This window comes from Macrotis lagotis, chromosome 6 (genome assembly GCF_037893015.1).
Source record: "Macrotis lagotis isolate mMagLag1 chromosome 6, bilby.v1.9.chrom.fasta, whole genome shotgun sequence".
NCBI classification, from domain to species: Eukaryota; Metazoa; Chordata; class Mammalia; order Peramelemorphia; family Peramelidae; genus Macrotis; species Macrotis lagotis.
This window is the reverse complement of record NC_133663.1, coordinates 193,412,979-193,557,157: the sequence shown is the minus strand read 5'-3', so window position 1 is coordinate 193,557,157 and position 144,179 is coordinate 193,412,979. Positions and strand designations below refer to the sequence as shown.

Below are 144,179 nucleotides of genomic sequence, written 5' to 3'. Positions count from 1 at the left end.
TTCTTCAGAGAACTATGTCCCTATGTGACAGGCAATGTAGTATATCAGATATATTTGGCTTTGGAGTCAGGAAGACCTGGGTGACAGTTTTGACTCTGATAGATATTGGCTATATGACAATGAATAAATTACTTAACCACTTGGTTACTCAGGAAATTGTTTGCAGACAGATTGCTGACTTCTATTGGTAGAAAGATTATCAGCAAGGAGTTCCTTACTGTAGAGACTTAAAGACTCTCCTTCATTCCCTACACTGATATATCACAAGGATGGATTAAAAATGTTCCTAGATGAACAATACTAAAGAATATAGTCTTGGAAAGGCAGTATGGCTTCCAGAACAGAGCCTGTTGAGGTTCCATTTTCATTTTAATCTTAGAGGGACCTTTTAAAATCTTTGAGCCAATATGTTTATTGAATTTATAATGACAATGATTTTGATTTAAAAAAATTAAACCACATTTAAAGGAAGCATTTGTAAGCAATCCAGAGAGGAAGAAGTAAAAACTGAGGACTATATATTTATTAAAAGCAATTTTGTCAAGTTCAAATTTTCATGCTTATCTCTGGTCATTCTGTATTGTATTTTATTATATATTTCAATTGCTAAATCTTTGAAACTATTATTCTTCTTTGTACTTACCAAATGGTACTAATTGGAAAATTCAATAGAAACGTTTTAAAATTACTAAAAGATTAAAATCTTCCTTAATAACTGCTATAACTTCTTTAAAGATTAATAATTAATCTGAAGATGGTTTGCTTCACCCCACCTGTCCCTCACTCTGCTCTCCGAGCTTCTCCTCTAGACATAAATATCCACTATACTGTTTACAGAAACTACTTTCGACTCAGATTTGAAAACTGAAATAATTTAACTGAAAAATCAGATAGAAAAATAATAAAAAGTCAACCCAATATAAATTCAGATTCAATAAATATTTTCTGAGTGCTTACTATATTAAAGATATATGAACATAAACATTAATTATGATATATTAAGTGATATTTAGAGCAAGGTGCATATAGTCAAATAAAGTCCAAATTAAAAAAAGGATACCCTGTGAGAGAAAAATTTTCCAGATATTCCTCCTCATAAATAACATCATATCAATTATAGGGAGGTAATTAGACATAACGGATAGAGTTAGCCTTAGAGGCAGAAAGACCTGGGTTCAATTCCTGACTCTTGGAATGCTATCCTTGTCAAGCTACCTAACCTCTCAGAGTCCTAGAGATCTCTCTGAGATAGGAGTTCTTAACCTTTTATATGTCATAAACTTTTGTGGCAGTATGGTGAAGCAAAGCGATGGCTTTTCAGAAGAAAAAAAAATGTTTTTGATGAATAAAATACATAGAATCATGAATAAATTTTATTATTATAATGAAATAAAGAAGTATTTTTTCCTATTTAAATTTATGGATACAGGAACTTCTAGGTGTCTATAGACCCAAAGTTAGGAATGTCTACTTTAATATTATAATTTGAAGAGATGGCAAAAAACAGCATTGGTAGAGGAATTCATCTCAGTAAATAAGATTATTTGCACTAGAAAAACCAAGTAGATAAAGAGCACATATTCCCCAAATTATGACCTAGGCTTACAGTATTAAAGGTTACACAGAACTCCTTGGAGAAGAGTCAAGATGTTGGAAGCTCCTGGAGCTTTTGCCAAAACAACTTTGAATGAAGCCTCTAAACAGATCCCAAAGCAACAGAACCCAACAAAAAAGCAGTAAAATAATTTTTCTGCATTTTTTTAAAGATTTTTGAAGGCAATGGGGTTAAAAGCTTGCCCAAGGCCACACATCTAGGTAATTATTAAGTGTTTGAGGTCAAATTTGAACCCAGGTATTCCTGACTCCAAGGCCAGTGCTCTATCCACTATGCCACCTAGCTGCCCCTCAGCAAGTTATCTTTTTCTTAATTTATTTTTATTAAAGATATTATTTGAGTTTTACAATTTTCCCCCAGTCTTGCTTCCCTCCCCCACCCCACCCCCACAGACAGCACTCTGTCAGTCTTTACTTTGTTTCCATATTGTACCTTGATCCAAATTGGGTGTGATGAGAGAGAAATCATATCCTTAAAGAGAAGTCTAAGAGGTAACAAGATCAGACAATAAGATATGTTTTTTTTCTAAATTACAGGGAATAGTCCTTGCACTTTGTTCAAACTCAACAGCTCCTTATCTGGATACATATGGTACTCTCCTTTGCAGACAGCCCCAAATTGTTCCCAATTGTTGCACTGATGGAATGAGCAAGTCCTTCAAGGTTGAACATCACTCCCATGTTGCTGTTAGGGTATACATTGTTTTTCTGGTTCTGCTCATCTCACTCAGCATCAGTTCATGCAAATCCCTCCAGGTTTCCCTGAAATCCCATCCCTCCTGGTTTCTAATAGAACAATAGTGTTCCATGACATACATATACCACAGTTTGCTAAGCCATTCCCCAATTGAAGGACATTTACTGGATTTCCAATTCTTTGCCACCACAAACAGGACTGCTATAAATATTTTTGTACAAGTAATGTTTTTACCCTTTTTCCTCATCTCTTCAGGGTATAGACCCAGTAGTGGTATTGCTGGGTCAAAGGGTATGCACATTTTTGTTGCCCTTTGGGCATAGTTCCAAATAGCTCTCCAGAAGGGTTGGATGAGTTCACAGCTCCACCAACAGTGTAATAGTGTCCCAGATTTCCCACATCCCTTCCAACAATGATCATTATCCTTCCTGGTCATACTGGCCAATCTGAGAGGTGTGAGGTGGTACCTCAGCGAAGCTTTAATTTGCATTTCTCTAATAATTAATGATTTAGAGCATTTTTTCATATGGCTATGGATTAGCAAGTTATCTTGAAGGAACTTCAAGAAACGGTCTGTCATGTGGATAAAGGGGAGTATAACCCAGTGTAGGTAAGAGAACCAGGCAGCCAGCATGAGGCTTTAAGCCACCACACAGTTAATGACCCAGAGCAGCTCAGTCAGCAGTAAGGAGCCCAACTCAGCTCTGAGAGAAAGGTTTCAAGCCCTGAGAAGCTGATGAGGTGTTGGTCTACTCTAATGCAGGAAGCAAACTGGAAACATGTGAAAGGAAAGCCAGGGAAGCAGAGCCCTAAGCCCCAGCAAAAAAAGCTTGGGGCTATACATTCTATATCATAGAACAGTGTTCAACTGAAAAAATGTCCAGAAAAATACCCCCCCCCCCGAAAAAAACCCACTAACCATTGACAGCTACCATTCTGATAGGGATAATAAAAACACCATCTCAGAAGAAGAAAGCAGTGACAAAATGCCTACATGTGAAGCCTCTAAGGTGTTAATGAACTGCTTCCAGTCATCAGTAATCATGCAGGAGAATTATGAAAAAAATAACTGAAAAAAATCAATAATTTTAAAACTAAAACTGACCAGTTAGGAAATAAAATTAATCAATTAGGAAAGGAAACAAAAATGCTAATTGAAGAAAATAAAACTTTAAAAACTAGAAATGGATAAATGGAAATAATGACTTTATGAGACACCAAAATTCTCTCAAACAAAACCAAAAGACTGAAAAATAGAATAAAATATAAAACACTTTGTAAGAAAAAATGACTGACCTGGAAAATAGATCCAGAAGAGATAATTTATGAATTATTGGTCTACCCTGAAAGTCACAATCAGAAAAAGAGCCTGGACAATATCAGGCAGGAAATCATCAAGGAAAACTGCTCTAATATTCCAGAATAAGAAGACAAAATAGACCTTTAAAGAATCCATCTATCATCCCCAGAGAGAGAGCTAAAAACTGCAAGGAATAATGTATCCAAATTTCAGAATTCTCAGCTGCAAACAGACAAAAGGAAGCAATTTAAATACCATGGAACCACATTTAGGATTATGCAGGACTTATCAGCTACAACATTAAAGGATTATAGGACTTGGAATATGATATTCCAGAGGGAAAAGGGCTTGGATTACAACCAAGAATCAAGTATTCTGCAAAATTCAGTATATTCTTTCAGGGGAAAATAAGACTTTTTGATGAAATAGAGGGCTTTCAAACTTACCTGATAAAAAGACCAGAACTGATCAGAAAATTTGATCTTCATATACAAGACTCAAGAGATGTATAAAAAGTTAATTAGAGGGGCAGCTAGGTAGTGCAGTGGATAGAGCACTGGCCCTTCAGGAGTCCCTGAGTTCAAATCAGCCTCAGACATTTAATAATTACTGAGCTGTGTAGCCTTGGGCAAGCTACTTAACCCCATTGCCTTGCAAAAACCTAAAAATAAAAATAAAATAAAAGTTAAACAGAAGGGGAGAAACATTAATTAACTTTTGAGAACTATATTTCTCATAGGGCATTAATTGTGATGTGATCAAACATTTAGCTCTTGAGTGATTTTACTTTACATAATACTTTAGCTCATGAGTATTATATTTTTATAGAGGGTACTTGGAAAAGGAGTGTGGTTTAAATTGATTATATATTTTTCTTAGTTTTTGCAAGGCAATGGGGTTAAGTGGCTTGCCAAAGGCCACACAGCTAGGTAATTATTAAGTGTCTGAGACATGATTTGAACTCAGGTACTCTTGACTCCAGGGCTGGTGCTCTATCCACTGTGCCACCTAGCCACCCCTAAATTGACTATAATTTGATGATTTTTATGGTTCTTCAGAATTGTATTTCTAATGGGATAGTAGAAAGGAGTGTACTTGGACCGAGGCTTATGGGTATGAAGTGACTATGAGGTAATGTTGCTTATCAATCAATCAGTCAATCAATCAATCAATCATTGAGAACTGTACTTCTATCAGGACAGATAAAAGGAATATATGTGAGTAGATAGAGTTAAGGTAGGTTTAAAACAATCAAGACATGAACAAATGATTATACTAGGAGAAGGGAAAGCATTAGAGGATAAATAACACCACATGAAGAGGCACAAAGACCTATTAAAGTAAAGGGAAAGAAGGGAAGGTGTGAGCACTGAATAAATCTTACTCTCAAAGATTTGGCCCAAGGAGGGAAAGACATACATTCCCTATTGGTTTTAAAAATTTATCCCATCCTCAGGGAAATAAGGGGGAAGGGGGAAAGAAAGTAGGGAAAGGAACTGATAAAGGGAGAGCAAAAATAAACATAAAGGTAAAGGTAAAGTTAAAAGAAAATAAAAGGGGAATAAGAGGAGATGGGAAAGCACTGATAGGAAGGCTGATCTAGAGGCAGCAATCAGAAGCAAAACCTTGGCAGGGAGCAATAAGGGGAAAGGAATGAGAAAAGAATAAATAGTGGAAGATAGCAAGGAAGGAAATATAGATTTAATCATAATAATCACAAATGTGAATGGGATCTTTTTCTTTCTTTTTCATGAATCATTTTTCCACTTAGTTCTTATTCCCCTTTCACAATAAGACTACTAATATGAAAATATTTTAAACATGAGTATACATGTACAACTTTTACCATATTTTTTGCTGCCATGGGAAGAAGGGAGGGAAGGGAAGGTATTAGAAAAATGAGGAACTCATAAACTTGCAAATGTATGAATGTTGATAACTACCTGTGCATGTAATTGGAAAAGTCAAATTTAAAAAACAAAAGAAAGAAAGAAAGAAATCGTGAGGGATGGGACTTCAGAAAAGCCTGGAAAGACTTATATAACTGATACTGAGTAAAGTAAGCAGAACCAGAAGAACTTTGTACACACTAACAGCAACAAAGTGTGATAATCAACTATGATGAACTTGCTTTCAGAAGTACAATAATCAAAGACAATTCTAAAGGGAATGTGATGGAAAATAGCATCCACATTCAGGGAAGGAACTGTGAAGTCTGTATACCAAAGCTTACTATTTTCAGTTTTTAAGTTTAAATTAAATTAATTTTTAAATTTAAATTTAAAACTTATGGTTCTTTGTTCCCTTTTTGGTTTGATTCTTTTTTCATGTGATTAATATGGATCTATGATTAATAGTTTATTTGTATAATCTATATTAAATTGCTTTCTATAACGTGGAGAGAGGAGGGAAGAGAGGGAGGAAGAAAAATGTGAAACTCAAAATCTTAAAAAAGATTGTTGATAATTATCTTTGCATATAGTTGGAGAAATAAATAAATAAAATATTAAAAATTATAAAGCACATACAGTTGGTCAGATAGCCCCCTAAAACACACATTTTGGACATATGGGCATTGGTTTGGATCCAGAATTTAATAGAAAATAGAGATCGGTCTGAATCACATCTGGAAAAATGTAAAATGCTTTTAATTATCCCATATGGCTCATTTCCTTCAAAGTCTATCTTTTTTTCAACACAATGTGAAACTATGTACAACATCATGTAACTTATCAGAAGAATCTTCAATGCTTCATACTTTGTGCAAATGATTATTTTAGCTCTCTTCTGACTTTAAAAGATATTAAAATCTTTTCTCATATTAGTTTACCTTTGCTCAAGTTGGTTTTCACAGCTCATTTATCTAACATTTACTCCTCTGAAATGTTTTTGTTGGGGTCTTCTCTTTTTTCTTCTGATGCTATTAGTCATTATTAATATCAGCTTTTTAACATTTGCTGAAAACCAAAAAATCCAAAACAGTATATACAAAATGGCAAACTTGAAACAACTTCTAATCAGCAGACTCATAATTTAATTGAGTTTTTATGAGAATCAACCCAGGTTAAAGATAGATAAATTGAAGTTCTTTGCTATTATAAATCTGCTTATGAATTTACTTTTTTTTTAAGCAATTAGGTGACTTGTCCAGGGTCATAAAGCTAGTAAGTGTCTGAGGTCTGATTTGAACTCAGGTTCACATGACTCCAATCTTGGTGTTTTCTATCCAGTGCATCACCTAGCTGCCCATGAATTTACTTTTAAGCAGAAGTCTTTAAGAAATGGAAGTATGCAATAAATTAATTTTAAATATTACATGAACCATGGTATTTATTTAACAGTCAACAGTGACCTATTGAATCCAAGCACATATTCACACAATTTACCTGACTGAGAGTAGTATCAGCATTAGCCCATCAGAATGCCACTGATGGACCTCCACACAAGGGCCTCTATCCATAGTTAAAAAGTGTGTAATTAGTTCCTTCCATATTAGAAAATATTATCAAAGTACAGAGAAACCCTTCACTGTTGGTTACCCAAAACTTGGTCTTGTCTTTATGGCAGAGAACATTTTAAAGCTGTATCTGAGAGAAAAATGTCTTTTGGAGTTTCCATAACACATGACATCAGGTGTCTGACCATTCTTCCTTATATTGTATTTTTCCTAGGTTGGAGTTAAAAGGAGAGGATCTAATCCCTAGGAAAAGTAGAAACCCTCTTGTTTGCCTCACTATCTTTAGATGTGGGTCCTGAATTAATCAGCAATTAGTGACCAGTGATGGCAGTTAATCTTAGTTTAGTTTGTAGGCTCATGCCAGAGAGCATTCTATGACTTCTTCTGTGCCCAGCAACAGATGACTTTCACTTGGGAAGATAAAGTACTATTACAATGATATAGCTTTAACAAAAATGATAAAATTTTAAATATATTTATTTTAATAAAGACTGACATGTGATCAATTTGGGGAACACTAATTTAAAGTTTGTAGGAATGTTAGAGATGATTCACCCTAATTTTAAAGATAAGAAAATTGAACCCAAAGAGGCTGTTACTTGCCTAAGTACATAGAAGTCACCAATAACAGGACTATCTGAACTCAGATCTTCTGACTTTAAATTTAGCATTCTTCATTGCAATATTTTACCCTGTTAACTATATTATAAATCTTTACAAATAAGTCCTTTTATATAAAAACACAAATTTCTAAACCACACATTCAAAATGCAAAGTTTATCAATTCTGTGGTTAATCACTAGTCTTGCTTTAATGTGATTATGAAGATATAGTCAAGCATGACCTGAATAAATTATAAATTCTGAGAAAAATCTGGTTTTCTTGCCCAGAAACAAAAATACTTTGGAAGACTTGGGCCATGAAAATAATGACAACACAATATGTTTTCAAATAAACTCACAGTTTTCATTGCTATCTTTCACCCAAAATCACATTGATGTAATCACACCAATGACATGATGTTTGGAAAACTGTTATGATTGTCTGATTAATCATGTCCCATTAGCTAAATCTATAAAACTAACATGACATTTTTAAAATTAAATTGTATTTATTTTCACAAAGATGTATCTTCTCTACCTCTTACTCTCCCCTCCCAGTACCCCAAACTCAGGAGGCAATAATAACAAAAAGGTCTTGTTATAAACACGTTGAGTCAAGAAAAAAATAAATTCCCATATTGGTCATATCCAAAAAAAAGTCTCAATTTGCCCTCTGAATCCATTACCTCTCTATCAAGAGGTGTATAACATTACATGAATGTTTTAAAGCTTAAATGAGGCAACTTTTCAGAAGAAATTAAAGGTAGCATTTTTTTCTTTTCAATTCAATAAACATTTATTATTTTCCATTAGGCACAAAGTGACCAAAAGGTGAGATAGATATAACATATTGTGGTACTCCAGAGAAGGATGAACAGTCTTGATGGTGATTTGGGGAATTTGGACTTAAAATCCTATTTCTGATATTTGTCAATTTTTCACCTTTAGGCAACTCCCACTATTTCTCTGGACCTCAGTTTTGTTCTCTGTAAAAATGGGGGTGATAGGGAGGAGAATTTCCTTTCAAGAGTGGAATTTCTTTTCAAGTTCTACATCCCATGATTCCAATGATCAGTTCCCTCAAAATACTAGAATCCAAAGAATAAATAATTGTAGCACAGTATACTAGTCTGAGATTTGACAAAAATGTATTTTATCTAGTTTACATACCTATAAATTTTTCACTCCTTCTCTCTTTCCATATGTATTGAGACCTGGCTCCATCCTGATCACATAGCTTCCTCTGGTTTCCCTTTCCAGAACTGGTTGCACTTTTACTCATATCTCCTAATACACCAGTCAAAGTAGAGGAGTTGGATTACTCCTTTCTCCACATGGCCATTCCAAGTTCTCCCTCTACCACAATTTCTGTGTAATGTCTTCTCCTTTGAGGGTCATTCAATTCATATTTATCAACCAAGAATATGATAGCTGTTGTATTCAGATACCCAGGACAGACTCTCCATTTCTCAGTGAATTCAGGGTCTGTTCACAATCTTTCTCTTTGATCCAACTCCTACTATTACGGGACTTCAACACATAAGTTTTTGTCCTTTGTTTTCAAAGAGGATCAATAACATAATGGGTAATATCATGACTTGCTCATGAACTAGATTTAAGTGAGACAGAGTAGCACAAAGTCATCAGCTCTTCAGAGTCATGGAAGTCCAATAGCAAGACAAAAGTCAAGATGACTGGCAGGAGCCTGGGATACAATAAATGATCTTCAATGTCTGCCAAAGTCTAAGTACTCAACAATCCCTGCTTCAGCTGTCTTCATGGCCATTGGAACAAATGGTTCACAACCATCCATTCTGCCAGGGGAAGTCTTTATGTGCTTGGGATAGACATCTCCTAAATCACTTCCTAAATGAGGTCAATTGGTTACCCACAATTCCTCAACCTACTCATTCCCTATGACCTATCCCCTACCCCACAAAAACTACACTGAAATCATCATACTCTTGATTTTGTTATCACTCACAAGTGACCTATCTTTATATTCATGAATGCTGGAATTGTTTTACCTTATTATAATCTGTGATTCTTACATCTTTTCCTCTGTCTTGCAATTTCAAATCCTGTTCTTTATCATCACCACAATCTTGACTCCAATGATAGACCTCTAGGAAAAAAAATTGAATAGGGGGAGAGATAGAGCACCAGCCCTGGAATTAGGAGTACTTGAGTTCAAATCCAGGCTCAGACACTTAATAATTACCTAGTTGTATGACCTTGGGCAAGTCACTTAACCCCACTGCTTTGCAAAAAAAAATTGAACAAGAATAAAAAACTGCAGAAAAGTAGAAGCATTAAATGCACACTTTTCAGGTGTCAATGCAATAAAAAATTATGTTCAATTGAGGGCTATGGAATATAGATTAAAAATAAATTGGAAATTAATCCTAATTCTAAATAATGAAGGATACAAAAAGCAAATCATAGAAACAAACTAATTTTATTAAAGGCAGTGACAGAAATGAGACCACATACCAAAATATATGGGATGTAGACAAAGCAGTAGCTAGGGAAAAATTTATATCTCTAAAAGCATATGTTAATAAAAAAAGAGCAAATCAATAAATTGGGCATGCAACTGAAAGAAACAGAAAAAGAACAAATTAAAAATCCCCAAACAAACATCAAATTGGTTTCCCAAATGCTAAAAATCAAAGAAAAGATTAATAAAATTGAAGTAAAGAAACCATTGAACTAATAAATAAAAATGGTAAGTGACTTTTATGAGGAGAAAAAAGTGAGAGCAGAACCAGCACAACATTGTACACAGTGGCAGTTATATTGTAACAATGATCAACTGTGAAAAACTTGGTTACTCTGATCAAGACAATGATCAAGACAATTGCAAAAGACCCAGGATAAAAAAATGTCAACCACCTCCAGAGAGAGAGCTGATAAACTGAGAGCAGACTGAAGCATATACTTTTTTTCACTTTCTTTGATTCTTGTTTTTACTTTTTTGTGTGTGTATGACATGGAAAACAAGGAAATGTGTTTTGCAGGACTACATAGGTAATTAATTTGACCAATTAATTAATGGTCAAAAATATGAACAGGCAGTTTTCAAAAGAAGAAATCAAAACTATTGACAGTCACATGAAAAAATGCTGCCACTCAATCTAATCAGTATTTCTGGAAGTGCTTATTCTTCCTAACATGTAGAATGCAACATGTCATAGACTAATTGCAATATTGACACAATGGATTATATATTGATGTATATAAGTAGGAAACTTCTGACAATAGTCAGAAATAATCTCTATTATATCTAAGTAATGGAACAATAAACAACATCAGCAGAAATGAATGATATAATATTGTCTTATACTATTATCCCAATCATGTGAGTGTTTTGTATAAAGAAGCATTGTCATATGGTATGATGGTACTATTTATTTTCAAAGATATTAAACATAAATGTATGTTTATGCATATACATATGCATATCTAAAAGGAAACATTAATTTGTAAGTATTTAATTTGTGAAATAACAGTAATAATGATAATAAAGATACATTTACTTGGTAAAAATAAAGGATTAGTCCTATAAAGTTAAAACCAAAAATGTTTAATTTTAGGAAAAGATTAATAATGTTATCAAAGAAAGTGATAGTGGCATTCAGAAACTTTTACACTCTACTTCATAGTCCATTTCTATTTTTACACATATAATGGGATCCAAGAGTCACAGAACTACATTTTCAAAAAGTTTGAATATGGTCCATTAAGTGATGACAACTCAGCTTGAACTCAGAATATATAAGCATGCTTTCAGTGTGTCTAGTTTAAGAAATTGTGACAAAGGTCCAATCTTGAGTTTGGGCAGGAGAGGAAGAAAAGAGAAGAGGGAAAAAATGGCAAGCCAGGATCTAGTCATGATGTCCTGTTTATGAGATTGCTTTACTGAAGAGCAGATTTTCAGAACTGCTCAAAGATTCAATGTTTCCTCAGTTTGTATGCCAAGTGAAACAATACTTTACAATGCACATCAGTTCTCATGCTGATGCCATTCTGTGAGTCTCTTTACCTATAGGGACTAAGAAATCTGGTGCATCTAATATTATTGTTGCTGTAGATGTTAAATATGGAAGAAGAAGAATGATTTTCTGAATAGGAAGACTGGGCAGGGAGGGGTAAGAGAGGCTGTAATGTTGGGAAATAAATGGTTACGTTGTCTACTTTGTTATCTGCCTTGCATTTCACTTTAAGTAAATAGTTTTTTGCCATACTATCATGCTGCATGATTCATTTTGTCTTGGCTAGAGGAGATGCAATAGAAATGGGGAGTTTTGACCTTTGAATCAATATAAATAATTACTTCTTGAGTATAATGGTTATGAGATTAGTCAAAGGAAGATCACTTTAGGGATCTTTGTTGTTCTTTACATCTTAGCTCACAGACACACACACACACACACACACACATTCACACACAGGATTGTAAACCTCTTTAGGGCAAAAACCATTTCAAATATCTTTGTTATATCCACTCAACATCTAGTAGAACAGGGTCTTGATATATGTTTAGTTGAATCAAATTACATATTGAGATAGGCTGAATGAATAAATGAAAAAAGTTTTAATGAAGTTCTTACTGTGTGCAAAGTATTATGGCAAGCACTGCAAGATAGAAATAGAAAAGTTTCTTGGTTATCAAGGAGTTCACATTCTAATGGGAGAGGATGAAATGGAGGTAAAGATAATTGTGTTTCTCAAATTCCTTGCTTGTAAAAATAGCATTACAGTATCAGAGATTCTTAGAATTAAGACATCTAAAAAACCATGCAATCTAATTTCTATTTTAAATATATTAAAACAACTTTTTTAACATTTGGGATTTTGGTAAAGTTTTGATTTCCAAATTCTTTCCCTCTGACTTTTCCTACCCTCCCTGAGACAGTAGGGCAATCAGTTACACATGTGTAATCACAGAAAATATTTCCATATTAGACATTTTTACAAGAAGACTCAAATAAAATAAAAAGAATGAAAGACAGTGAAAAATAGCATCAAAGGGTATGTACAGTTTTATAGCTCTTTGAACACAGTTCCAAGTCGCTCTTCACAATTTTTGGATCAGTTCACAGCTCCATCAGTTGTATGTTAGTGCCCTGTTTTTCCCCTCCAACATGTCTCATTTTCCTTTTTTTGTCATTTTAGGTTTGATAGGTTTGAGGTGGTACATCAGAGTTTTTTTAATTTGCATTTCTCTAATCAATAGTGATGTAGAGCATTTTTTCCATGATTATAGATAGTTTTAGTTTGTTTGAAAACTGGTTGTTCATATCCTTTTACCATTTATCAATTATAGAATTGAAGATGGGAGGAAATGGATTTCAGGAAAAGGGACTTAAAGTTCAACCCATGGAAGTTTGTTTTTGCAAAGAACTCACTAATCTCTGACTCAGAGAGGTAAGAAAAACTTAATTCACATATTACTGCAAAAGTTCACTGGTTAAGAAGTAGCAAGAGAGTGTTTCTTAAATGATAGGCTGATTAGCAGAAGTTAAGGTTTTAAAAAAAAAGCTAAAGTGCTTAAAAAGGAAAAAAGGAAAGAAAAGAAGCTTAGGTCAACATAGATCCAGTTACATGGAGCTAAGGTCATATTTTTCCAGCAACATGGGTAGGACCACAAGGGTCCAGCTTAGAAAGAAATAAAAGAGCAGCAGTCAGGCCAGAGAGAAGAGCTCCACCCTGGTAGATTTTTGCTTAAATGCATTTCTGTGCTGGGTGGGATAAGAGAGGTGCTTAAGGAGTGGCACTTAGCTTCAGGTATTCTCTAATGTGCATATTCATAAGGGCAGTCTCCAAGAAGTGGTCAAGACAGCATTCATTGCACATGAGTGGCCTTCTACATACTACATGTTCTCCTGTCCCAAAGAGCATGACCAAATAGTTATAGAGTTTGAACTCCTTCTACAGTATAGCTCTGCATCCAAAGTTTCCCTGCTACAGTATTTTTATAAATTTGACTCAGTTTTCTACATATTTGAGAAAAAAAGGTCTTTAATCTCTTTTCAAATGCAGAAAAATCCTCTATTACATCCCTATGAGTAATAGATACAGGTATAGATACTCAAGCAGGTTAAGTAGGTGTCATGTGCTGAGGACTTATAAAAAACAACATCTATTGGAGTACTAACTTACCTGACCAAAAGTCACAAAGGCTATAAAGTTTTTGGGGAAAAAAAAACTTAGAGGTAGATGTTGATACTTTCTATGAGCTCTAAAAAGAGTTATTATTTGTATGCTTTGAGCTGAAACTAGATGTTTTATTGAGTTTTATGAGTAGTGTGCTTGCAAGGAGTGCTTCTGATATCATGAGAAGTTATCTTATGATGAAATCCCTAGGTTATTTAGGTAGAGACAATGAGAGGTCAGAAATCCTGCAAAATATAACCAGATCCTTCATGTCTCTGACATAAAGGTTTCAAAACTCAACTAAAGTTACAGAAAAATAGCACTGAGTAGAATAATATATCTTTAGGATGGTGTAGAAGTAGTTTTTCATGAAAGCTGAGAAATAAGTTGGCTAGCAGCTTCCAGACTTTGAATTTTTTTGGTTTATATTATTATCTTTATTATTTAAATTACCATTGAATTGTATAGGACATTCATGTTTTGTTAAGTTTCCAATATTGGTGTAACAGAACAGATCTGAGTTTGAATTCTACCTCTGATACTGAAGACAGTTGAATTGTTTGGGAGAGGAGGCTGCAAGAATCAGTAGGGTTCATATTATAAGGTTCAGGAATGCAAGAAAAGGCATAAATTTTAATTCACAGGTTATAATTCAGAGTATACTTAGAGGGGCAGCTAGGTGGCCCAGAGGATAGAGCACTGGTCCTGGAGTCAAGAGTACCTGAGTTCAAATCCAGCCTCAGACACTTAATAATTACCTAGCTGTGTGGCCTTGGGCAAACCACTTAACCCCATTATCTTGCAAAAAAAAACAGAACATACTTAGAGGTATACTTTTGTGTAGGGTTTTTACCCCTTCAGTGGAATGTCTCCCTCCCCCTACTCCACCATCTCCCCTGCTTTTCCTGGACACCCTCCAAGTCTTCTGCACCTAGCTCCATTATATGTTGAGAGTTCTACCTTCTGTGGTTGGATGTGCTGAGGTGATGAAGTCTAGAGTAACTACATTTAAGTCCAGAGTAACTAACTACTCATCTGAAGAGAAGCCCTGTCTCTCCACAGAGGCTAGTTAGAGGTAATGACTTAGTAAACTATCAAAAATAGTTTTCAATATTTATCCTTCTCAAATAGTATTCAAAATGACTGTAATAATCTACTGTTTCATAAATCCAAAGACTCCAGCTTTGAAGGGACACTATGTGAAAAAAACTGCTGGGGAAACTGAGAAATAGTATGGCAGAAAGTAGGTAAAGACTCACATCTCACACACTAAACCAAAATATGTCTAAAATGGAATTTAGACATAAAAGGTGAACACAAGCCAATTAGGAGAACAAAGAATAGTTTATATGTCAGATCTATGGAGAAGGGAGAGGTTTATGACCAAAACAAAACCAAAAAGAGGACATTTTAAAGTGCAAAATGGATAATTTTAACTACACTAAATTAAAAAGGTTTTCACAAATAAAACCAATTAACAAAATTAGAAAAAATGCAAAAAGCTGAGAAACAGTTTTTACAACTAGTGTTTCTAAAAAAGATCTAATTTCTAAAATATATAGAGAATTGAGTCAAATTTAAAAGTATACAAGTCATTCCCCAATTGATAAATAAATGCTCAAAGGATATGAACAGGCAGTTTTCAGATGAAGAAATTAAAGTTATCTGTAGTCATATGAAAAAATGCTATAAATCATTATTTGAGAAATACAAATTAAAACAATTCTGAGGACCACCTCACACCTATCAGATTGGCTAAAATGACAAAAAAAGGAAAATAATACATGTTGGAGGAGATGAAGGAAAACTGGGACACTGGTGTGCTGTTAGTGGAGTTATGAACCAATCCAATCATTCTGGAGAGCAATATGTAACTCTCTCCAAAGGGCAATAAAATTGCATACCTTTTGATCCAGCAACATCACTACTAGATCACAAAAAAAAGGAGAAAAGACCCACATGTATGAAAATTTTACAGCAGCTCTCTTGGTGGTGGCAAAGAACTTGAAAACAAGAGAATAACCATCAATTGGGGAATGGTTGAACAAATTATGGGGTAAGAATGTGATGGAGTACTATTGTTCTATAAGAAATCATGAGTGGCCAGGCTTCGGAAAAGCCTGGAAAGACTAGCATGAACTGATGCTGATTGAAGTGAGCAGAACCAGGAAAGCACTGTAATCATTATAATAATAATGGTTGTCTTTCATTTCCAAAGAAGATCACAAAGAAGATCAGGGAAGTAATGTCATGACAAGGAAGTAAATTGGATTTGAGTGGGGAGATGCTGTGCTAAGTCACCAACCTCACTTTCTCCTCCAGAGTCATCTGGTTCCACTGGACAGATAAGAATCAGGACTGACTGGAGATAGTCCTGGATGTGAGGCAATCAGGATTAAGTGACTTTCCGAAAGTCACACAGCTAGTAAGAATCAAGTGTCTGAGGGTAAATTCGAACTCCTGTCCTCCTCACTCCAAGACCAGTGCTCTATTCATTGCCTAACTGCCCTGAATACATTAATAGAAACATTGTACAGTGATCAACTGTGGTAGTCTACAGTTCTCCTCTCAACAATTCAGTGAGCAAGAACAATCCTGAAGACCTGTTAAGGAAATGCCAATCAGAGAAAAAACTATGGAGTCTAAATGCAGAGCACAATATACTATATTCACTTTTAAAATTTTCTTTTATGTTTTTTCTTTCTCATGATTTTTCTCCCTTAGTTCTAAATAAATAAGTAATTTTTTTTTAGGCTTTTGCAAGGCAAATGGGGTTAAGTGGCTTGCCCAAGGCCACACAGCTAGGTAATTATTAAGTGTCTGAGACCGGATTTGAACCCAGGTACTCCTGACTCCAGGGCCGGTGCTTTATCCACTACGCCACCTAGCCGCCCCTTTCCTTAGTTCTAATTCCTTTTTCACACCATGACTAACATGTAAATATGTTAAACATGACTGTACATTTATACAACCTATATCAGACTTTTTGATACCATGGGGAGGAAGGAAGGGAGGGAGGGTAGTAGAAAAGTATGGAACTCAAAAGTTTAAAAAAGGATAAATATTGAAAACTATTTTTTTATGTAATTGAAAAAATAAAATAGCATTTAAAAAAATAAATAAATGCTTGCTCCCTTCCTTTCTTTTCCTATGAGCAAGTCACACTCTGACTTCAAAAACAATTCCCACATCTGGAAAACAACAACAATAATAATAATATCTAAATTTATATGATGGTTATAGATGTGCAAAGGGCATTACATGAATTAATTCATTTGATCCTCACGATAACTCTATGAGGTAGGTACTGCCATTCTCATTTTATCTTATTTTTTAAAAGTTTTGGACTTCCGGCCAAGATGGTGGAGAGAAGACAGACACAGTTCTAAAGTCTCCTGATCTCTTCCCCATCTATCACATGAAACAAACCTCTTAAAAGAAATCTGATCCAGAAAACTCAGAAAGAAAAGCCAGGAGAAAAAACAGCTACCTCAGGATTTGTCTCCCACAGCAGCCTTGGCATGTGAGTCTGGGCTCCAAGGGAGGATGGGCCCCAGATCAGCCAGATTAACAGCTGAATTGGAACTGGGAGTCTGAGGGCCGGAGAGCCGGACCTGCTGGATCAGCAGTGGGGCTACACGAAAGGTGCTTGGGTCCCTGAGGAAGCAGAGGTGCTGGTGTTGGTGCTGTCCCCCTGGAGCTCGGGGACTAGGCTGGGGGAAGTATTCTGGTGCAGTAGAATGGGAGACACCATACCTAGGCTTCTAGGGTCTGAGAAACTCTGAGTCCACACCTCCATTGCACAGAGGCCTCTCCTCAAACAAAGACAAACTACTTCTGCCTCAGCCCAGGTGGGTGAGCAGAAGAACCAGCCCAGCTGAGGAATGACCTCAGGCCAGGGTAAAGCCCACCATTGATTGAAGGCAAAAGGATTCAATAGTTCCAACTCCTCCCTTCCAGCAAAGGGAGAAGGCCTCTCAACCCAGGTCACATACACTCCAGAGATGGCAACCAGCACCTCCTACTGGCCAGCCAGAGAAACTGCACTCAGTAAAGCCTTTAGCGATCCCAAGCCCAGATGAACCAGCCCCCCCCCCCAACTCAAGGTCTTAGCATAATGAAGAAGGGTCAGCGGAAAGGTGGATCCATAGAAAAATTCCTGGAAGGGAAAGACCCCAACTCAGAGAGACCTGGAACCTCTGAGGAGAATACAATCTGGTCTCCAGCACAGAAAGACTTCCTTGAAGAAATAAGGAAGGAGCTTAAAAATTTGGGAGACACAATTAATACCTTAGAAGGTACAATTGGACAAACACAAAAGGAGAATAAATCTCTCAGATCATCAATTGGACAATTACAAAATGAGAATAATTCTCTCAGATCCTCAAACAAGCAAATTCAAAAAAGAAATTAATTCTCTCAAAACCTCAATTGGTCAAATGGAAAGCTCTTTCAAAAGTAGAATTGACCAATTGGAAAAGGAGTTGCAAAAGGTTAATGAAGAAAACTCCTCCACAAAAACAAGAATGGAGTCTACAGAAACTAATGACTCCATGAGACAGCAAGAGTCAGTTAAACAAAATCAAAAAATAGAAAAAAATAGAAGCAAATGTGAAATACCTCATCAACAAAACCACTGCCCTTGAGAATAGATCGAGATGGGGCAACCTGAAAATTATAGGACTTCCTGAAAACATTGAAGAGAAAAAAAGCCTGGACTTAATATTACAAGATCTAGTGATGGAAAACTGCCCTGATATCATGGAATCAGAGGGCCAAGTAGTTATTGAAAGAGTACATTGATCACCACCAGAAAAAGATCCTAAAATGAAAACACCAAGGAATGTTGTGGCCAAACTGCAGAACTATCAGATAAAAGAGAAAATCCTGCAAGCAGCCAGAAAGAAACAATTTAAATATCAAGGAGCCACAGTAAGGATCACACAGGACCTGGCTGCATCAACTTTAAGGGATCGAAGGGCCTGGAACAAGATATTTCGAAGAACACGGGAGCTTGGAATGCAGCCAAGAATCTACTTAACTGCAAAGCTAAACCTTCTCTTCCAGGGAAAAAGATGGACATTTAACGAAATGGAAGAATTCCAAAAATTTCTGATGAAAAGACCAGAGCTAAACAGAAAATTTGGACATCAAACAGGAGGTTCAAGAGACACATGAAAAGGTTATAAAGGCGGGGGGGGGGGGGGAGGTAAAAGGAAAGAAAATGCAATCCAGTAAGTTGAAATTGGCTAAACCCCAGCATGGGGGTAAAAAAAAAAAGATTCTCATAAACCTTGAGAAATGTAACTCTAACAGAGAGAATTACACCCAGCCAGAAATGATGGACATTCATGACCTATCCATGAGACTACTATCTAATGGGATGTAACTGGCTTTAACCCCAGTTGGGAGAAAGACTCTAATAACTCTCAGGAATTTTGACTCTATTCAACAGAATATACTGAACTAGAAGGGACAGACACTCAGAATTTTCTATGACTTAGACAGAAGGATCTAAAAAAAAACACTACCGCCCTAAAAAGGGGGGACAGGAAAGAGACGGGAGGAGGGAAGGGATTGAATGGGGTAAATCTCATTATTACACTAAGAGGTACAAAAAAACCTATGGTAATAGAGGGGAAGAGGGGAACAGAGGAGAAACACCTGAATCTTCTTCTCATCAGATTTGGCTTAAAGTCAACCTACACATACTCAGTTAACTTATAAAACATCTAACCTTTCAAGTATTAAAAGGGGAAAAGGGAAGGGGGGGGTGGAGAAAGAGAAGGGGAGTGGGGGAAATAAGGGGAAATAACAAAAGGAAGGGAAGGGAAAAGGAAAAAAGGGAAAGGGGAAAGAAAGGGGAGGGTGTGATATAGGAGGGCAAAAACACTGAAGGGGGGGTGGTTTTGAGAAACAAAAGACTGGGAAATATGGATAAAAGGGGGGAAAGGGGGAAAAATACAAACAGAGGGAAGATAGCAGAGAGGGCAATAAAGATTTAGTAATCATAACCTTGAATGTGAATGGGATGAACTCTCCCTTAAAACGTAAGCAAATAGCAGAGTGGATTAAAAACCAGAATCCTACAATATGCTGCTTACAAGAAACTCATTTGAAGCAGAGAGATACATATAGAATAAAGGTAAAAGGTTGGAGCAAAATATATTTTGCTTCAGCTGAAGTAAAAAAAGCAGGGGTAGCAATCCTTATCTCAGACAAAGCAGCAGCAAAAATAGATAGCGTTAAAAGAGATAAGGAAGGAAACTTTATCCTCCTAAAAGGTACCATAGGCAATAAAGTCATTTCAATATTGAATATATATGCACCCAGTGGGACAGCACCCAAATTCTTAGAGGAGAAGCTGAAAGAATTACAGGAAGACATAGACAGCAAAACTCTATTAGTGGGAGACCTCAACCTCCTGCTATCAGATCTAGATAAATCAAATCATAAAACAAACAAGAAAGAAATTAGGGAGGTAAATAGATTGTTAGAAAAATTAGATATGGTAGACTTATGGAGGAAATTGAATGGGGATAGGAAGGAATATACCTTTTTTCTCTGCAGTACATGGAACTTATACAAAAATTGACCATGTGCTAGGACATAAAAACCTAATGATCAACTGCAGGAAGGCAGAAATAGTGAATACATCTTTCTCAGATCACAATGCAATAAAAGTTATATGCAATACTGGGCCAAGAAGATATAGACCCAGAACAAATTGGAAACTGAATAACCTCATTTTAAAAAACGAGTGGACCAAAAAACAATTTATAGAAAGAATTAACCATTTTATCCTAGATAATGATAATAATGAAACAACATACCAAAACCTATGGGATTCATTCAAAGCAACACTCAGGGGATATATTATAGCTCTAAATGCTTATATGAATAAATTGGAGAAAGAGGAAATCAATGAACTAAACATGCAACTAAAAAAATTAGAGAAAGAACAAATCAAAAATCCCCAATTACCAAATTAGAAATTCTAAAAATTAAAGGGGAAATTAATAAAATTGACAGCAAAAAAACTATTGAATTAATAAATAAAACCAAAAGTTGGTATTATGAAAAAAACAATAAAATTGATAAACCCCTGGTCAATTTGATTATAAAAAAGAAAGAAGAAAACCAAATTGCTAGTATCATAAATGAAAAAGGTGAACTCACCACCAATGAGGAGGAAATTAAACTAATAATTCGAAATTATTTTGCCCAACTCTATGCCAATAAATTTGATAATCTAAGTGAAATGGATGAATATTTACAAAAATATAAGTTGCCCAGGTTAAATGAAAAGGAGATTAAATACCTAAACAACCCTATCTCAGAAAAAGAAATTCAACAAGCCATTAGTGAACTCCCTAAAAAAAAATCTCCAGGGCCTGATGGATTCACAAGTGAATTCTACCAAACATTTAAGGAATAATTGGTTCCAATCCTATATAAACTCTTTGGAAAAAATAGGGAAAGATGGAACTCTGCCTAACTCTTTCTATGAAACCAATATGGTACTGTTACCTAAACCAGGAAGAGTTAAAACAGAGAAAGAAAATTATAGACCTATCTCCCTGATGAATATAGATGCAAAAATCCTAAATAAAATCTTAGCAAAATGATTACAACAAGTCATCACTAGGATAATACATTATGATCAAGTAGTATTTATTCCAGGAATGCAGGGTTGGTTCAATATTAGGAAAACTGTTAGTATACTCAATTATATCAATAACAAACCTATCAGAAATCATATGATCATATCAATAGATGCTGAAAAAGCTTTTGACAAAATACAGCATCCATTCCTATTAAAAACACTAGAGAGTGTAGGAATAAATGGACTGTTCCTTAAAATAATTAGCAGTATCTATCTGAAACCATCAACAAGCATTATATTCAATGGGGAGAGGCTAGAGGCATTCCCAATAAGATCAGGGGTGAAACAAGGATGCTCATTATCACCACTACTATTTAATATTGTATTAGAAATGTTAGCAGCAGCAATTAGAGAAGAAAAAGAAATTAAAGGAATTAGAATTGGGAAGGAAGAGACAAACTCTCACTCTTTGCAGATGACATGATGGTCTACCTAGAGAATCCCAAGAAATCATCTAAAAAACTACTGGAAACAATTAGCAATTTTAGCAAAGTTGCAGGTTATAAAATAAACCCTCATAAATCCTCAACTTTTCTATATATGTCTAGCAAGAAACAGCAGGAAGAGCTAGAAAGAGAAATCCCATTCAAAGTAACCTCAGACAATATAAAATATTTGGGAGTCTATTTGCCAAGACAGACTCACAATCTTTTTGAAAACAATTATAAAACACTACTCACACAAATTAAATTAGATTTAAATAACTGGGCAAATATCAACTGCTCATGGATAGGTAGAGCTAATATAATAAAAATAACAATCCTACCAAAACTAAACTATCTGTTTAGTGCCCTACCAATCAAAATTCCAAAAAATTACTTTAACGAGCTAGAAAAAAGTGTAAGTAAATTCATATGGAGAAATAAAAAGTCAAGAATTGCCAGGAGCTTAATGAAAAAAAGTGCAAAAGAAGGTGGCTTAGCCCTACCTGATCTAAAATTATATTATAAAGCATCAGTCATCAAAATTGTTTGGTATTGGCTAAGAAATAGAGTGGTGGACCAGTGGAATAGACTAGGTGTAAAAGCAGGAGTTGATTATAGTAATCTGCTGTTTGATAAACCGAAAGAGTCTGGCCATTGGGATAAAAACTCCCTCTTTGATAAAAATTGCTGGGAAAATTGGAAGTTAGTATGGAAGAAACTTAGATTAGACCAATACCTCACACCCTTTACCAAGATAAGATCCAAATGGTTACAGGACATAGACATAAAAAACAATACTATAAGCAAATTAGAAGATCAAGGACTAGTCTACCTGTCAGATCTATGGAAAGGGGAACACTTTATGACTAAGGAAGAGTTGGAGAACATCACCAAAATCCAATTAGATGATTTTGATTTCATTAAATTAAAAAGTTTTTGCACAGATAAAACCAATGTAACCAAGATCAAAAGAAATGCAGTAAATCGGGAAACAATCTTTACAACTAATGATTCTGACAAAGGACTCATTTCTAAAATATACAGAGAACTGAGTCATATTTTTAAAACAAAAAGGCATTCCCCAATTGACAAATGGTCAAAGGATATGCAAAGGCAATTAACAGATGAGGAGATCAAAGCAATCCATAGCCATATGAAAAAATGCTCTAAATCATTAATTATTAGAGAAATGCAAATTAAAGCTTCGCTGAGGTACCACCTCACACCTCTCAGATTGGCCAGTATGACCAGGAAGGATAATGATCATTATTGGAAGGGATGTGGGAAATCTGGGACACTATTACACTGTTGGTGGAGCTGTGAACTCAGCCAACCCTTCTGGAGAGCTATTTTGTTGCCCAAACGGCAACAAAAATGTGCATACCCTTTGACCCAGCAATACCACTACTGGGTCTATACCCTGAAGAGATGAGGAAAAAGGGTAAAAACATTACTTGTACAAAAATATTTGCAGCAGTCCTGTTTGTGGTGGCAAAGAATTGGAAATCCAGTAAATGTCCTTCAACTGGGGAATGGCTTAGCAAACTGTGGTATATGTATGTCATGGAACACTATTGTTCTATTAGAAACCAGGAGGGATGGGATTTCAGGGAAACCTGGAGGGATTTGCATGAACTGATGCTGAGTGAGATGAACAGAACCAGAAAAACACTGTATACCCTAACAGCAACATGGGAGTGATGTTCAACCTTGAAGGACTTGCTCATTCCATCAGGGCAACAATCGGGAACAATTTTGGGCTGTCTGCAAAGGAGAGTACCATCTGTATCCAGATAAGGAGTTGTGGAGTTTGAACAAAGTGCAAGAACTATTCCCTTTAATTTAGAAAAAAAACAGATAGCTTATTGTCTGATCTTGTTACCTCTTAGACTTCTCTTTAAGGATATGATTTCTCTCTCATTACACCCAATTTGGATCAAGGTACAACATGGAAACAAAGTAAAGACTGACAGAGTGCTCTGGGGGGGGGGGGGAGGGGAGGGAAGCAAGATGGGGGGGAAATGTAAAACTCAAATAATATCTTTAATAAAAATAAATTTAAATTAAAAAATAAAAGTTTTATGCATTTTTTATTTTAGAGTGACAAAATTTTTGCTTTATTTAAAGGACAGAATTTCAGACTGATATCAACAAATTCCAGGAAACCCTGTCTTTCCAGAATCATTTAATTATTGTTATACATTTTCATTAGAGGATGAAGATTAAAAAAATGATTTAAATCACTATATGGATCTTTCTTTTATATCTGACACCAAAGGAAGAACTTTCCAAAAGTCAGCATCATCAGAGAAGCAGTTGCATAATACAACCCCCTTCCTGAAATTTTATGGACAAAGAAACAACTTAGAAAGGTTAAGTTTAACAGAATCTGAATTCAAATTTGAACTCAGGTCTTCCTGAATACAAATGTATTATAAAGTGCTTTGTTGTGGTGGTGGTGGTTGTTTGTCCTTCCCTAAGAAACCATAGTGGTCTAGTTTTCTCTGAATTTTATTAACATTTTCTATCTCTTTTATCATTGTCATCAGCATTAAAAAAAATAATCTTCCTAAGATAAGAGTTCGTGTCTCCCCTTGTCATTAACAGAATCAGAGGGAAGCTGGAGAAATTTACTTCCCACCCCTACCCCCCAAGTCACTGCACTGCTAGCTCACTAAGCCAGAGTGAGAAGATTTTAGATTAGACTTTGGATCACTCTTATTCTCCTTGTTAGAGTTCACATCCCTATTCCTTTGTTGAGTTGACAAATTTTATCCTATCAAGGAGCAAAGTCTTCCTAAGGAAGCAAGTGTTGCATGCCTATCTCCATGAAATACTGAATTGGTCAAGTGTAAAACAATCTGAACAATGTGACCCTATGTGCTAGATAGACTGGGAATGAGGGTGGGGGCTGGGGAGTGGTGCTGTTGAAGATACAAGTGATGATAAGATATGCCCCTCAGTAACCTCTATGCTTGGTCTGGCTAACTGTGACTATTTAGCTCAATCCTATTTCCATCATGGACAACCACCTACATTTTTGTAAGGAATGTAGGGCATTTGGCTTCCACATAATGTAAGAGGAGATTGTTAGTTTGAATATATATATATATCCATTACAAAGACTGGAGTCTGGCTATGGCTATGTGAGTGTATGTGAGTAAAAGGGGAGACAAAAGAATTAACCCCAACCTGATTGGACCTAAGATTAGATCAGGCCTGCTCCATCTGGTTTTGAGTTGACCTAGGGTCCCTATCCTCTGCTCAGTGAAGTTCATACATAGTACCCTACACTCCCTTGTGCTCATTAATATAAAGACCAGGGTGGGAAAAACATATTATTCAGATCAGTGGCTGACTAGAAGGGGAAGAGGAAGCCTTTCAGACTATATATAAGACTAGATGTTGTCTCAATTTGGGACTTTTTTTCCACTAGAGAAAATGGTCCTTTTCTGCATAAAAGTTAGTTAATTAATAAAAAGCTATTTCAATCACTCTGAACAAGTATTTATAATTATGACCCATTTATAACAATTTCTCAAATTCTCTTTCCCTCTAACCATCTTATTTAGCTTAATCTTATCACTAAGGGAAATTCTCGGTCCAGTTATTGAAAAAAACAAGTCATATCTTACAAGGAATTCAAACTTTCAAAAAGAATCCCTAATTTCAGGGTAGCTAGGTGGCACAGTAGATAGAACACCACCCCTGGAGTCAGGAGAACCTGAGTTCAAATTTGACCTCAAACACTTAAAATTGTCTGGCTATGTGACCTTGGACAAGTCACTTAACCCCATTACCTTACAAAAAAAGAAAAAAAATCCCTAATTTCTTTTTTTATTTTACTTTTCCAGTTTCATGTTATGAAAGTTTCTCAACATTAATTCACATACATATTAATAAATTCCACAATTTTTGTGTATCCATGCTTCTCATTCCCCACCCCTCAGTGGCAAAAAGTCTAGAGAACATTGTACATTTACATTTCTGTTTAACATGTTTATATTTTTTTTTTGTATGAAGAATTAGGAGAAAAGGAAAAGAGAAAAAAACATGAGATAGTGATGCAGGGAATTCACTATTAAAATCCTGTAAAACACTTCCTCTTGACTTTCACTCTGACCTTGGTCAAGCTTGATGAAGTAGGCAGGAAATGGGATTTTGAACCTAAAGATCACACACTTTGGGTCAGGAAGAACTGTTGCCTCCTTGCATCACTTATACATACTGAGTGTTATCTTGGCCACTCCTTGGAGGACCCCTCCCCTGTGGCATACATATTGGAAAATACCAGGAGTCAAGTGCTAAAGTACTCCCTTGTCCAACCCACTGTGGAAATACATTTAAGTGCAGGGACTGGGAAGAGAAGCTCTTTTCTCCCTTCTTCCAACAAGGATGGACATTTTCTTTCTCTCTCTAAGCAAAAGCCATATGCTCCTGGCCTAGGCCACTGAAGAACTGTGAGCCTCTGTTCCTTGAGGCCAGATTCACTTGAGTCTAAACCAATTCTAACAGCTATCTGTCTATCTCTTTCCATTAGTCATCTTGCCTAGTCCTTTATTATTAGCAGCTAGGTGGCACAGTAGATAGAGCACTTGCCTTGAAATCATGAGGACAGGAGTTTGAATCCAGTCTCTGACATTTGACAACTAGTTGTGTGACCTTGGGCAAGTCACTTAACCCTGATTGCCTCACATTCAGGGGCCATCTCCAGTCATCCTGATTCATATTTGGTCATTGGATCCAATTGGCTCTGGAAGAGAAAGTGAGGCTAGTGATTTTGCACATCACCCCCTCACTCAAATCCAGTTCATGTACTTGTGATGGCAGCACCTCCTGATGTCCTCTTTGAGAACGAAGGACAAACATTATTATTATTATTATTGCTATTATTATTGTTGTTGTTATTGTTATTGTTATTATTATAAGTAGCTGTCTCTTCAGCAAAAAGTTTTAATCTGTGAACTTTGCAGGCTCATAAAATAAATCCTGAGCTATTTCAACTCCAGAGTTAAATGTGAATTCTTTCACTTAAAACAACTCTCAATCTTAAATGGGTGGCACAAATTTCTTCAGCCACAAAAGTAAGGGAAAAACATGAGAAACTTTTAAAAAGTGAATGTAGTGTTCATTCAGAAGGAATTCATAGCTGATTACTTGGTTGTATATTTTAATCCTTTTTATCCCCTTCATTCTTTAAGGTGAATCTGTTGGGTCTGTATTTCATTATTTAATTATTTAGATACTATTTACCTAATACATACCATTCATTAATTTAGAGACTTCAATTATATTGACTTCTAGCACTCTAAAGATACCTTAAGAGTTCTGATAGTTTTAGTCCTATGAGTTCATTGTCTTTAAGTTGCCTTTTTGGGACTTTACACTATTATTATTTTGTTTTGTTTTTTGCAAGGCAATGGGTTTAAGGGACTTGCCTTAGGTCATACAGCTAAATAAGTATTAAGTATTAAGTGTCTGAGGCTGAATTTGGACTTGGGTCCTCCTGACTCTGAGACTGGTGCTCTGACCATTGCATCAACCATCTGCCCTGACTCTGCAGCACAAAGTATGTTCTATCTTATTCAATAGGTTCTACACTTAACCCAACAACACCTATTTATAATTCAATAAAAAATTTTCTACAAAATATTTAAAATACCTTCATGGAAACATTATTCTAACATTACTTCCTCTAAACTTATATATATTTTTGAAGTCAGTTTTACTACAAAACAAATGATGGATCTGAATTCATATATGCATGTAATTTTGTTTTTTTTATAACTATCACTGGAGTAATGATTCTTGAGATGTCTTTCATAACAGACTTGATCGACAGCTCTCTAAGTGCTATGTCTTATTGAAAACAAAATCTACAGCCCTTAGGTAAAGAGAGCATGTTGCCTGAATGGCATTATTTTGTCCATATAGAATAATAAAGTAAAATGCAAAGGAAAATTTGTTCAAATTATTCCTTTTAAAAATTCGACTAATATATTGGATAAACAAGTATGAATGTTGTATGATAGATCTACTTATGGGACATGATAAGTATATTTTTATATGAATGTATTAGATTAAGAGTGAATCACTTGGGGGTGGCTAGGTGGCGTAGTGGATAAAGCACCGGCCTTGGAGTCAGGAGTACCTGGGTTCAAATCTGGTCTCAGACACTTAATAATTACCTAGTTGTGTGGCCTTGGGCAAGCCACTTAACCCCATTTGCCTTGCAAAAACCTAAAAAAAAAAGAGTGAATCACTTGCCAGTAATATACCTCTACTGCTTTATTTGTCCTTCATTCTCCCATGACATAAACTGTAAATCTTAAAAATGAAACGGTTAAAATAGAATGTCAGAAAATATAGGTTAGATATGAAGTTTATTCTCTAGGGTTTACCAAGAAACCTAGAGGGAAGAAACAAAACATTAAACCTTCCTGGAGGTCATTCTATTGGGTGGCACAAAATCTTATCAAAGAGTATCATCCTTATTCAGTGCTATTTTGACAAAGAAAGGATAAAAATACAGTTTTTCTTTCTAAATTATTTGCCTTCCTGAACTTATAATTAATATATGGAAAGATAACATTGCAACATTCCATTCCTTTTAATAGCAAAGAAATCTACCCTTGACCAGGATTATAACATGAAGAACTTATCATTTTAAAGGCACAGGAATTAGATCTGAGTGAGGTGTACTGAGCAAAGTCAGCCTTACTTTCTCCTCCAGAGACATTTGGGACTAATGGTTAGATATGAATCAGATATCTGAAGATGATCCAGAGGAAATCAGGCTTAAATGACTGGCTCAAAGACAGACAGCTATTAAGGTCTCAAGCATCTGAGGCAGGATTTAAACTCAGGTCTTACAGACTCCAGGGCTGGTGCTCTTTCCACTGTACCACCTAGCTGCCCCAACTGCTACAAAATAGCCGAAATGTCTCAATGTCTATCTCTTTATATTATATGTATATTGTTCATCTAACTAGATTTGGTCTACACAATGGAGAATAAATTACCATTACCAGATTTCCAGGTAATTCTACTAACATCAACTTTGTTAATTTTCCTTATATGGGTTAGACTTTGGGAGGAAAAAATATTCCTGAACAAAATATAGACTAAGGGGGACCTTTTTTTCAAAAACTACTTAGCTTTATTTTGTAGTTTGTATATAAGTATATAGTTTATATTAATGTTGTTCTGCATATGGATCTTTCATTGTTACTTTTATAATGAAAACGTGGTAGCAGCTAGATGGTTCAGTGGGTAGAGCACCAGCCTTGGAGTCAGGAGGATAGGAGTTAGAATCTGTCCTCAGACACTTGTCACTTAGCAGCTGTGTGACCTTGGTCAAGTCACTTAACCCTCACTGCTTCACATCTAGGACCATTTCCAGTCATCCTGAGTCCTATCTAGTCAATGGACCCAGATGGCTCTGGAGGACAACGTGAGACTGATGACTTACTTAGCACAGCTCCCCCTCACTCAAATCTAATTCATGTACTTGTCATAGCATTACCTCCCTGATGTCATAGTCTTCTTTAAGGATAAACACTGTCATCAATAAAAGTGCAACAAAAATTTCACAGTGTCAGATAAACTGTTAACTAATCCTTCTCAGGGAATCTGGTGTCTAAATGATGCTGATTACAGTGTTTTTCACATAAGATACGCAATAAATACATCACCAACTATTGTAGCTGACTAAATTCAAACTATCTATCATGTGAGAGAAATGTTAGGCACTTTGCACAAAGTAGCTCTTGCCAGGTCTTTATGTACTGTTGTTAAGGAGCAGGAGAGAAAAGTACAAAAGCATAGAGCTGTCCAGCGCTCATGGCCTGGTAGCCCATCTACAAGAACAATGCGGTTTCTGAATCGGATTTATGTGTCTGGGAACAGACAAAAGTAGGGAAGTAGAGTTGTCACTGGTACTATTTATCCTTCATTCCTGAACAGTACCATGACTTCAGGGAGGTGATTCCATGACATGCAAGTGAATTAGATTTAAGAGAAGGAGGGCTATGCAAAGTCGCCAGTCTCACTTTCTTTTCCAGAGCCATCTGAGTCCAGTGGCAGATATGCATCAGGATGACTGGAGATGTCCCTGGATGGAACAGAAATAGTGAAAGAGGAAAGGATAATATGGACCACATTGTAGGCTTCAGAGACTGTAGAGGTTTGTGGGAGGTGGGGAAGACAGCATAGCTTTCTCAACCTTTTCCAAATGTTTCTCATATTTATTGATCCTATTTAATGTTTTAGATGTGTGGCCTCACCATTGACCCAATTTTTTCTGAGGTTAAGATTTGCCAAATTTCACTCCATCAGCAAATATTTGGCAGAGCTGGGACTAAAACTTTGGTCTTTTTTGACACAGGATAATCCTTTATCATAGTTGATCTGGACATTCTTGACTGAAAGATCTCTATGATCCTGATCACCTAAAACTGATCAGGATTTGAGGCAAGAACTTCTGTTGAAGGAGAGAGAGGGATGCTGTGCCCATTCAGGGAGGCCATAAAATGTTGCTGGAGCAACTGGGGTAGGGAGATACAGCTGTGGTTCCTTTGAGTTAAGAACTTACCCAATCTCTGATTCAGGGAGGTAAGAAAGGCTTAGACTTTAACTCAGAGGTAGTACAAACAGTTTACAAATTACCCCCAAAAGTTCAAAAGTTGGATCCTTTGAAGACACAGCTAGATAGTGAGAGTTTCTTAACAGAGATAGTAGTTTCTAAGGAGAGTAATTTTTAAGAAGGTGATAAAGTTAAACAAAAATATGATTGAGAGAGAACAGCAAAGAGTTAAAGGAGTTAAAGTAAAAGAGTCAAAAAGGAAAAAGGAAGAAAAGGAAACAGATCAATACTGGTCTAGCCCCATGGAGTTGGGATGATGTTGGTCTAGAAGCATGTAGTCAGAGTACAAGGCTACAACTTAAAGAAAGGAAATAGAGAAGAAACCAGACTGGGCAGGCTGGATGTCAAGTAGGAAAAGAGGGCAAACCTTGATCAAATACATTTCGGTGGTAGACAGAATAGGGCATGTTTAAGGGGTGACCAACACCTGGTGTAGGAGGGATACAGTCTATTGTGCATACTCCAAGGGCAGGACTTAGTTAACACCCAGTGTGACTGAGCATAAGAAGCATTCCTATTGAGCTTGATCCTTCCCTAAGGGCATGACCAAGATCAGACACATGGCCACCCACCAAGCCAACACTGAACAGAAAAGTAAATACTTTATCAGTACAGATAGTCATAAGATTTATTCCCAACACTAAAGATCACAAGAACTTTCCTCCTACACTGACTCTAAATCTAGTGCTCTTTCAAATACATAGTGAAACCTCTTTCACCTTTCTAGATGAAATAATTCTTAGCATTATTTTAACTAGAAAAGCTCTAGGACTTCAAAAAGTGGAGTACAATAGAAATGTTGAAGAAATACATCTAACTTTTTTAATATTAAGAAAATATTAATATTAAGAAAATATTTTTTGTTCTTGTCTGATATTTTCAGCGGGCTTCTGACCCATTCTCATTTGTTTAATGTAAACCCTTGACCTAAATTGTTCAGCATAAACCCCTTTCAGATGCAAATTATCTCCATCTTTCACTGTAAATTTGCCAAATAACAACAACCTCAGTCTATCCCTCTACCCCCTCCTCTAGCTTTCTGGCTTTCAATCTTCCAAAGTGAGTATCCAAAACCCAGTCACATGGGGAGGGGGGCACTCTTTGATCCCTTTTTCTAACACCTCCCTGCACAGGAAATGGGCATGACTCTATAAAGTTTGAGCCATATCCCTTCCATGCTGGACATACTCGGGTTTAAGCCCAGTCGTTTCTTATGGCTGTTTTCCTTTCCTATCTCTCTTTTCCTCAGTCTGTTTTTAAGTAGCTCACTATTCTCCTGATGAATTTAATCTGTGAACTGTTTATGGTCCACAGGTTCACAGGCCTGTGAATTAAGTCTGTGAACTGTTTGTGGTGGTCTGAAATATATGTGAACTTTGCCAACCTGTGAATTAAAAGTCTGAGTTTTTACACTTCTGGAGTCAGTTTGTGAGTCTCTGAAGGCACAATCTATTTCCCCATCATCAGAAAGAGTGCTAGATCAAATTCCAGTTCTCTAACTTACTGTCTATGTGACTGGCCATGTCATTTCTCTTTTGGATCTCAATCCAAATGAAGGAGATTGAGCCAGCTGACCTATAAGGTCTCTTCTGGCCTTAAATCTGTAATCCCACGATTCTAATCTTCAGTCTTATATAAGACTTCATTCAAAAGCTTTTTTTTTATTTAAGTAATATGTGGTTCCCAATTCTGAGGGCAAAAATGAGTCCCAGAAGGCGAGATAAAGTTCAAGGTAGTTTAGAAAGTCAAGAATGAATTCCATACATTGACTCGTGATTCAGAAGTATTAAGGATAGTTTATCACATATTATTGTGGCTCTTAAAGTAAGAAGAAATTAGTTAAGGAGGGCAGAGCAAGATGGCAGAGTAAAAGCAAGAATTTCTATAACCTCTCCCCTCACCACTACAAATACCTTTAAAATAATGACTCTAACCAAATTCTGAAGTGGCAGAACCCACAAAAAAGACTAAGTTAAACAATTTTCTAGCCCAAGACAACCTGGAAGATCCAAGGGAGAGATCTGTCACATCAGAGTTAGAAGGGGCCCACAGAACAAATGGGCTCCAACCATTCAGGAACAGCCCACAGGGCACTTGAGGCCCTGTGGCAGTGGTGGCTGGGGTGGGGGGGGGGGGGTCCAGACCTCTCAGCCCATGGATTGCCAAGGACAATTGGGAAGCTCAGCAGGAAAACTCTGCTGCACTAGAGTGAGAACAGAGCCCAATCCAGCACAGGCCTCAGAACTGACTCAATCTGGAAACCAGGAGCAGGCCTGGGAGCAACCCAGCAGCTGCTTCCTGACTGCACAGTCCACTGACAGCAAGGTGATGAGGGTCATTGCAGAGGTCTTTCTTCTATCTATCCCTGAGGCAGGACTCAATAGTTTTACCCAAGTTGAAGTCTGGGGTCCCAATCTCAAGAAAAGCAGTTTTAACACCATGGTGAAGCAATTATTCTCCTCAGGGTTCCAGCAGTGCTTGTGGTCATCCACAGTCCAGAGCACAGGCCAGGAGAGCAGTCAGAGACTCTCAAGAATTTAAAGGAATTGAGGTCCCTGGAGGTGTGCCTGAAAACCGCTGGAAAACAACTTCAAAAACTTGGGACAGTGCCCCCTTCACCCTGGGTCTTAACAAAGAGTTAAAATCAAGTCATGGACTGGGGAAATGAGAAAACAACAAAAGAAAAAAATGGAGGATCAAATTACACACTCAGAAAATAACAATGTCAAATCTTCTGTATCCAAAGCCTCCAAGAAAAATATGAAATGATTTCAGGCTATAGAGGAGCTCAAAAAAAGATTTTGAAAATCAAGTAAGGGAAGAAGAGGAAAAATTGGGAAGAGAAATGACAGTGATGTGGGAAAATCATGAAAACCAAGTCGGCAGCTTGGTGAAGGAATTACCAAAAAATACCAAAAAATAAAAACCAGTTTGGGTCAAATGGAAAAAGCAGTCCAAAAAGGCCAATGAGAAGAATGCCTTAAAAAGCAGAATTGGCTGGATGGAAAAGGAGATAAAAAAGCTCTCTGAAGAAAATGAGTCCTTCAAATGTAGAATGGAGCTAAGGGAAGCTGATGTCTTTGTGAAAAATCAAGAAACAACAAAACCAAAAGAATGAAAAACTAGAAGGAAAATGTGAAATATCTCATTGTAAAAACAACTGACCTGCGAAAAAAAAAGACCCTAGACTTCATCTTTCAAAAAAATTCTCCAGGAAAATTGTTCTATTATCCTAGAAGCAGAAGGTAAAATAGAAAATGGAAAAAACCAACAATCACCTCCTTAAAGAGATCCTAAAATGAAAACTGTCAGGAATATTATATCCAGACTTCAGAACTTCCAAGTCAAGGAGAAAATATTACAAGCAGCCAGAAAGAAATAATTCAAATATGGAGCTACAGTCAATATAACACAAGATTCAGCAGCTTCTATATTAATAGCCCTTAGGGCTTGGAAAATGATATTCCAGAAGTCAAAAGAGCTTGGATTACCACCAAGAATCAACTACCCAATCAACTACCCAATCCTCTTTCAGAGGAAAAGTTGGACATTCAATGATATAGCACACTTTCAAACTTTCCTGTTGAAACCACCAGAGCTAAATAGAAAGTCTGATCTTCAAAGACTCAGGTGAAGCAAGGACAAATTATGAGAGACTTAATGATGTTGAACTGTTTGTATTTCTGCAAGGGACAATGATACTGATAACTCATAACTTTCTCATTTATTAGGATAGTTAGAAGGAGTATATATATTATATAGACAAGGCACAGGAGGAAATTGAATTTAAAGGTATAATGTATTAAGGGTGAAAAAGCAATGTACTGGGAGATAAGGAGAAATAGAATAGGGTAAGTTATTTCACATAAAAGAGCCAAGGAAAAACTTTTGCAATGGAATGGAAGGGGGGAGGGGGAGTAAGAGAGCCTTCACTCTCATAGGAAATGGCTCAGAGAGGAGCTATCATACACTCTTAATTGGGTATAGAAATCAACCTTTCCCTAGAGGAAATAGGAGACGAAAGGGGGCGGAGAGGGGAATTTAGGTGACAGAAGGGAGGGAATATCATGGGAGAGGGTAGTTAGATACAACACACTTTTGAGGAGGGATAGGGTAAAGGAAAGAGAGAATAGAGTAAATGGGGGTAGGGGAATAGAATGAAGGGAAATAGCTAGCAATAGCATTGTGGGCAAAAAACTATTGAAGCAATTTCTCTGATGGACTTATGATAAAGATTGCTATCCATCCCAAAGGAGCTGATGGTGACTAAATATAGTGTGAAGCACACTTTTTTCTTCCTCACTTTATTTTTCTTGAGGTTTCTCTTTCTTAGTGGGGAGGGGATTATGTTTAATTTTACAACATGACCATTGCTTTAATGTGAAATAAAAAGAATGACTAACTTGAATCACTAACAATAATATTACCTTTAGAAAATTAAATATTACTGAGGAAGAAATTAGTTAATTAAGAAATCAGTAATAAACACTTGACCTCTTAAGGAAATCTAGCAAAACTATGAGAGAATGTCAGGTCTCTTAAGGAAAAAGAACAGGAATTTTGTTTATTTTGGAGGTAGAGTTCTAGGAAAGGATAGAGGTAATTCCTCCATACATCTCAATATGCCTTTTTTGGGGATAGCACTGGAAGTGAGTTTGGGAAAGGAGCTGAGTATTTATATCTGGCACCTCCTGTAGTGGAAGTAATTCCCACCATCTCAGTGGGTTTACATCTCAAAGAAGCTGAGATATTTACATCTCAGTACTTCTTCTGGTACCTCTTCTCAAAGGATAGCTTTCAGTTTGTAGTTTCTAGATGGTCCACAATAGGAACTATTTATTTAGATAACAATGGGATGGAAATCTGCCAATCACAGGCTCTGCAAACAGCACAGAATAAAATAACATCTGGCTTGATATTTTTCTCTAATATTCCCTTTACTTCATTAACAATACAAAAAATTATAATACCTTCTATCTTTAGAATCATACGATTCTCAGGAGAGAAGGCATATCAATTAAGTAATAATCCTAAAATGAATGACATAAATATTTAAGTACTATGAGTCTTTCAAGAAGGATCAATGGAGCTGCAATGGTTTCAAAAGTCTACCCTGGGAAGTAGAACTTTCTTTTTCAGTTACAACCTTTTTGATTTATTTTTCTCAATAATATGCTGAAAGGTTAATACCCATTCTAATCCTGGGCAAGGCCATATGCTGATTCCCCCACCCAAGGTCCCCCATCACCTTTGCATGAACTTGGTTGTCTTTGTGTGTGCCAGATACTCCCCCTCTAGGAACTAGCCATTCCTGGAGGTTGAATCTTGGGAGGGTTGGCTACCCGCCCAGAGGTTCAACGTTTAATTAATTTCAGAACCTTGGCCACAAGTCAGAACCTTGGCCACAGGTCATGCACGTACTCTTCACATGGTCATGCGCACACTCTTCACATGTCCTGGTTAAGTGCCAAAAAAGCTTATATAAACCTACTGGCAATGTGCCACCTTTGTCTGGGACCCCTTAAAAGTCCCTAACATTGGCCAGCGCCTTGGAGTTTCACCCATGGAAAGGACACTTTGCCTGGGATATTTTCCCAATCGCTACTCTGAATGCTGTACCCTGGAACTCTGTTGATTCTGATGTTGGTGCTCCCCTGATTGGTGATGCTTTCTTTTAATATCTATCTTTATGTAGACTTGGCTCTTCTTTTTATTACATTGGGATTTATTGGTTACTTTTGCTATAAAACTTATTTATTTCCACCTGTTTTATAATCACTTTATTAAATATAATGTTTTTGTTTGTTTTGTTTCGTTGGTGTGAACGTGTCATTTTGTAGGAGCGAACAGAAACCAAAACTCCTTAATCAAACATATGCATAGTTTTCACCATTCATCTTTTTGCAAGCTTCTGAATTCCATCTTTTCTACCACCCTTCCTTCCCTCCCCCCTTCCTACAGTAGTGAAAAATCTGATCTAGACTCTATACATGTGCAGTCATGTTTAACTTATTTTCATATTATGTTGTGAAAGGAATTAGAACTAAGGAAGAAAAAATCATGAAAAAAGAAAAAACATAAAAGAAAATTTTAAAAGTTAACATAGTATACTGGGCTCTGCATTCAGACTCCATAGTTTTTTCCCTCTGGATGTGGATGGCATTTTCCTTAACAGGTCTCTCGGGACTGTCCTTGATCTAAGAACTGCTGAGAGGAACTGTGCCCATCAAAGCTGATCATCTCACAATGTTGCTATTAGTGTGTTTTCCTGGCTCTGCTCACTTCACTCAGTTTCATCATTCAAATCTTTCCAGATTTTTTTGAAGTCTGGGAGCTCATGATTTATCATAGAAAAATAGTACTACATCACATTCATGTACCATAATTTGTTCAGCCAGGGAAGCAGAAAAAGGTGGGAAAGGTGTTTGAGACAATTCCCATCATAAGGGAGAGACATCTACATTCCAGTAGCACCCCTGTGTCCCATAATGGGACTATTTATCTAGGTAACAATGGAATAGAAATCAGAGGCCCACAAGATATGTCAGGCAAGCACAGATAATATTTGCTCATAATATTTCATCTTCAACATTTATATTGCAGATCAGTTTTTACCAAACTTCATCTGTTTTTGATGTTTTCATTCTCTCTCTCTCTCTCTCTCTCTCTCTCTCTCTCTCTCTCTCTCTCTCTCTCTTCCTCTCATCCTTCCTGAGGCTGGTGTCAGCAGACTACTCCTGACCCCTCAATGTCACTTTAATTTTCTCCTTCCTCCTTGAAGTATACCTAATCAAAATTTCTACTCAATCCAAATTGTGAAGGCTATAGTATATTGACTACCAGGTTATTATCCCTTCTCAATAAGTTTAGTACCTGTATCACCATCTTCCTTTATTCCCCAATTCTTGCCCTAATATTAGGTTTCTCATATTTCCCTCTTCCCTCCTCTCAACTCTTTCAGCCAAGGTCTTCATCTCTTACTTTACTAAGAAAATTAATAACATTCAGTGTGAGTACCTTTTTCTCCAATTCTCTTAATCTCAAAACCTCTTGCCATTATCTCCCACACCTTCTTCCTTTCCCTAGGTTTCTGACAAAGAGGTGGCCCTTTTCTTTGCTAAAGCCAACCCCTCTCTGTAAACATTTAAGCCCATAAAAGCTTCTCCAGCTTATTGTACATGTCCTCAATCATCTCCCTTTGCTTTCTAATCTTTAGCCTTTCTCTATCTTCTGGTTATTTCCCTGGTCCCTTCCCTTCCAAATCCAGTGATCTTTCTATAACATTTATGAAAACTTGGGAGTAGAAAGGATTTAGGGATATAGAATATCCCTAGGATAAGAAGACAGGGTGGAGAAATTTTGAAACAAAGTAAAGAATATTCAATGTAATTATAATAACAATAAGAATAAACAACAGTTACTAAATATAGACCAAAAAAATAAAATTCCATATCCCTAGATTTTCTCCACTCCTTTTCCCTCTTCCTACCCCTGCCTCATGTCCAAGTTTTCATAGTTCTTTCAGGCTTTCTTTTTTTTTTTTTGCAAGGCAATGGCGTTAAGTGGCTTGCCCAAGGCCACACTGCTAGGTAATCATTAAATGTCTGAGGCTGAATTTGAACTTAGGAACTCCTGACTCCAGGGCCCATGGTCTATCCACTGTGCCATCTAGCTGCCCCTCAGGCTTTCTGATATAATGAAAAGGGGGTTAAAAAAATCTGAGTTCAAATTATGATTCTGCTCTTTAAAACCTTTTTGACCCACCTCATTTATAAAGCTCCTTCCAATACTAAATTCTATAATAAATTAATACTTAAGGCCCAGGAGAGTTAGTGCTTCTCATTTGAATTATCATCAAGGGAGCTTTGGTAGTGATTTGGGGCCTTCAGCCATTTCCTGGGCCTCTTCCCACTCCCCTTCTTATTCCCTCAATATACTATCTTACAATCTACTTTTACTCTGTCACCACTCAATTAAATAAAAGTACTATATCTCTTCATTGCTACTGAGTTGAATGGGATAAAATTTTCACTCCTGTATTACAGCCTTAGATATTGCCAAAACTGAGCCTTAGCTTCCAAAACTACAATCTCAAATAGCAGATACCTCATCATTGAGATTCAACTTGAATTTGATACTCAGATATCAGTCTATCAAGACCTCATATATACATATATATACAATAAAAGCAATATTGTGATAACGATCAACTGTGAAATTCTTAGTTATCTAATCAAGACAATGATTCAGGAAGGACAAATAAGGAACCTAAACTCTTACAAATGCCCCTCCATACAACTTTAGAATGCCAGCTCAAGTTGAATTCTGGAGCAGTAGAACCAACAAAAGGTCAAGGTGAAACAAATTTCCAGTCAAGGACAATTTATGAGGTCAGCTGGAAAAGTCTGTCTCACAAGGGTGGTAGTCAGACCTGATGCCCCAGCAACAGACCTTGGAGGCAGTTCATCAGTGTTAGTGGAAGCTTCTGGAACTCTCAATCCACAGAGAGGGTTAGACAACTGATCGGAAGGAAATTATAAGAGACCCTTTGCTGGCACTGGGTACAAGACTCTATCACATTGCCCATACAAAGCTCTGGGTCATAGTCCCAGAACTAAGAAGAACACTAACTAGCTCACTAGCATTTGAAGTCAGTCACAGGGATACAGAAACTCTCTGTTCAAGAGTATTGTGGTCATTCACAAACCAGGGCACAAGTCAGGAGAACAGTGAAAACACAATCTCCTTAGATCATATCATCTTGGAAGAAACAAAAATCCATAGATCCCCAAAGCTAGCTCTTAAGATGGCAAGAAACGCTTGAAACTTGGGACAATGGCCTCTAAAACCTGGGAGCAGAGCCTACCTTTTAAATATAAAGTTATATGCCAAGAAATAGGCTGGAAAAGTGAGCAAAAAGATTCCAAAATACTTGATAATAAAGTTACTATGGTGACAGGGAAGATCAAGATACAAATTCAGAGGAAGACAACAAAGTCAAAAGAGCTACATGCAAAGCATCAAAAAAATTTAATATATTGGTCACAGTCCCCACCCCACCCCCAAGAAAAAGAAACTATGTTCTAAATCACAGGGATGTGGGAAAATTGAGACCTTAATGCACTATTGGTGGAGGTGTGAACTGACCCAACTATTCTGAAGAGTAATTTGGAACTTTGATTATATTTATATTTATGTACTGATATATAAAACTCATTGACACAGCAATAGCACAACTAGATCAGTTTCCCAAAGAGATATTTTTAAAAAAGGAAAGAAAGGAAGAAAGAAAGAAAGAAAGAAAGAAAGAAAGAAAGAAAGAAAGAAAGAAAGAAAGAAAGAAAGAAAGAGACAAACCCAGAAACTATGGGAAAAAAATTACAAAACATTTTACACACAAATAAAATCAGATCTAAACAATTGCAAAAATGTCATTTGGTCATGGCTAGGCTGCACTAATATAAAAATGACAATTCTACCCGAATTAGATTACTTATGTCAATCAAACCTCTAAAGAAATTTTCTTACTGAGCTAGAAAAAAACTAAGAAGTAAGAAAATTCATGAACAACAAAAGATCAAGAATATCAAGGGAATTAATGAAAAAATTGCAAAGGAAGGTACAATGTAATGCAAAGCCATATCAGATCTAAAATTATATTATAAAACAGCCAGTATCAAAACTGTTTGGTACTGGCTAAGAAACAGAGTGGTGGATCAATAGATTAGGTATAAAAGAAACAGTAGTAAATGACTATAATAATCTACAGTTTGATAAACTCTGACTCCAGATTCTAGGATAAGAATTCATTCTTTAACAAAAACCTGTTGGGAAAACTGGAAAATTGTACAGCAGAAACTGGGCTAGAACAACATCTCATACTCTAAATACCAAGATAAGATCAAAATAGTTTCAGGATTTAGACATAAAAAGCATACCACAAGCCAGTTAGGAGGCCAAGGTATAGTTTATCTGTCAGATTTTTTGGAAAGGGGAGGAGTTTATGGACAAACAGGAGATAGAGAACATTATAAAATGCAAAATGGATAATTTTGATTATATTAAAAGGTTTTACACAAATAAAACCAATGCAACCAAGAGTAAAAGGAATGAAATAAGTTGGGAAATAATTTTTTACAGCTTGCATTTTTTTTGTTTTCTAATTACATGCAAAGGTGGTTTTCAACATTCATCTATTTGCAAGTTTATGAGTTCCACATTTTTCTACCACCCTCCTCTCTCTCTCTCTCTCTTTCTCTCTTCCCCATGATGGTGAACTATGTGGTAAAAGTTGTACAAGTACAATTGAGTTTGACATTTTTCCATATTGGTCCTATTGAGAAAGAAGAATTATAACTAAGGGAAGGAGGGGAAATCATATGTAAGAAAGAAAGAAAAAACCATAAAAGAAGTTTTTAAAAATGAACATAATACACTTTGCTATGCATTTAGGCTTCTCAGTTCTTTTCTGGATGTGGATGATATTTTCTATAACAGGTCTCTCAGGATTGTCCTTGATCACTGATCTACAGCTAATATTTCTTAAAAAGACCCATTCCTAAAATAATTAGATCAAATTTATAAGATTTTATATATATATATATATATATATGATTGCACAAATGATAAATGTGCAAAGGATATGACCAGGATGTTTTCAGATGAATAAATTAAAGCTATCTATAGTCATGTAAAAAAATGCTCCAAATCCTTGTTGACTAGAGAAATGCAAATTAAAACAACTCTGGGGTACCCATCAGATTAGCTAAAATGACAAAAAAGTTAAATGATCAATGTTGAAGAAGATGTGGGAAAACTGGGACACTAAAGCATTGTTGGTGAATTTGTGGGTTTGGAACCATGCCAAAAGTATGTGTATACCCTTTGATCCAGCAACACTACTACTGGATATGTCTCTCAAAGATCATAAAAAAAGGGGGGAAAAGAACCACATGTACAAAAATATTTATAGTAGTTCTTTTTGTAGTGGCAAAGAATTGGAAATTGAGGGGATTTCCATCAATTGGGAAATGGCTGAACAAGTTTTAGTATATAAATTTCATAGAGCACTATTATTCTATAAGAAATCATGAGTGCCTGAACTTCAGAGAAGTCTGGAAAGATTTGCATGAACTGATGCTGAGTGAAGTGAACAGAACCAGAACACATTAATAGCAACATTGTATGATGATCAATTATGATGAACTCACTCTCTTAGCAATATAATGATCAAAAACAATTCTGAAGAATCTGTGATAGAAAATACCATCCTCATCCAGAAAAGGAACTAACTAGCCTGAATGCAGGCCAAAGCAAATTTTTCAATTTTTAAAATTTATTTTGTCCCCCCCCCACTTTTGCTTTTTCTTTCAAAACATGTTTAACATATTCATACATTTATAACTTAGATTATTTGCTGATAAAGGGACAAGGAGGTGAGGTTGGGAGAAAAATAGCACTCACAATCTTACCAAAAAATGAATTTTGAAAACTATCTTTACATGTAAATTTATTTTTTTTAAAAAAGCTATGTTTGGAAGTCAAAAAGAAGAAAAAGGAAAGGACCTATTTGTACAAAAAATATTTGGGCAGCTTTTTTTTTTCTGGAGGCAAAGAATTGGAAAAAGAAGAGAGCCCTCTAATTGGGGAGTGGCCAAACATATTGTGGTTACATGACTGTTGTGGAATACTATTGTGCTAAGAAATTTTGAGCAGGATAGTTTAAGAAAAACCTAGAAAGATTTTTTTAAACTGATACAAAGTGAAATGAGCATAATCAAGAGAACATAGGACATAGTAATAGTAATATTGTAATAATGATCAACTGTGAAAGACTTAGCTATTCTCAGGAATACAGTAATCCAAGACAATTCCAAAAGATTTATAATGCAAATTTATATCCACCTCTAGAGAAAGAACTGATGGAGTCTGAATGCAGATGAAAGCATATTTTTTAAAGTTTATTTTTGTAGGCTTTTTTTTGTCTATATTTTCTTTTGCATCATAGCTAAAACAGATATATTTTACATGATTGCAAATCTATATCAAGTTGCTTGCCTTTTCAGGGAGGGGAGAAAGGGAGATAATTTAGAATTCAAAATTTTGTTAAAAACTATTTTTGTGGGGGTAACTAGGTGGCACAGTGAGGGGGACAGCAAGATGGAGCAGTGGATAGAGTACTGACTTTGGAGTCAGGAGGACCTGAGTTCAAAATCTAACCTCAGACACTTAATAATTACCTAGCTGTGTGGCCTTGGGCAAGTCACTAAGCCCCATTGCCTTGCCAAAAAAAAAAATATTTGCATGTAATTAGAAAAAAAATGTGAAAATTTTAAAAAGACAACAATCTAAGACAAAGGACCCATGATGAAATAGAATTAATGAACTTTGAATGCAGATTACATTATATTTTTTCACTCCTCTCCCCCATGGATATGGAAATGTTTTGCATGACTTCACTTGTATAATTGATATCATATTGCTTATCTTGGATGTTGTCCAAAGGAAGAATTTTTTTTTTGTCTTCAAATCTTCTGAGTCCATAAAGCTATTGCCCAGAATGTTGAAGTGAACGTTAATTGTTAAGATCCCATGGGGTAAAAATTACACTGGGAAATGGAAACCTACAGGATTTTGAATAGCTAACATTCATCTAGTACTATGTCCAGGTACAATTATTATCTCATTTGATCCTAAGAGCCCTAAGAGATTAGAGCTGTTATCATCCCCATTTTACAGTGAGAGAAATTGAGATAAACATAGGTTAAATTACTAGCCCACAGTTACACAACTATTAAACTCAGGTGTTCCTTATTAGTATGTGCCATCTAGCTAGGACAGTAATTGAGTGAAACTCCATTATTAAGAAGATTTGATCTGGGTAGTTCTGGGTAGGACAGAAAGAATTTGCAACTGCCTGAAACAAGCAGCTAGAGACTAACTTGGAAGCTGTTGCGGCAGTCTATCAGATATATTTCTGGACTGCTTTCCTCCATGAACTTTTCTTTTTTTCTTGCAATGACTGGTACTTAGTAATGGCCTGATAAATTATTACTGACCACTGGTGGTAGCAATATTCTATAATAGTAGACTGAAGTCAGAGGGTCATTAAAGGTCCCATCTCCTCCATTAGATTTGTCTTTTGACTTTCTTTGCAAAGCCTAATATGCATAGTATAAACATAAGTAAATGTACATTAAATGACCAGTGGTGGTAGTACTATTATATATTAGCATAATAGAAGTCAAGAGAATGGGCCTTGATAAAGGGTGAGTCAGACGACCATTATAGGTCCTTCTGGATTTGTCTCCTCCATTATATTTCTTTTGCCTTTCTTTGCACTGTCTGACATACATAGTGCAAACATGAGTAAATGTTTACCAAATGACCAGTGGTGGTAATGGAAGATGCTGCCACATTTGTAAGGCTGAATGCTGGTGGAGCTATAGTCAGGAACGTGGACTCGTGGTAGTTAAGGATCTTTCAGCACTAAATCTTCTCTTCAATAACCACTGGGATCATACTTGAACAACCTTCCTAGTGGGTTCTCTAGAAGAAATGTCTTGAAAAACTGAAAAGGCTTATCAACAGGCGAGGGGCCTGCTAGGTGGATGGGGCACCGGCCCTGGGGTCAGGAGGACCTCAGACACTTAATAATGACCCGGGTGTGTGGCCTTGGGCAGGGCACTTTAACCCCATTGCCTTGCAAAAACCTAAAAAATAATAATAAAAATAAATAAATGAATGAATACATGAATAAACAAACACCTGAGATGTTCATAAAAAAGACGCTGGGGGGCAGACTTGTTTATTGAGCATAAAGAAGAGGAAGCGTCAAAGAGGAAGCCAAGAGTTGGGCTCTTCAGGGCCCAAGCCCCTTTGGAGGCTTGGGTGAAGGCGCTGCTGGGCTCAAAGGAGATTCAAGCCCGGCCTGGGCCAGCCCCGGAAGCAGGCTGCTCTTTCGCCCCGCCCCCCCCACTGGCCAACCAATCCCCGCCCTGCAGAAGAGAACGAGGGCTTACTAATGAGCGTGCGTGAAGCTTGGCCTCTTTGGCGGCGCAGCGAACGCTAGCGTTCGGCACCTGCGCCGTAGCCCGGCTCCGCCCCTTCCCCTCCCCCCCCGGCAGACATGGCGGCTCCCTGCGCCTCTTTCGCCGCTACGGTCACTAACTTCCTCTTTATCCGAAGTGGGAGCGGACTGGCCCGTTGTCGAGTTGCCTGCAGAGCAGCGGCAAGTGAGCGGCGAACAGCAGCTGGGCCCCAGGTAACACCCTGGAGCGGGGAGGAAAGGAGAGGAAAAGCCACGGGGACGCGGAGACAGGAAAGGGGCGTGGGAAGAGGCCTCGGCCTCCGGCTGGGAGGCGGGGACGGAGGCCGCGCGCGGAGGGCCCTGGGCCCTGGCCCCGCCCCTCCCGTAGCCACGCCCCTCCCGTAGCCACGCCCACCCCGCCTTCCTCATGTGCTCTCCTACTTCCCTGCTGCTCCGGGCGAGAGGGACGGATCATCCTTATTTTCACTGTGAAAGAAATAGCTTTCGTATACGAGATCTGCTCGTTTTTTTATAAAAATGAAGGTTGCGTCTAGTAAAGCCGTGGCTGGAAGTCCTCTAGAGTAGCAGAAAACACCGTAACAACATTTCCGGCCCTCCTGGATCTGTAAATCTAGCCCCAGCTCTCGGGAACCTCAGCTCCTTGAGGGTGTACATTTTTGCTGTTTTAAGAATCTGTCCCTGTCGTGCTAGCCCACAGCTGATCGGTTGATAATATCCCCTTCTCATTAGTTGTGCATCTCCGATTTCTTTTTTGGATATTTAAAATTGCATGTCCCATCAGTATTTCAGATTTAACTTGTCAAAACAGGTACCTGTCTACCTTGTCACACATCCATCTCCTTGAACTTCTCTGTTTCTGTCAAGGGTGAGCCCAGTCACTATCACAGTAACTTCCTAATTTTTCTCCCTACTTAAATTCTTTTCCTTGCTTCAATTAGTCTGTCATCAATACATCTACTAAAATATTTCCTAATGTGCAGATTCAAGCATATTATTTATTCCTCTAAGCAATAAAACCAGTGATTGTCTGCAGGATCCTTTCACAGGTCATCTTCATCCTATCTCTGTAACCCTGTTGTACTTTATTTCCCTTTCTCCTCTTTTTTTAAGGTTTTCACAAGGTTAAGTGACTTGCCCAAGGCCACACAGCTAGGTAATTATTAAGTGTCTGACTTTGGATTTAAACTCAGGTCCTCCTTTCCCTAGTTGTAACTCACATCTAAAATGCGCTCTCATCTAGCCCCTGCCTCTTAGAATCTCCTTTTTCTCTTTAGGTTTGTTTGTTTGTTTGTTTTTTTGCCAGGCAAATGGGCTTAAGTGGCTTGCCCAAGGCCACACAGCTAGGTAATTATTAAGTGTGTGAGGTCACATTTGAACTCAGGTACTTCTGACTCCAGGGCCGGTGCTCTATCCACTGCACCGCCTAGCCACCCCTCCTTTTTCTCTTAAAAATTCAACATAACTACAATATTTACAAGCCTTTTCCATATCCCAGCTACTAGTGCCCTTTCCCACAAAATTCTCTTCTATGTTATACATACACGTGTTCTTCTTTAGAGTTAGAATATAAGCTTATTGAAGACTTCTTGTCTTTATTTCCCAGGAACTAATCACAGCTTGACAAAGAGGTCTCAGTTAATTCTTATTGATTGATTAAATGTATATTTGTATGTATGTAGTGGACTATTATTGCATATGAAAAATTCAGAGAAACTAAGGAAAACTTATTCGATAATGACAATAGTAGCATATATGTAATGTTTTAAAGTCTGCAGGGCCTTTCATAAACACTCATTTATCTTCATAATGACCCTTGAAGGTAGGTGCTATTACTATACTCAATTTACAGATTAGAAAACTGAGACACACAGAGGTTAGGTGTCTTACTTGCATTATACAATTAGTAAATGTTTGAGACTAGATTTGAGATCAGGTCTTGATTCCTAAGCCCAATGAACTACTTTGCACAATGATCACAATAATGAAAAGAAAAATAATATTAAAAGATTTAAGAGCTTGGACGATAATGGAAAATACTTATGATTTTTTTAACATCAGTAAAAATTTTTATAAAAAATGAACAGATCTCATAACAGTGAAAATAAGGATTATCTGTTCATTTTGGAGGAAATAGACATAGCCTACGTGATAACACTGTGTTGGGCAAACTGGAATTGGGATTAAATTGCTTCTACATTTGTTTTTCATGAAAGTTCTTAATCCACTATCAATAATAAGAAATTTCCTGTGTAAAGTCATTTAGTGGGCTAAAAAAACTGACTCAAGGCATAGAACAACCTTATTGCCTCCATTTTTGTTCCTTTTTCCTGCTGGAAGAGCTGTTTGACAGGTAGGTATATAACTGAAACCATGATCCAAAATACATCTCATCTCTAAAAGACTGCTTTTAGAACTGACTTCTGAACTTTTAGAAGAGAAATGACAGATTTTTGTTGTGATAGTGTAATTTGTGTTAAAAAGAGACACTGGGCATTTAACAATTTACCAGGCTTTGGTATGCATATACATGTACATATACATATACATATACGGTGTAAATTCCCTTATTTGACTTGATCTCATCACTTATTTTCCTTTGTCTTCACACATAAGAAGAGTGTTAGTATAGTCTTCCCCACATCAATCACCAGCATTATTTGAGTGCCAGCTATGCTTTAGTTACTTGTAAATTAATGCAATTCCTCTAAAATATATGCTTGATGTAGTTATCTTTTATGTATGTCTTCTTTTACAGTTAGACTTGAAGTTCCTCAAAGTCATGGACTAAATCTTAGATCTCTTTCTGTTTTCAGTGTCTAGCAGAGTGTTCTACATATAGAGAAGAAATTTAGAGCTAGAAGTGACCCTCAGGGTCTTTTAAGGCCACTAGCATCAAATAGAAACAGGCCACTAAAATGCATCAGCATCCTTGCTGGCTGCATATTGACTTTAAAAACCACATATTAATATTATCTATTCAATATATTTTTATTTATGAAGTTAAATGTTTCCTAACCATATTTTTAATCTGGTTCTGGTTGCTACTTGGGAATCTAGATTCTTTGATCCAGAGTCAGTAGTCTTTCCTCCATGCCATGTTACCATTCAATCATTTTTCCCTTGTCTCCAATATTTCATGACCCCACTTATGGTGTTCTTGGCAAAGACACTGGAGTAATTTGCCATTTCCTTCTCCAACTCATTTTATAGATAAGTGCTTATTCCCTTAATTTCCTTTTCATGACTTCTTACTTTCCTCTCACCTTCCTGTTTTACCCCATCTGGTATGCCCTAGCTTGTTTATTTTTTTTTCTTAGAAATATGACCTGCCAGACTATACAGAAATCTAGAATCAGTGTTCTATAAACTTTTTTGATCACATACGCCTATCAGTTTTTTAAAAATTGTGCACACTCCTACTGTCTGTATATTTATTTATAAAACTATATACATGTTACAGTCCAAATATGAAATAGGGACTGACTGAACTTGTGATTTAATTGATATAGGGAACTCCCATATGAGGAAATTCCACCTACCAATTCAAGTATGCATCTTCTCTGGAATTTGTGGTTTTAGAGTTGCCTAGAGCTCTGAACAGTAAGTGACTTGCTCAGGGTCATACAGATAGTGTATTTCAGAAATTGGGCCTGCCCTTAGATTTTTCTTGGTTTTGCAAGTAGCTTGCTATTTACTCTGCCTCTCAGCTGTGCTAATATATACATTATAAAATAGTCACACAATAGAAATTAGAAGTATGAGATAAAGTTGAAATAAACAATATTTTTAAAAAATTATTTTATTAGTGGTTTGAAAAATTATTTTATTAGTGGTTCTCACTAAAATATTATAACTGCTCATCAATATTAATTATATTTTAGTGAGAGCAATTTGATTGAATGACTCATGAATTTTGAAAATCTTGGACTTAATTAACATGTGATAATACAGTAATGTGTTGAAAGCCAGAGAATGAATGACAATGTCCCTGCTAACCCCTCGGTATTATGGAATTTCCATTCTTTCCTCACATATCATATTGACTGTTTGACCAAGAGATTGGCTCAATTATTTATTAAATAATACTAAAGCTTAATTTTTTCTAAAATTATTTTAGCATTTATAATATATTTTTCCCAAATTTATTTTGCTTCAATCGCACCTTGCTCAAGGCCTGTTAATCTGCAGCACCTGATTTTGAGGAAGAGAAAGCACTGAGGTCTTGGATGTTATTGTTGGCAAGAAGGGAGCACATAGTATGGGATCATATTAAAATTATTTAAGAAGACATTAGAATTCTAGGCCAGACTAAAGAATCAATATGATAAGGTACTTTCACACCTTCTTTATAGAGATGGGGCCCTATGGGCATGTAACACTGCATATGTTGTCAGAGAGACACTTTTTTAATATATTGGATTTTTTTTTTGGTGATCTTCCTCTTTTTGTCTGTTAAAATTTTTTTCTTTTAATCTATGGCATCACACAAGCCTTTCTATTTATTACATAGTACAATAAAAAGATGATTGTATTTGAAACTGCAAATCTGTTGTGCACAACTTATTATTTCTTTCATATATATGTATACACACACACACACACACATACACACACACCAAAATTATCATGTAAACTCTTTGTTTTTCCCTCCCCCCACCCCTAGGGATGGCTACCATTAAGCACATTAAGTTTGTGTGTATATATAAAATGTGTGTGTGTATAACCTATATGTGTGTATGTTCATATATGTGTATATATATGTATAAATAAAATTATTCTAGTTGTTCTTGTATTTATCAGTTCTTTCTTTGGATGCAGAAAGGATCTTCATATGTCCTTTATAGTTTAGGTATTTATAATAGACAATATAACTTACTCTCTCAGTGTTCTTCTTAAAACAATATTGCTGTTACTCAGTAAATTATTCTCTTAGTTCTGCTCATATCGCTCTTCGTTATTTCATGCAAGTCTTTCTGTGTTTTCCTAAAATCATTGAACTATCATTTCTTACAACATAGCAGTATTCCATTGCAATCATATACCACAACTTGTTCAACCATTCCCCAGTTGGTGAATATCCCTATAATTTCCAGTTCTTTACCACCACAAAGAAAGCAGTTAGAAACATTTTAAAACATAATTTCTTTTCCTTTTCCCCCTAATCATCTTTGGAAATAGACCAAATAGTGGTCTGACTGGGTCAGAGTGTAGATATGAATTCACAATTAGTATTATTAGAATTAGTAATTTTTCCACATCCTCTCCAAATTTGTCACTTTCTTCTAATATCATTTTAGTCAATTTGATAAGTGTAAAATCTCGTTTGTTTAATCTATATTTCTCTAATTACTAATGAATTAGAGCATTTAAAAAATCATTTTGATTTCTTCATTGGAAAACTGCCTATTCATAACCTTTGACTGTTTTTATCACTTGGGGAATGACTCAAATTCTTAGAGATTTGACAGAGTTCTTTATATATTTTAGATAGGAGTTATCTGATAAACTTTCTGTAATAATTTTTCCCAATTTTCTACTTTCCTTCTAATCTTGGTTATATTACATTATACCTCCAATGTAATATAAATTATCCATTTTATACCTAACTTTATTTATCTCTGATTCACAAATTGTTCACCTATTCATAATTCTGATAAGTAATATGTTCCATGTTCTTTCAATTTTCACATAAAATCTCTCTTTATTTCTAGGTCATATATTCATTTATCTTATCCTAGTAAATGGTGTGAGTACCCATTTTCTGCCATACTGCTTTTCAGTTTTCCCAACAAGTTTTTAACCAAATAACACTTATTAAGTACAAGGTTATTATTTGCTATTATTTATTTGCTGCTGTTAAATTATATTTAAACTGTATTCCATTGATGTACCTTCTTATTTCTTTGGGTTTTTTTTTTTAGGTTTTTGCAAGGCAAATGGGATTAAGTGGCTTTCCCAAGGCCACATAGCTAGGTAATTATTAAGTGTCTGAGACCAGATTTGAACCCAGGTACTCCTGACTCCAAGGCCGGTGCTTTATCCACTACATCACCTAGCCGCCCCCCCCCCCCCCTTATTTCTTAGCCAGAACCAGGTAGTTTTGAAAATTGCTACATTGTAATAGTTTAATATCTGGTATTGTCCTTTTATGCTTTATACTTTTTTCATTATATCCTTTGATATTCTTGCCTTTTTATTTTCCAAATGAATGTTTTAGTTTTCCAATCCACTAAAAATAATTTTTTGGCAATTTAATTGGAATGCAATTGAATATATAAATTATTTTGGGTTAATTTGTCATTTTTACTATATTGGCCCTTTCTGCCCATTAACAATTCATATCTCTCAATTTAAATTGGATTTTATTTGTATAAAAATATGTTTTTATAGTTCCTATATAAAAGTTTAGATAGCTGCAAAAACCAAGAAAAATCTAAGGACATGCCCAAATATGTTTATATAGTTTATATATGTTTATATAGATTTGGCAGGTGCATTCCCTGTTATTTTATAATAACTATAGCTATACCTATAGATATGTCTATAGATATTTTATGGGGTATTTTTCACTATCTCTTAATGCAGAATTTTGTTTGTGATCAATAGGAATGCTCCTGATACGTGGTTTACTTTATATCCTGCTACTTTATTAAAATTATTGGGATTTTCCAAGAATATCATCATAGCATCTACAGAAAGATAGCTTTAGCCTTGTTCCCTATTCTGATTTCTATTTCTTCTCTTATTGCTGGGTTTCCAATAATATTATAATATTAGAATGTTAATTAAATTAAATAATATTACTGCCAGTGGGCATTCTTATTTCTTACCTGATATTACTGGGAAGGCCTCTAGTTTAGCCCCCTTAAAAAATAATGTTTGCTAGAACAGCTAGGTGACGCACTAGACAGAGCACCGGCTTGGGAATCAAGAGGTTCAGAGTTCAAATTCGACCTCAGACACTTAATAATTGCTGAGTGTGTGACCTTGGGCAAGTCATTTGACCCCATTGCCTTAAATAAAATTTAAAAAATGATGCTTAGATAAATGCTTTTTTTTTTTACCAATTTAAGGATATATTGGATTTGATGAAAGGTTTATTCCCCCCTATTTTTTTACATTTTTTAAATGTAATTTTTTTATGAGGGATTGCTCCATTGGAAGAGTAGAAGGAATAAATTGAGAAATATAGGTTATGTAAAAACAAAAACATATGTGTGTGTGTGTGTGTGTGTGTGTGTGTGTGTATCTAGATATAGATATATACACATACTCTTCAAGAATTGTAGGCTAGAATGAATGACTGGACTAATAAGCTTCTTGAATATGCCCTGCTAAGTTGTTATCTTGAAATATAGGTGTAGGTATATTGCAATGACCATTTTGCAGCACCAATTTCTGAAGCACTGAACTCTTGTTTGTGGTTCCCTGACCCAGAAGCTAACAAAGTAATTAGTTTTTCAGATATTTCATTTTCTTAGGAAATGCCTTTGTCACAAGTTTCGCATATACTTAGTGGTTACCCTGATTTTAAACACATTCTTTTAGTTAGTTTTACAGTAACATCTTCTGTTGGACTCCTTTCTTTTTGGGATTTCAAAGTCCTGAAAGGTTTGAATAATTAAAATGCTGCCTCCTTCTTTTACAGAAATATCTAAATTTAGCTAGTTCTTCAACATGATGATCCACAGCTATTTTCAGTGAAGGAGCCCTCCAAGGTACATGGCTAAAGTCTAGTTTTACCAAGGGCCTTGTGTTTTGTTTTTGTTTTTTTTAGGTTTTTGCAAGGCAAATGGGGTTAAGTAGCTTGCCCAAGGCCACACAGCTAGGTAATTATTAAGTGTTTGAGACCAGATTTGAGCCCAGGTACTCCTGACTCCAGGGCCGGTGCTTTTTCCACTGCGCCACCTAGCCACCCCTACCAAGGGCCTTGTTACCTGGATGTTCAGACCCTTTCCAGCTTCTCTTTTATTGGGCTTCATTTGTATGAGATTTTAACCTATGCCTTTCTCTACTGATTGGTGACATCTTCACCTGGAACAGTATTTTAGGATAGCTTCAGCCATTCTTCACTTTCCTTTCCTGAAATCTCCTCCACAGCCCTCTCTCTGCCTATAGGATGGAACATTTCCTCCTTCCCTTCTAGTCTGGAAGTATGAGCCACAATTATCTCAACTCTGCCATTGTTCCTGGATAGGGCACATCAGAAATAGCCCTGACCAGATTGCTCCTCAGCATTCCCCTGTAAGTTATCTCACCTTATAAGAATATAAGCTTCTTGAGGAACTGTCTTTGCTATTTATTCTTTCATATTTATCCTAAATGGTAAAAGTAGTTCTTTAAGAGTATGGACCACTAATTACAAGCCAGACAAGAAGCCTGAGGTGTGATTAGAAGAAGAAACTGCAGTTTTATTTAACTTTTTCCTCTGCAAAATGAAACTGAGAAGTCGCCTTTAGAGCTAAGCAGTACATTGACATCTACTGTCATCTGTAATTTTTCCACCTTCATTTTCTGCCTTTCTTAATTAGAAAGTTGGAGGCAGTCCTCTTTTTGGAATAGTGTTCTCAGTCACTGTTCTCATCTTCATATATTTCTGTAGCATGCATCTCCAGTCAATCATCAAGCATTTAACAAGTGCTTAGTATGTGCTTGCAACAGTACTAAAAAAAAAGAGGATACAAAGGAGAGTTAATAACAGTCTGAGCTCTCAGGTAGTTCACATTCTAATGGGGAAAACAACATGCAAGTAACTGTGTACAAACTAGATCTATATGCTACAAAACGAAGATGATCTTAGAGGTGAAATGGAGGAGGGTTGCTGAATGGGACAAGGAGACCAACTCAAGGTCTCTTGCAGAAGCTAGGAGTTGAACTGAAACTGAAACTTTCAGTTCAAGGTGGTGACAGGACCAGGCCTTTGCAAAACACTAGCAATTGAATGGAATGGAAGAAATAAGATAGACCAGTTTTGTGCTCAAGTGTACATTTATCCATATTAATTGGGAAGCTGAGGCTGGAGGATCACTTGAGTCCAGGAGAGTGCTTTGCTAATCAGATAGTCTTGCTAAGTTCAGCTTTAATATGTGGGCCACTGGTAATAAGAAATCACTAGGTTGCTGAAAGAGAGGTGAAGGCCAGAAATACAAGGACAGAAAACTTTTACTTTCTGTTGAGGACTTGTATAGAGGTTGGAGTTGTACGAAAATAAACAAAGAAGTTTATACAGGAGATGTTATGAAGGTAGAAATAAGATTTGACAGCACTGGATTGAATATGTTGAGTGAGTATCTGCAAAGGATTGACATCTGGTACCTTCTGTAGTATGGAAGTTGGCTAGAGAAGGGTTTGGTGAGAAAATGTGTGTGATACCAGTGGGACATCATTTTAAGATGACTAAAATGCAATTATTAATATTGAGACTAGAGTTCAGGAGAGAGACTAGACTAGTCATAATTTGATAATCATTTTTATAGAGATAATAGTTGAACACATGAACTCATTAAGTGAGATAGAGCAAGGGGTTCTATACTTTTTGTGTATCATGGACCTGGTTCAACAATCTGGTGAAGCCTGTGAACCCTTTCTTAGAATCTTGTTTTTAAATGCATAAAATACATAGGATTACAAAGAAAATTATATTGAAATATCATCAAAATTAAAAAAGCAAATATGTTTTCAGACCCCAGATTAAAAACTTTTGGTTTAGATAGAGAATAGAGAAGTATTAATGGGATAGAGCCTTGGGGAATCAAGTATTGCTAATGGAAGATTCAGCAAACCTAGAAGGAGGGAATAATACAAGAGTGCTGAAGCCTACTACCAAGGCAATAAGCGTAAGGACTGTGAACTGGCCATTAGATTAGATGGTTCAAGTAAGGGTTTTTTAAGGATGGGGACATATGAGAGTGTTTGTAGGCCATATAGGAAGAGATAAAAAATTAAAGAGAGAATGAAGGGGCAATCTGCTGGAGGTAAGGAGGGGATGGAATCAAGGGTTCATGGAAAGGGACTTCGCCTTGACAGGAGGGTCACTTCTTTATGTGAGAAAGATTGTAGTAAGAGAAGATACCTGACTGATGTGAGGAAAAGACAAAAGAATAGTGGACTCTCAGTAAACCACTTCAGGTTTTTGTTTTTTGTTTTCTTAAAATGAATCAAAGTCCTCAGCTTATGAGGGCAGGGAAGGGATATATCATAGGAGTCGGAAGGAGGAATGAAAAAGTTTGGAAAAGCTACTGTGATGAGTAGAATAGCAAAAAATCAGCAAACATTTATTAAGGACCAACTCTATGCCGAACACTGTGTGAAGGTACTAAGAACCTTAGATTCAAAGAAAGGGAAAAAATTGCAAAAACAATATAAAGAAAAATAGTCCCTGCTCTCACAGAGCTCGCATTTTAATGGAGACAATATGCACAAATAAAATATACATATGTGTGTGTGTGTATATATATATACACACACACGTACATATATACACACAAATATCCATATATATTTGATAGTTTCAAAGGGGAGACATTAAGGTCAAGGCATTTTGTAGGAGGTGGGATTTTTTACTTTAATTTAAAGGAATCCAGAGTAACTGATAGAGAAAATGTTTTGTTCAAAGGATAGCAAGTAGGCTATTGTAGCTGGATTTCAAAGTACTTGGGGGATTGGAAGGCATAAACAGACTGGAAAGTGGGGAAGGGTCATAGAAGGTTTTCAAAAACAAACAGAATTTTGATTTTTTATCCTGGAAGCAATAGGAGCCACTGGAGTTGATTGACCTGGGGGCTGACATGATCAGATCAATTTGACAGCTGAATAGAGATTGAATTGGAGTAGGGAGAGACAACATGAGGTAGACAGACCCACCAGCAGGCTGTTGCAATAGTACATGTTTGAGGTTCTGGGTGCTTATACCTTAGAGGTACAGAGGAGAGAAGGAGGAATATATGGCTGATGTTACAAAGATAGAAATATTAAGTCTTTGATGCTCTTTGGATATAGGGAATGAGGGAAAGTGAGGAATTGAAAGTGACACCTAGGTTTTAAACCTGGGTGACTGGGAGTATGATAGTGCCTTACATAATAAATTGAAAGCTTAGAAAGAAGGCAGGGTTTGTGAGGAAAATAAAGAATTCAGTTTTGGACTTGTTGAGTTTGAGATATCTACAAGACTTCTAGTTAGATAGATCCCAAAGGTATTTGGAAGAGTCTGGAGGTTAAGAGAGAAGTTAGATCTAAATGTCAACAGGGTAGTAATAATGAAGACAGGAGAAAATGGGCTTTGAGGAAAGGGGGCTTAAGGATCTATGTGGCTTGGTTTTGTGAATAACTCACCAATCTTTGACTCAGAGAGGTTAGAAAGACTTAGACTTTAATTCACAAGTTACTTGAACAGTTTACAACTTACCACAAAAAGTTCATAAATTAATACAGAAATTCACAGGTCCTGTGGAGAAGCAGCTAGAATAGACTTAAAGAATACACTGGTTAGCAGAAGTTGAGGTAAAGAAAGACTAAAGTGAAGACAGGAAACCACTGATGAGGGAGAGTAGTCAAGGGAGAATCAAGTTTAGATATTTTTAAGAGGTAAGAGATAACTGGGGAGAACAGCAAAGGGGAATAGTCATCTTTAACAGATAATTACAAGCTGGCAAAGGAGGTGAGTAATAGAGTTAAGCAAAAATACACAGTTGAGAGACTAGCAAAGGAAATAGTCATTTTTGTTGTTGTATTGTATTTTCATTTATTTTGCTAAACATTTCCTAATTTCATTTTAATCTGACTCAAAACATTTGGGAGTTTTGCCCTTCAAGTTTGACATGTCTGGTGAAATAAGCTTTTTTTTTTAAAGATTTTTATTTATTTTGAGTTTTATAATGTTCCCCCTAATCTTACTTCCCTCCCCCCACTCCCCACAGAAGGCAATTTGCCAGTCTTTACATTATTTCCATGGTATGCATTAATCCAAGTTGAATGTGATGAGAGAGAAATCACGAGATAGTCATTTTAAAAAGAGGAAAGAAAAGACGCTTAGTTCAAAAATCCAGGCACGGGTAGCTGGGGCCATATTGGTCCAGCAGCATGAGCCAGAACAAGTGAATACAGCTTAGATTAGAGAAAGGAAAAGGATAAGGGAGAAGCCAGAATGGCAGCAGCACAGCTGACTCAGTAGGAAAAAAGGGGAAGATTGCAAGAAACCTTGCTCAAATACATTTCCATGGTGAGTGGAACAAGGGTAATGCTTAGGGATTGATTTAGCTCTAGTATTATTCAAAGCACATTGCACAGGAGTGATCCCCAAGGAGTGGTCAGTGCCTGACACAAGACCGCCACTCACTGAACATGAGCGTCTCCCCTGCTGCAAAGGATGTAACCAAGGTTACAGTTACAAGTCCAAAGGGGCTTAGGAAATGGAGTTCCCAAAGAGCCGCACAGAATGTAGAACACCCCCATGGTACAGAAAAGTTTCCAATACAAATAAATGGCAACATTTCTCTGTGCCCAGTTTCTCTGCTTCTATAAGAGCTGAATTCATGAGAACCTGATGAGATCACTCGATGAAATAGTTTAGAGAGATAAGAAAAGAGGGCTCAGAGTAGAATCTCAAGGGATAGCCCTGCTACCACAGAGAGGCATATTATCAGAAGTTCAGTTCAAGATTGAGACTGGAAGTGAGGACAGTGATGAGATTTGTACATATTTGAGAATCTTTCGTGTAGAAAGAATAGTGTTGCTGGGTTCAAGGGTTTGAGCAAATATAAAAGAATTCACTTAAAAGATTGACTGTTACCCAGAAGAATTTAGGGACAAAAAAGTTTGTTTACATATTGCTGTGATTAGGAGATGCTAAGGGAAATAAATAGTACAGGCAGTTGGAAGCCTCCCAGTTAACTAAGGGAATTAGCAGCAGCAGGAGTAGAATAGGCAGTAAAGAGAGGCAGGAGAGTTTGGGGCAATGACACTCCCCAAGAGTGAGTTAACTTCCCAAAGGGAGGCAAATAGCTCAACTGAGTAGAAAATGAACTTTTAAAGGAGCATGAAGATGAAGCAATTAAGTATACCTAGATGGGAGCAGTAACACTAAGACAAGACTTTGAGGCTAAGGCAGGGATCCATTGTTTTGTTGATAGGGACTTGTCTTATGCCAGGAATTTACAAGAAGTCCTTGAGAGAGAAGGGTAATCATTTCAGTAACTTGGGCAATGGGATGGGGGCGGGGTGTCTGTGTCCTCATTTGCATCCCCTCAAGTTGGTTATTGTTATTGTTCACTGGGGGGTGGGGGGACAGAGATGGAGGTGAATATATCAATTAGATTGTGACTCTTACCAATGATTGAATGATTGGCAGGAAGGGAGAGGAACAAGCCTTTCAAACTGCATATAAGACCCAGCATTGTCTTGTTTCAGGTCCCCCTCTCCCTAAGAGAGGTGATCCTTCTTTGCAAAAATGTCTTAAAAGCCATTTTAAGTATTTATAATTAGATATTTATAATGAGAAGCCATTGATAATATTCTAAAACTTGATTTAGATGGAAATGTCAAAAAAGGCACTTATAAATGTTTTACTTGAGAATCAAGTTTGGAAGTCCTTTTCATAATAGTGAATTATTTAAACATTTTATTTATATTTTAAAAAATATTCTTATTTCCTGGTACCACTCTCTCAATAGAACCTTCTTTTGTAATTAATTACAATTAAGTAAAAAGCCCTGACACAGTGATCAAATCTGATAGCATATGTCTCATTCCATGTAGTTCAACACCACTCTTTCTACCTCATCAGTGTTCTGGAGCTTTATTAGTTAAGTATCCTCTGTACTGGCTTTTTGGGGCTTGTTTTCCTTTACAGCATTGTAATCATTGATTATATTGTCACTTCCACTTCTATTTCATTCTTCATCAAGTCATAAAGAATTCAAGTTTCTCTGAATTTTTCATATTCATTATTAAGAGTGCAATATTTTTCATTACATTCATTTACTATTATTTGTTTAGATAGTCCCCAATCAGTGGCTAACCACAAGAAATACTTCGATAGATATTTTTGAAGTAGGGGAAATATTGGACGAAGAAATGTTTTATAGTTATTAATTTGTACCCTCTTTAAGGACCATGTATCTCCTCTCCCCACCCCCCCACCCCCAGTCTCATTGTCCAGACTTTGAGAAGAGGTCACTGAACTTTTAGTAAAGTACTTTGCCCCTCCCAAACAAAAGACAAACCCCTATCCAAAAAAAAATGTATCCCAGCCTTAGCCTTGGACCTACCACCCCTCTTCTGCAATTCTGTCATTATCTCATCTCTGCTTTTTGAGCTATTGTCCCTCATCAACATATCTCCCCCACCTCCATCCTCCTTAAAAACCCAGCTTACTCAATTGAGCTGCTCTTCTGTCTTTGGAGGGAAACCCACTCTAAAGGGATCATCAGTTCTTCCACCCTTTTACCCTATCTACTACTTATCTTGTCTGCTATTACTTATGCTGCTGTTTTCCTTGAAACTTGCCCACTCTTGGGTAGTATGACTACTACCTCTTCTTTACTACTTATCCCTTGCTTGCTTGTTGTCTTCCTGTAGGAAGCCAACCTGTTCAAGGGAACATGATATTCCCTAAAATTCCCACTTTCTTCCTACTTCTGCTGAAACTCACTATCTTGTTGCTTCTCCAAAGAACCTAACCTGTGAATTTTTTATAGTAACTGGTAAATTGTTTGAGCAGTAAATTTTCTTTCCTGACTGGTGAGTTCTTCACCCCAAGATGAACTCAGATGTTTAAGACCCCATTTCTGAACCCCATTTCCTTCCCTCTTCATTTTGACATTTAGTGAATCTTTCCCTTTGTCTTTCACTTCCTTGGAATAAACACTATTTCTGGATCAAAAACTGTGAATAATGCTACCATAGTTCCAATTTTTTTTCTAAAATAGTTAGTCACAGCTCCACCAATACCATATTGCTGTCCCTGTCTTCCCACAGACCCCTCCTACATTGAATCCTTTCTCTTTTTTTCTATTTATTCATTCATTCATTCATTCATTCATTCATTTATTTATTTTAGGTTTTTGCAAGGCAGATGGGGTTAAGTGGCTTGCCCAGGGCCACACAGCTAGGTAATTATTAAGTGTCTGAAACCGGATTTGAACCCAAGTACTCCTGAGTCCAAGGCTGGTGCTTTATCCACTCCGCCACCTAGCCGCCCCTGAATCCTTTCTCTTTTAAAAAATAATCTTGCCAGTTTGAAAAGGGTGAGGAAAAAGTTCCAGATGTTTTTAATGTACATTATTTTTTGATTAGCTTATTTTTATTTCTTCTAAAAACATTTTATTGTCATTTGTTATGACTTATTCCTTACCCTCTCAAATTACTTTGTCTATTCAACTGCTAATTCCTTTCGCTCTCTGATTCAGGATCTGTTTTGTTCATAACTATTTGATATGTTGTCTCCTTTAGAATGTAAACTTCTTGAGGGCAGGTATTCTTTTTTTGCCTTTTTTGGGTTGCTTGGGAACTATCTCCTTTTTTTCCTTTTTGAAGAAGACTGACATCAGGGAGGTGAATTCTTGACATACAAGTGAATTAGATTTGAGTGAGGGTGTGCTGTGCTAAGTCAACACCCTCACTTTATCCTCCCAAGCCATCTGGGTCCATTGGCCAAAGAGGAATCAAGAGGGCTAGAGATGGCCCTGGATTCTATGATATTCAGGGTTGTGACTTGTCCAAGGTCCACAGCTAGTAAATATAAATATAGACTGGATTTGAGCCCAGGTTCCTGACTTCAGGGCTGGTGCTCTACCTACTGTGCCATCTGATTGCTCCACTGGAGCTTTTTGAAAAGAGGAGGGAGGTTGCCATGATGTGATCTGCACTGTTGTAGCTGAATGGGGGCTGGCCTGTGTGGGGAAGAGGTTTGTGACTATTGAAGTAGTTTAGACCTGAGGAAATGAGAGCCTGTACCCTAGAGTAGAAGTATGAGAAGAGAGAAGAGTTTGTGTATTCCAGAGATGTTGTGAAGAGGAATTTACAATGTGGGGGGGTTGAAAGGGGGTGGAAAGAGAGATAAAGTGAGTAGTCAAGAATATCTAAAGGGGCAGCTAGGTAGCATAGTGGATAAAGCACCGGCCCTGGAGTCAGGAGTACCTGGGTTCAAATCAGGTCTCAGACACTTAATAATTACCTGGCTGTGTGGCCTTGGGCAAGCCACTTAACCCAGTTTGCCTTGCAAAAAAAAAAAAACCCTAAAATAAACGAATGATATCTAGGTTGTAAGCCTGTGGGACTGAGAAAAATGGTGATTTTCAACAGTGATAGAAAGTTTGAAAGAGAAGAGAACTTGGGGAGAAATATAAGGAAATCAGTTTTGGACATGTTGCGTTTAAGATGCTTACCAGACAGTTTGAAATGTCTAATAATTCCAGATAGAAAAGTGAAGATCAGCAAAAAATTAGAACTGGATAAGTAGATAGGAGAACTTTAGAGATGACTCCATGGGAGCTGATGAGATCACTTAGAAAAAAGCCCTTTTCACATCCTATCTTCCCTGAGGGCTCCTACCCCCCCCCCCAAGTTTTTGTTATGGATTGAGGTGTTGTTTTTTTTTTTATATTCTCTTCTCTGACTTGGGAACAATTTTTCATATAGTTGTTAATAACTCATCATTCTTTTGAGAACTATTTAAGGCCACTAAATCCTGGGGAAAAGCTCTTGGTCTTTTTTTCCTAGGACTTTTTGTTAAATAGGACATCTTCTCTAATGAATGATTTTGGTTGGGTTTGTTAGACTATTTTGTTAAATTTCTTGATTGTTGCTTATTTTGATTGTTTCAGTGTTCTACTTTTAACCAATACCAAATAGTTTGAATGATTTACTGCTTTGTAGTTAAGTTTGAGATTTTATTCTTAAGGTCTCCCTATATTCTCACTTTTTTTCATTATTTCCTATGAGATTTTAGAACTGTAAATGTTTCTGGGTTTTTTAAGTTTTATAAAGTAGTAATCCCTTGGTAATTTAATGTAGTACAAATTTAATTCTACATATTGTTGGTCATCTGCCATAAGCTAATTCCAAATCCAAGGCTTTTTACACTGTACCATGCTGCATTTAATTAACCCCCATACATCTGTGAAAAATGAGACCCAAAGAGATTAAATTACTTGGCCAGGGCCACAGCTCAACTGTGACAGAGCCAGAACTAAAATCCAGGTATCTTGATTCCTAGTTAAGTATTCTTTCTTCCACCTTCCTCTTTTCCCTCAGTGTTATGATTTGCTGGGGAAAGATCTGCTTTATTTCTTACCAGTACTGACAGCATCCTACAATGGAAAAATTGACAGTTGTCCAGATTTAAAATGCCTGCCTCCAACTAACAACCCAAGTCCATTTATCTGGGCACAGCTAGGATTCTTCCATCAAAACTGAGGGAATTAAAACAGCAAGTGGTAGTGGGAATTGAATGAACCATATTGACTCTGTCTTGTGACTCAGTTCTGGAACTAGCTCGGTTCCCTTTCTGTTCTGTTTCGGGTCTAGTTCAATTTCTGGCTTCTGAGAAAACTTTAGTCAATAATGGAATACTGAGAAAGCTTTATTGCATTGTTTGAACCTAGCCTTGCATGACTGGGGAAGCTGGATCGCTACTCCCTGCTGCTTAAAACCTTTAACTAAGGACCTAGAAACTTAGATGCAAAGGAGTTTTCTCATAATTATATATTTCAAGCAACTCATATCTTATCTGAAAATTGGTCCTGCACTAGCCATTCCATTGTTTCCTCGTTCCCTTGATTAAATAAAGACTCTTGGGACATCTCTTTCTGATTTCATGGAATTGCACCTGTTCACTCTTCCCCTCCCAACTTGGAAAGTCCCTAATCTTTCTTCCAATTAGAAATCAGATTACCTAATTTTGTATCTTAGTTAATTGTATTCTTTTAATTAATTGGTTTTATTTGATTAATTGTTTTTAATGCATAAAAATCTGACTCCCCCTGTGTTTGTGGTCTGGTGCCAAAACTGAAGAAGCCTGGGGCCAATTCATTATGCATTTGGTGTGCATTGCTTAGCAAGTCGATATGCTCAGAAGCTCAAACTTCTGTTTCTTCAGTCATTTCTATGACTAATATATTACCTTACCCAATGCAGCATCCAATTCCTAAACTCTTGTCATAGTTAGAGATTGTTGAAGCAGCCTTATTCCCACCCCCACTACTAAGCATTTTGACTCTACCCTTCTGTAGTTATTTAACAAGTTCGCCATAGCCTTGCTACTATAGCTTGAGATACAACTATTGAAGATTTTGGAAGCTTATCAGGGAGTTTCTCAGCAAAAGAAAATTGAGTTGCTGCTTTGGTCCTTAAAAACAATTTTTAAAAATTTCCATTCCTGTATTGAATTTTTCCTTTCTTATTTAAAGGGAGCTAATACAGATTACATTATTTCCCTTGCAATGTGCTTCATAGTCATAGAAGATAAAATGGGTACATAAAACTATAGACTCATATGATGGGGAGTTTTGGTAGAAATCTTAAAAGATTTTGCAATCCAGACCTCTCACCTTTCATATGAGGAAATTTAGACTTTGAGAAATGAGGAAACTTATTGAAGATAATACAGTTAAGCCTGGGATAGATCCAGAGTGCAAACTGAGGGCTTAAGAATAAAAATATCAACTGACATTAAATTTGCTAAACATTTTGATATATTATCTCATTTGAACCTATAAAATCACATATATAAAGCATTTGACAAAACTTAAAGCCAGCTTTTATTTTTATCTTCCATTTTGCTGATGAGAAAACTGAAACAACAATCATTTACCTTGTAAGGTTGAAAAAACAGGATTTGAATTCAGAGTCTCCCTTATTGAAATATAGCGTTCTTAGCTATACCCCTTGCCATACCTCCAAATATGATAGTACCTATGGTGCTGATAGTTTTGCCATATTATTTACTATTGTTCTATTATAATAGTATATTGTCTTGTTTTTCCAATGAATCTGCACATACATAAGAGCTAGGCCATATCATTTGTATCTCCCAATAGTGGTAAGACACAAGTGCTAAGACTGTTTCATAACACTTCTGTAGCTTTTTTGTTTTACTTCTATAACTTGTTTTATCTTTAATATTTATTCTCATTTTGTACAAATGTTTTTTATACATTAATAAAATATTATTGTTTAAGAGTAAACAAAATATCCCCTCCCCCAAAAAAATATAGGCCCACTTGAGCGATAAAGGGGAGAGAAAAAGTTAAAATAAAAAATAATAGTAATAATTGTAGGTATGGCCAGGTGGCGCAGTGGACAGAGCACCAGCCCTGGAGTCATGAGCACCCAAGCCCACATCCGGCCCCATACACCCAACAATCACCCAGCCATGTGACATGCAAGCCACCCAAACCCCACTGCCCTGCAAAAACCAAAAGAAAAAGGAAAAAACCCAAATAAAATAAAATAGTAATAATAGTAGGGGAGGCTAGGTGGCGGACAGAGCATTGGCCCTTGAGCCAGGAGCACCTGGGTCCAGATCCGGCCCCAGACACCCAACGATCACCCTGCTATGAGGCCCCAGGTGGGCCACCCAGCCCCATTTGCCCTGCACCCCCCCAAAAAAATAATAATAATAAAAAATGTGCTTGAGTCTTTGTTCCAACACCAACAACTTGATCGCAAGTGGGTCACATTCTTTATGATAAGTCCGTCGCAAAAGGTACTTCCATATTTTTCGACTATGCCATTGCTGATCACAACTCCCTCCTTTCGTATTTCTCCACTACCATGTACTATGTTTTCTCTCTCCTTTCACTCTGACTCTGCTGTAGCGTAGCTGAGTGGCGCATCAGATAGATCCTTGGCCCTGGGGCCAAGAGGCCCTGAGCCCCCACCCCCCACCCCTTAGGCCCAGCATCCACCTGGCCCTATGGTCCCGGACAGGCCATCTAATCCTGGCCCCGTGCAAGAAGTAAAAAAGAAAATGTGTTATATCTGACCACTCGACCCCCGTGGTCCATCCTCTCCTCAATCACTCACATCCCCCCCCTTCCCCTGTCCCCCCCCCCTTCTTACCCCATTGAGTATATATGCTGTTTCCTCTCCTAGCCACCTCTGATGAGAGCAAAGATTCCCTCATTCCCCCTTGCCTCCCCCCTTCCATATCATTGCAATAGCTCATTGTAATAAAGAAAAATCTTATTATGTAAAATATCTTGGCCTATTCCCCTTCTCCTTTTTCTTTCTCCCATTTCATTTCCCATTTTTTCTGTTGACTCCGTTTTTACTCCATATTTTATCTTCGAATTCAGCTTTCTCCTGTGCTTCAACTATAAAAGCTCCCTCTACCTGCTCTATTAACTGAGAAGGTTCATATAAGTATTATCAGTGTTATTTTTCTATGCAGGAATACATGCAGTTCATCATCATTAAGTCCCTCATATTTTCCCCTTCTCCTCCAATCTCCATGCTTCACCTGAGTCCTGTATCTGAAGATCAAACCTTCTGTTCAGCTCTGGCCATTCCAACAGGAACATTTGAAATTTTCCTGGTTCATTGAAAGTCCATCTTTTTCCCTGGAAGAGGACATTTATTTTTGCTGGGTAGTTGATTCTTGGTTGCATTCTAAGCTCTTTTGCCTTCCAGTTTATTATATTCCAAGCCCTATGAGCTTCCAATGTAGCTGCTGCTAAGTCCTGTGTGATCCTGACTGCAGCTCCACGATATTTGAATTGTGTCCTTCTGACTGCTTGTAATATTTTCTCTTTGACTTGGGTACTTCTATAACTCCTGCTTGTCATATAGTACAATTAATTTTGTAAACAACACCTAAACATCATATCTTTTAATCTGCTATTTTTATATTCTTTTAGTATTTCCTCTTATTTATTTTCTTTAAAATTTCAAACAAGTGAGCTTTGCTAAATAGAATTTAAATGGAACTATTTAATTTCAAATAGGCTACAATGATCACTCTCCCTAGAATGATTGAGCTAAATTTACAATTTTTTTCTCTACCTATATTCTCTGCCCCTGATCTTTGCCTTAGTCTTAGGCTTTTAAAACAAATTTTGTTCAAAAAATCATTTTAATTATCAGTGTATTGCTTCATCTGAGTTCAGTCAGTAGTGTAATTAAACTGAAAAGAGGCTTACTTAATAATGCCTGAGGACAAATAAAGTAGTGTATAAAATTGGCATTTGGCCAAAATTGGGACATTACTGCTCTGTCACTGAAGCTTCTGTTTCTTTGGCAGACTGCTTGATTGAAATTATAGCTGTCTAACCCACTGATTATCTTTGGGAAAAAAAAACCAAATCTGTCTAGTCGTATCCATACTATTCAACCTTTAAGAATTGTCTCTCAAATCATGTATTTTCAGTTGTTACTAGAAATGAAAGCATGGTGGGGGGGCTTTCTAGTTAAAAAATAAAAGATAAATTCTTTTCAGTACAAAGTAAAAAATCCAGTTATTCTAAAATTCAGTGCAAATGCTTAATTTAGACTGAGTTAAAGCAACCATCTTTTGACCTTAAATATTATCTATGTGAATCTTTTTTCTGTGGTACTATTCCTAGCATTATACAAATATATTTAATGACTTTGACTTAGCAGTATGATGTTTTTAATAAATATTATGAGTGTTCAATATGTCATGTTGTTAAACAATTATGCACAGCTGTCTTTATTAAAAGAAATACAAAGTACATTTTCCCCCCAAATAGGTGATTTCATATAGCATGTGTAAAATTAAATATTAAAAATGTCAAAACTTTTCAATACTTTTCTTTTGTGAGACTTTGATAGTTACTTTGTTATACTTGAATACAACTTTAAGAGGAAAATAACTCCTCTTTTTTCTGTAATAACTATAGCATGTTCTTCCAACTTAAGACTGTACTTCCAGCAGAACTTTCCTTAGTACTATGAATAACCATGAACATCTTTAGGAAACTTAAGGATGATATGATAGCTATAGGCTCAACCACCTTCATTTTACTTTTTTGGTAAATGACAGAATAAAGTAACAAAATGAGGATATTCCCCTTAAATTCCAGAAATTTTCTTCTCTTATATTTATAAATAAAACTTGATAACTATGTAACAATAATAAGAAACATAGCCAGTGTGAAATATGGTCAAACATAAATTTTTTTTTCCATTAACCAGAATATTGGAACACTAATTCCTTCTTTGATGTTTTCAGATTATTAAGATAAAAATCACTATTTCAATGCCTATTTATATTAATACTACCTAACATGCAGAATTGTCATGAGTAAAGTGTTTGGTGAACCTTATATGCCACATAAATATGAACTGTTATAACAGAATATATATCTTTTACAGGAATTTGTATTAGAGTAAATATAAATAATAGTTGCAGTGTATTCCTTCAGATAAGACTGATTAATGAATTAAGATCATTAAATATAAACTGGAGCACTATTATGTGGATCAGAAAACATCAGATAGATATTTCAGTGTCTTGAAAAAGAACAAGGCAAGACAAAAAGCATTTATTAAATAAATTCTTACTATTTTCAAAGCTGGAAGTATAAATACTAGGAAAATGAAAACTAGTCCATGCCTTCAAGGAACTTAATGAAGGAAGAAAGCATATAAAAGGGAGCTGGTGGAGGTAGCTGGGAGAAGTGCTGTTGGAAACAGAAGATATAAGGAATTAGAAACATTTGAAGACATGTATGAATTGATATAAACAGAAGAAAACAGAACCAGGAACCACTGGTAAACCATTTGAGAGTTAACTGAAAGACTTTACTTAGACATAGGCAGCTAAGTGGAACACCAACCTTGGAGTCAGGAGGACATGAGTTCAAATGTTGCCCCAAGACATTTGACACTACTAGCTGTAGCTGTATGATCTTGGACCCTGATTGTCTCACATCCAGGACCATCTTTTGTTGTCCTGATTCATATTAACCCAGATGGCTCTGGAGGAAAAAGTGAGCCTGGTGACTTAGCACAGCACCCCCTTACTCAAATCCAATTCACTTGCTTGTCATGGCCTTCTTTGAGAATAAAGAACAAAAAAACATTGTTATCATCACCATCATCATCCTTATCACTTAGACATCAGCAAGAAAACACTGTGTTGTAAGAAAAAGCATGATAAAGTAGTTCTCTTAGTAGTTTGCTTTCTATTTTGGAAATAAATGAAAACATACGTATTAATTAGAAAAACAATATTTACTTAGCCATAGCAGGGAAAAGATAATTCAGCAAGGACACCTAGTTCATTCAACAGCTCTTCTGTGATGCTTCATAGGTCAAGCATCAGTGAAAAATTAGAACTTCTCTTAGTTTTTTGCTGTGACAACTTGGAAGTGACTTCAGAGACTTGAGCTTTTAATCTTTTGAATCAATTAAGCCTTTAGAAAGTTTCAGTATCTGTTAAGTAAAAAAACTAGCCCAATACACATAATGGAGGACTCTGCTAGATATTCTGTGTTTTGCACAGTTCTGGTTGTTCAGGTGTCATGGACCCCTTACCTCCATTGCCCAACTACTTCTCATCCCATGTCAGTGGAATATCTGTTTCATGGATATTTATGAATCTTGGAAACTTGAAGATGTCAAATGACTTGAATCTGCTCTCTCTCCATGTCCTATATCTCACCTTCCTTTCATAATCAAATGCCTAGAAAAAGCCATCTACACTCACTGCCTCTACTTCCTCACAACCTATTTTTTGATCTCTGGTTCAATCAGGTATTGGTAATATCTTTCATATCTTTAGGAAAAAATTAACTTAGCCTACAGGGCCTTAGTAAATTATTTCTTTTACCATAGCAAGTGAATTTAGATTAAATTCAATGTGCAGTGATCAATTCTGGACCCCTACAACAGATGATGAGACATTTTCCACTTGTTTGTATACTGGAAACTATGACTGGATACAAAATGTAAATGCTGTCACAATGTAAATGGTGTCACAGGGTTGTCGTTTAATTTTCCTAGAGGGATAATTCTTTGATGAAGGATGTGAGGAAATGGGTAGGAAAGATCTATATCTGGAAATAACTCATGTAACAAAAAAGGCATCAGTAATAATTTTTTATTAAATGTTTAATTTTTTCAAATAAAATCTGTACATGACCATATGCATAAGCAGTCATGCCTGTTTTATGAATTTAACAAAACTTTTAAAATGTTGTTTTCCCCAATGTCTCATACCACATTTCTAAGAGTTAACAGCAAGAAAAAAATTAATTGCCTACTAAGTGCCAGGTGATGGGGCTACAATAACAAAGAATGAAACAATCCCTACTCAAAATGAGTTTATTTAATGTTACAAATCACCACTTTATAATTTCATAATATTTTTACTTTTAGTTAATCAGCATAGTATAACCCCTTTGAAACTATTGTGGAAAGTGTAAAAGTATGTTGTTTATGAAAACCAAAATGTTTTAAAAGAGCTGTATGCTTGCATTTTGCTGAGCAGAAGAAATTTATATCCCAATAAGACACAGTACTTATCCCTTAATTTTTGTATTATAGAGGTCCATAGAATTACATTTGCTAGGTAGCTAGGTACCTCAGTGGAAAGAGCACTGGCCCTGGAGTTAGGAGGACCTGAGTTCATATCCAGCCTCAGACATGTAATAATTTCCTAGCTGTGTGACCTTGGGCAAATCACGTAACCCCATTGCCTTAAATTTAAAAAAAAAATAAAAGGAAGAATTACAATTGCCTTTTCTACCAATTGTTACACTTTTCTTTTTTTCTTTTCTTTGTTTTTATTTAAGGCAATGGGGCTACCTGACTTGCCCAGGGTCACATAGCTAGACAGCTAGTAAGTGTCTGAAGTCAAATTTGAACTCAGGTCCTCCTGACTCCAGGGCCAGTGCTCTATCCACTGTGTCACCTAGCTGCCCCCTTGTTACACTTTTCAAAAGTAGATTAATTGAGTCACTCTGTTGTATTTAATGATCCACTTTGTTAGGAAAAAAAATGTTATATTTAAAGATAGAATTAGGAAATAATGCCCAAATAGCTGCATGAAATTGAAAATCTTTTGTGTAAACAAAATTAATGCAACTAATAAAAAGCATTTGGGGAAAATTTCTATGTAAAATGTTTCTGGATACAGTTGCTATCTTAGATATGTAGACAATTAAATTTATTAGATGGTCAAAGCTATTTCTACAGCTTCCCAAAGCCCTAAATGGTTAAAAAATTCCAAAAAGGAGAATTACAAACTCTTAATACATAAAAGCATTCTCTAAAACACCAATGATTATGAGAATATTTAAATATTATCAACAAGTTCAGTTGTTAGTCCTCTAGCCTTTTTCCTCTCTACTTAACTATAATGACAGATGGATTTAAATCAATTTAAAATAATCAAAAAAAGCCAAAAAAAAGATTAGAAAAAGAATATGATCTCGTTGTACCAGACCACTGAATGACAACTGAATGTCATCTGAACATATTTTTTTCTGGTTCTGTAACCACTTTGTCAGAGGTGAAGTGCCTTGGGGAGAAATTTTCAATGTCTTAGCACAAAGGGATCAGCAGCAGCCAGTGTAATATAATTACTGATATTTAAAATGATGTGAAAGCTCTTATTTCAAAAACTAGCATGTTGAACCTAATTGCTAACGATAAGAAATCATCTTTATATTTAGTTGAGCAACTCCTTTACCCTATCAGTTAAATATGAAGCTTGTGTAATTTGTTCTCAAGGTAAACTGAACCTATTTTTATTATTATTTATTGAAATATGTTGCCTTTGTTTCTAGTAAATGGTGGAACTAGGATTAGAACTTAGTTATTTTATGTGAGAAAAAAGTGAGAAGAATGAGAGTAACGTTTTATTGCTAAGTTTTAAAAAACTTCCATTAACAAATACATTTGACCATGTATAGAAGAACCAAAGCTGATATTTAAAATTATAAACAAGAAAAATGAAGTTCCAAACAGAACCTGACATCGATCAAACAAAAATGAAAAAGGACAAAAATGAAAAATAAACTATTAGGAAAAACATATGAATCATGGCACATCACCACAGCCTTCTGTTTATTTATTATACTTAAAAAATATAACAGATACATGAATTATTTAAAGAGCTTCTAGTGAGGAATTTTCCCTAGCAAAGCAGATTGATCCCTCTGCAACCTACAGTCTTAATTATCAAGAGAATCCAAAGGATAGCTGACTTGCCCAGTATCATACCACAAGTGTGTCAGAAACTATACTTGTCGAATCCAGGTCTTTTTGATTCAGAAATCATCCCCATTATTCCATATTTACTCTTAGCCTTGGGCAAATGCTTAACAAAAGCAGAAGTGTTGGGGGGGGAGGGGGGCGAGGGGTAGGGGCATCATTTGTCCATGCCAGGAGTTAGAAATGAATCAAGGAGAACTCTTCACCAGTGGCTCTTTGGGGCCCTGTGTATGATTGTCAGGTGGCATAGCAGCCCCTACTTCTCCCTCTTTTCACTTTCTTATACTTTACTCCCCTCCACACATTCTACCATCCAGTGATACTATCCTTGCTATTGTATAGGAGGTGCTTAATAAATGCTTGTTTATAAATTGACTTTGCTTTATAATAGCTTCTACTTAATATTTTGCATCTTTATGCATATTTCCAATTATTTATTTAGTAAATAGTTTTGTATTTTATTGTGTTCATACTTGATAAAGATCATAATTAAAAATATTATCTATGTTTTGTGTTTTAAATGTAAATGCATAGAATAGTTAATAGGCTCCATATCTTAGTTTGAAATATTGGACTATTCAAGATGCTATATGTAAGTTTTTCTTTAACATTGCTAAGGAACCTTAGCAAGTTTGTTAATGTTCTTTACCTCAGTCCAATTATAAACACTCCTTCCTTACCCTTTGATAGCTTTTTTATTTAGAGATGATGAATGCTTACAGACTCTTGTTGAGAGATGACTATTGCAGGAACCTAATAAAATTTCCCTTTTTTTACATTTTTGGTTAGGTATTAAGGTTAATACACAACACCAGCACAGCACAGAAGAAAAATGTTGCAACCTCAGGACGTGAAGAATATACAGTAGCTTTTATTAAAAAACAGATTGAAGAATTCAACATAGGAAAGAGACATTTAGCCAACATGATGGGAGAGGATCCAGAAACTTTTACCCAAGAGGATATTGATGTAAGTAGAGTTGTTCTGTTGGAGAAATAATTTACTCCAGAGTTGATATTGAAAACACATTACTAACATGAGTCCCTTAGATCTCCCTAAATTTTAATCATTTTGCTAGATGAATGAAAAATGTCATTTATACTTCTCAAATAGGAAATTTGACTTTGAATAGAATACTACTGTGTAAGGTCAGACATCTCAATATAGGAAGTACATTTTTGTGTCTTTTATTGCATATTGTTTTTAGTTTTAAATAGTAATAATCTTGTTTCAAGTCATTAGACCTCTACAAGTGTTGAAATGATTTAATAATGAGTAAATGTTTCTGTGTTACACATAGGTTATGTTTTTCTTAAAGATGATATATCATATTATAATGAAAATGTCAGCTTTATGAAAAATCCTGTAAAAATACCTGAATTTGGCATGTTAATGTCTTTAATATGTTAAAAAGTTTCTAGTGATTTGAGAATTGCATCCACTTTTAGTTCTAGTTCTCTTACAGCCAGATATGCATTATGTTAAATTGGAAAACTTTGAATGATAATTAATGACATTTGATTGCCATGTAACCTAAAATAGCTAAATAAATTGTTTAATTTAACTAAAAACTATTTAGTTTGTTCTGTTAAAAATACCAGCTCCAACATCTGTGTAATCTTATTCTTAAATGTTAGGGTTAATTTATAGCCAGGTATAAGAATCTTACTACAAAGTCTGATCTTTATCAAAGTGTTAAAATATTTGATAAAATCATGATTCTTTTTTATCATAATTATATTTATCTTGTCCAGACATCTCATTAAAAGGAAAACCTTAATAGCAACTTCCCCTTCACCCATTGATTCTTAGCTGAACTTTTATTTTTGTTTCATTCTTTTTTGATTGGTGGGGAGTAGTAGTAATCTATGCTAATTCTGTGTTTTAGACAATCTACCCATTTTATGAATAATACTAAAATGATAGTATCATAACTGGTTACATTACATAATTTATTGCTAATTTTTTAGTTACGTAGTAATAAAAATAATAAAAGCCTTGTCTAGAAGGCTTAATCAAAACTAAGAGAGAGTCTGATGGTTTTAAAAAGAAAAGTTCCCATTAAGATGTAATTTGGAACAGGGTTTACAAGCCATGTAAATTACTTTTTAAAAAAAATTCTCAGTTTAGTTGTTTGTTTTTTTAAATTTTGACAAACTACCATTTCAGAATAATGAGTAAGATAGAATGGGAGGCTCTAGGTGTATCATTTCTTTGGTTTTTCTTTTTCTAGATATTATATGGAGTACACAGGGTGAGCTTAAGGGAGAGAGCATTATTACTTTAAGTATTATTTATCTCATTTTTAAGTAATTCAAAATTTTCTAAGACATGAAGGCCATATTTTAGGTAGCATTCAACCCAGAGTGAAATGAGAATATGAATTAAATAAGACTCGATTAGAATACATAGTTAAACTCCACGAGGAATTGGTTGAAGCTGAACTGATTATTTTATAAATGTATTTAGAAGCTAGTTTTCCCCACATAACTTAATTTCTATAATAATAGCAGTTACTGAAGGGCAGCTAGTTGGCACAGTAGATAGAATACTGGCCCTGGAGTTGGAAGGACCTGAGTTCAAATCTTGCCTCAGATACTTAATACTTAGCTGTGTGACCTTGGGCGACTCATTTAACTTCCATTGCCTTGCAAAAAAAACAAAACAAAAAAATAATTTTGATTTATTTGTCAGTTTAAGTTTTCAGAGTACTTTTGTTTAAAGTTACAGAGTACTAACTCATTTTGATCTTCACAGCAATTTGTGAGATAGGTGCTATTAACCCCCATTTTATAGATAAGAAACTGAGGCTGAGAGAAGTTAAGTGATTTGCTCAGGTCTCCACATTATAGGCAGGATTTGAAATTAGATTTTCCTGAATCCAAGTCTAACACTCTCTTCAACTGTCAAGCTAATGATAGCTAGAAGCATCAATAGAAGTCATATTTGTAAATATTTACATTAAATACTTTTGGGGGGGGGGGCAGCTAGGTGTTTCAGTGGATAGAGTACCAGTCCTGGAGTCAGGAGTTCAAATCTGGTCTCAGACACTTAATAACCACCTAGCTGTGTGACCTTGAACAAGTCACTTTAACCCCATTGCCTTGAAATTAAACTTTGAAATAAGTGAGGGATTTAGTCTATCAGTGTTTCAAGAAAATCTATACTTTGAAAAACAATCATTCTGTATTATAAGATCACTAAATAATGGAAGTTAGTAAACACTAACTTTAGTTAAAAAGATTAAACTTCAAAGGCATAATTTTAGTTCTCAAATTATCGCTTTATTTGCCAGATAAAATGTGCTTGTTTTGCCAGTGTATTGAGATAATAACTGACACTTTAAAAGTTGGCAGAGTACTTAAATATATTATCTCATTTTGATCCTCACACGACCTACGAAGTAAGTTCTATTATTTTAATTTTGTAATTTAAAAAATTGGAGCAAAGCAAACAATCTAATAAGACTTTTTCTGAGTCATAATTCAAACTCAGATCTTTATGACTCCACTCTACCCACTATGCCAGGAAGGTAACATGAGTGGGTGTGTGGGTGCGGGTTTGTATCTGTGCGTCTGAATGATATAATAGGCTCAGAAAAATAAAGCAGCTCTGGAAAATTTGGATACTTACTTATAGATATAATTATTAGCCTATTTAACTTAATGTGTTCCAGTATATTATATTCGTTCTTATTATTACTATTAGTAATAATGTGCTAAACAAAATCATCCAATGATTATTACTTTTGTCCTTGAATTGTCTGTAATGCCGCTTATAGGCAATTTATATAAGTAAGGGGAAAAGAAATGGTATGGTACAAAACCCTTTATGAAGTAACTTGTCTATACCAAGAAATAATTTTATGGTATTTGAGAGATCCATAATTTCAAAGTAGGAACTTTATTCAGAGGTAGAATTTTGGCGTATCCATATCTTCTCTTCCTTTATGATTCTTTTTCATTTCTGCCCATAAATCCAATATGAGCAACCCATTTCACATGTTTGCATTCTTCCTCCTCCCTTCCTCCCATCAAATATCTCTTGGTCTTGCTTTTATGACCAATCTGCTTCCTTTTCTGATTATACTTCTTCTAGATGCTATCCCTTACACAACTTCTTTCATACAAACTATAGTTAGTAAGATTCTTATTTTTAAATTGATTCCTTATTACTATTCCTCTGACTTTGTATAAATTATATCTTTCTGGGCCTTATCTGTATGATGAGGAAATGAAACTTAATGACTTCTTTTTTTTTTAATTCTTTCTATAATGCTGAGCCTTTGATTTTCCCTCTGCTAATTCTATTTTTGCCTTCTATTGGCCTTCTATATATTTGCCTTTTAGACCACCTAAAATTTTGCTCTTTTTATATATATATTATGCGTGTTCTATCCATAACCATATACATCACCAGTAGAATGTCACTGTTAAAAAGAAGTGCTTTTGTTCCAAAAAGCAGACTGGGGATAGTTAGAAACATAGCATGGAATTTCATCTACTTTTTTTTTCTTCTATTCTATTCTGGATCTAGTTTAATAACCAACATGCAGTGTCTCAAGATATATTGATCTGGTCTACTGAAGATTATCACTTGTAAAGCCTACTTGTTTTCATCATATTCTCATTTCTCTTTGATATGATGTAGCATATTCCTAATGATTTTTTTTCAGAAATAGTATTTTATTTCTTTCCAACTACATGCAAATTTTTTTGCAATTTTAGATTTTTTCTCTCCATCGCTTCTCTTCCCTCTCCCCCGACAGAAAGCAATGTAATATAGGCTATATGTGTATAAAACCTTACTAAACATAGATCCATATTGATAATATTGTGAAAGAAGAATCAAATCAAAATGGAAAGAAAAGCATTAGAGAAAAAAAAACAATAATGAAGATGACTTTTAAAAATTGGAGATAGCAAGCTTTGATCTGCATTTGAACTCCATAGTTCTTTCTCTGGGTATGAATGGTATTTTCCATCACAAGTCTTTTAGAATTGCCTTTGATTATTGTACTACTGAAATGAACAATCATAGACCATCACTCAATGTTGCTGTGAGTGTGTAAATTGTTCTTCAGGTAATGTTCAGTTCACTCAGCATTAGTCCCTGCAGGTCTTTCCAGGCTATTCTGAAGTCCCATCCCTCATGATTTCTTATAGAACAATACCCATTCATTTACCACAATTTGTTTAGCCTTTCCTTAATTGATGGACTTCCCCTCAATTTCCAGTTCTTTATCACTATGAAAGGAGCTGCTATGAATATTTTTGTACATGTATATTCCTCATGATTTCAAAAGATGAGAAATTAGGCATATGAATCACTAGTTATTGATGTCCTTTTTCTTTCTTGTTGATGCCATCTGTGATTTTTTTGTTCCCCCTTTTTATCAATGTCTTTTCCTCTTTCAGACATCTTGAGAATCAATCTCTCAAATCCCTTCACAATTCTATCACTTCCAGCCCAGATTTCCTCTCTGTAGTAGACCTGATCCAGCTGCTCTTGTCATCCTCAACCTTAGCATCATTTCTGCCTCTTCATATGCCATATCATGACCAAAAGATATTTAAAAAGTCCAAAGTTGATAGTTCTGTTGGCATCAGGTGGGGAAAAGATCTGATTAGAAAAAGTGAAAGAATGTTTCCTTTTTTGTTTGCATGTTGCCCTTGCAGTTTCATTTTTAAATTCTTAGCATGATCTTGTCTCATTGTGTCTCAGTCATTGCAAACTTGTTTTTCCCCCTTCAGTTTTCATTGTTTTGTCAGGTGATATATATATTACCATCTGTTTTGCAGATAAATTTATATTCTGAACCACTGTTGCTTTGGTTCTCTTCAGTCTCCACTCTCAGGGAGATTTAAGTAACTTGGTTCTCTAGTCTGATTCTGAACCCTTTTGTCCACCTGATTTTGACAACTGCTTTACATCTGTTAAACTTTTATAAGAAATGGAGGTAGACCTTAGGAATGACTTCTTTATTCTCTTCCTATTTCTCAGAAATAGTGGCTTTTTGAATAGATAGGTGAGAATGGTGATGATTTCATATCATTTTTTTTCCTTTTATCTTTCTCATTTGTTGTTGAATCCTGTGGTCTAACTACGAGACATATCAAATAGACTTGATATATGCTTTTGGAATTAGCTCCTGCAGAAATCCAGAAGGGCCAAACAGACCCTAATGAACACAATTTGACCTTTTGAAGCCTGTTGTCATTATGAATATATAATTATTCTGTGTCCTTACAGTGGTTGGTGATACCCTTAAAAGAGATTCCTGATGTATCTTGTTTTTCCCCCCACAAAAAGTGATCCAGGCCTCTGTGCTTTTATAAATGTTTGTTTTATTTAATTCTGTGAACTTTACAATTCAGCCATAGAGGCCTACTTTCTATTCTGTGTCCAGGATGCCTTCTCCTATTTCCAAGCCTTTGCACTGTATTCTGGAGCCTTGTCGCACTCTCCCTCCCAACCTCTGACTCTTAGAGTCTTTGACTTTAAGACACAGCTCAAGAACCATGTCTTGGGGGACTTTTCTGGTCCTCGATCCACTCCTCCCTATACATACCCCAGTCTCTAAGTTACATTCCATCCATTCTGTATTTTTCCTGTGTATTTCTAAACAAATTATAAAGAAGCAAATCTCCCTATACCAGTGGTTGTGGTTGTTTTTAAACCAAGCTACTAGATGTCATTAATGGTATTTTGTGTTAACTTACAAATACTTTAGTATTGTACTTTCCAGGAGCATGATAAGATGAGAATTAAACTGAGGGCAATTATTTTTCCTTGTATCCCTCCCACTTGACAGTGTCTAGCACATAAGAAGAACTTCATGCATGTGGATTGATTCTAGTACTCTAACAGATTATCTGCTATCAATTTTTTTTATTCTTGTGTGACTCTTCCCACCCTGTATAAAATGTATAGTATCTCAATTGCCATGCCCAAACTTGTTAGAATTGTTTGTAACAATTAGAATTACGAAACTCTAAGAGTAAAAAGTTCTCTCCTGTGAACTCAAGCATTCACAACAATCTTGATGATATTTATTTCTGTATTTAGATTATCCTTCACTCTCTCAGCCTCAGTTACTTTGAGGTTCAATTCCCTCCCAGCCCTGTTCCCAACTTTCTTCTCTTGGCTTCAGAACTCCTGGCTTATCCTAAAATATCCCTGAAGACCCAGGGCCTCTTCCCCTTGGTGCAACCTTTTACTCCCTTGGAATATCTCTATGAGTCTTCCCCTTCTTCCAGTCCTGAGGTCCTCCTATCATGGAAGTTAGGCCCTAGCAAGCCTGCCCTCCTTCCCCTTCCCAGGCTTGGTTTCCAGACTTGGCTTCTCTTCTTGTTCCCACCCAGAACACTTGCCATTTTTCAGCTCCCTTTTGTCTCTTCCCTCTTTCAGATGAAAGTTCTGTCTTTTAGATGCCTGAACTCGCTAAAAGTCAGCCAGCCTCTCAAATCCTATTATAGTAACTGAGTGGTAGCAGCATGATCCAAGTCTGCTTAGCTGAAGAGTATGGCATCTAGGAGAAAGTGTGACCAAATGGAAAGAAGGAAGGTGAACAATCTGGAGAGTCCATCATTTAACAAGAACCACCTTTTCATAGACATTTTTAGAAATTTGAACCACAGAGTTCTCATTTTGCTTCTGATTTAGAATGAACAAAAGGAAGCTCATTGGTTTCTGTGTATAGTATATTGAATGAACAAATTATAAAGAAGCAAATCTCCCTATAGCAGTGGTTGTTGTTTATAAACCAAGCTACTAGGTGCCATTAGTGGTACTCTGTATTAGCTTACAAATATTTTAGTATCATACTTCCCAGGAGCATAGATTTAAAACTGGAAGGGAACTCAGAGAACATAGGTAGTCTAACTTATTTTACAGATAGTCACTCAGGTGAAGCTTCTGCTATAGTCCAATTATAAAGTGATATTTGAACTGAGCTTTAAAAGAAATCAAGAATTCTAAGTGACAAGTGAAAAAGGGAATGTGTTCCAGGCATGGAGTACAGCCAGTGCAGAGGCATATAAATTGGAGGGGAGTTATATGTGATGAGTAGCAAGAAGGGCAATCTGATTGGACTTCAGAAGCTGGTAAGACTTGAACCTGGGTCCCAGAAGATTTAAAAGAGAATAGAATACTATAGGAACACACATCTATCTGTTCTATAAATTTAGTTTTTCAACTTACAGTTAGATGCTGAAAATAATTTTAAATACATGCCATTATTTGCTATGTATGTTTAAATTTCTGTTATAAAAAGAAAGTGATTAGTACAACTGGTAGCAGAACTACCAGGCTTTATAATTCCAATAGTCAGTATGCTTGTATATGTATCTTCATATCATTGTAGTAATCAGTTTATTCAAAGCATTTTAGAAATTGACTTTAATGTATCCTTCCTTGTCTTTGTATATTATACACGTAGATCTTGAATTTTTAAATTTGAGATAGTAATTAAAGATATTTCAGTCTTTTTTTTAACTGTTTTGAATATGGAATTTACTAATGCTTATATTTGGGAATTAAAGTTAAGCTATGCATTACTTTTGAATTTTAGGGGGAAAGCTAGCAAATTGATATATAACTGCAGAAGTCTACCAATTACTTTTTAATTGGTATTATAGACCTTGCTCTGAAACCAGAATGTTTTATTCTCCTAAGTGTGAATATGCTGTATGAAGTTTCTCTAATTGATTTGCTGTGCCCATTCCATTTGATGTATCATTTTTCACAATATTTCATAATTTGTGCTCATTTCTAATGAACAGAGTCGTTAGGACAGGCATGTCTAAGTACAACTGACAGCTAACATTAGGTGCCAGATGCAGTTTATAAAGCTATGTAGAACTGCAGAGAACAGTTTAAATAAATTAGCACCTGTACATTAGTCTCACTTGCTGGTAATTTATAAGCGAATCAGTAGAGATGACATTTAGGTAAGTCATTGATCAAGTTAACAGCTGCATACCCACTGCCCAGCTGGGATACCTAATTAATAGAGATTGCAGTCTTGACCCAGTGCTTCTCTCCATTTGAGTTTGTAATCTTTTTTTAGTTCTCAATTTAAGCTTAAGGATATAGTAAATACTTTGTCTTCCTTTCATCAAACAGACAAGATCATTGATATTCAAGTTTAATTCTGAAATTTTTTTTATTCATCAGAGATTAAGCATCATGATCTACTTAGATAAACTTTTATTATTATTCACTTTATGTGTATAACCATTTTTCAACTTAATCTACCTAGTATTTTCAAAAATCTATAAGTCATTTTCTGTTCTTGTATTTAATATAAATATTACACATTTAAGTTTTGAAAAAAGTTTTAAAAATGATTACTAACTATTGAAACCAAATTAATATGTAGAATACTTTTCAAAAAGTGGGTTCTCTTAGAAACTCAATTTTGTTAAGTTACTCTGTAGATGTGATGGTTATTGACTACCCATTGAATATATGTGGTGTTAAAATATCCAAGAAAAATTAATTTTAGTTTTCTGTGTTTTTGTATTATAGATGTATTTTTTAAATAAAGAATTAATGCTCATTAATATTTTACTTACATGGAAAATAAGTTTCTCCTCTCCTAGAATATTAAAGAAAATTAGGTGAGCTTATAGTTTCTAGTCTATTCCTTTATTTCATCTTATTGGAAATATATCTTAAGGATATTTAATTAACACTTAACCTATAATGTACTTTTATTTTACTTGGTTCAGAGATTTCTTTTTCAGCATTTTAAAAGCATAAAAGAAAGTAATTTTTAATTTAAAAGCTCTTTCATCAGAATATTTTGTATTTTGTCCCTTTTCTAGTATCTCCCATCCAAAGTGAAAAGACATTGAGCTTTATTCTACTTAATTTTTCACTTCAGATTGTGTTCTTGGTCTAGTTTTTGACTTTAAAAATTCTTCCTGGTTTCAGTTTACTTTTTAAATACTTTTAATTTAAGAAGTACTCCCCAAGTGTTCTATAACTTATGCAAAAGTTTTCCTAATTCAGTGGTCTCTTGTTTTGTTAATTAAGCTGTTCTGTTCTATTTATTCATTCTGTTTCTTCTTTGAATCTTCGTGTTCTAAGGTTGAGAGTCTTTTATTGCTGATATTCAGTTTGAAATTCATTTTCTTCTTAGTTGATTATCTAGTAGAGGGTGAGAGAAATAAGTTTTATAGTGGTTTGCAGGACCATTGCTAAAGTGGAGATGCTCAGCTAGGGTCAATAAGATCATAGATCTAGAGCTGGAAAAAACTTGAGGCACCGTATAATTCAACACATTGAATTTAAAGATGAGGAAACTGAAGACCAGAAAGGTTAATTGCTTCTTCAAGGTTATGTGTTAAATGACAAAGATTTGAACCAATTTTTTCCTGACTCCAAATCCAGAGCTCTTGAATTTGGGGACTTATGCCAAGAACAACATCTTAACCCTTTTAGTGTTTATATACCTTTTTGGCAGTTTAGATCCCTTCTCATAGATAATAGTTTTGGGTGCATAAGAGAGGATACATAGAAATACAAAAGAAGCCAGTTTTTGAAATAGTTATAATTTTAAGTCTATATAACTTTAAGAATCCCTGCTCTGTAGAAGTTAGTTGAGATTTGATAGAAGGGGTTTCTGAGATTTAGAGTGCTTTAATGTCTGTCTTCTACAAGGTTCTTGATTCCATTGAAATTTGAAGAATAGGATCACTTATCACTTGGAGCTTACTTTTGGTTTTTGATAAAACACAGATTAATAGATAGAAAGTGAGTTCCTTGAGGTGTTAGGGACTGTTTGATTTTTATCTTTGTTTTCCTTTTGCCTTTCACAGTAACTGGCACATAGTACTTTAAAAATTCTTGTCTTATTACTTACAAAATAAAAAAAATAACAATGCAAACCATGTTCTGGTCAAAGCTATATTTAAAAAACCAATGTTTTGTTTTTCAGTATTGAGCAGTACTTAACAAAACAGTGTTAGCATTTGTACTTGGAGGGAATTAAAATTACATAAAATAATATAAAACTAAGGAGACTAAAAAAAATAAGAAGACTACTGTTTTGGTTGCTTGTATATTTTTTAAAAAATTAAAATTTTTCATTTCTATTTTTTCTTTTTTTATCACTTTGATTTCTCCATTTCTTTACCCAGACTGCTTTGTTTGCCACACCAGTATTATTCCATTACTTTAAAAAGAGAAATTCCATTTTTTTTTTTTTTAGGTTTTTGCAAGGCAAACAGGGTTAAGTGGCTTGCCCAAGGCCTCACAGCTAGGTAATTATTAAGTATCTGAGACTGGATTTGAACCCAGGTACTCCTGACTTCAGGGCTGGTGCTTTATCCACTACGCTACCTAGCCGCCCCGAAATTCCATTTTCTCCATGAAGTTATCCTCTTCCCTCAGGAGTGATCTCTCTCCTTTACTTACATAGTTTGACTGAACCTCTTCCAGACTGTTAGCTCCTTCTGTCAATCTTTTGAAATCATATCCATGACTTAGTAGATAAATCCTAAGGAGTTATTTGGAGCACTTAAAAATTCAGTGACTTGCCCAGAATTGCACAGGGAGTAAAAATCAGAGTAAGAATTTGAACTCACCTGTAACTGAATTCAAGTTCAGTACTTATACACTAGCTTCCTCTTAATTTTGCTTTTATAATTCCATAATTAATGTCTTGATGAGTTTTTAATAAATAATTTTTCTTTTTTGTTATTTTGAATTTGGAAAGATCAGAAAGAATCTCATACATTTTCTATGCTTTCCCATCTTCCTCTACTTGTTTACCTTATGTTCTTCTCTTATGTTTTATCTCCCCATATTAGTAACTAAGCTCCTATTTTTTTTACATTCTTTGTGTTTAGCACTCTTCTTGCCACATTATAAAACACTTTTTTTTAAATCCTAATTTGTTCACCTTAGTTTGTGTCCTTATCATGGACCCTTTTTTTTTAAAAAAAATTTTGCAAGGCAAATGGGGTTAAGTCTTAAGTAGCTTGCCCAAGGCCACACAGTTAGGTAATTATTAAGTATCTGAGGCTGGATTTGAACTCAGGTACTCCTGACTCCAGGGCTGGTGCTCCATCCACTGCACCACCTAGCTGCCCCGTTTACGCATACTTTGTCAACCTTAACTGATTTTTTAGCTTTATTTCTCCTATTCCTATTTTATTGATATATTCTGTTTTATATACCTTCATTTTCTTTTTTTTGTTTGTTTTTATTTTTTTTGTTTTTTGCAAGGCAATGTGAGGTTAAGTAACTTGCCTAAGGTTACACAGCTAGGTAAATATTATGTGTCTGACTCTGGATATGAACTTGGGCTTCCTGATTCCAGGACCAGTACTCCATCCACTGTGCCACCTAGCTGCCCCCTATCACCTTCATTTTCAAACATATTCCTTCCCCAAAGATAAAATATAGACTCGAATGATTTATTACAGAATAGATATTTCTGTTTTGGCATTAAAAACCCTTCATAATCTGACTCCAATTTATCTATCCAGAAATAGTTTAATTATAAACCCTTTTAGTTTCTCTGCATTTTAGCCAAATTGACCTCCTTGCTGGTCTCCCTGTGACATTCCATCATCAGTCCTCATCCCATTCCCAGAATACTTTTCCTTTTCTCCTGCCTCTTGACATTCAATCAATCAATAAGCATTTATTAAGGTCCCATTATATGTTTGTACTTAATCTGGTAATCCCTAGTTCTTTTCAAGGCTCAACTCATGTTCCATAAACTTTTCCTTCAAGAGAACATAACTGATTCTTTTTGTTTGTTCCTGTACTGTTCATCTTCTTTTTCCCCTATTACTTTGTATTTATTTCATAATTACCTATCTTTGGGGCAGCTAGGTGGCGCAGTGGATAGAGCACCGGCCTTGGAGTCAGGAGTACCTGGGTTCAAATCCGGCCTCAAATCCGGCCTCAGACACTTAATAATTACCTAGTCGTGTGGCCTTGGGCAAGCCACTTAACCCCATTTGCCTTGTAAAAAAAAAACCTAAAAAAAATATTTACCTATCTTTACATATGCACTTTCCTCCTATACCATTTAAGTTCTTTGAAAGCAATGACTTTGGGTTTTGTTTTTGTATCACTAACACTAGCATTTTGCCCTTGATTTTACAATCTTTTGGAAATGTTTTCTTCCAATGTAAATCAGTAGAAGTTAGAAGTTGCTAGTGTTCATCTGGTCATTGGAGACTTTGTCATGTACAACCTCCCTTTTTGCCAGATTGGCATATAACTGCATTGGTACTAAAGAGTACCAAGAGGAATTAAACCACCACCACTGATCTCCTTTTCCTCTTACCCTTCCTAAAAGATTTCTCTTCTAATAACATGTATTGATTCACATCATGTATTTCTTAGAGGTTTGGAATGCTTGAAGTTCATTTTACCTATCCTATGAAATGTGTAAAGTCTAGTTAGTTAAGATCAGTTAGAGCCTATCTACATTCTTTTTTTGTTTATTTCTTAGATTGTTCATACTCGAGCAAAAAATACTTATATAACTGATGTTAAAACATTGCACTTTTTACAGCATTTTTAGGATAATTTTCACAGCAAACAGATTTTTCAGTTTTATTACTTTTAGCTTCTGAAACTAGGGAGGAAAGCATTTAAATTCATTATTAGTTCCTATGGTAGCAAGAGGCCCTGACCCCTAACTATTGAAGTCTAAATTAGAATGGCATAATCTACTCAGCTAAGATTCAATTTCTTTGTCCTTTCACAGTGGAGCAGAGTACTAGCAAGATAGGCCAATGCCAAGAAAAGCAAATGGTTACCAACCTTACCCAAAAACTTTCATTTTGGAGATTATCTATCACCTCTTATTCTCATTCCATTCACGTACATGCACAAAAACACACACACATTATTTAAACATGAACTACTTTAACTTTTTTTTCCCTTTTCCACTCTGTTGGAGTTATCATAATTTCATTTAAAAGAAATTATCACTTCTATGTAGTGCCTTAACTTTAATGACATCCCACTATGGCAAGTCTTCAATTATTTTTGAGTAGTAAGCTGCTTCTTATTGGAGAATATTTGTAATTCACACTAATGCTCATATGTATTTATTATTCTGCATGCTTACAGGAAAGAAAGGCATACTTTGATGTTATCAATAACACAGTAACTTAAAATGCAATTTGATTTTGTCCTCTAATATTTAAGGAATTAATTTTGAAGAATGCATGAAATAATGTGTGATAGAAAATAGAAATCTGAAAGTATAAATGGCAGTAACTATTATCTGAATTTGAAAAAGGTTGGTCTGTAAAACCAGAGTTGGCAAGTATTAAATTGGAGAATAGTAATACAGTAAAAACAGAGGAAGTAAGAAAAGGATGGAGATCGTCATTAGGAGTTAAATACATCAGTAAGTCATAGTTTTAGTAAGGGGGAAAAAGTGATCATAGTCAGAAAATACACCTGAAAATTATTGAATGGATGGACAGTAGTTTCTTCAGTAAATCACATATGAGTTAAAGAGATTTTTAGGAAAAGAGTTGTCAACTCCAACCTCTATAATAATTTTTAGACATGTATGGTTTAGGCATGTATGGTAACCTGCAGAGGTCCTGAAAGAGTCCCTGACACAAAAATGGTTAAGAATTCCTGACTTAGTGCCTTTGTTGTTGTTGTTGTTGTTCAGCCATGTCCAGTGGTGGGATTCAAATGAATTAACAACTGGTTCACCAGAGTCAATAAAATTAGGTATTGATTCTACTGAACCAGTGCAAACTGACTTAATGCCATCACTGGTCATGTCCAACTCTTAACTGTTCTTTTTTGTCCTGTCCCCATGGACATTGATTGGAATGGTAAGGGGGCAGCTAGGTGGCACAGTGGATAGAGCACCTGCCCTGGAATCAGGAGTACCTGAGTTCAAATCCGGTCTCAGACACTTAATAATTACTATTTTCTTTTTTGTCCTGTCCCCATCTTTTACATACTCCCTCCCCATTTACTGAATTTGTAATTATTGTCATTAATGAACCTCTATATAAAGTGTGTTATATCTTTCCCATGTTTTTTTGTTGCTGAATTTAATTTCACAGAATCACTGAAACAGATTGTAAAGGGATCTCAAAGGTCAACTTGACCAACATGTATTTAACAAGAATCCTTTCTATAATATCCCCAACAAGTGAATGTCCAGTCTTTGTAGGTTATACCTTAGCTTGGGAGTCTGGAAGAGAAAGGCGTGCTGACAGTTACATTCTAGGCCATGAATATGACAAGGAAAGCATAAGGACAGGTAGATTGTGATAGTCACATCTCTGTTCCTACCCCCCAGCACTATTAACCTAGAAGGAGAATAAATATCCCATTTTCCTCCTCCATAATTTCCACAATGGAAGGATTGTTTTATGTAACTCGGGATCCCTCTTCAGTGTCTAGTACAACATCTGACAGTTAAAAGATGCTGTCCAAGAAATTTTCCTTATACGTGGGATAAAGGAACTCTTAGGCTAGTCAGCATGGTGGTAAGAGCAGTGAGAAAACTTGAATTCAAGTTCTACATTCCCAATGACCCAGAGGCTAACCATTCAGTCTCTCTAGGTTCCCAATTTCTGATCTGCAAATGGAGGAATGTTGGACTAGATAATCTCAATGGGCCCTTCCAGATTTTTTACAGGGAACATATGGACCTCTTTTTCCATTCATTGGAGCTTCAAAAAGTATAGATAATTTTATTTCTATTTTACTTGTCCCATACTTGAAGCAGATGTTAATTAGAAGAGTTTGAGCACATCTCATCAAACTTATACAATAGATGCCCAGTTTGAGTTCTAACAGTTAATTTCTTTTTTTGTTTGTTTTTGGTTTTTTGCAAGGCAAAACTAGGTAATTAATAAGTGTCTGAGACCGAATTTGAACTCAGGCTCTACTGACTCCAAGGCCCACTGCACCACCTAGCTGCCCCCGCAAGCAGCTTATAATATATAACCCTGGTGGCTTATATAGCTTGATCAGATAGAATTTTATCATTCAGTCTAAAAAAATGTCAACTTTGAAAATGGATTTTTCCTCCAATGGTTAGCTAGCTCCAGCATAATTTGAAGATAATTTCTCAATTTGTTCAATGATCATCTTAATCAGATGATATTATATTATATAATATATTGTACATCTCTATATAAAGTTTTATTAATTGAACATTTTCAAGTAAATATTTTTTTTAATTTCCTGCAGTGGACTTTATAACAGTTGGTAAAAGCTTCCAGTAGAAGATAGAATTTTTAGCTGAAATTTAAAAGAAGCCAGGAGATCAGTAAGTCCTTTCAGAGGAGAGAAAAGTATTCCAGGCATGGAGCCAGCCAGAGAAATGTCCAGATTCAGAAGAATGCTTGTGGAGAGCTAAGGACGCCAATGTCCCTGGAGCAAGAGTATATGTCAGGGAGTAAGTTGTAAGAAGACTGCAGAAGTAGAATGCTATGAAGGACTTCAAATGCCAAACACAGTATTCAATATTTGCTCCTGGAGGCAATAGGAAGTCACCAGAGCTTATTGAGTAGAAGGATAAGACCTGCATATTAGGAAAATCATTTCAGAAACTGAATGGAAAGTAAATTGGAGTGGGGAGACTCTTGAGGTAAACAGACTCTCCCGCAGCCTATTACAGTAATGGTGTGATGAGGTGATATGGGTCTGCACTGGAGTAATGGCAGTGTCAGAGAAGAGAAGGGACACATTCCAGAGATAGAGCAAAGATGAAATTGATAGACCAAGACAACAGCTTTGATATGGTGGCTGAGGCATAATGAGGAATCTAGCATGACTCCTAGATCGTGAGCCTGAGGGACTGGTAGGAGAGTGTTGGCCTCTATAGTAATTTGGAAGGGAGGTTTTAATGGGAAAGATGAGTTCCATTTTGCATGTATTAAGATTAAAATATCTACAGGATTTCAGATTTGAAATGTCTGAAAGCCAGTTAGAGTTGTGAGGTTGGATGTTAGCAGAGTCTGGGCCAGGATAGGTAGATTTGAAAATCATTAGCATAGAAATGGTAATTATATCTATGGAAGTTGATAAGATACCAAATGAAATAGGGGGAAATAGAAGAAAGCCTTAGGGACACCTCCAGTTAGAGGTTATGATCTGGGAAAGGATTCAGCAAAAGAGAGAGAAGGAGTTGTCAGGTAAGAGGAGAACCAGGAAAGAATGCTGTTTCAAAAACCTGGAAGGAAGAGAGTATCAACAGTGTTAAAGGTTAAAGAGAGGTCAAGGAGAATGAGAATTGAGAAAAAGATATTGAATTTAGCACTAAGAAATTATTAGTAACTGAAGAAAATATTTTCAGTTGAATAAGTTCAAAAGAAATATTGGAGTAAAGGAAAAAGTGAGAGTAGAGATACCATTTCCAAGGATTTTAGCTATAAAGGTCAAAAGAGATATAGAATGAGATTGGAAGTAGAAGAATCAAAAGTTTTTCAAATAGGTGGCATGGGTAAGTTTGTAGGTAATAGGAATTGAGCCAGTATAGAAAGAAAGATTGAAAACAAGTAGAGGAGTAGAGATGAACAAGATGGACAATCTTTTGGAAGAGAGAGAATGGAATGAGATCACCTAAACAAGTAGGGAGGGTTTAGCCTTGTTAAGGAGTAAGATCAGTTCAATTTTGAAATGGGGTTGTAAGAAAGGAGGTAGTATCAGAAGACATCTGAGTAATAGGAAAAGAGGAAGAGGGGAAAAGAGTGAATGGCCTCAATTTTTTTTTTTTTTCTGTTAAACATGAGACAAAGTTCTTAGGCGAGGATGGGGGGCGGGTGAGGAGAAGAGTGCTATCAATAGTCATATGAAAAAATTCTCTAAATTATTTTTGATTAGGGAAATGCAAATTAAAAACAATTCTATAATACCACCTCACATCTATCATATCGGCTAATATGACAACAAAAAAAGAAAATGACAAATACTAGAGGGCATATGGAAAAATAAATACACTGATGCATTGTTGGTAGAATTCTGAACAGAGAAGCTAAGATCCTTTGTTCCTTGCCCAAGACTTTTTATGGCCTCTGTAAATCACTAGCAGTGGGACATAGTTAACAGATGAACAAATCTTGGTATCTTCTGTTTCATGTCCTAGATACTGAGATAGTTGTGCTTTTCTTAATATTTGTATTAAGAGTTATGTCCCTTCTACTAGAATCAGTTAGGTACTTCTGCCTACCTTCTTTTCATCTAGTAAGGATAAGAGGATTTTCTCCCATGAATAACATTAATTCAGTAAATATTAAGTGCAAAACACTGGCCTAAGTCCTATGGGCATTATGTTAGGCACTAAGTAATCATTTCATATGTAGGTACTGCTTCAACAGAATAATTTTCTCAAAGCTATCTTGATATATAGATATTGTTAATATCATTTTCTGCACTTGATAAACAAGGAAATTAAAGCTTAGAGAGGCTAAGAGACTTGTCTGTGGTCACACAGGGTAGAGCTGAAATTTAGACTCAGTTCTTTAGACTCATATTCTTCTTACTATACCATGCTTCATCTCCAGAAAGCAGGAAAGCAAACACAGAAAAAAACTATTTCTTTAGTGAGTGTTCCAGAATATATTTTGTAGTACCAGGTGCTTCTTGGGCTTTTTTTTAATCACATGTTATTACTTGAAAAGATTTTATCCTTAATATCTCTGGTTCCACTGTTCACATTAAAATTACAGGTTCAGGGTGTCAGGTTCTGTCAGGGATGTGTTTTTTCCCTTTCCATCACTGTCCTTAAAATGAAGGTCTTATTTCATTCAGTGCCTCTTTATGCCACAGAAATGACCCTGAGTTGTTGATTGCAAGTGTCATTTGAAATTGGGCCTATCTGTTCTGTGAAGACTCATTTAAGTCCAGAGAAGTTTATTATCAGAAGGTTATAAAATTTTTTTCTACTAGAGGAGTTTATTGAAATCCATGGGTTTCTGTGCTGTATTTTGTGTTATAGAGAGAATACCCACTTGAATGAAATCACAAACTTATCAGGATAATAATATAGATGGAAATTATCTCTCTCCTTTCTGCATTCTTTTTTTTAAATTTTTATTTATTTAAGGCAGTGGGGTTAAGTGACTTGCCCAAGGTCACACAGCCAGGCAATTCCTGTATTCTTTTAATAACACATTGTAACTCTCCTAGCACCAGTCATATTCTAACTTATGTTATATTTTATTTGCATATCTATATAATATATTCTAGATTTTAAGCATGGGAGTTCAGGTCTGTTTTGTACAGTTGTATATAGTAGGCATTTAATTGCTTTTTAAAAATTGGATTTAATTAACAATTTAAATGCTTTGTTTATTTTTAGAGAGCTATTGCCTATCTCTTCCCAAGTGGCTTATTTGAAAAAAGGGCCAGGCCAATTATGAAGGTATATTAATTTTATTTGCTATTTTAAAATGTTTTCATTATGTTTTTTCTTATTATGTCTAGTGATTAATGTACTTTTTACTTGTTTTGCAGCATCCTGATGACATTTTCCCAAAGAGTAGAGGTAAGTCAGTCCAGGATCCATTTCCTTTTTATATCATTTCTTTGAGGAAAATTGTTATATTATAAATTGGATAAAATTTCCAAAATAATTTTTACAGGTATAAAATCCCTTTAAAACAGAAACAGTATAATTAAAACTAAAAAAATAAGGATTAGAGAATTATAATTTCCAAAAGAAACCTTCAGAAACATCTTCAACAATTAAAAATTTAGTCTTAATTTTCTTCTTTAGGGAAGAGGACTAGAATTGTACCTATAATTTCCTTGTAATTTCACTGAGGACTCCCAAATGAAGGAGCTTGTCTGCCAAATCAAGTCTTTTGGACTAGTAGAATTCAATGACTTAGAGAGTTGTCTACAGCACTGAAAAGAGTAAATGACTTGTCCTGGGTCACATGGCCATTTTTCTATGTGATAAGAGATTAGAACCCAAGTCTTTCTGGTTTCAAGGCCAACTAGATTTTATTTTATTATATTTTTATTTTCTTTAATTTATTTACACATTACTAAAAATATTCTTGTTTAAGAGAATATAAGAATATAAAACCTCATGAAAAATAAAGTGAAAGAAAGGAAAAAATGCATTTCAGTCTGTTCTGATACCATCATCTCTGTCTTTGGTGGATCACATTTTTTATCATAAGTCCATCATAGAAGTTATTTCCATATTTTTCCACAGTTGCTGTTGCTGATTGTAATTCCCTCCATCCTTTCCTCCCCACTTGCCATCCATTATATTTTCTCTCTCTCCTTTCACTGTGTCCCTCTTCAAAAATGTGCTGTGGGGCAGCACCGGCCCTGGGACCAAGAGGCCCCACACCTATATCCCACCCCAAAGACCCAGCAACCACCAAGCATCGTGGTCCCAGACAGGCCACCCAATCCTACCACCTTTCAAAGAGTGAAAAAGAAAATGTGTTATATCTGACTATCCTCTCCTATGATCTATTCTTTATCACCCATATCCCCCCTTCCCTCCCCCCCATCCCCCTTCTCTTATTTTTCTTCTAGATGTCTATACCCCATTGAGTGTGTGTTTCCTCTTTGAACCACTTCCAAAGAGAATGAAGCTTCCTCCTTCCCCCTGCCTTCCCCCCCTTCCATGCCATTGAAAAAGCTACATGAAATATCTTTTACATGAGATATCTTAGCCTATTCTACTTCTCCTTTCTCTTACTCCCAGTATATTTCCCTTTCACCCATTGACTCCATTTTTACAATATATTATACCATCATAACCCTCATGTTCCTCATCTATAAAGGCTCCTTAATAAATGAGGTTTATATGAATATTATCTGTATCATCTTTCCATGCAGGAATACACACAGTTCATCATCATTGTCTCATAATTTACCCTTCTCGTCCACTCTCTATGCACCTGAGTCCTGTACTTGAAGATCAAACTTTCTGTTCAACTCTGGTCGTTTCAACAGGAATATTTGAAATTTCCCTGTTTCATTGAAAGTCCATCTTTTCCCCTGGAAGAAGATGTTCAGTTTTGCTGGGTAGTTGATTCTCAGTTGCATTCCAAGGTCTTTTGCCTTCTGGAATATTATATTCCAAGCCCTTAATGTGGTTGCTAAGTCCTGTGTGATCCTGACTGCAGCTCCACGAAATTTGAATTGTTTCCTTCTGGCTGCTTGTAATATTTTCTCTTTGACTTGGGAGTTCTGGAACTTGGCTATAATATTCTTGGGGGTTGGGTTTTTTTTTTTTTGGATCTCTTTCCAGGGGAGATCAGTGGATTCTCTTAGTTTCTATTTTATCCTCTGCTTCTAGGATATCAAGGCAGTTTTCCTATAGAAATTCTTTAAAAATGAGGTCAAGGCTCTTTTCCTGATCATGACTTTTTCAGGTATCCCAATAATTTTTAAATTATCTTTCCTGAATCTGTTTTCCAGATCAGTTTTCAATGAGATGTTTCACATTTTCTTCTAGTTTTTCATTCTTTTGGTGTTGAATTGTTGTGTCTTGATTTCTCGCAAAGTCATCAGCTTCCTTTAGCTCCATTCCACCATCCTACATCTGAAGGATTTGTTTTCCTCAAAGAGCTTTCTTATCTCCTTTTCCATCTGGTCAATTCTGCTTTTTTTTTTAGATTGTTTTTATTTTTCAAGGCAATGGGGTTAAGTGGCTTGCCCAAGGCCACACAGCTAGGTAATTATTAAGTGTCTGAGGCCAGATTTGAACTCATGTACTCCTGACTCCAGGGCCAGTGCTCTATCCAATGCACCACCTAGCCACCCCCAATTCTGCTTTTTAAAGCATTCTTCTCCTCAATAACTTTTTGAACTGTTTTATCCATTTGATCTAAATTTTATTTTTAAGTTTTTGCAAGGCAATGGGGTTAAGTGACTTGCCAAAGGTCACACAGCTAGGTAATTATTCTATGTCTGAGGTCAGATTTGAGCTCAGGTCCTCCTGACTTAGGAGCCACTACTCTATCCATTGTGCCACCTAGCTGCCCCCGACTTAAACTGGTTTTTAATGTTATTTTCATCAGCATTTTTTTTTTGGATCTCCTTGACTAAACTGCAGACTGCGTTTTCATGTTTTTCCTGCACCCTCTCATTTCTTTTCCCAATTTTTCTTCAACCCCCACTACTTGATTTCAAAATCTTTTTTGAGCTCTATCATAGCCTGAATCCAACTTTTATATTTCTTGGAGTCTTTAGATACAGGAGCTTGAACTTTATCATCTTCAGACTGTACATTTTGGTCCTCCATGGGACCAAAGTAGTTGTCTATGATTAGTTTCCTTTTTTTTTTCCTGTTTATTCATTTCCCCAGCCTGTGCCTGGTTTTGGGGTACTTCCTGAGCTTTTGAGTATTATTGGGACACCCCCACAAGGACCTCAGTATGTGAGGCTCTGATTGCTCTCCTCGTCTATTGAATGGCCACAAACTCACCCCTCTGGGGACCCAGACTGCAGCCAAGGTCTGAATGTGGTCACAGCCCCAGAGTCCTGTCCCAGGCACAGAGGACAGATCTCGACAGTCTCCCTCCACTCCTTTATCTTCCATGGGCTGAGCAAACAGGGAGCAGCTGCCAGGCAGCTCCTACTAGGCAGCTCCACAGGCCTGTTTCTGCTTCCTTGGATCTGGGCTGCACTGAGGTCTGTGGCCACACTGAGGAGGGCCACTCTGGCCTGGGCTTCACGCTGGCATTGGCAAAGGTCATCCTGCTGATTTTCCAAGTTGTGCTTGGTTCTCCCTGGGGTGGCAGGTCAGGAAACTGCTTCTTCTTCCAGGAACTGGGTTTCCCAGGGGCCTAGGCACCCTGGAACTGTTCCCAGAAGGCTGAAACTCCTTACCTCCACCTTCAACCCTGTGGACAGAGCCTTCCCACTATTTTCCAGGTTACCTTGGGCTAGAGAATTGCCTCATTGGATCGTTCTGTAGGTTTTGTGTCTCGAAAATTTAAGTCATATTTTTAAGATTATTGAAATGTTTTGGAGAAAGCACCTAAGAGAGGCTGTTCTCCTGCCACCATCTTGGCTCTGCCCCCAAGGCTAACTATTTAATCAGCCATGCTTGCTTTCCAATTTCCTCCTATATTTTTTTTTACTAATCTTGTTCAAATTAAGTGAAAATGTAAAAATTTACTTTAAAAGAATTAACATTTCACAAAAAGAATTTCTTTTTACAAAAGAAATTTATTAAGACAAAAATGAATTGTCTAGTTACAAATAATTTAACAACATTGCATAACAGTACTAAATTGTTTTTAGTGTGTTGATTTGTGTTGATTTGTTTTATTTTTGTGGTGCTGGAATTGCATGGGTACAAGGAATTCTATTTGTGTAGACAAGAAGTTTTCCTGTAATTATCTTAGAGTTACATAGACAGAATAACATAAGTTACCGGGATACAGAGAATTCTATGTCAGAAACCTAACTTGAACCCAAATTTTTCTGATTCTGACTTTTTCTTTATCCATTATACTACAGTGCCATTCATCAGATTTACTAAATGTTTAATTGTGTTGAAATTTTTAGTAACTTTTTATCAGCTTTTTCAAGAATGCTTTCTTTTGTTAAACAATTTGATTTAAACAGAGACTGACTAGATAGATAGCCATATGAAATTAGCTATATATGTGATGTATGTGTATATATATATATATATATATATACATAGATACGCATTGTACATGTAAATGTCATAAAACATACATCTTAGGGTATGTCAGATATACTCATTTTATGTTTACTTATACATACACATAATTTTATTTTCCCCTACACTTGGAAATCAAAAATCTAGTAGTGTCATAATTCAGAGGTATAGATGGTTCCTTTACCTCTACTCTGATAGCATTTATAAAACCCTTTTTGTATTGAGTCACCTCTTAAAAGTAGTGATTACTATTTTTGATTCGTCCACTTTTCCTAAAAATGCAATATAATATCTATCTCTTTTAAAAATTAAAATTAGGGTTTTTTTTGAGGAATTCTGCCATACTATTGAATAGCTCTGAAATTAAATTAGTTAAACAAGTAAACTAGGATCAGAAAACATTATTATGAAGAAAGCTGTGTGACCCCAAAGCATTTCAGAAACATATATACTTAGGGAAGTTTAAGAGGTTAAACTGTTGGCTCATTGTAGGACAGCCATACAGGTAAACTCTTATCTCTCAACATCAGGAAAAGTGATTAGAGAAAAAGTAAAATACCAAACCTCTTTCACAGAATCAAATAATTTTGGAGTTAGTAGGGACCTCAACAGCCATCTAATCCAAACCATAAATGAAAAGCATCCTTACTTTGACATCCTCTACAAGTATTTATGCCCCAGATTTTCTTGAAGACTTTCCAGGGAAGATTAACCACCAGTCCTTGAAACAGTCTATTCCTCTTATGGACATCTCCTATTCAAACTCAACTCAGTGTCCAAATATAACTCATTTATTCCAAACTAGCCCCTCTTTCCAACTTCCATATTCTAATCTAGTCTCCCAACACCTAACTTCTTGTCTAGGCCATTGACACTGGTTTTCTAATTGGCCTCCCTGGCCTAAGCATTTCCTGATTCAATAGATTCTTGACCCTTAGACCAAAATGGTTTTCCTTAAGCACAGCTTTGACCATGTTAGTTCCCTATTCAAAAACTCTTTTGGCTTCCTGTTACTTCTATAATAAAATTTCTAGCCCTCTGATTGGCTTTAAATCCTTCACAACCTGATCCCCCACCTGTCATTATAGTTGTATTATGTATAAATTCTCTTTTTAACACTCATCCTCTGTTTTGTTACCTTTGTGCAAGCATTACCCATGCTGGGAATGTTGTCTCCTAACTTCTATATCAAAGAAACCCTGTTTTCCTTCAGAAGACAATAAAAGATGAAGACTTTTTTGATCCTGTAAATTACTAGTATTTTTCCATCATAACTACCCAGTATTTATTCTCTATGAAACTATGTTCTTATTGTCTCTCCCCCTGCCCCAGTTAGAATGTTGTCTTTGAAGGCAGAGACTATTTTTGCCCTTTTTTTTGTATCCTCAATAATGCTTTGTTATCTCCAATAATTTTAGTATGGTGCCTAGGGCACATGCTAACTACAGTAAATGCTTTTTTCGATCATTCTTCATAAATTGCATACTTTGTGCAAATTACTGGTGCTAAATTGTGAAATGAAAAATGAGTCCCTGAACTTCTAATCTACTAGGACCAATATAAAGTAAGTATGGCAAGTTATTAAATTTTATAGAAGCAAAGGAAAGATCAGGACAGCATGTTAAAGGCAAAAATAAGGAGGGAAGAGATCTTAAAAGCAACTTCATAAAAATGTAGTAATCCTAGTCATCTTCAGATGATAATTGAGGGGTTAAATCCAAAGCCTTTCTCAACACTCATATGCTACCTTTGGAATATAATTGTCCTCTGTTATAGAGGGAGAACTTTTAGTGAGGTTCTTACCATATGCCTGGCACTGTGCAAGTGAAACATGGAGACAAGCAGCACAAAAAAGAGGGACTGGAAATGGAATAGGGATGATGTGATAACAAAGGTGTGGAGGGGAGTGGGGGATGTCAACTGACATAGAGGTAAGATTAAAGGTTCACCTCTCAGATCCTGGGGACATATGGTCCAACCTCAAGTTGAGAGAGAGAGAGAAATGAGGATGATGGCTAGAATATATATAGACTAGTTTGGAGATGACCAGAAAATCTCCTTTGTTTTAGTGAAGAAAACTATGATGATCTTTTCTCTGGGAACTAGAATTTCATCGTGTTCTCATTTTATATAGGATAATGGTACAGAAAAACTTTTAGAAAGTTGAGATTGATGTAAATTTGTTTTCAAAAGTCTATCCTTAATAAACTTAGTGTTAGCTATTTATACTTGAAACATATTTCAATTTTCTTTAATTTGATTTCAGGTAATAATTGCATAGGAAAAATATGTTGTAGAAGTAGTTAGATAATTCTGTATCTGGTTGATCTAAAAAAAAAGCATGCTTTGCAACTTTTCAAGTCTCTATCACATAATTTTCAAGTCTCTATTACCTAATTAATCATTTGTAATTATAAAGAAAACTGACTGCTAATCCAGGTATAGATAATTAACAAAGTTTAACAAGTTTTGCTAATAGGTTACAGCATTATTTGGAAATATATTTGGAATAAAGATTAAGTGACAATTCAGTTTTCCAGTTTTGTAAAATCTTAGACCCTTTTCATAAGATTTTATTAGTGCCTTGAATTTAGTGGTTAGAATCTCTGATAAAGATTTCCCTTGCTATATTCTTTTTTTTTAAGGTTTTTTGCAAGGCAAATGGGGTTAAGTGGCTTGCCTAAGGCCACACAGCTAGGTAATTATTAAGTGTCTGAGACCAGATTTGAACCCAGGAACTCCTGACTCCAGGGCCAGTGCTTTATCCACTACGCCACCTAGCCACCCCTTGCTATATTCTTGTATCATATTTTAACACTCCTATAATGTTAGATTTTCTTAATATTTTAAAACTATGTAACTTTTTTTGTTTAGTTTGTTTTCAGGTTGATTATTTTGATTACTAAATATATACTGATTTTGTTGATGAGGCTGGTTTGTGGCTAAAGATCCATCACTTAGACTGATTTAATTTAGATTCACTAAGTAGATGATTATTGCTAGGAAGTGACAAAAACTATAGCTTCTGCCTAATAAAATGTGATAGGATGAAGAAGGTATAGAGATGCAGTGGATAGAGCACTGGGGCATGGAGTCAGGAAGACTCATCTTCTGAGTTCAAATCTTGCCTTAAACATTTAATGTATGATCCTTAACCTTGTTTGCTTCAGTTTCCTCTTCTTTAAAACAAGTTAAAGGAAATGGAAAGCCACTCCAGTGTCTGCCAAAAAAAAAAAAAGCTCCAAATGGGACCACAAAGAGTCAAATATGACTGAAATTACTCAACAATAATGTAGTTGATTTGGGAGCAGCTAGGTGGTTCAGTGAATAGAGCACTGGTCTTTGGAATCAGGAAGACTCATCTTCAGGCGTTCAAATCCAATCTTAGTAGCTGTCTGATCCTAGACAAGTTGCAAACCCCTGTTTGCTCAGTTTCTTCCTCTGAAAAATGAGCTGGAGAAAGAAATGGCAAACCACTCCAGTATCTTTGTCAAAGGAAACCCAAATGAGATCATGAAGAGAAAGATATGACTAAAACAATTCACACAACAAGAAACTTAGTCAAATGTCATCAAAAAGGAAATGATGGGATAGGGATATGTTCATTTTTCAATACCATGTCAGAAGCAGTGATTTAAGAAGAGCAATACTGAAAAATATAAGTTCCAAGATGACATGAGAAAGGAAGAAGCAATTAAAAGGGAATGAGATATCTGTGACACTTTGATTTAGTTGGAACAGGAGTTAGAAAAATAGGCTTCAGAGCCAATTTGTTTACAACCTTTTTTCAAGGAGAAGTCTCCAAGATGACCACCAGTCAAGGAATCATATTTTCAGACTTAATTTTCTCATATGGCTTGAATTTTTTCACTTGTTCAGCTTCTTCAATCCTTTTCTTTTTATATTTAATTTTATAGACCCTTTAAGTCTCTTCTTGACTTTCCTAAATTCTGTCACTGAATACATGTCTTTAGGGTAATATGCTGGACTGGTTTTTAAAGATACGTTTTTGATCAAACAACTTGTAAAATTATACAAACAGAAAATTCCCATATTCCAAAATGTTTATCTTATTCTACAACTTGAGGTTACTAACATACCTCATTATCATTTCTCTGGAATCAAGGTTAATTATTGGCAGTGATCAGAATTTATAAGTCTTGAGATTATGTTTATTGAATTTACAAAAGATTAGCTTACATCCTAATACTTCTCCTTAAAATCTACCTTTATTTCACTGTGAACTCTTCCATAAGACATTGAATATAAAAGAATGATAGCAGACTATTTATATCTGAATCCCCTGAAAAAGATGAGAACAAGATATTGTGTGTTTGTGTGTCTGTGTATTCACTGTACACACGTATTTTATGTTTCATGGATACCAATGAAATCTTTGTACTTTCTATCAGTTATCCTTTACTGTTACTTCATGTTCAGTTCTTTCTAGTCAAAAACATCAATAACTACTACTATATTTGCTGTCTGAAGTTCTTTATAACAGCATGTAGTGATGGAATTTGATTTAACTATCACACAAGAAAAATTGTCAATAAAGAATGTCTATTGTTGAGACTGAGATATGAAATTGAATGAAAAACCAAAACACCTTGTCTTTATCCTTGCTGGAGTTTATGTCACTTCTCATGCAGGTCATTATTAGTAATAAACTTCAGTTTTCTATATATCTCTGTGTATCCATTACCCTATGGTTGTCACCCACAACTGTGATTTCTTCCTTTGAAAAATATTAATATTCATATGAATCTATGATATCCATGCAGATACTCTCACTGATGATATAGATTACATCTCATTCATGCCTGCCCATCCTGTGATTCTTGTATTCTGTATGCCTTGACAAAAAAAAAAATCTATAGGAAACCCTTTGCCAGATGTGGGTGATTCTTTTCACCCCAAAATACACTGAACAACTTTCAGTTGTAATATCAGTTATAATATCAAAAGTACCATTTTTTCTCTTTCTGGATTTCTCTGATCCTTCTACCTGTTTGAGAGATTCTGAGACTTGAGCAGAAAATTTAATTCTCTCCTCTACTTTTTAATTGCTGATTCTTGAAGGGCTTAGGGTGGGGACAGAATCATTCAGGATCTTCCTTGCTTTTTCTTAACATTAAAAAGGAACATTCTGGTAATCCATCATTTATCCCTCATTTTTGTTTATACATTTATTTTACATCCATTCTTCTTTGTAATTCCTTGTTTACAAAATAAATACCTATTTATGCTTTCCATATGTTTTTCCACATTTGCAATCTTCAATTTCAGTTCTTCAGAGACAAGTAATCAAAAAGATATATTCATATATAGACAGACAGGGAGACAGAAAGGGAGAAACAGAGATGGAGAACAAACTTTATGTATTGCCCATTCACCTTATCATAGTTACATAGGCGTTGTTTACTCATTTTTCCTGGGTAAATAGTTGAACTAAATTTTTTTTTTCCCTTCATTGTCCCTTACTGTGTTATGAGACCTTTAGATAGTTTAGTTTATGTCTTAGTAATTGTTCTCACATGCCTTTTTGAGATAAGGAATAAAGTCTGAGATCATACCTCTGCCTTTGATACTCTCCCTCTTCTTCAGCTATCTTGAACATCCTCTCATCATCTTCAAAATTGCTTGATCTCTAGCACAGGCCGACTCTCTATGTACTTGTATTTGTCCAGTCACTTTTCCCATCTTTCTTTTTTTCATTACCATTTCTATTTTTCTCTAGAATCTAAATGTGATAACTCCTATCCTTCTTAAGGAAAAGAACTTGTACAGAAATATTTAAAATCTTTTCCTTTTTTTCTGTCTATTGACCTTTTAGTTTCATTCTTAAATGCAATCTGTATGCTTTAATTGGGTCTTGCCCATTTTTTAAATTTGTTTTCCCAATCTTTCTTTAAAAATTTTTTCCCCTCCAGTTCTTCTCACTTTCTCACGAGATAATACTACACATCCTTCCTCATATTTTAAACCAGTATTACTCTTCACTATTTCTCCTTACTTGACTATTAATTCAAATTTTTGCTAAGTGAGATTTTAGCAACTCTTGGTTTCCTCATTTTAACAAATGATTTCAGTTAAACCTCTGCATGAAATTGTTGTGATCAAATATTTATCTCTTCCGGTAGCTCATTTAAGTAGATCAACTTGGAGCTATTTTAATTACACATCATATGTTATACTAATTGTTTTTTATACTAATTGTGAAATTTTGTCTAACAAGTTAGTTCTCTTAATTGTATACAGACAGCCAATTCAGAAAATGACTGATAAATAACAAATAATATCATTTCAAATATAGCAAATTCCTTTTTTGTATGATTATTTTTTACTTACCATATATAATTCTTTGGAATTCTTTCCTTGAAGAAGTTATTCAAATCTCTCATCCCAGATTCCTGTCTACCAACCTATCAACCATAACTATCAACATCTTTTTTGCTTACCTAACATGTTCCCATCTCTGCCTTTAAGTTACCAAGAATCAGAATATATTTTAGTGTATTTACATATTCTTTAAGAATTTGCCTCCCTCTTCTTATTCTATTGATGTTAGTACATAGGTTGCAGTTATTCTTCTAATGGTCTTAGAAGACCAAATATCCTATGCAGTTGTTTCCTTTTGCTTTTGGTTGCACAATAAAACCATCTCACTAACTTTATTTACATACCTATGAGCCATACTTTAATTTAGCTTCAGCTTCTGTCTTCTGCTTTTGTTTATTGCAATAGCTTCTAGAATAATACAATTTATTCTTGTAATAATGTGCTATGTTCTTGCATTGGTCATTGAATAAAGATTTCACTTTTAGAGGACCAGCAAATCTTTTGGTGTTTATGGTTGGTCTAAGTAACTTTGGTTTTTGTTATCCTCTGTTCCTTTGTCATCACACTACAGAATTCCAACAAGAATTTAAAGGAGTAAAGGCCATTTTGTGGAATTTTTTTTAGTTTGTTTCTTGAGTTGACCTCATCAAATAAATACATTTTCTAGCCCAGCAATCCTGTTCTTTGTAAACCTGAAGGAAATTTGTATTTCAAAAGTGAACTTTTACTGTAACATAGAGTTCACATTTATCTGAAATGTACCAGATACATTTTCTTATACGATTCTCAATCTAATTTATTGTCTAGATGGAGCAAATGTTTAAGCATGCATATGTAGTGATGAACTAATTAAGTGATCTGTCCAACTGTATTTCAACATCTTCTAAGCAATATATATTACTAATCCATTTTCTTTTTCCTGCATAGATGTCTAGACCTCTCTTTTTGGTCAATCGTGAATCTTTTTTGAGATCTTATAAAGTTCATGGAACCTCACATTGTTTTTCTTCCATTTATTAGTATAATTTACCTTCTCATCTAGATGATACTCAGTGAAGATAGGGATCATAGTATGGTGGAGTTTATGTATACTAATAATAGATGCTTAGTAATTGCTTGTTTTATTAGTGTTTTTTTTTCTTTACTCCTTCTTATTATCTTTTACCGAAGCTTTACCCCTAAATTGACTGGTGTTCTGATTTCTGCCTCATTGTCCAGCCCATCCCTACTTGCTGCATTACTCATTATCTGTTACTATTTTTTTTTATTTTTTTTTATCTGTTGCTATTTTTGAGCACCTGTTTATACAAAGGACTAGACTTAAAGTTCTTTGTTTTCATATCTACTAGATGTCTACTAGAGTCGAGTACTTTTTTTTTTCAGATTACATTGAGACTAGATCTCAGGGCAGAAATCTCATTGCAGCCACTGGCAAAGCAGCACTTGACTGATTGTTTCTCAGAGTCCTGGCTCTGCCCTTTCCTCTCTGTGTGACCTTTCTAGACATTTCACTTCTCTTGCTTTTGCTTTCCTTGTGTTTTATTGTACTAAATGATCTCTGAGTTCCCTTCCTAAGTCTGTGATCTTCTAATCTTTTTTCTTCATCAACTAAACAAAAAATATTTATTAAATGTTTACTAAGTGCCAGTCACTTGAAGGAACCAGCTAAGGTACTCAGTGGATAGAGTACTGGCTGTGGTGTCAGGAAGACATGAGTTCAAATTTGGATTCAGACACCCACTAAACTAAGTGACCACAAGCTTGTTACTTGAACCTTTGCCTTAATCTACTGGAGAAGAAAATGGCAAACCACTCCAGTATCTTTGCCAAGAAAATCCCTGACAGTGTCAAGAAGAGTCAAATGTGACTGAGCAACGACAAATGCCAGTCTCTAGGAATACAAATACAAAGAATGAAACAATCACTACTTTTAAGGAGCTTGGATTCTAACAAGAAAACAGATATACATATCTACATGCATGCATGCGTCTACTTAAGTACATAGACCCCTGTGTGTGTAGATGCATTTGTATATATTCACTAATAACAATGCAACTTTCCTTTCATCTTTAACTTCCTCCTTTGTTCATTCTTTTGTCTTATCTTCACTCATACATGACTCAGCTCCCGATGTCACCACTTCTTCCTTGCCATTTTTCCAGCATTGGCTAGAGGTGCCAATTGGAACACTCCTGGCATTCTATTACTTTCTTATTCCCTTCACTAAGGACCTTTTCTCTTTCTATTGACATTTAGTATCCAGTTTAGATCCTGGCCTCTGTTTTTAGAGGTTTGCTGCAAGCCATTCTCCTTTCTTTAATGAGTCACTGCCTAACTCACAGTCTTTCCTCCCCAGTTCCTGCCTTCAAACTGATGTCCCCTAAGTACTCTTAACTTCCAGTCTATCAAATCTATTTAATTCCTATGATTATTTGCTCTATTGCTACACACAAGGATTGTTAACCCTTGATCTTGCCATCATAAATTTCCATTTCTTTGTTCATGATTCTCTGATCATAATCTCAATAATCTTATACTATCATTCCATCTTTCCCTTTGTTTTATTCTCCCTAACATTATTCTCTCTTCCTCACCATTTCCTTCATCCCTCAGTTCTTTTCCAGGCCATTATCCCTGCACTTCCTATACTTTATTACATTCCCTTTCTTCCTTGGCCACTTTTCCTTGCCACTCTTCAGTGGCTGTCTTTCATGCTTAGAGTGCTTTTAACTCTGTCTCTTGGTTTCTTTGATTTCCTTCAGTGCTCTGCAAGAATCTCACTTTCTGCAAAAGGCTATCCCCCACCCCTGTTGCTAGTGCCTTTCCCCTTAGACCACCTTCCATCTGCTCCATCCATATCTTTTATCTATCCAGTTATTTAGATGTTATATCTTCCATTAGGATATATGTTCCTTGGGAATAGGAACTGTTCTTTGTCTTTGGTATCCCTAGCACTTAGCAGACTCACATAGTAAGCATTTAATAAATGTTTGACTGACAGTGCTTTTAAAAACTTGCATGGCATCAGAAATATTGGCATTGCTTTGGAATTGTCAAATCATTCTCTTTTGTGTAACCTTCTGTTCATTTGATCTCTCAATTATTTTTACAAATATTTTATCTATGTAAAAAATATGAAAACTGAAACCAAATATTTAAAAATAAACATTTTTAAATGCTGTTTTAAAAACTGTGGTGATTGCCATTTATTTCTCTTGCATATATTAGCAATAAATAGCCTTCCATTTAGTAGGAAAGAGTGTAGAAAAAAACTGGCTGATAAAAACTGATTATGTGACGCTGAGCAAGTCATTTACTTTTATGATGCTTGAGACGATTCTTTAAGTTAGAGTAACAGTGCCACTGTGCCTAGGTACAGGGGCCTCCTCTGAGAGTAGTCTTCTAGTGAAATCACAAGTCAAGTTTCTCAAGCCTTTTTAGGCTCTGCTATCTCATAATTTTAGAACCAAAAGAGTTAGAGTTAGAAATACTGTAGGCCACTCCCCTCGTTTAACAAATGACAAAACTCAGAGGCCCAGAAGAGTAAGTGATTTTGACCTCAGACACCCAGGAATTTAGTGGTAGAGCTGGAACTAAAAATCTAGGTCTCTTTAATAGCAATCCAGTGTTCTTAATCTTAATCTTAAAATCATTAAAACAATCCAGTGTTCTTAATCTTAATCTTAAAATCATTAAAACAGGTTTCTATCCACATTTTAGTAGTAGAAGTAGTAGAAGTATTTGACCTAAAATATTTTATCAAAATGCAAATTATCTGCCTCTGTGGTTTAATCTGCAAGGTAAAAATGCAGTAGAAACTTGTCCTTAAGTTGTGGGCTGGCAATTCAGGTAGATGCCAAAAGATGGGCTACTTCCAAATAGTTTCTATGATCAGATGTTGTTAAATGGGATAGCTGAGAAAGATGTAAAAGCTAACAATTCAGAATTCTGTGCTTTTTTTCCTGTTAAATATATCTCTTGAAATAACTGGCTGAACTTGTTAACCATTATAGTCTCTGGATCAAGCTTTTTTACATAAATCCTTATATTTGTTTATGATAGTTTCTATTGCTAAGAATGTTATGTTGACTTTGTCATTTTATATAAGTCATATATAAGACTATATGTTTACTTAGTCATTTTAGGATTCATATAAGCTAATCAATTCACCTTTAACATTTCTGTTTGAAATAATGTGATGGTGCCCATTTCATATTTGTTTAAGACATAATAAGAATTTAATCTCTTTAAAGAGTGAGTTGGCTTGAATGGTTTTATTAGTTTATACAAGTCTTTCTTCTTGGAGTCTGTTCATTCTTAAAAGCAAAGTGAGTTTACCCAACTTCCATTCTGCTTCTTTCAGAAAGATTTTAACAGAACTGTTTTTAAACATAGATTCACTCATGTGGGGGGGAGCTTCCATGACAAACTTTTTGTTTTTAATTTCATATGTAAACTGATGACCTCTAAAGTTCTGATTTTGTAGTCACAGTAGATTCCTGCCATAACTAAAGTCTTAACCTTCTTCAGGAAGCATTCCTACCCTTCTTAGTTCCAATGTCTTCCCTCTGTAAATCATTTCCTTTTTATACTTTATATAGTTTGCCTTGTGTATGTATTTGTTTACCTGTTGTCTCCTTCATTAGATTGTATGTTCCTTGAAGTCGGGACTGTCTTTTGCCTTTTTTTGTATCCATAGCACTTAGCATAGTGACTAGTGTATGGTAGGTGTTTAATAAATGTTTCTTGATTGGTAATACTTAATATATTTTTCTGGATTACTTTTAGTAATCTTGTTGTTCCACTCTTCTTCAATTTTATTTCTTTAACCATATTTTGCAACATGGAAGTATGTTACAATTTAGTATAATTTTATTTAATAGAATTTTTAAGAGTTCTCTCTAGATTAGAATATAAAGAAACTGATAATTGTTTTAATATAATAAATGTTACAAATGAATAGGCCCTTGTGAATTTAATCAGACATCAGCAGTGTTTTAGATTCTCTAAATTAGGGAATTATTCTTAAGTTAAATGTAAATGTTTTTAAAAGTATGTTTAAAGATTTTTTTTAAAAAATGTTCAGTTCCATGTTAATTTCCCCATATTAAGACTCAGTATAATCAAATTGTTTGGCCATGGAAATAACCCTAATTTGTAATTAATGTGTTTAGAACTTATATCTGAAAAGTGAACAAATTGGTAATTTGTAGATTGACACAACACTGAGGCAAATAGTAGTTTTCTATACATGTATAGGAGTAAAATCTTCAATTCATAAAATTTTACAGATTAATCACATAAAGCTTAATCACATAAATCCTTACATTTGATTATGATGGGTTGTATTGCTAAGAATGTGCTATGAAGCACTTAGTTTACTTAGTCATTTTTGGATATATATATATGCTAACAAATTTACATTTAATATTTGTTTTAATAATGTGATAGTGCCCATTTCATATAAACTTTTAAAACATAAGAATTTATCATATGATTAAGGTTAGCTAGGCTGATTGTTAGAATATTAGAATTTCTCATAATAAAATTTAAATAACTATCAAACATCTAATTGAATATCCATATTTCCTTTTAGCTTTATAGTTTAAATATTTATCAGCATTATAAAAGTGGTCTAGAACTCAATTCAGTGTAACCGATTTACATTTCTTCTTTTTTTGTTTATCTCATCTGGCTTTTCATTTAGCAATCCAGTGGGGAGAAGATGGCCGTCCATTTCACTTTCTATTTTATACTGGCAAGCCATCATATTACTCATTAATGCACGTAAGTACATCATATCTATGATAAATAATATTAGCTATAATCTATGTTAACTAATTATATCAGAGCTTTCAGAAGGTTCAGAATTTACCTACTCATTTTCATAATGGACATTGATAAGACCTCTTGAGGTTTGATTTTTAGACCTATTAGAGAAAAAGTTTAGCATTCCTACCATTAATTTAAATAAATGTGCCATTTATTGAGTTTATAATTGAATGTCTTGTTTTCTTTTTAAATATTTTAATAGGTATTTTGAAATTTGTTACAATTCTTTTATATTATGATTTGCTTAGAGAGTTAGATTTTTAAAAAAGGGGCTTATATATGATGTCTAAAGCAGCAAAGCAGAAAAGAAGGAATAAAATATAACAAAGTTGTTAGGTTCAGCAAGGCATTTGACTTGAGGGAAATTTAAAGTTATATCTAATTACATTTTTAAATTGTTCATCTAAGATTTTCATTCTCATGGGTAAAAATAAGTATGAGTCTGGAATTTTAGGCCATTTACCTTTACAATATTGCTATCTTAGATATTAGTTTATTAGATTCTGACTTCCAACTTCATTTTGCCGTATTATGAACAGTTCTTTCACAGCTAAGACGTTGAGAGTGTGCAAATTCTTTGACTTCCCAGAATTATCCTGTAAAAAAGACAGTCATTCAAAAAATAGAAGAAACCATTAAACATTTTTAAAATAAGTTGATCCTGTGAAGTTTTATTTCACCCATTTCATGCTTCTACAAAAGTTACTCAAGTATTTATCAGGCATACTCTACCCTCTCCTCCCCAGTCTGATATCGGATTTCAAGCATTCCTATTCTATACAAAGCTTTCCTGTCCTTAGATTATCTGGTGTTTATTTGTGCTCCGCAAACCCAAAGGACAAAATCCCCACTTGTCAGGTACATTCATTTCTTGGTGGGGGGGGGACAACCCTTTTTTCATTTTTTGTTGACCTTGGGCAAATGAGCTTCTTGCCCTGGCAGAAATGAAATGAATGATAAATGTAGAGTGTGTCTTTGCTGAGTAATGGAGCTGCAGCCGAGGCTTTCCACAGAGGTTTTCTCCTGCGCAGCCTGAGGCAGCCCGAGGACCCCTGCTGTTCATTTAAATAGGTATGTCAAATCTGCCTCGAAACGCCGCTGGTTTGATCTGTGGTAATATTTGTGAAGGTTCCATATGGACTTGAGCCCCCTGCAGTGCTAAGAAATAATGTACAACGCTTCATGGTGCAGACGCAAATTTTCTCTGAAAAGGGATGCAATGCTGCGTTTTAGCTGTCGGAGAGGATGATGGAGCTGACGCGCTAGGCCTGTCAACTTGTTACACGGATGGGTTGCACGCAGCGAAGCTGTGGAAAATCTGTGCCTTTTAACTTTTCTACTTAATCACGGTTGTAGCATTGCCTTTAGACTGTATGCTACATTAATTCTCTTCCTGCCTTCTGCCTTTCATCCCAAGTTTCACGGAAAAAAGTAAAGCATGCAGGTCTTGTAGAGGAGCCTTATCAAACAGCTGTCATCCGACAAGCCATTTGCATTTGTTTTGGCTGAAACAGAGCAACCCAAGGGCAACATGTTTTGTTGCATTCCATCATAATGAAGAAATTACACATTTTACAAGAAGTATAACTTTACTTTTAATTCTTTGTATCATTTTAAGACACATAAGATTGTCCAAGAAACATCCCAGCTTCTCAAGGAGTCAAATGTTTCTCTATCTCTTGTCTGATACTTGAGACTGTATCTGATAGGCATTCATTCTGTTTGTTTGTCAGGAAGAATGCTAAAAGTGAAGTCAGAGGACCTGAGTTTGAAACCCAATTCTGCTACAGCTAACTGTGTGACCTTGGGAAAGCCATAATCTTTTGGTTTTTATATCTGTAATTTGGGAGTAATAATACTTGTATCTGCCTATGAAGCTCAGCTGCAGTGAGGATCAAATAAAATATGAAAAAACACTTGAAATTTTTTAAATGTAAGTTGGAATTATTGTGAAACAAAATATTATAGTGGAAAAACCTGACCTTCGAGTTTGAAATATTCAACTTACATTATTTACTACCTTGGTGACCGGAAGCGTCTAATTCACTTAACTTGAGAAGTTTCAATTTCATTGTTTGTAAAGTGCTATTTAAATTTATATTACCTCCTTTTGAGGGGTTTTGTGAGGGAAGCATCACAAAATATCATAAAATATGAATTTGTAGCAATAATAATAGTAGGGTAGTGGAAGAAAATGAAGAGTTCTTCATGGCTTACATTTTCATTAAACAGAATGTTCAGGTTGTTTTATTTTGTAAGGTGTGTTAACAGGTCCAATTAAACAGTTATAGGAAACTTGATGATTAACATTTGATCTCTAATCAAGTTGATTTACATTTAAAAATTACAAATGTATTTGTTAAACCAGAAAAACTATAATTTAGAGTTAATAAAAATATGTTAGTATGTTAGAGAATTCTTTAGTAGGATTTTAAAAGTATTTACTGTATTTCAGAAATTTGAATAAAGACTAATCCAGATATGTGCCAATTGAATATAGCACACATTTTATTAAATTTGTACCTATCATTACATCAGCATCATTTCTTTTGCTTATCTAACTTTACTGAATAAACTGAAGTCTTTAGCTTACAAAATTTGTTTTATATTTAATTTAGCCTTTTTATATATAAAGTAAGACTTGCTAAAACTTGAATATCTTTTGAATTAATTTGTCCTTTTGGTTTCATCCCATTCTTAACTTTGACTTGGGGAAGGAAAGTGTATGTAAGAATTATAAGTTAGAGTTAAGAGAATTAGGTCCTTTCAGATTGTGATTTATTAAACAGATCTGAAGCTAGTAACAATTTTTTTGTTGTTTGTATTGACATAGCTCCTTTTTTATATAAAACAGTGTTTTTTCCACATTGTAGACTAAGGACATGTAATTTGTGTGATGTGTAGCAGTGATATCCATGTTCTGCTACAGTATGCTTATTACTTGACTTAGTTATTAATAAATTTTATGTCAAAAATAATGCTTTCTTCTGAAAAATTTTTTTTTAATTTAAACATTTTCATCTTATGTTGGTACTTGGGCACAGCTAATGTTTCAATATGCAGTCATGAAATTAAGGGCAATCCTTAAGTGACTGGTATTTTTTGTTTGAGCTTTATTTTGCTGAGGGCTAAGAGAGAGTGAAAAGATAGTAGATAAAGTACTGTTGTATGTAATTATATTTTCTCTTGGTTTATTAAAAAATTCTATCACTTCATATTTTTTTGAGCCTGACAAAGGATTGTTATGGGAAATAGTAAAATATAAGTTCAGAACTATAGATTAATTACAGTGCTGCTTATATGAGAAATCTTGGGTTTATAAATGAGTTTGTTTTCTAAAAATTAATTTTAATTTTTTCGGTTTTTGTAGGCAATTGCTGTTTTAAGTGTTGGTTAAGTTCTAAGCCTATTTAACTTGCAGTATAATGGAAATACTAAACATTTATGAAGAGGAAAATAGTAGAAAACAATACTGTTGCAGTATTAGTAATGAACATTTTTTTAAATGGAATTGAAATCTTGAAGACTGATGATTAAGGAAAAATTGAATAAAAGAAGAGGCAGGAGGAGAAGTATATGGGAATTCTAAAGGTACTTCTGTGAACTTTGAAGTACTTTGTGGGTTGACATTAGTTTCTTTTCTTTTCACTTCAAATCTTATAGCTTTCTGTTTTCTTTAAACATATATAATTTGCATTGCTTTTATGATTAGAGTCAATTGAAATTCATAGATACTAGTGAGAGAGAATTAGAAATTTTTCTGAGACAGTAAAGAGGGGGTTAGAGAATAAAGTGGTTCAAAAAGGATAAGCATGCATATAGCACTTAGTAAGAGGAAGATGGGGGAGATACTGGAACTAATAGTATCATACTGGAACTAATAGTATCATAGATTTACAGAAACTCTTAGTTAAGATGGACCCAAGAGTTCATCTAATCCAACCTGTCCCTGAATAAATTCCAACTTGCCGGAAGATATGAACTTCTACTGTTTTAAGAAAAGTTAAAAATGTCTTGTTCAAGCACCTGTAGAGTAGGTCCATCCTTTACAACATCTCTGATATGTGGTTGATCATATAACTTCTGCTTGAAGATGTTCAGTAGTAGCTGACTTTTTTCCAGAGTATGCCCTTCCGTTTTAGGATAACTCTAATTATAAGGAAAATGTTCCCCAAACTGACCATCATGAAGTACTTTGGGCCAAAAGAGCTCAATTGTTCAGAATGAATTATATTTCCTATGGTAGCAGAGAATAGTGAAGTTGGAGGAGGAAGACAGTATGTACCTAATAGTATAAGACTTGACAAATAAGTTATTTATAATTTTGGAAAGTGCTAGCATTTCAATTTTAACAAAAATATCAATACACAAATATTGCTGGTTTTTTCCTACAATATTTACCAGTATTCTGATTGGAAAAGAGAGACCAGAAAATGCATTTTTATTTTTTCTAATTAGTTTAGAAAAATGAGAAAAAAAATTTTGGCTCTTCCTTAATAACTGTACAAAATAACTTCTTTCAGAATGTTCATCGTAGACATATTGCAGAGCTTTATTCCTGTTCCCTTTTTTGCTAGGGAAAAATGGTAGTGAGGGAGCTTTTATATACAAGATTATGGGAAGAAGAATGCTTATCTGAAATTGTTGAGAGGTACATTCTACTTTCAGGCTGGGTTTTTAGCCTCAAGCTTGATAAACAGGGGCAGTTGGGTGCCGTAGTGGATAAATCACCGGCCTTGGAGTCAGGAGTACCTGGGTTCAAATCTGGTCTCAGACACTTAATAATTACCCAACACTTAATAATTACTTAGCTGTGTGGCTTTGGGCAAGCCACTTAACCCTATTTGCCTTGCAAAAAAAAAGTTTGATTAAACAGTATATTTAACAGAAGATGCAGAGCCTCAAAATTAAAATGTATATAGTATATCAGCATACTTTGACAAGGCTGCCAGTATATATCATTTGATGCCAATATTGGTACCTCCTGGTTTAGCTGGAAAAAAGTGCTTAATTATATTTTTATCAAGTAAATTCTGAAAAGTTAGTGTTCATTGAATTTTTGCAAGTTGAATTGCATTTTCAATTTATATAAGAAAGTTTCTTGTTTGAAAATTTACTTACCCTAAGGACTGTTTACTTTCACTTCTAAGGGTTGTTATTTTCACTTTAAGCAAGTTACTTGTTTTATACTTGAGCTAATGTAGTAAATAATTAGCCTTTAATCTGAAAAATAAAAATATATGGGGCCTGAGTTAAAAATATATTATTCCTAAAGAGTATATATATCTCCCCAGAATATTTTTAATTTTTCAATATAACCTACATACACAGACTTTTATTTGTTTGTTATATCTGAACCAGTACTAAATAGACTAGTCATTTATAGTTCATAAAATGGTAGTAATGGCTGTCAATAGAACTCTAGCATTTAAAGCTTTTAATACTTAACTAAATCCAGACTGATTTTACTCTCACTTTTTTTAGTGGTTATATGAGAACCACTGACCAAAACCTCACAGAATTCAGTGCAGGGCTTTGAAACCATATAGCACTCCTAAAATCTCTTCTGTAATTTTGTGTTTTTAAAATCTTATTTTTCTGCTCATTTTTAGAAGATATTATCTCTAAAATGTTAATATTAATGTACTGTTTAAGTATAAAATTACATCTAGCTTATTTCCCCTCCCATCTAATGTTGCTTGTTTATTCTTTCTAAAATCACAATTTCCACATGATTAATATTAAAAAAATTATACTGTAAAGTTAAATAATGCTCTGTTCTTGGAAATAGTTTTTGAACATTCCTTTTTTTGCAACCTGAGCATCTGGTATTTTCAAATCAGACACCTTCTAAATTTGATTCATACATTATGGAAATCTGATGACACTAGGGGTGGATAGGCTTGCTTTGATTTTATGAAATATTAATCATGACTGTGATTAATGATTCAGCATTTCACATCTGGGTTATTTCTGTCATATTTGAAAATTATACTACTAAATACAGTATATAAACCTTATTGTAAGAGTATTCATACTAATTCTCTAGCGGCCCTGTAAAACTAAGTGGAAACCAAATGATGTAGGAGAAATTGCCAGTGAAATATTTTGATTTTTATACTTCCTGACATTTTTATCTTCTCAAGGATCTTTTGATGTTGATTAGGACATCTCTTAGGGGACTTGAGGTTATATAAATTGCTCTTTAGTATACTGTGACCTCTAACCAAATAAAATTTGACAAAAACTTCAGTATGTAAGAAGGAGAAATAGTTATGTTGTTTATTTCTTTATTCATTAGCACCCTGAATACCAAAACCATACCTTAAAGGTTCTAGAATTACATTGGCATCTAATAAATATTAAATTAATTTTGGTGAAATAGTCATCTCACCTGAATGTTTCTAAAATACATAACATTTTAGAATGTAAAAAAAAATCAAGATACACATATTATTCTACTATCCTTATTCTTGACAAATTCCCTCTCATGTACTCTATTTTTTCCAAAATACAGCAAAAAATTTAAAGATAATTAATGATTTTTAGATAAAAATATATGTTATACATATATATGTTACAGAACTCTGTATTTTCATACTCCAGTTAAAGCAAATAAAAATCTTGCTTTTGCTACTTAATTGTCTTATGTCTGAAGAAAAATATAAACTTTTAAAATAAAAGAGATTCATACTTCTCTAGTTGATATTAGAAAACATCTGTGCACTCTTTCTCTGCACTAATAATGCTCTTAGCAGAGCACCCAGTAGTAGGTATTTAATAAATGTCTGATTGATTGATGTATTACTCTTTGATTGTTAAGTTGTTGATATTTAAAAGATTTGTTGATGGTTCTAACTTCCATAACCCCACAAAACCTAAAGCCTTTGGATTTTCTTAAGATAAAGCAAAACCCCTCTACCTCCTCCCATAAAAGCTGTATAAAAGCTGTGGAGTCTTAGTTGGGATCTTCCAGGTAGACAAGCTCAAGCTATAAAGCAGTTTTTTTTGCACTTTATCAATCTCAAAGATGTGGGATTGTATAATTATACATTTTATCTTTATCTGGTTCTTTACCTTTTCAGAACTATATAATTTTTTCTTTTTGGCATACTGTTCCAGTTGGATTTACAGGGTTGAAAATTTCTTTTATCCTTTGAAAATTCAAAACTTATTAAAAATAAAAATAAATTCAGTAAAACTTCAGCTATCTAGCATCTTTAGGGAATTAATGATTCTGAAAAAGTGTTGCTGTTTGGTAATTATTTTTTGGAAATCATTTTAAATATTCATTCTCTACCTTTTTTCAATTATTTGTACTGTGCTTTGCTGCAGCTATAGAATCAGATGTAAAGTGTTAATGCTGTAGGACAGTGATACAGTAGAGAGAGAGAGAATAGTGGTCTGAGACTCAGTCAGAAGATATAGCTGAGAAAGTATGAATTAGTTGGCTTCAAATCCTCTTTAAGATTCAGTTTCTTCAGATGCAAAGTGGGAATAGTAATGCTTCAATGTACCTACATCCTGGAGTTTTGAGGATCAAATAAGGTGATTGATGTGAGTAATAATTATTTATGTTATGTAGTGCTTTACGGTTTGCAAAATGCTTTTCTCAGTAGAACACTTAGTATTCCCATTTTATAGATGAGGGCACTAAGACTATGAGAAGCTAAATGACATGCCTGCCCATTGTTAGAGAAAAAATATATTTCTGACATTGTCAAGTTCTGTTATCAAGTCAGGTCCTCTGATAAAGCACTCATTTTCATTCATGCTTTATAATTATAAATTATAAATATTTTTTAAAAAAATATATTTTTCCAACTGCATCAAAGATAGTTTTGAACAATCATTTAATCATTTTTTTGATCAGGTTTTGAGTTTCATATTCCCCCCAACAGAAAGCAATATAATATAGGTTATATGTGTATAACTATGTTAAACATATATCCATTATGTTATGAAAGAAGTATCAACATCAGAATGGGGAAAATCATAATAAATAAAACAACTTTAAAAAATTGAGGATAGCAAGCTTTGGTCCACATTTAAACTCCATGTTCTTTCTCTGGATATGGATGATATTTTCCATCACAAGTCTTTTAGACTTGTCTTTGATTATTGTACTGTTGAAATAAACAAATCCATTATAGTTGGTCATCACATAATGCAGCTGTTAATGTGTACATTATTCTGGTTCTGCTCACTTCACTTAGCATCAGTTCATGCAAGTCTTTCCATTGCCATTACACTCTTGAGCTTTCAGTGTTCTTCCAAGCTGATCACCTTGTTTTCCTGCTAAGAAAACACTATAGTGGTTTCCCATTGCCTAGTTAATACAATACAAACTCCTAGGCCTGAAGTTCAAGGTCTACCACGGTCTGACCCTAAACTACCTTTCTTTCCTTATTTCATGCTCTTCTCTTTCCTAAAATCCTTCTAAAATGTATCAACTCTCATCTAAGTGGAGTTAATAACCATCCCTACTTCTAACAGGCCCTCTACCACCACACTCTCACATTCTTCAAAGTCTACCTCAGATTCCACTTCAGAAGTTTCATGCCCAATTAGAAGAAATTCTTCTCCCTTGGATATCTTCTTCCACTATGTTTGATCTTAATCATATACCTATACAATTAATCATATTTTTTAATATGTAGAAATAATGACAGTTCATGTCTTCTCTCTTCTGATTCAATGTTCCTTGTGGGTGGAGATTGACATTTTCTATTTTTAATCCCTAAATCAAAGATAGTTTTCAACAACCATATTTTGATCAGGTTTTGAGTTTCACATTTTTCTCCCTCCCTCTCTTCCCTTCCCCCTAGTTACTGTGTAACTAGTAGCCTATAACACAAGTAATAGGTCACTAGTGAATGTTTTTTGAATTTGCCCCTCAGAATAAAGAAATATTATACTAAATTTTTTTTGGTTTTTGTTTTTCTCTTCCTGTCATTGTCTATATCTTATCACTGCTATCATTTTTGCCATCACCTCCAGTATTTATCTCTTTCTTCCTTTTTTGCTCTTTTGTTTTCCTCTTTTTTCTGTTTCCTTGGACTTCTTGCACTTATTTATTGGTAGACCTTTTATGAATGATCACCAAATAGTTAGAATGCTCTTTTCTTTCCTTATTAGAAATAAATACATCAGAATTTATAGAGTATAATATTCTGGTCATGTTATTTGGTGATGCAGTATAGTCAGTGATGGGATTCAGCTGGTTTGCACTGATTTAGCTGAGTTGATACTTAATTTTATGTTGAGTTTGGCAAACCAGTTGTTAAAATGGCACCTGTAGGGGTGGCCAGGTGGTACAATGGATAGAGCACAGGCCCTGGAGTCAGGAGTACCTGAGTTCAAATCCGGCCTCAGACACTTAATAATTACCTAGCTGTGTGGCCTTGGGCAAGCCACTTAACCCCATTGCCTTACAAAAACCTAAAAAATAAATGAACAAATAAAAATAAAATAAAATGGCACCTGTAATCAAGGTTCTCTCTAAGGTAAGTGCCTGGACAGTGGCCCAATTTGGAAATTCCTGCCTCTCTTTTAATGTTCATCTGTGCAACAGCATTTTTTTCTAAGTGCATGTAGTAATGATCATTCCATCCATAGATGAAAAAAGTCAATGGTACTATGCTTGTAATATTTATTTATTCCTTTTTAAAAACTCATTATACCTTTGATGAAATTCCCTTGTTTTTTTTACTTCAGTAAACAAACATATAACATAAAGAGAAAAAGTACCAAATGATCAGGGAGTAACAAAGCTGTCATTTGTTTCCTCTTTGTGTTACACCCAAAATTCTTCCAAGATATTATGAGTGTGCAAGTGTTCCTTGAATGGCACACCAATAGGAAGCTGGAACACAATGAACCAATAGAAATATAGATTTCAAGGGTTATCTTATCACCCATTTTGGAAGCCTTGGAAGTAGAAGGGGGTAAAAAGAGTTAGAATAGGTAGAATGAGTTTTGGTTCTTCATATATTCCTACATTGACTACTATGATCATATAACTGCTTTTGTACTATAAGGATACATTTGCTTACTGTGAGAAATGGGAATAATCTAATTTTGTATAGTTGTTTTTATTTGAATATTAAATGCATCAAATATTAAACTACTTAAAACTATCCTTAGGGCAGAGAACCAGATGTTAATTTATTTGAATTCCACCATTGAAATGTAGAATATTTGAAAGAGCCCTGTATTCAATCAGGAGACCTGGGTTCAAGTCCCAATTGTGAAAATTGTTTAAATGGTTATACATAATTGTTGTTGATGGTTGTTTAAAGATTAGAGATATTGGGGGCGGGGGTGGCGGAGCCAAGATGGCAGCAGGAGACTAGGTTCTCTCTTCAAAGTATTTCAAAAACCTTAAAATTCTGACTCTAACTAGGACTAGAGGCAGAACCCACTGAAAAATCCAGGGAGGTAATTCTCCAGCCCAAGGTAACCTGAAAAATAGTGGAAAAACTCTGTTAGAGGGGTGGCCCTCCAGAGTGAGGAAACTTTAGCGTCTTGGGAAAAGCCCCAGAGCTCCTGGGAGGCATGGCTCTCAGCAGCAGAAGTAGTTTCCTGACCTGCACCCTGGGGAGTACCAGGCACAACTTGGGGGGATCAGCGGGGAGACCTCTGAAGCCCAGGCCCTCAGGGCAGTTGCGACAATCAGTGTGCCCAGATCCAGGAAAGGGAAGCAGGAGTCAGCAGTTAGGAGCCTCCAGGCAACTACACCCTGAGTGCTCAACCCACTGAAGGTAGGGGAGTAGAGAGAGACTTCCAAGATTTATGCTGTGTCCCTGGAACAGGACTCTGGGGCCCTGACCACATCCAGATCCTGGTCACAGTCTATCCTCCCCAGCCCCATAGTAGAGGGGTGCACCTGTGGTTATTCATAGACCACGAGAGCAATCAGAGCCTTACACACTGAGGTCCTTATGGGGGGGGTGTCCCAATAATACTCAAAAGCTCAGGAAGCACCCCAAAACCAGACACAGGCTAGGGAAATGAGTAAACAGAGAAAAAAGAGGAACTGGACCATTGACAAATACTTTGTGTATGATCCTAAGAAGAATCAAAATACTCAATCTGAATATGATGAAGTACAAGCTTCTGCATTTATAGACTCCAAGAAAAATGGAAGTTGGGCTCCAACTATGACAGAGCTCAGAAAAGATTTTGAAAGTCAAGTAAGGGAGATAGAAGAAAAATTGGGAAAAGAAATGAAAGAGATGCAGGAAAAAACATGAAAATGGAGTCAGCAGCTTAGTCAGAGATCCAAAAATAGGCTAAAGAAAATAACATGTTAAAAACCAGCTTAGGTCAAATGGATAAAACAGTTCAAAAAGTTATTGAGGAGAAAGAATGCTTTAAAAAGCAGAATTGGCCAGATGGAAAAGGATATAAGAAAGCTCTCTGAGGAAAACAAATCCTTCAGATGTATAAAGGAGCTAAAGGAAGCTGATGACTTTATGAGAAATCAAGACACAATACTTCAACACCAAAAGAATGAAGAATTAGAAGAAAATGTAAAGCATCTCATTGAAAAATACAACTGATCTGGAAAACAGATTCAGGAAAGATAATTTAAAAATTATTGGGATACCTGAAAGTCATGATCAGGAAAAGAGCCTTGACATCATTTTTAAAGAATTCTTACAGGAAAATTGCCCTGATATCCTAGAAGCAGAGGGCAAAATAGAAATTGAGAGAATTCACCCATCTCCCCTGGAAAGAGATTAAAAAAAAAAAACAACCCCCAGGAATAATATAGCCAAGTTCCAGAACTCCCAAGTCAAGCAGCCAGAAGGACACAATTCAAATATCATAGAGCTGCAGTCAGGATCACACAGGACTTAGGAGCCATTATGTTAAGGGCTCGTAGGGCTTGGAATATAATGTTCTGGAAGGCAAAAGAGTTTGGAATCAAAAATCAAGAACCAAGAATCAAATACCTAGCAAAACTGAACATCTTCCAGGGGAAAAGATGGCCTTTCAGTGAAACAAGGGAATTTCAAATGTTCTTGTTGAAATGACCAGAGCTGAACAGAAAGTTTTACCTTCAAATATAGGACTCAAGTGGAGCATAGAGAGTGGAGGAGAAGGGTAAATTATGAGGGACTTAATGATGATGAACTTTATGTATTCCTGCATAGAGAAATGATACTGATAATGCTCATGTGAGCCTCCTCATTTGGTAGAACAGGTAGGACCTTTTATAGATAAAGCACAGGAGAGAGCTGAATTTGAAGATATAAGGTATTGTAAAAATAGAGTCAATGGCCAAAAGGGAAATGTACTGGGAGTAAGAGAAAGGAGAGGTGGAATAGGGTAAAAGACATTTTTTTTTGCAATGATATGGAAAGGGGGAAGGTGAGGGGGAATAAGGGAAGCTTCACTCATCAGAAATGACTCAGAGAGGAAACAGCATACACACTCAATAGGGTATAGACATCTAGAGTAAGGAGAGAAGGGGGACAGTGGGAAGGGGGGGGATGTGGGTGATGGAGGAGGGTAGATCATGGGAGAAAATAGTCAGATATAATGCATTATCTTTTTTTACTTTGTCCAGGACCACGGGGCTGGGTGCTTGCTGGTTTTCTGGGGTGGTATGTCGGCTTGGGGGCTGTTGGTCACAGGGCCAGTACTTTTTCCACTGCACCATTCAGCTGCCCCATAGCACATTTTGGAAGGGGGACAGGGTGAAGGGAGAGAGAGAATATAGTATATGATAATAGGGAGGAATGGATGGAGGGAGTTAAAGTCAACGGCAGCAACTGTGGAAAAGTATGGAAGGGGCTTCTGTGATGGACTTATGGTGAAGAATGCAATCCACCCGAGACAGAGCTGATGCTATCAGAACACAGACTGAAACACATTTTTTTTCTCTTTCTTTTACTTTATTTCTCATGAGGTTCTATATTTTTGTGGGGGGAGGGGTATTATGTTTGCTCTCAAACAAGAATATTTTAGCAATGTATAAAGAAATGTGGAGTTTGAACAGAGACCAAAGACTATTGCCTTTAAAAACAAAAAGATTAGAGATGAGAAGTGTGACCTTTTATAGAGTTCAGAGTTGCTCTAAAACACTGAATATTTTATCATAAAACTGGATATGGTACTAATTGGGATTTAATAAATAAACATTTATGTCTTGATATGTTTTTCAAGGCAAGGACAAATTTTCAGGTTGAATATTGGAAGGTTAAATTTCAAAATTCTTTACAGAAAATTGACTTCAAGGAATTAAGAACTTATGTAACTCTTAAATTTTACCAAGATTTTTGTTTAGTTTTTCTGCACTTGACTGCCCCAAGTAACCCTAGGAGATAATCCAAGAAAGGCTTATCATCATATTGCCTTCATGTTGACAAACATTACCCTACTTGCATAGATGAAATGCAATTAAAAACTGCCAAAAAAATCTTAGTGCAATTTTAAGGTGCATTTTACTATTGAGGCCTAAAATTGCACAAAGACTTTTTGGACAACCTACATATGTTGCTTTAGGTATCTTGCATACAAAGTATTGGTTCCAAAATGTAGCAGTAAAATACAGAGCAAAATGGTAAACAAATAGCAGAATATGACGTTTTTAGGTATGAATTGTGCAAGTCCAAAAATGCACTCATAATTCTCTAGAACTTTATTTTGCTAAATCTCCATTTAAAATTAATTTAGTTTTATATTTCTTATCTAAGACTCATAGCCATCTTTCTTCCAAAGAATATGCATTCTTATATAGGTTGTTGCAGTTATAATAATTTAGGGTGTACTTGTGCAACACGGATCAGTGGGAAACAAGTAGATTTGTTCTATACAAAGGTGCTAGCCTTCTTCTCATTTAAGCCAAGAATAATGTGTTGATACTTTTAAAGAATCCTTAGTTTTACCTTTCTGTAGTAGATATTGGCTGATGGGTGCCCACTTTAAAAAGTTTAAATGTGACATATCCTGGGAAATACGAAATATAATGTATGATAATAATTAAAATAGTACACATTTTAACCTGATCCTTTCTCATTTTCTAGGAAGTATATGGAATGATTTTAGACCTGGAAAAACATTCAGATCACTTGAGAGCCAAAGATCTATTACCTCAAAAAAATAAACAGTAAGTTTCCTTCTTGAGGTAAAATGTATACTTTGTATTAAACTTGTGGTTTTTCCAAAATTTGAAAATTATACATTAAAGATTTATAATCATTTGAGTCCAAAATGTTTGGTGATTTTTATGTAGGAAAATTGCAATTATAATTTGATTCTGACTTTTTAGTACTTGAATCCTCGATATATTTGTATTTTATAGTTAAGGCTGGGGCTTCATAATACTTTATTTTAATATGTCCTTTTTTCTGTGACCATAATATACATTTTTAAAAGTCATGTGTGATGTAGAGATTGATAAGGCATGATTGACCAGCTTTCTAAGCTTTAATAGTTTTAAATCTGCCCCCTTTTTATTGATTTTTTTAGCATCCTCTTTAAAAATCTTATTTTTTTATTTATTTTGATCCTAAAACACATTTTTAAATTATAAGTCAAACAAAAATGAATTTTGTAAGAATTTAGGATAGTCTTTAATTGCAATTACATTACTTAGTTCCTTATTTGATTCTTATACAGTAAGATCATTAAAAGTATAAATATCTTTCTTAACATACATTGACAAAAATACTAAAATGCACCTTAAATAAATGTAAGTTGCCTGATAGTTAAATGAAGTCAAACTCCTTTATGGTATAAAGATGTTTGTTCTGAATCATGCATGCCTGTATGTGTGGTCCTTTGTGATATAACTCTAATTGCATGGTTGATTAAAATGAGAATATATGTGATATTTTAACAGAGACCTGATTGGCAGCAGATGGCTGATTAAGGAGGAACTAGAAGAAATGTTAGTGGAAAAACTGTCAGATCAAGATGTGAGTAATTAATCTTTTTAATTTAAGGGGACCTGTGTCATAAGAAAGCAGACACACACGGTATTTAGGAACCCAATAGAAATATTCCTCAGAGGCAGGTGCTCTTAAGAAAATGTTCATCTTTTTAAAATATTTAGTTTCTGCCTTGGGATACCTTGTGGTTAGGAAATTGGTGTGGGTTTTCTCCAGATACTCCCTTCTTTAGTACCCTTAACATCATCTAATACTTTTGTCAGTGCAGCAGGTAGAGTTATTCACATTTAAGCCTGTTACATTAACTAGTTTGTGCTGGCTAACAGTAAGTAATAAGGTATTATTGTATATAGTAGATAGGTTAAATGGATATGGTGGAAAAAACTTTGTGCTGTCTGTGTTCTCTACTACTATATTTTTTATTATTTCAATATTTATTACACTGTTAAATCTTTCCATGATTTTATATAGCTATAGGAAAACTTATATCCAATAGTTAATAGTTCGTGTTGTTTCCATATTCATATCTATCAGAAAGAATTCTACAATTCATAAACCAAGAGAGGGCTGGACATCAAGTTCTGTGGCTACAGATAAAGAAATGACATTATGAAAAAGTAGTATTAACACTTAGCCTTTACAACACACACAATATGTGTTATTATATTTTCATTTTAGATTGAATTTGATATCCTTATTTGATAAATTGAATAGAGAGGTTAAGCTAAACCCAGTGTTCCTTAACCAGTTCTGTTCTAGAACTCTTGGAGCTTGCTTTTTAAAAAAGGATCATTTCATTGTTAGTTGCATTTTTGTGCTACCTCACAATTTATTAATATTAATTTCAATTTTTAAGCATCCTAAGATACACCAGTGGGACTTCTGTACCTTGGGTGGGTGGGTGTGTGTGTGTGTGTGTGTGTGTGTGTGTGTGTGAGAGAGTGTGTGTGAGAGAGAGAGAGAGAGAGAGAGAGAGAGAGAGAGAGAGAGAAATTAAAATGTGGGATGGTCCAGCAACTATTTCATCCCTTGATCTCATTAGCAGAACTGAATAATCTCTGCAGATGTCCAGCATAGACAGAAAAGAAGGAAAGGATAAGGAAACAAATACTAAGAATTAGAATCATAGAAGAAGAAATAGAGATAAATCCAACCAGAAAAGGAATGAGATGTTGGTTATTGTAACACTCTTGGTTGTCTACCTTTGACATTATCAGCATTATTTCATATATATCACTAGAAATCATTCAGAGTTGTGACACTACAGAACATTGACTCTTGTGAAAATATTTTTGGTAATATTTTTTCCAGTATAAATTAGTGAAATTTTTTTTTAAGTTTGAAAATTTTTTGTGAGAATTCTTTGAACAACACATAGGGCAGAGTTACCAATATTTTACGGAGTTCAAATAATATTCATTTGATTTTGCATTAACACTTTAGATGTAAGATATTTTGATTTCCATTTTAAAGGGTTAATATCAAGTTGTTTACTTTCTAATCACATGTTCGAGAACTATTAAAAAAACTCACAGAGTAGCAGGGATAATTTATTTCAAGAGGTTGCCCTTTAAGTCAAGTATCTCTTGAATTTTTAAATAGTTTGATTGTTCAGTTTTAAAGGAAATCATAAACATTAAAGGAACACAGCTTGAACAGGCAAAGATATATTTGCCAAATGTATTATAAAATATAATTTAAGAGGTTCATTTTCATGAAATCAAACTATTTCCATTTCAATGTACATAACTTATTGGAAAAGACTAGCAAAGCTTTTCTTGATGCAATTCCAATAAAAAATTTCATTTAAGATCACTTATATGTTTTCTTTGAAAATTAATAGAAACAACATTCTAACATTACAAAGTAGTATTATAAAGACATTTTTTTCCCCCTTTGAATGGAAGACTTCATTGTTTGTTAAGGAAAGAGTTCAGTATTTTCAGGCCCCTAGAATAAGATGCATCTGTGTGCAGTTTTAAAAGCAGCATGTGGATGCAAAAGTGTCATCTTGTCACAATTCATCAAGAAAAGCAACATAGGAAAGATCAAGGATATAAAAATAGAAAATTTTAGCAAATGCAATTACACTTGCATCTTCTAATGAATTTTTATTGTCTACAGCATATGCGGTTCATTCAACTGCTCGAAAGGTTATTGACATTGCCATGTGGTAGCACTGAAGAAGAATACATACATAAGTTTCGCAGGAATATACCTGTTCAGTCTAAAAAAAAGCTGATTGAGCCTCTGCAGTATGATGATCAAGGAATGGCCTATAGCAACGGGGAAGGTAGTGACTATCTTTCAGTTTCAAGAAGATAACTTCTATTAGAAAAATAACTTTCATTTGTCATTCATCTCTGATGTTCATTTAACATTTCCCCAGTGCCTAAGATTGTGCTGGAAAATAAGGACACGTACCTATAATATTATATGAATCTGTTAATGTTATAAACACCTATTTTTCAGGAGAAAGAGCAAATAAAATATTTAAAATAAATCTTATACTGTAAAATAAATCTTATTTTCTGTACAATGATTATGCATAGTGAATGCACATGCCCACTGTATTGAAACTTACTTACTATGCATTTATAGTAAACTTATTAACTAGATGTTTTTTCTTCTTTATGTATGCAGACATTTGATACAAAGTAACCTACTACAGTTCATTAAACACTAGATAATGAAAACTACAGTACTTCTTTTGAGTCTTCTTTTAAACGTCATGTTTTCAACTTTATTCTAATAAAGTTTTCCATTTTCATGATGGTTCTCTGAAAGAGAACTAACTAAACACAATTTTACTTTAATATAATTTTAATATTATAAAGAAAAATCTCTTAATTTTTTGTGAACTGTGAAATACATCTAAAAAAAGTGTTCAGAAAACATGATGAAAACTATAACTCCCTAGATAATTTAGAAAACTTTTAGTTTAATATGTCTTCTTCTGGTTGAATTTTAATGAGAGGATTCAGCAGTGTGTATTACTTTTAGAAAAATAGGTCCTTGTACTTTTTAAATAGTCCAAAGTAAATTTAAGACTCCACTAAAATGAACTTTCTATCTTTAAGGCAAAAGAAAAACTGCAAAAGCAAAAGTAGTAGTTTATGAACATGGAAGTGGAAGGATAAAAGTGAATGGAATAGATTATTTGCTTTACTTTCCAGTAATACAGGACAGGTAGGTTCTAATTTTGGCTTGCTTTTTAATTTGAAGCTCCTTTCATCACTTTCAGAATAAGTTTTCATCTTGTGCTTCTGAGTTGTTGGGATTTTGGGGTTTTTTTTTTTTGTTTTTTGTGTTAAGAAAGATGAGTTCATTGAGGGAGATTTTCCCAGGTGTCGTTAACATTTTTATATATTTAGCTATCTAAAATTATTCATAAAGTATTATTAAAATGTAAGTATTCCTAGAAGCTATAAATTTCATTTTCTTACACTGAACCCAATATCCACAAAAAATGTATTCCTACCTCCTTAGTTCCAGAGAAACTTTGACTATTTTAACTTGGCAGCAGTGAATTTCTTACCACTTATTTCATTGGAAATTTTTTTTTGATTCCCTCAAATGTTAGAAAATATAGAAGGCTTTTCTTATTCATTGTGGAAAATTAATTATTTGTTGAGCTAGTAAAAACATTGCCTTGTAGTGGCCTGGGATGTTAGCAAAATCTTATGCAATAATTAATATCATTTTTCTGTGGCCATTATATATAGGAAAGATAAAAGGATATTTCTTTGCTTGAGACACATTACAGTTCTTTTAGATTTAGAGTTAGGAAAACCTGAGTTTGATTTCCTCATTCTGATTCCTACTAGTTTTATGATGGATATTGACATGATACTAAACCCCTTGAACCTGTTTTCTCATCAGTAAAATGGAGGAATAATTAATACCCATGGTCCCTGCCTCACAAGGTTGATGTGTAAAGATTAAATGCTCATAATGCAAACACTAGAGCACTATATAAATTCAAGAAGTATTTTATTGATGTCATCATTACTAATCTTGGACAAATTCTTTTTGAGCAAATCACTATAGATTACGGACCTTTTCTTCAACTACTTAATATTTTTTCATTAGCTGCCTTTCTAAACTTCTGCTTTCATAAGACATTCAAGGGAAAGTGAGGTTATTCACTAGAATAGAAGTTCTTATGGATTGATCCCATATGTCCTAACCCTTTGTCTCATCTGTTTTTTAAAGCATCTTGGTCTGTACAGTCAAATGAGAATGCCAAGCATCTGTTCCCAATGCTTTTAATCCTCTATAAATTTCTCAGCAGGACTTAAGTTCAATAAAGATTTCATTATTTTTTTTCCATGTGAAAAACCATGACCTACCCTAAATTCCATTGAAAATAAATGTTTGATTGGAAATATGTTTTTCAGCAATTCTTTTCTTAGGTTGCTTCTTTACAGGTTAAATGTCAAGCATCAGATTTTATATTTTGTGAAATAAGTTGCTTTTTTATCAGCCATTGCAGAGCTTTTATAGATTGTTGCCAAAGGCCATTCAAGGCTATTTTTTTAATGTGTTCAGAGGTGAGAGCCAAATTTTCATAGAATGTCTAAGCATCATACAGTATGATTTGTCTCTTGACTACCATTTAGCAACTGACTAGATTATGCAAGGTAGCTGGGTGGCACAGTGGATAGATCACTGGCCTTGGAGTCAGGAAGACAGGAGTTCATATCCAGCTCAGACACTTAAACCACTTACTGGCTTGTGTGACCTTGGGCAAGTCACTTAACTCTGATTGCCTCGCATCCATCTCAGTTGTCCTGATTCAAATCTAACCCACATGACTGGAGGAGAAAATAAGGCAGCTAGGTGGCACAGTGAATAGAGCACTGGCCCTAGGGTCAGGAGGACCTGAGTTCAAATATGACCTCAGACACATAATAATTACCCAGCTGTATGACCTTGGGCAAATCAGTTAATCCCACTGCCTTGCAAAAACCTTTAAAAAAAAAAAAGTAAAGCTGGCAACTTAGTACAGCACCCCCTGAATTATGTTTTCAGTGGGGTGTTTTTTAAAAAATTAATTTTTTAAAAATTCTGAACTTAGATGCAGCTGACTTTAAATTAAATGCACACATTTTCATTTACATAACTGAATACAAAAGAGATTGCAAATGAAATCATAAATCTTCCTTTATTGATGCTTTTCAAAAAAGTAATAAATTGAACAAATTACTTAAAAAGCTATCCTTCTCTCTTGAATTTACCTTTCTCTTCTGTTCATTTAAAAAATATTCCATTGACTTGCTTTTTGTCAGTTCGGAAGGCAGTATCCTTTTCCTCTCCATCTCATTCTCTCACTAGAGTAATGAGAATTGACCCTCTTTGCCAATAAACAAGAAATAATTCTTAGTAACTCATTGCTTATAACTGTGCTTCCATTGTTATCGATTATAATTGAAGTGAGGTATTCCTAATTTTATTGTAGTCATTTTGTATTTCACAAGTATGTATAAATTACATAGATATTTAATTCCTAAAATTTAGTCTTCTTTCAAATAATTTTTTTTCACTCCTAGACAGTTAAGAATGAGCAGAAACTATTACTTAGGTTAGTATATCTTTTGAAATAAAATTATAAATAAGAATAAGAGGCAGCAGAGAACCACAGTTGTAGAGTTTAAAGAGATCTTAAAGGCCTATTGTCCAATCCCCTCATTTTACAGATTTGGAAACTAAGGACCTGAGAGATCTCAAAGTCACCCAGTCCTAGGCCTCCATTCTAAAACCAGTGTTTAAAATTGTTCTGGAAATCTCATTAGACTTGGATTCAGTCAAGAACTAGGTTCATATAATGCCTCTTTGAACCTTATTTATCTATAAAATGGGAATAATACTTGTAGTACCTATCTCATTAAGTTGTGGTAAGATCCATGAGGTACTGTTGATAGAGCCAATGTGGGTTTGTGGATAGTGAGCCAGCCACAAAATCAGGAGGACTTGGGTTCAAGTCTTATCTCTGATATGTCTTGACTATGTGACCTTGGATAAGTTATTTAACCCTTCAGAGTGCTAGACAATGCTATAAAATGGACCTTCCTTACCTGGGAATTTCCTGTCCCAATGTACAGTGCTATATAAATGTGAGCTATTAATATCGATAATCATAATAATAATTCATTTGTGTTCAAGCTCATTAACTTGAATTTTTTTTAGCTAGGAAAAGGCAAAATCAAAGTAATATAGAAAAGGCTAGTGAATGTCTAAATCAGCAGTGTGATCTGGAGACCAACTAGGGAATTCCCTAAATCTTTTCAGGGAGTCTATGCAATGAAAATTTTAACAATAATAAGATATTTTAATTTCTAATATGGTAAATATAAATAAATATAACTTACATAAACAAAAGCTATTGGGGGGAATCCCCAATTTTTAAGACAGTAAAGAGATCCTGTGGCCAAAAGTATGAGAACTGCTAATCTAAGCCATCCAGAACAAATAGTTCCTGAAGAACCCAAGAACAGAAATTCCACAATTCTATTTCAGTGTTCTAATATTTTTATAAGAAATTTTTATGCCTGTTTACATGTTCTTGCAGGTTTATAGTAAGTCATTATGTGACATTCACTTTCTGACTGTTTTTATAACCTGTCACAATGTTTAGCTCTTCCATTTTACCTAAAAATTCATCCTAAAATTTTTGTTGGAGAGGAAAAGAGCAACCTTTTTTGCCATGGTTGCCTCCCAGAATTCTGCCATAATGGCCCAGGGCCCAACATTTCTAGAATTTGTTCTTGTATGTCCTTTGTGTTATTCTACCAGTATTCTGCATATGACCCCCGCTTAGGTGTCCTTCTGTCATCTATCTAGTAACTAGTAACCATGGTTGTTTAATAATAAACATTACTTCAGTTCTGGAAAGTTAGACTAATAGAGGGAGGATCATAGCTAACCTGTAGCAATTAGGTGTGATAATTATTCCTTGCAAATAAAAATGTTAAGTGGATTTCGAAACAGAAAAAAAAGTCAAAAGTATCATGTTTGTTGTGGGATGATGATAATAAGTTTTATGAATGCAGGGGGCATGTCTTGTCGAAGTTATTACCTCTTCTTGACCCATGCCACAATGCTTTTTACATAAGTGTTTAATGAATGTATATTCTTTTATTTTTTTTGTCTGATTTAGACAAATATTATTTGGAATGGCATGGAATAACTCAGAACAAAAGATAATGCTACCAAAATGGCTATAGGTGCTTCATTTTACAAAATTTATTAATTGTTTAGACTACAGATAAAGGGGCAACTAGGTGGCGAAGTGGATAGAGCACTGGCCCTAGAGTCAGGAGGACCTGAAATGGACCTCAGACACTTAATAATTACCTAGCTGTGTGACCTTGAGCAAGTCACTTAACCCCATTGCCTTGCCAAAAAAAAAAAAGATTCTTCCTAGACTAAAGATAAAATGAGATCTAATATATAAGAAAGTTGAGTGTCATAGTAATTGTGCAAATAATGGCTGAGAGATCCCAAAGTCACCCTGTCCTAAGGCCTCCATTCTAAAACCAGCATTTAAAATTGTTCTGGAAATCTCATTAGACTTGCATTCAGTCAAGAACTAGGTTCATTTATTGCCTCTTTGAACCTTGTTTATCTATAAAATGGGAATATTAATACTTATAGTACCCATCTCATTATAGAAACAAGATGATGGTTTCACAGCCCAAAATATTATATAGTCAGAGCGTAAATATGATCATATAATTTAAAGTAACTATAGTAAATTTATTAATCATTTAAAAAATAAGGCTTTATAGATTCTCTTTAATTCTACAAAATTCTTGTGGGATAATAAAGAAGCAAGTTTTAGTTTATATTAATAAGCACAGAAAAGTCAGGTGATATGCCAGTACTTAGAAAGCTCAAGAATAGAGCTTTAGTTGCATGCTGTTATTCTGTATATCATACCACATTTCTTCCTGTCATGTTAGCAATTTTATATCCCTCTTTTATGAGTTAAAGAATGGACATTAGAAGAAGATACAGTATTGACGTGCATTTATTTTGTGCCTATACTAACCTGTACATATTTTCTTATTTTTATATGTGTGTGTATACATATATGTGTATATATGTGTGTATGTATGTATGTATGTATTGACAGAGAACAACTGATGTTCCCATTCCATTTCCTTGACCGACTTGGAAAGCATGACATGGACTGCACAGTCTCAGGTGGAGGGAGATCTGCACAAGCTGGAGCAATTCGTTTAGCTACTGCAAATGCATTATGTAGTTTTGTCACTGAAAATGAAGTAGAATGGATGAGACAAGGTATGAATTTAAGAAGGCATATTTTCACAGTAATATTAGTTTGCCTGATTATTCTAATAATTGTGATTAATAAAAAAATATTATATTTAAATATTTGACTTTACTGACAGCAACTTTCATACTTCAAAGTTACATAATTTTTGGTCTTGAATTCTGCCATAGTAAATTTCAATTGGTAGGAAATTCACTTTGGCATTTTAAAAATGTTCCTTTGCCCAAAGGTTTTGGAAATATATTTTGACCTTGAGAAATGCTCATTTACCCTGTGTGTCAAGCAAGTATCTCAGCTATTTGTGAGACAATTACCTGTTTTCCATATTATTATTGTAAAAGTTTCTGTTGATTAATTATATTATTTTCATTTTTCTTTTAAAAATTAGCAATCATTTTCATTTTACTATTACATGACAGCTGGAATTTAATTTCTTCCCCGTCTTCTGTATATTGCTTGAAATTTGATTACCAGGGTTATTATAAATCTAGGAATTCTTGTACATTGTGAAAAATACACAATATTGGACAACCTCATTTATTGAGATCTTTCAGGTTTATGGTACACATATCTTTGAAAATGATTTATCAAACAAATGATTATGTTAACCTATTTAATTTTTTATAAGTATTTTAGAATCTCCATTTGTTATACAAATCAATGTATTAACTATATGCATTCATTAAAACAACAGAATATAAGTTCTTGGACATTTTTTTGTTCATCAATTGACTTTGTTTCTTATCAGATAAGTACTTAATCACAAGAGTTGAACATAGTAGGCACTATGTAGATTCTTATTCCTTTCCCCTTATCAAATATTCTTATTTTTTTTTTTATCAGATCTGTAATTTCATTTGGGAACTCACTATGAGGAAATTCCCTTTGTTAGTATAGATCAGCTTGACATTGTTTTAGAGTTGCCTGAAACACAGAGAAAGTAAGTCATTAATGAGAGAGTGGAGATGATGGAGAGGACTATCTAGTAGAAAGAGGAGATGAAACTTGTGGAAGCCTTTTCAAGGACAAGTGCTACCTCTTCAGAGACGGTATTGGAAATGAAATCAGACAGAGGAGATAAGAAGGAGCTCTTGGTGAATGACCTCAGTTTTTTTCAGTGAAATATGAGGCAAAGTTCTCAGCCAGGAGGGTAAAAGGGGCCTTGAGAGATTTGAGGAGTGATGAAAATATTTAGACAATCCTGTAAAGTGAATGATATAATGAATCAATTAGGGAAGGATAAAAGGATGACCTGGCCACCTTTCTGGCTATTCTACTAGCAGTTAGGGGCCAATTGAGATTATGTACCATTAATTTGTAGTAGTTTACTAAGCTCAGTATTACTATTTTCTAAAGTTTTGTTCTATCTCTAATATTTTATTTTCTCCTCAAGGATATGATTTCTCTCCCAACACATTCAATTTCAATCAATGTATAGCATAGAAACAATGTAAAGATTATCAGACTGCCTTCTGTGGGGGGATGGAGGGAGGGATAAGAGGGTGGGGAAAAATTGTAAAATTCAAAACCTTACAAAAAATGATAGAAACTACTATTGTATATAATCAGAAAACTAATAAAATATTTTTTTTTAAAAAGTAGGTTTAAGATGAAACAAACTTTGTTACCTATGGAGGAGGCATTCCAGAAAGCAATGGAAGAAGTAGACAGTGATAGGGAAGAGCAGAAGGCAAGGAGGAGGATGAGTTGTGGAGAATAGGAATAAGAGAGTGGTCCATGGAGACAGAAAATTGGAATTGAACTATCAGTTGGTTTCAACAAGTCACTGAGCTAGGGAGAGTGTGGCTGAGTGAGGTTAAGGATTCAGTTAACTTGTTACCACTATGGGTTTAGCCTTAGGATAGAGCCATCCTGGGATGGGGGTTAACAATATGTTGCTAGAATAGGGGTGAGGGGAAGGTGGACAGTGCAATCATTGCATTGTTGTAGGCTTAACTTTTACCCTGAGCCACTGTGCCAGAAACGAAGACTTGCACCAGGCCTTCACTGCCTCTTTTCAAAAATTCTGATTCAGACTCTACTTAAGATAGCAAAGTGGTAGGGATAGAACAGCCCAACTCTCTCACAGTTAATCCAGCAAAGAAGAAAAAAAGACCATCAGACTGAGTAATGAACAAGAAATCCAAGAAGTAACTGTAGTGAATGCATTCTTCTAGCCCAGGTCCACATAAAGATGTAGCCAGAAGCCTGTAGTCACTAGAGAAGTCATCAGGCCAGAATAGCCTGACCCAGGAGCTTAATTCAATGAGACTTGCCAGCTCAGAGACTAGAGACTTGTGAGAGTCACCTAGAGATTGCTCTCCAGCATTGCTCTCCCACATCACTGAGTCTCAGGGACCTTTTGGGCTTAGACCAGGAGAACAACGAGTTGTTCTCTGAATAACATTTCCCCCTACATAAATCACCAGCCAGAACTACTCCTAAGGTCCTTGATGAACACAAGTATACATCAATTCACAAATGAATAAAATATCAATATTTCTATCAAAAATGCAACCTGCCCTTGTTATCAAGCCTGAGTTCAGAAAGTAAGACAGGGAAGGTTAGAAGGAAATTCAGAAAAAACAAAAGTAAGACAATTTTGAAAGTAGAATGTTGAATTATTACATGCATTTATGTACTAAGGTTTGAAGTTTCACATTCTGAAAGAAAAAAACTAGCCAATTTAAAAAATTAGAATCTATTGACTGTGTGTAGTATAGCTGCATTTATCTAACTGATAATCTAATCAAGAATTTCATATTAATTTTCCATTTTAATAAATTTAAATGATCCCTGAAAAGTAGAATTCAAAAATATTTTTAAAGTCTGATATCAAAGGAAAATATATACATGTTACCATAATCTGTAAGAAATTTTTCAAATGTAAATAAAATTTGTGTGTGTGTGTGTGTGTGTGTGTGTGTGTGTGTGTGTGTACACAGCCCCTTGGTATATTGTTTACTACTTTAAATTGTTCTTAGATAGCAAACCTTTTTTTTTTAACCTTCTTTCTGGAGGTCAAACCATCACCAATGGTTTGCTAGATGTATCCACCTGGGTATCTTAATAGTTATCTCAAGCTTATGTCCAAAACTGAATTCATTGTGCTTCTAGTCATCCAGTTTCACAACTGCAGAATTAGCCTTGGCTCTTCACTCATTCTCATCCCACATATCCAATCTGTTACCCAAGCATTGTCAATTCTGCCTTCCTATCATCTCTCATATGCATGTACTTCTCTTCACTCATGTGGCCACCACCTTAGTTTGGGCTTTCATCACCTCTTTTCTGGATGTCTCTTCCCTTACCAATTTATCCTCCATGTATGTCAAAATAGTTTTTCTAAAGAATGGGGTATGATGCTCTCCCACTTGGAAAACTATAGTCTGGGATAAAATAGCAAATATCAGTTTGGCATTGAAGACTTATCACCATTCCATTCTACCCTACTTTTCTAGTCTTTTTTCACATTACTCCCTTTCATGCCTTTTTTACATATTAAAAATATATGTGTGTGTGTGTTTGTGTGTGTGTGTGTGTGTGTGTGTACACACACACACACACATCAAGGTACCCTGCTAAGCATCTCCCCAGTTTAACCCTTAAAGTTGCTGCACATAAAAGAATTGGAAATTCCCCATCAATTGGGAATGACTGAACAAGTTGTGATATATAATTGTAATAAAACACTCATAGTATAAGAAATGATGGTGGATTGATTTATGTAAAAACCTGAAAAGACATGAAAGTAAAGTGAACAGAACCAGGAAAATATTGTACATAGAAACAACAATATAGTATAATGATCAGCTGTTAATGATGCAGCTATTCTCAGCAATACAATGATCCAAGACAGTTCCAAGGAACCTGTGATGAAAAATATTGTCCATGTCCAGAGAAAGAAATGATGGAGTCTGAATGAATGCAGATCAAATCATACTATTTTCACTTTTTTAATGTCTTTTTTTTTGGTCTGTCTTTTTTCACATGATTAATATAAAAATGTTTTGCATGATTATACATACATAATCTATATCAAATTGCTCTTTTAGAGAAGATAAAGGTGAAGGGAGAAAATTTGGAACTCAAAATTTTTAAAAAGTGGATGTTGGGACAGCTAGGTGGCACAGTGGATAAACACTGGCCCTGGAGTCAGGAGGACCTGAATTCAAATATCACCTCAGACACTTAATAATTTACCTGTGTGACCTTTGTCAATTCACTCAACCCCATTTCCTTGAAAAAGCCAAAAAACTGAATGTTAAAATTTATATGTAATTAAGGAAAAAAGATTATTTAAAAAGTTGTTGCACATATTCCACACCTGTTAATTTTTCTGAGTTAAATCAAAAAATCTGAATTTGTTTCCATTATCTTTCTCTCCAATACTTTTAAATTGCATATCATTCACCTTATTTACTATTTAGGCAAAATATAAATCCCATGATTCATTGATTTTCATCTTGTGTTACAGCTGGTCTACTGACTCCTGATCCTCGTGTCAGAGAACGGAAGAAACCAGGCCAAGAGGGAGCCCGCAGGAAATTCACCTGGAAGAAACGCTAAATCTTATTCAGAGAAAAGAATTGACTCTGTTGGGCAGCACTTTTAGAAATTTTTTGATCTGTGTAGTTTATTTTCAAACTATCATGTTAGTATATTTGAAAATTAAAAACAACAACAAACATACACACACACACACACACACACACACACACACACACACACACACACTCCAGTCTGTTTTTCTTTATTTTTAAAATCCTCTTGAAAGATTGTTTTAGAAACATATTTTATAGAATATTAGAACTGAAGAGAATTTTACAAAATATTTAATCCAACTCCCTCATTTTGCAAATGAGAAATTGAAACTAAAAAAATTTTTTTTCATTACTTGATCACTTCTTCCTACCTTCCCCTCAAAAAGAGAATTCATTGCCTATTGGAAAATTTGAGTAGTAATCATCTCCCATTTACAAGGCACTATAGTCTTCAGATGCAGTCTGACTTTACAAAATCTTTCCAAAGAGCTTACATCCTACCAAACATAGGCTTGGAGGAGGACTTTTGGAGAAGCCTCTAACTACAATGTTTAAAAAACTTTCCTTTTATAGAATAAATGAATGAAAAGCATTTAATAAGCACTTCCTATGTGCCAAGCACTGCACCTTAAGTGCTGGATGCAGATGCAATAGAAGCATCATCTTGGACTTCAAGGAGCTTAGATCTAAAAGAAGAGGTCACACAGAGAGAAGAATCCATTAGCATGCCCTTTCAGATCCTGTGATAGTGGGGACTGGATAATGGAAAGATGGAAGGGAGGGAATGATAAGGATTATGGTCCCAGGGTGTACAGACATGGGAGCAGTAGAGTAGAAAAAGGCCCAGGGGGCAGATAAGGCCATGCAGTCCTGAGAGGAGTAGGCGAGGAATAGTACTGGAGTAGGACCTGCATTCAGATTCTGACTTTTCCATTTACCATCTATATAACCTTGGGCAAGTCCCTTAATTTCCCTAATTCTGTTTCCTCATTTGTAATAAACAAAAGTGTTGAACTTGAGATTCCTTCTAGCTCTTAATCTATAATTTTAAAAATAAAATGCCAGTACACTAAAAAGATGTTCATTTTTTCCTGTAAATAGGCCAAAAGCATAGTTCTGTCCATGCTATGTCCAGTTTTGTTACACATACTCTTCATTCACATACTGTGGCCCAAAACCAAACTATCTACCTTTATTACTCTTTCTCAGAGCTAGCACTCTGTATCCCATTTCCCTGACTTCCAGGCTAGGGATTAACTCTTACTTCACTTTGAGATTGAAAAGTTCTTAAAGAAAGGGACTTTTTTATTTTTATCTTCTCATTTCTAATTCCTCACTCATAGTAGGTGCTTAATAAATGCTGTTGATTGAATGAATTGAAATACTTGTTGACAGAAATTTGTGCTGCTTTCTGTGAAGAATACCAAAATAACTAAGATACATGGCTCCTGTACTAAAAGAGTTTACATTAAAACTATTGGATATTGGAAAAAGTCTGAAATCTTCAGATGGATGTTAATGTTATTAAATGTAATGATATTAATTGTTCTCAAAATATGCACATAAACAGCATTATCTCTGTTCAGAAACTTTCACCAGTTTCCTAATGTTGACTGCATGTGACAAAGCCATTAGGTGGCACTCTTGTAGCTCACACACATCTTTACAGTTTCAGTATGTTAACTGCTATGCAAATATTGAGTATATGCAATCACAATAAAGAAAAACTATGACCAAGCTCTCTTTTGGGGTAACACATAATATGTGCCAAAGAAATTGTGGACTTCTAAGCAAAGAAATTTTTAAAAACCCTGAAGATTGTGAAGCAAAGGGAACTGACATTTAGAAAAATCAAGTGAGTTATGTGCAAACCTGCAAGTGAAATAAAATCTTTTTATGAAAGCAATCTAGCAGTGTTACTAATTTAGTCTTTTTTGTGGAATCCTCTCCAGAAAAGGTTTTACACTGTGAACTGCATCAACTCATGTCAAATAAGAAAAATGTATAGAGATTTTCCAATAGTTCCATCTAATTTTCTTTGACACTTTCTTTTCCTGAGTGTGCTATCATTATTTCATGAGACAAAGTATCCCTTAAAAGTTTTTTACAATACCAACCTAGATTTCATTTTTTTCTAACTGCAAAATATCCTTTGAGGTAAGAAGACGCATTTTGCCATATGTAATATTAGGTAATTTCCTGTGTGAAGTTAGTATTAATATTCCAAATAAATTTTACTGTACTAAAATTATTAAGCATTGGCATCAATTGGGGAATGGTTGATCAGTCTGGTATGTGGAGGTGAGTGATAATTAAACATTTATTAAACACCTGTGAGTCAACCACTGTACTACATGATGGGAGATACAAAAAAGAAGACGGTTTCTTTCCTCAAGAATTGCTGGTGTTTTGTAAGAAATTAGGATAACAGTTTCAGAGAAATCTAGAGAGACTGGTATGAACTGACATAGAATGACTAGAACTGGGAGAACAATTTGTAAAGTTAACAGTATTTTAGAGATAAATAGCTTTGAAAGAATTAGAAACTCTGATCAGTGTAATGACCAATCACAATTCCAAAGAACTAATGAGACATGCTGATAATTGTTTTGCTTGACTCTGTATGTCTGTAATAGGTTTTATTTTTTTCTTTGATCCTTAGTTGGTAGGAATAGGGAGAGAATGGAAAAAGAAGGGACCAATTTTTGCTAATTGAAAAACTTAATTTTTAAAAATTAAATACAGGATGTATAGCATGCTTGAGAATCTATCTACAGAGAGCCATAGAAACTATATGAATAATTCTTCAAAGTACTCTATAAAAATACAGACCTATATTAATCAATACTAAAATATTATTAATTGCATATAAGTAAGCTGAGACAATATAATAAAAATGACTAATACCTAATTAGTTTATTAGTGTTAAGCCCATCAAACTACTTAAGCATTGTGATACCAACTTTAAGAAGAAAATAACATAATAGCCTAGTGTTCTGATAAACCCAAAGACTTCAACTATTGGACTATGAACTCACTATTTGAGGAAAACTGCAAGGAAAACTAGAAAGCGGTCCAACAAAAAATGCATACCAATATCTTTCCAAATCAGTGCATGAATTAAGCATTAAGGGTGATTGACATCACATACAAATTTGGGTAACAGAGATTTATCTTTCAAAACTATTGATAGGGTAACAGTTCATGACCAATCAAGTGATAAGAAGGATCACAAGAGAGATAATGGGCAATTTTGAATGTACAAAATAAGTTTTTGCACAAATAAAACCAACAGTCAAAATCAGCAGGGAAGTTTGTAATAAAAGGGGCAGTTTCCTGATGATATCTTAGATCAAAGCTATATAAGGTAATGATTTAAATTTATAACAAGAACCATTCCCCAAATGAAAAATGGGCAAAAGTTATGAATAGTTTTCTAAGGAAGAACTCCAAGCTATCTATAATATATGGGATTATAACCAATAATTTTAAAACATCAAATTAAGGAAACTTTGAGATTCTACCTTGCATCCATGAAACTGGCAAAGCTGACTCCAAAAAAAGGGAAATGACAAATGTTGGAGAGTAATCTTTTCTCCATACTTTTTCTTCTTGGTGGAACTATGAATTGATACAACCATTCAAGAAAACTGCTAGAATAGTACCTTAAAGATATCAAAGAAAGGAAAGAAGCCCATATCCTTTATATGAATAAAATGAAATACCATTGCTATAAGAAATTAATGACAATAGTTTCAGAGAAATACTATAAAGACAAACAATTTTGAAAGTTGGTTCCAGAGAACTGATGCTGAAAGCATTCTGCTGACAGAAAAGTAATGGTCTTACTTTTTTTTTCTTTTTGAAGTAATGGTCTTACAATGAGGAATGAGATTTTTTTCTGAATGTGGCTAATGTGGGAATTTATATTACTTGACTGTGCATATTTGTTGCATATGCATTGTTGCATATTCTCTTCAATACTTCTGCTTCCACTCCTTGCAGGAGACAGAAAATAGGTTTTTATTAATTAAAATGTATTTACATATTGACTTTAGCCTCCAATTTATTCAAGTTCCTATAGATTTAGATTAAAATTTTACTAGAGATAGTCTGTACAAATGTTCTTTTTAGTTTGATATACTCAAAGTAATTTACTTTATCTTTTATGATTTTTTTTCTGTTTCACATGTGGTTCAAAATTCTTCCCTCAATCCATAATTGTGAAAAATCATTCCTTCTAAACTATCATGATCTGCAGATGGAATAATTTTGACTTCTCTTAGCTGATATATGTTTCTTTAGTTACTTTATCCTAGCTTACTACTTTCGCTAATTTCATGGTAATAGAGTAAATAATCATGGAGACAGAATCTTAACCCTCAAATTTATTTGAGAAAGTTTACAGTATTTGTCCACTCAAAGCAATACTGTTTTTCTTGTTTTAAATTAATCCTTTTGATCATATCAAGGAAAAATTTCTTTATTCTATGCTTTTTTTTAGAACATTTAATATAAAGTTGCTTTATTTTGTTGATTCTTTACACACTTATTAATATATGATTTGTGTTGTTTTATTATTGTATTGTTTTCCTAATGTTGAATTTCCTGGAATTTCTGGTAAAAATAAATGTTTTTAATATGCCACAGTTGGCATCTTTGCTAATATTTTATTTAATATTTTTGTATTACAGTTGATGATACAATGATTTTTTTTCCCTCTGACTGCATGCTCTCTCTTTTTCTGAGGAAAGCTCTTATAGCCAAGGAGTCATTGGTTTTTTAGATATTTGATAGAATTCCATCTTGATCAGGGATTTTTAAAAATCTTCTTGGTGGCATCAATTTTTTTTTAGTTTTTTTTTTTTTGGCATCAATTTTCCTCTAAGGATTGCATTAGCTGCCCTCCATAAATTTTGTTGTTTCTTAACCTACTATTCTTTAATGTTTATTGAGTTTTTATCCTTCACATTTTCTTTATTACTTACATTTGTTTTTACCAGATTACAGTCTTTAAGTAACATTTAGCATTTTTGCCTTTCTGTATTAATCAGATCTTTTGCCGTGTGCATGATTAATTTCAATCAAAGTATGATCCTAGGAAAAATAGGTCTAATCTTTAAGATTTCCATTCAGTAATTCAGGGTCTGCCATAGCCAATCTTTATAACATTTATTCAGATTCTCCTTTGTTTCTGTTTTGGATTTATCTTAAATATAAAAAAGTTTTTTGAAATGTTCAACTGTTATTGACATACTGACATACTATCTAGAACTTCCTGTAACTTAGTTAGCTTTTCCTTTAAGCATTTAGATGCAACTTTGCTGCAACTATCTTTAATACAGGTTTTTTTCATTAATTTTCTAGTATCAAATTGCAATTTTCCTATAAGTCCCCTCATAATCTTGTCTTTAGTCTTGTCTTATCTGATATTATGATTATCACTCCTTTAAAAAAATTTCAGATAAGATCCAATAAATGATATTCTCAGTCTTCATTTTAATTCTGTATAAATTTTTAAATGGTTTCTCATATTTAGAAGTTTGTTAGGTTTTACTTTCTAATCCATTCTGCTTTCCTCAATTTTATAACCTAATTCGTTCTGTTCATGTTTTTAGCTGTTAAAGTTTGTTTTTCCTTCCAGCAAATACTGTTGGCTTTTTCTTTTTCTTTTTCTTTTTTTAAAAGGAAAGATCTAAGAAGTTACTCACTTACCAGCTTTAACTTTCTTTTCTCTCTACCCCTCCTCCTTATGATATTTTATTCCTAACTATAGAATCTTCTTTTAGGCTTCAAGTAAATACATTTCTTCATAAAGGACAATAGTAAATATTAATCTCATCTTAATGTCATGTTGTTTAGATGTATATAATTACCACCAAGCACTACTATTAACAGTGATAAAATATAATTCTGAATTGACAACTATAATTAAATGAATAGTCTCAGATTTGGAAGAAATCTAATTCTAATTTTGGACAGAGTACTAGTCTAGGAGTAAGAAGACTTGAATTTAGTTTCTGGCACTTGCTTTGTTGTCTTTCACATTGTACCTCAGTTTCTTAATCTATAAATTGATCTCCTATAAATTGGAGATATTTATTACTGACTCATATACTTCTTCCAAAGAATCAAATAATCCATTGTGAAGTTGATTTGTAGCCAAAAAATTAGGTAAATGTGAGTTGTGAAAAGTTACTATGATGTACAATTTTGATAGGTACAACTCCTCTCAGCAGTTCAGAGATCAAAGACAGCCCTGAGAGACAACCCTGGACAATGTCATCCATATCCATAAGAAAAAACCTTGGAAGCTGAATGCATTTTACTGATTTTTTTTCAAAACTTCTCAAGTTTTTCCTTCCTATCTCATGGTTTTCTTTCTTTACCCTAATTCTAATTCCTTTTACTCAAATGACTAATATATAAATATGTTAAACACATATACATATACATTTAACTAGACTAATCTCCACCATGGGGAGAGGGGAGGGAAGGAAGGGTGTTAGAAAAATGTGCAACTCATAACTTTGCAAAATTGATGCATGCTGAAAAACTACCATAGTACATAATTGAAAAAATAAAATAAAAATTTCAATTTTTAAAAAAGTTATTATCTATTTTTCTTGTACCTAATACCTACTATATGATTAAATGGTCACTGAATGAACTTGAAAATGATAGATTGTTGCCTTTTCCTTCCATTTTTCCTATAAAACTTAGGTAAAACCCAAGCTTAATTTATTTTTTGAAGAAATTTTAAAATTATTAAAGACAGTCATATTCTGTGAACTAGGCAAATATTTGGTGTACTTTTTCATATGAATGCTAATTTCAAGATGTTCTTAAAAATAAAGGTCATCATAATTAACTATCTTTATACTTGCTACTAGTAGTAGTATCTACCTATATCCACAGGTAGTCCAGCTACATTGCTCTTTTATCAATAAGGTTTTGAACCTCTACCCTCCCTTTTCCCCCTCTTTTGAGAAAGTTTTAGTCATGTTCCCCTTGTTTATTTCAAAAGCATTTTTTTTAAATTTATTTAAGGCAGTGGGGTTAAGCCCAAGGTCACATAGCTAGGCAATTATTAAGTGTCTGAGGCTTAATTTGAACTCAGGTCCTCCTGACTCTAGGGCCAGTGCTCTATCCACTGTGCCACCCAGGTATCCCCCAATAGCATTTTTCTAATTCTCCATGATATTTCAGAGATCACACAATCTCACCTGTCAATTCTTTAACTCAGAATATAGTTGATCAGAGCATCAGGACATGAACTCATAGAAGTTTTCTCTCTTAAATTGAGTTTCTACTCCCTGCTATCTATTTTTGTTCTTTCTGTTCTAAAGATCATTGAGGAAGGGTAAAGTTAGAAGCAAATTATGTTACTTTACTTTTTCATCATTCTCTTTTACCACACCCCCAATATGGTAATGGTTTGCACCTTCTTTGATAATCTTTTTTTGTACCCAAATGTCCTAAAAAAAACTTCAACAAATGAAATTTTTGTTGTCCTCATTCCATACTTTAGAATTCTTAACATTAATCTTAAAAAATCACTTGTTTATATTTGTCTTCCATTACTTTGTGAGTATCCTGTACTAATCTCTTTTTATTCCCGATCTGATCATCTTCATTCTAAAGTATAGTTCTGTTTTTTAATTGAAATTTTATTTTATTTTTCCAATTACATTCAATGGTAGTTTTTCAACATTCATCCATTTGCAAATTTATGAGTTCCACAGTTTTCTACCACTCTTCCCTCCCCCCTCCCCATGGCAGCAAACAATCTGGTAAAAGTTGTACATGCACATTTGTGTTTAACATATTTATATATTAGTCATTTTGTGAAAGAGAAATTATAACTAAAGAGAAAGGAATGAAAAATACAAGTTTATAAAAAATAAACATAGTATATGCATTCAGATTCTGTGTTTTTTCCTTCTGGATGTGGATAGCATCATCTGTAACAAGTGTCTCAGGGTTATCCTTGATCTCTGAACTGCTGAGAGGAGCTACATCCATTGCAGTTGGTCATCTCACAATGTTAATGTTCTCTTGTTACTGCTCTTTTCACTCAGCATCAGTTCATGTAATTCTTTCCATGCTTCTCTAAAGTCTGATGACAAGATTTCTTATAGAACAATGGTATTCCATAACATTTACCATAACTTGTTCAGCCATTCCCCAATTGATGGGCATCCCCCCCAATTTCTAATTCTTTGCCACTACAAAAAGGAGCTGCTATAAAATTTTTGAATACAAGAGATTTTTCCCCTGTTTTAAGATTTCTTCTAGATAATAGGTCTAGAATTGGAATTGCTAGGTCAAAAAGTATGAACAGTTTTATTGCTCTTTGGGCATAGTTGCAGATTGCTCTCCAGAATGGCTGGATCAGTTCACAGCTCCACCAGTAATGCATTAATGTCCCAATTTTCCCCATATCCTCTCACACATTGATCATTTTTCTTTTTTGTCATCTTAATCTGAGAGGTGTGAGGTGGTACCTCATAGTTCTTTTAATTTGCATTTTTCTAGTCAGTAATGTTTTGGAACATTTTTTCTTGTGACTACATATATAGCTTCAATTTCTTCTGAAAGATGTCTCTTCGTTTCTTTTGTCCATTTATCAACTGGGTAATGACTACGAATCTCTTTTAAATCTTTAAATCCACCTATTCAATGGATTGATTTCCAAATGTATAATTTCATTCTTCTGATCTTCCCATCACTTTTAAAAAGGTTTAGATCATTGGCTCCTAGTTGCCCTGCCCACTTGGAAGAGTGGGTGTAAAACCAAAAGGTCTCTGCTCTCCTGACTACTAGGTAAAGAAAACAGATGTCAAAAGTTCCTGCTTTTTAACACATCAGGGATTGAATGAGTAAAAACAGGATTTAAAAGCTTATGCTTTCTTGCCTTCTGGGAAGACCAAGTAAAAAAGAATCAAAGTGCCTGGAGCCAAGTTACTCAGCTCAAGGAGTAGAGAGTGAGGTAGATCATGAGAATTGACCAATTTCAGGGGAATCTGACAGGTCTTCTGAAAATCTGTATTTTTTTAAAATACATCTTACTGCTTTATTTTTACACTGTCAAAATATTCCTCTTATCCATTCTCTTTCTCTTCCCAGAGAACCATCCTTTATAATAAAAAATGTAATTTTAAAAAGGACAGGGTGGGAACTCAGTAAAATGGAATAAAAAACTTACATTTTACACAAAGTTCCATACCTGTGGACTTCCTGCCCCATCCTCCTCCACATGTACAGTTAAGAAAACCTTTATTTTTCAATAATTTTTGATAACTTTTGTTTTTATACACCTAAATTTCTCCCTGAATTCCACCCATTCCCCAGAGAACATTCTATATAGTACTGAATATTTTTAAAGAAAAAAATAATCAGCAAAACCAATTGATCCAAAGGAAAAAAATCTATGTGTGTGTGTGTGTGTGTGTGTGTGTGTGTGTGTGTGTGTGTGTGTGTGTGTGTGTGTGTGTGTGTGTGTGTGTGTGTGTGTGTGTGTGTGATATTTCATACCTGTGAACCTCTCATTCCTGCAAAGTAATTGTGGGAGAAGATGGGGCAAGGGAAGTATAAGAAATGGTATTAAAAGTTTTTAAAACTTTTCATTCCAGTTAGATCACATGCTAAAGCCCAAAGTTCTGCTTAGTCCTTGGGGTTTTGAAGAAACAGCATCATCTGCTGTTTTCCAATCTCTGAAGGCAAGTTCTTTGTACATGAGGAAATTTGTACCTGTTATTTAGCCCTAAGATGTTCAATTCTCTTTCCTTCTCAGTGTCACATTCTTCACTCTCCTCCCCCTCAACTTTCTCTTGTCTCT

At 35.0% G+C, this 144,179-nt stretch overlaps 1 protein-coding gene across 1 annotated transcript; it reads left to right on the top strand.

Annotated features, from left to right (window-relative positions):
- Positions 1–44,662: 44,662 nt before the first annotated feature.
- Positions 44,663–138,050, top strand: MRPS9 (mitochondrial ribosomal protein S9). The gene is made up of 11 exons (XM_074192202.1): positions 44,663–44,827; positions 71,582–71,761; positions 90,114–90,176; positions 90,269–90,299; positions 106,468–106,547; positions 120,629–120,711; positions 121,447–121,522; positions 123,620–123,788; positions 124,576–124,684; positions 129,633–129,802; positions 134,272–138,050. The coding sequence occupies exons 1-11, from the start codon at positions 44,693–44,695 to the stop codon at positions 134,361–134,363; spliced, it is 1,188 nt and encodes a 395-aa protein (XP_074048303.1). The 5' UTR covers positions 44,663–44,692; the 3' UTR covers positions 134,364–138,050.
- Positions 138,051–144,179: the final 6,129 nt, after the last annotated feature.

Coding starts and splice junctions, on each gene's coding strand:
- MRPS9 (XM_074192202.1), top strand. CDS start 44,693: ATGGCGGCTCCCTGCGCCTCTTTCGCCGCTACGGTCACTAACTTCCTC. Junction 106,548..120,628: donor CATATTACTCATTAATGCAC/GTAAGTACATCA, acceptor CTCATTTTCTAG/GAAGTATATGGAATGATTTT. Junction 124,685..129,632: donor TTTCCAGTAATACAGGACAG/GTAGGTTCTAAT, acceptor ATGTATTGACAG/AGAACAACTGATGTTCCCAT.